The sequence below is a fragment of the Pseudorca crassidens genome, chromosome 1 (assembly GCF_039906515.1).
Source record: "Pseudorca crassidens isolate mPseCra1 chromosome 1, mPseCra1.hap1, whole genome shotgun sequence".
Lineage (NCBI taxonomy): Eukaryota > Metazoa > Chordata > Mammalia > Artiodactyla > Delphinidae > Pseudorca > Pseudorca crassidens.
Genome location: NC_090296.1, coordinates 78,748,174 through 78,892,352, shown reverse-complemented (window position 1 = coordinate 78,892,352; position 144,179 = coordinate 78,748,174). Strand labels below are relative to the sequence as shown.

General features: G+C 40.9%; 2 protein-coding genes across 5 annotated transcripts; both read left to right on the top strand.

The window, feature by feature from the left end:
- Window positions 1–60,278: 60,278 nt before the first annotated feature.
- ARHGAP11A (Rho GTPase activating protein 11A) lies at window positions 60,279–87,472 on the top strand. 3 transcript variants are annotated; one of them, XM_067742324.1, is made up of 12 exons: window positions 60,279–61,155; window positions 65,098–65,168; window positions 66,957–67,053; window positions 67,586–67,839; window positions 68,523–68,680; window positions 68,847–68,993; window positions 77,386–77,460; window positions 78,260–78,424; window positions 80,993–81,122; window positions 81,598–81,706; window positions 84,390–84,528; window positions 84,932–87,472. In XM_067742324.1, the coding sequence occupies exons 1-12, from the start codon at window positions 61,027–61,029 to the stop codon at window positions 86,515–86,517; spliced, it is 3,060 nt and encodes a 1,019-aa protein (XP_067598425.1). In that variant the 5' UTR covers window positions 60,279–61,026; the 3' UTR covers window positions 86,518–87,472. The 3 variants fall into 3 exon arrangements, with proteins under 3 accessions (XP_067598425.1, XP_067598433.1, XP_067598417.1); XM_067742332.1 differs by having other exon boundaries at window positions 68,517–68,680; window positions 78,260–78,388; XM_067742316.1 differs by having other exon boundaries at window positions 68,517–68,680.
- A 2,604-nt stretch (window positions 87,473–90,076) lies between these two features.
- Window positions 90,077–143,754, top strand: SCG5 (secretogranin V). Of its 2 annotated transcripts, none has more exons than XM_067742352.1 (6): window positions 90,077–90,227; window positions 91,720–91,952; window positions 129,076–129,225; window positions 132,915–133,024; window positions 139,479–139,532; window positions 143,371–143,754. In XM_067742352.1, exons 2-6 carry the CDS (start codon window positions 91,727–91,729, stop codon window positions 143,464–143,466), a joined length of 636 nt encoding a protein of 211 aa, XP_067598453.1. In that variant the 5' UTR covers window positions 90,077–90,227; window positions 91,720–91,726; the 3' UTR covers window positions 143,467–143,754. The 2 variants fall into 2 exon arrangements, with proteins under 2 accessions (XP_067598453.1, XP_067598445.1); XM_067742344.1 differs by having other exon boundaries at window positions 132,912–133,024.
- Window positions 143,755–144,179: the final 425 nt, after the last annotated feature.

Here is a 144,179-nt window from a genome sequence, read left to right as displayed (position 1 = left end):
GGGCAGTATTCCTGAGAAGGGAGAAAGTTGCCTAGAATCTCCTTAGCAAGTTGTAGAATATTGAGTAATGAGTACCCTTCCTGCCTGACCTTCATTATGTTTACATACCCTCTGCAGTGCGTAACCTTCACATATTTTATTTCAGGTATTAAGGCAGAGCAATTAAGTTTTTCAAGGATTCAAACAAAATTCCATGCAATTTCCAAATCTTAGTCTCCATTATGTCTCAGTACTTGGTTGTTAGTGATTTTTATCTGCGTTGGATCTACTTTATTAAGCTTCACGGAATGAGTAACAGCTACTAAGATGGTACCAGTAGATGTCAGAGACTGGGACAGAATGGCTGAGTGAGTGGGAAACTGCACAGCTGAGAGCAACCATGGCAGTTACAGAAGTAGGACGTGGGCGTTGGAAAGCGCGAAAGGATAATTTTTAAAAGAGGATATAATCATGATTCCCTTGTAATATGAAGATATGTCAAAGGTTCTATTTAACTCACTAATTAATGAAGGAACTAGTAAGATGTTACAACTGGCTCAAATGAGGATTTGACTTAATAGAGATTTACATTCTTTACTGGAAAAAAAATCCACTTGCCTTGCCACATACAGGAATCATAAGAACGAGAAACATTTGCATTGTTATTGATTTTCTACAACTTTTCTCTCTAAAGAGCTGTAAAATAAGCCTGTCAAAGACAACCAAAGGTGGAAAAGACCCAGATGGACGAGCTAGACAGGACAACCACTAACCTCTTTTATTGCCCAATTCAAAGTCTTTCATAATTTTTCTTAATAGAAGAATATAAACATATGGACAGATGTTCTGCTCCTAAAGAGAGACTAGAGAATGTTGGAATATATTAATCTTAATGGATACTTACTGAGCACTTACTTATTATCTACCAAGAACTATTCTAGGATTTTACCTGTATTATTTCATGTTCCTTAAACAAGCTAGTAAGGAAAGTATTACAGATAGGAAAGTGGAGACTCGTTGATTTTGGGTACCGTGACCAAGGACACAGAGCTGAGTCAGGACTGAGACTCAAATCATCACACTGGATTATAGTAAACCTAGCATCCCTACCCGCAACTGTGGTTTTTATATTTGGAGCAATGGGAAAGTTGTGATTTTCAAGGTCACAAGTCTCCGAGCCCAGAACTCTTCTCACTCACCATTTTGCCTGTTAGATCTGGTGATGAAAGAACCAGAATAACACACAGGAGAGATGGTTCCGCTCTCGTTATCTAGCTGTATTATCTTGGGCAAGTCAGCTGTTGAGATGTTATTTCATTTTTGAAACAGGAGGAAAGTATCATACCTACCCAGGTCATGAAATTCTTTGAAAATCAATTGAAAAAATATATGTGTAACTCTTTGAAATATAACATCCTGAGTGGGTGTTAGTTTTCCCTATTATTAAGTTTTAAAAGTGAGGGTAAATGCTGGAAGCAGGATATTTAATGGAATGAGCCATAGCATGCATTAAAACAATATATATATAATATTTTAAAAATAAATTTTAAGTTTTGTATATATACACTTTCCCCCTAGTATACAGCCCATAACTTCTGAGAATAGAGAGTATCTGAAAACTGAAAGGCCCTATAGGAATGCCGACAATGTCTCAGAACTCTTCAACCCAAATAAAAGATGAAAAAGTGAAGTTGATGATAAGTGTAAGTGGCTTCCCATACTCAGGGTCCCTACTGTTTAATTCATGATTCTCTCTGGGAAAGCATCTGATTCTGACCTAATTACCTCCCCATGGAACTCACTGGCTCAGTGATAGGCTAAATCAGCAGCTTCAGTGGAGCCCTCAGCCCTCAAATTAGAAGGTGGGGTTGTACCCCTGGTTCATAAGAGGATTCTATAAGGTGTTTGCCCTGCTGAAGTAGAGAGAACTTTAATAGGCATCTTATCAAACTAAGCACAGAAGGTACTGGCTTAACTCTTCATAGCCTTTCAGCACTTTCCATCTCTCTAAGTAGGAAAATTCTGCACTTCTTGGTCTGGTGGGATTGCTGATTCTATTTTAGTCCCCATATATTATACATGATAAATATAAAAGGAATTCATTTTTTTCTGATGAAAGAGGCTTTTATTCCTACATAAGAGAATCATAACTTTTAGTAAAAAATGGAAATTCACCCTGTTTTCATTAAATGTTTTGGATTTGTTTTGTTTAAGTGGAAGAAGCCATGAAGAAAAGTGGGCACAGTTCTACCCTAGCACCTAGTGGTAACTGAACTGTGTGATTAGAAAAAGCATCCTCTTCAGACACACAAATTGTAGAAAGGCGCCTCCACCGGACATGGCAGTTAGACCAGAGCTTGTGGCCTTGCCCCAAGAGCAGAGGTGGAATTCAGCCCCCACTGCTTCCTTCTTACCTACTGGAAGGGGCCCAAACAGCACAATGTAGCCCTCTATGCTGAACAGTCTATTTCTTAACACTCAACCTTCTTAGAAAGTCAAGAATGGGAGAGGGAGGGCTGTATAACTAAAGCATATCTTTTCTTCCTATCTCAACGCTATGACTAGCACAACTGTAAATGCTGAATAATAATAACAAGGATGATGAGAGTGTACCCTGAAGAGGAGGGACAGGTGAGGGATGTGTCAGAGGGCTGGAGGATGAGTAAACCTCATGGGGACAGGGATGTGGGCTTTGAAATGAGTTCTAGTGAAGGGAGTCAGCAGGAAGAGAGAGGTTGTTCTATGAACAGTTTGGACAAACCTCAGAAGTTATGAAGAGAGGAAAGTCGGATTCACTGGGAAGGAGTAGAGTTGAAGCTAACAATGGAGAGGTGTAAGCTAGACAGTGAGTTCTTTGAAAAGATGGCTGGGTCGTCTTCAGTCTAACATCCGCATTGTTTAGCATGGAGCCTGGTTCAATTTATTTACTTAATAGATTGATTAATTAATAGATTTTAGGCAATGTCAGATTGACCTAGAGTCAGTCAGTGCAGCAGCAGGTGAAGTCATCCCCTACTCTTTGTTGATGACCCAGCCAGTCCCTTCTGCCTTCACACTGCAGCACTCACATCTGCCCGTGACAGCTGCACTTCCAGAACTCCCCGATTGGCTCAGTCATTTCAACCAGGGATTGCAAAAACTGAGTAACCACTGAAACACTCAGGGCACATTTAAACACAGCTCCTGGGTCCCCAGATGCTTCTGGTCATCAGCCAAGTGGAGCAACCATTCAGTTAACCAATAGCAGGAAAGAGGAGAAATTAGAGGCCTTAAGCTGAGGGAATGTGGGGAGTGGGAGCTTGCTGACTTCAGGCTCTGGGAGCATTCCCTTCTTATGCCCTCTCCCTGCACATCTCGGTTTCCTGTATCACCTAATGTTGACGCTACAGCAGCATCTGGGCTACTTCAGGTTCACAACCTTCGGGGCCACAGCATCATGTCAGCTGTCACTTTGAATTCAACCTAGGTCGTCAAAGTAATTGTGCAGAAAGGCAGCAGAATGCTCAGGACCCAGCCCCTCATATGGTTCCATCTTCCAACCTTTCCTATTCAAAATACACCTTCTGAGCTGAATCACTATTTTTTCCCAGCTCCCACCTCCATCCCCTGTCTTCAACCCCACTCTTCGAAAATCCTCCTTTCTAAACTACACAATTGTTATAGGATATTTCTAAGGTATAAGGGATTATACATATTCCAAAAATTTCTTTGTTGGAATTCCTTTGGAACTCAAAGCACATTTCCCAGAAAAATGATGTCAGACAGATTCTTAGGTCACCCATAAAGTTCTATTTAACATATGATTAAATTAATTCATGACCTTTTACTCTCTCTAGTTGCTACTCATTTAACTGATGAGTAAACCAAGGCCCAGTGAAAGTGAGTTGCCCAACCCAAGGTTCTCAAGAAGGTTGGAGTGAGGACAGGGAATGCTTGGTGGTTGTGTGACAGGTGCCTTTGATGGGCTGGAGCTCAGGCAGTGGAGAACAGCTGGAGACAGGGTTATGTGGACACAGTTTGAAAGGCATCAGAGGAAAAGGGCTGGGTGGCCACCTGGATTCAATAACCAACAGAGTGCTACTTGCACAGTGTAGGGACTACCCATCTTCCCCCATGGGCCCTCCGTGACTGAACATAACCCTCCTCTTTTAGGAAGGAGGTGGTGTCTTGCCCTGACTCATGCCTAGTGTGTAGGTGTCCAGAAAGCAGGGAGGCCCTTGAGTTTGTAGACACACCGTGGTTCTCAGGAGGACTCCAACACTGGAGAAGAGGGAGGCTGGGGAATGCCTTCACTTGCACCCAGGAAGAAGTGGTGTGGTGAACGCGAGCGGCAGCTGCCACGGTGGTCCTTTCATTTAGGTGAATATTCAACATGTAATGAGCACCTACCATGGTGTGACGTATTTCCATATATTGTCCTTGAAGTTTGCTTTAAGTTGATTCTACCTATATAAAAGTAACTAAATGGGGGCAGGGGTGGTGCAGGAAGGCTACTCTCCCACTCCTGCTTTTATAAGTGGATATATATTTTACAGTTTTCATGTCATAAGCATATGAAGAACGCCTGCTTTGTGTAAAACCTTGTGATCAATTGTATGTTGTGGCAGGAAGCAGGAAAGTTTGCAAATATAAAAACAGTCTTTCAAAAGACTTTGCAATTTATATGGGGAAGCAAATGTGCCTCAGTTATATGGGAACGTCAGGGAGAGGAATGCTGACTGTGCAAGGGATGCACAGAGGGTCAGCCTTGATATCGCAAATTGGGATTCTGCTCCTAAGAATGCACTTTTTCATAGTTTATTTCTTATGTATAAGTAAAGCATGCACAGAACACCAACTCCAGTAGGGACAAAACGATATTCAATGAAAAGCCTATCTCTCCTTCATCCTAGTCTTTCTGTCCCCAGATGCAGCCATATTTACAGGTTCTCATACAGCCTTCCAGGGTATTCTCTGTATTTACATACATCAGTTATGTTTTTCCTCTTTGATTTACTTCACTTAACAACATATCTTAGAATTTTTTCCAGAGTAGTATATAGAGAGACTTCCCTCATTTCTTGAAATTTTCTTTAAACTACAGCCCACAGGTCAAATCTGGGCTCTATCTGTTTTTGTAAATATAATTTTATTGGAACAAAATCACCTCCGTTCATTTACACATTGTCAGTGGCTGCTGTTGCACTACAATGGCAGGGCTGAGAAACTGCAACAGAGAATGTATGATCTGCAAAACCTAACATATTTTCTATATCCCCTTTGCAGAATAAGATTGTTGACCCCTGCTTTAAATGACTACATAATGTTCTGTGTATGAACTGTTATAATTTATTTTAAGAGTCCCCTATTAAAGGATACTTAAGTTATTTCTAATCCTTTGTTATAATTAACATAGCTGTAATGAACATATTTGTGTTATTCTCAAATATGTGAGTATATCTGTATAAGAACCCAGGAGTGGGATCACTGGGCAAAAAATATCATAGGTTTTTCGTAAATTTATGCATTAATGATGTAAAGGAAGTCTAAGGCCAGAAGATGGACCAATAGCGAGAATGAATTGAGAACTCTGGGCTGCTAGGAGATGAAATGAAGAACACTATTGTAAAGGAGAGTAAAAGGTAGTTGCTTTCAGCCACATGCCTTGAATGGGACTGTAGGAATCTGATGGATGGAAAGTATATATCTCCATTCAAATAAATCTACTGATGTATCAGGACTGTGGAAACCAATGCAAGAGCATTCACTCCTGTTAGGGTCACTCTTTTTTTTTTTTTTTTTTTGACGTCTTTATTGGAGTATAATTGCTTTCCATTGTTGTGTTAGTTTCTGCTGTATAACAAAGTGAATCAGCTATATACATACATATATCCCCATATCCTCTCCCTCTTGCATCTCCCTCCCACCCTCCCTATCCCACCCCTCTAGGTGGTCACAAAGCATGAGCTGATCTCCCTGTGCTATGCAGCTGCTTCCCACTAGCTATCTGTTTCACTCTTTGTCCTAATTGCAAACTCCTCTCCACATCCCTCCCTGTTCTCATTCCCCAAAAAGAGCTGCGTCAGAGCCTTGGAGGCAAACACATTTGACTGTCAGAGCTGCTGCTTTTGGGGACAGCTGCATAGATCACTGGGGTCAGGGAGTTTGACTTTGTGTGGACAGGTTTGCTTGACTTTGCCTTTGCTAGACTGAACAGGTCTTGGCGATGGGGCTGTGGGTTCCCCAGCCCTGGGAGACCAGTTTGAGCTCATTCTTAGAAAAGGGGATCTGGAATCAGCAAGCTTTGGGAAGAAAATCACCCCAGGAGGCGCAGAAGAGTTCAGATCTTCTCTGTAGAGAACAAGAGGTGGATCTGAGAACCAGGAGCAATTCAGGCCTCTCCTTTCACCCACTAATGCCCTGCTATGTGCCAGGCCGTATGCTAAGGGGGAGTGTATAGGGATAAAGAAGACAATTTGGCTGACTGTCAAAGGGCTCACAGCCTAGTGGAGGAAAATAGAGAGACCTGCAGTCCCCAAACTGTGTATACCTTATACATTTTCAAGAAAAACACATCCATGCTTGACATCTGTCAGACCTGGCACAAACAGCTAACTCAGAGTAGTCCACAGCTTCAACATTAGGATGAAGCACTCCTTTCAATGATGCCATGTCTTTGCAAAGCTAGGTTTTTGGAAGTTATTATGCTAAAAAAGAAGTAACACATAAAACTCAACATGGAAGAGAAAATGAGGGTGGTGGTATCCAGTTTGACACCAAGTTTGGGAAGCTATGCATGCCAAACATGTACACACATCCCATTAGTAAGTGAGTGTGGTTAAGAATTAAATAAAACATGGTATTTTTTTCTCCCAATTTATATGTATTGTTTTTTGAAATGACTACTAAGTTGTCAGGACAGAAATATTTATAAATAAATGGAACTGTTAGTTATTTCTTTTGGCCTTTGTGCACTGGAAAAAAATTAATGAAACACTAGGGCACCGAGAACTGAAAAAGTTTGGGAACTCTGAGATGGACATGTAATGCTACTTCCAGCATTGTGGCCTTGAGAAAGTTAACACTCCAAGCTCAGCTACCAGTTCCTCAAATAGGGATAGGATAACAAGGATAATAAGGAAAATAGGGATAATAAGACTAAATACTTTTGGGGGCTGTTGTAAAAGTTAAATGAAATAGTGCAAGTAAAGAATTTAGCACAGGGCTTGGCACATAGTAAATGACCAAAAAACACTGGCAAGTATAAATCCACAGAACCTTGGAAACTGTAAGTTTAGCCCTAACTACCCTAACAATGTCAGCTTCAAATTCATTTTTAAGCCTTCTGTTTCTCAAATCAGGTGCTGTTGCCATGGTAACTGTTGTAATGTCCCTAATATCTGGTGTCAACCAATTCATTCTGAAACCAGGAAATTAACAATCCCCCAGGAAATTAACAATCCCCCTGAGATTTGTCATGGGACTATGTGAATGATTTCACTGTCAGTCTTCCATTAGGGCTTTCCTCCTTATATTAGTTCACAGATTGCTTATTCTGTTTGATAAATCTAAGGATCCTTTAAGAAGCAAATTTAAGACAAATTGCATCAACATTACTTTCTGGTGTCTCTGAAATATTTCTGTTTCAAAAACTCAATTGGCTTGACTATGGTACGGTTTTATCATGGTTTATATTTTTTTAAAACTAATTTTGTATGTAAGATCTTATTTCCCTCCCAAAGACAAATTTATAGTAAGATCCATGAGTCCTCATTAAAAAAAAGAAATCCTGGGCTTCCCTGGTGGTGCAGTGGTTGAGAGTCCGCCTGCCGATGCAGGGGACACGGGTTCGTGCCCCGGTCCGGGAAGGTCCAGGAAGATCCCACATGCTGCGGAGCGGCTGGGCCCGTGAGCCATGGCCGCTGGGCCTGCGCGTCCGGAGCCTGTACTCTGCAATGGGAGAGGCCACAACAGTGAGAGGCCCACTTACAGCAAAAAAAAAAAAAGAAATCCTTCCATTTTGGACGCTACCTTAATTCCAAAACATCCATGAAGATGGCTACTTCTACTATTAAACAGAGCCTTCCAGGCCTTTCAGCAAAGCTGGTAACTTTTCTGCTAGTTCCAGATGGGTTTTAAGAATTTATTAGACATGTTAACTTTAGGACAGTTGATCATTAGATAAAAGAAGAGAGAAAACCTGCACTCTAATTGTCTAAATCATTGGTTCTCAAATGGGATCGGGGAGGGCGTTTACGCACCAGGAGACATTTGGCAATGGCTGGAGACATTTTTGGTTGTCAGAATTTGGTGGGGGGAGTGTAGGGAGGCGGCACTGCTACTGGCGTAGAAGCCAAGGATGCTGTTAAATTTCTTACAGTACACACAGGGCAGCACCCACAACAATTATCTGACCCCAAATGTTAAGATTACTGAGGTTGAGAAACCCAGGCTGGTGTTGATATTATTCCTTTTCTTCATTGAATCACACTTTTTGGTTCTTCATTCTAATACCTCTTCTCCTGACCTTATGGATTCCTTTGAATAATTAGCTTCTGAAATTAGGTTACAGTAACTGCAGAAAAGTATCAGGCAGGCTTGTCTCCAAGTCAGTGGTCCTCAACATTTCTGCACATTAGTATCACCTGGGGGAACTTTCAAACTATGTCAGTGTCTGGACTGCATCCTTGACCAATTTAATCCAAATATCCAGAATTAGGACCTAATTGCAGTATGTTTCAGAATTTTCCCAAATCACCGTAATGGGCCACCAGGGTTGAGCACCATGATCTAAATAAATAGAAAGGTTATTTACTGTACTAATCATGCACTCACAAAGAGAGAACTCAGTTGCAGGAGGGGGGGATAGTGATGTTTCTGTCAATGTAGAAATGCTGTTTTTTCCCCCTAGGCGTCAGGTTGACTATTTGAATCAAGGGCTATTTGAGATTTTCACTCATGTGGCTTGATCACCTGCGATATTTCACTTTTGGTGGCTGATCTATGCATGACCCAAATTTTATATACCTATAAGTTCTCAAGGGTTTTCTTAATCTTTTTCAAAAAATTATAAGTTAAAGAGAATTATGTAGCGCTCCTCTGGTGCCCCAAAACTTGACTTTCACCTTTACTTGAGTCTAAAGAAGACAGGAATATTTCTTCTTTGGATCTCATGCACCAGTGGAACCCAGATGCCTCTTAGCATCCTGAAAGGCCAAAGGACGGTTTTCCAAATTCACCCTTTCTCTGTCCCTTTCACCCTCACTCCCAATCGCCCTAGAAAATACCGCTTGAGCAGATGGTTTTGGTGTGATGCCCCAGAGGCTAACAGATGTGAATTCTGATGGAATAACAAGAGGACAGAACTTTTCCACTGCCATATTCAAACTAAACTCATGGTTTTCCCCCCAGCAAACAAAAGGTGCTTCAGATGGCTGACTTTAAACATCTAAGCCAGGGTCAGAGACTTCTCAGAACAAGGGGAGAAGTAGAAGCCAATAAGAGAGAGCTGATTTCATCATCACAAGAAACGAACACTTGTTAGTATGCAGCCTACTTCTCATTTTCCAAGGGTTGCCACCTTCTGGCCCTGCCCAGTGCCCTCCTTGAAGGACACCAGATGTTTAGGGAAATAGGCCTCTTTCTCTTGATGGACTGTGATAAACGAAAAGTGTTTTATCAAAATGGGGCACAGGACCATAGTTGTATCCTCAAGAGTCCAAGAGTTTTAATGAATATCTTTAATATTATGCTGTCATGTCATTCTAAACAGTATGTTAGCACAATTCTGATCATCTGAATAATTACCTTAAAATTAAGATGCCACTTGCTATAGGTACCTGAAATAGTGTTTATGTTCTAACCCTGCAAAGGGTCGGTGATGTTGCTGAGTGCTGCCCTAAAACTTTGGTAGTTGACTACAGAAAGATGGGACAATGGAGTCATCACATTTTCATAGCATAGCAGTCCCACAATATTTGCTTTGTGAATGGATACGCCACACGGATACCAGTCGTGAATATACCACCTTGAGACAACAGGTGATTGACAGTGAGCAGAGTGACAAACAGACAATAAAGCATTCTTTTATTCAATTCTATAAAAATATTTTGATTATTACTACTAATACCATTTTATAATAGCTACTTATGAAAACCAGCATTCACTGCTTTAATGCTTTTATTTTGAAATATAAAAATGACTAAATTTAGAATTGTACCAGAGGCTACTTCTTTCTAGCATTAAACCCAAAATCATGTTTTGCTTCTGCAAATCATTAGTTATCATATTTAATTGGTATTTTAAATTTAATTTTCATTAGTCTTGTATTTTGTTTGTATTTAATATACAAATTTGGGTTTTGTATTTACATAAGAGCCATAAATATATGCATGTTTGTATTTAGGTAACATTAAACATGTTGGTTCATGCTGGAATTCTGTGTGCACTTATTTTTTCCTTTAAGAAAGATTCACACATTGGTCAATTTTGAGAAATGCAGGACTAAAAGATTTCTTTTGAAACCAAGGCTGGTTGAAACCTTAGATTTGGACTAGGTCTGAGCCTGGAGACTGACTGAGCCAACTTAGGATGTTAAGGCAGATTTGACCCAATTTCCCCTGCCTTCACCAGAAGGCGAATAGCCATATTTTCTTCCTTCCTAGGTATACTTGCTGAATACTTGTTCAATGATAAAGAGAAGGAAGAAAGAAGTTTAAAAATAGACAAAAACAAGTAAATCTGAAAATAAGATTACAAACAGGAAGAATACAGATTGTGAACTTTACTTCCTATTGGTATAATTTCAAAACTAACACCCATAATCCTTGTATCTAAAATCTACTGTAACCTATTCCACTGCATGATCTCAGCCCCCTGCAAAGTCCTTCTAACCAAATATTTCAGAGTGTTCTAGTCTCACAGATGCTCGTGAAGGCATCTAGTCAGATACCATGAGCTGTTCACCACTTCTTTCCCGGCCCCTCCTGGTAGCCCTATAGCAACCGGTCCTCCTGTCACAGTTACCACTTTGCTGGACACTGCTCCTGGTGCCCTGTGCTCTTGAGTTCAAAGCATTGGGAATGGCCCCCATCTCTCTTTTTTTGGGGGGGGGCACACCCCCTGGCACGTGGGATCTTAGTTTCCTGACCAGGGATCGAACCCACGTCCCTTGCAGTGGAAGAGTGGAATCTTAACCACTGAACCGCCAAGGAAGTCCCACCCCCTCACCTCTTTTTTATGTAACATTTTGTTACCAGGATACCAAAGGCTTTGTGCTTTAGTGTCTTACAGATTTTCTATTTAAAGGAAAAGAAAAAAAGTTTTTACCTTCAACTCTCCTTCCCTAGGATCAAGAAGTAGAATTACTAGCACAGAGGTAGAAGGGAGAAGACAGTCATGTACAAGGCAAGGAGAGAGTTCTCAAAAGATGCTAACCCAACCCTGCTGACACCTTGGTCTTGGATTACTAGCCTCCAGAACTGTGAGAAATAGATTTCTGTTTAAGCTACCCTGTCTGTGGTACTTTGTTGTGGCAGCCCTAGCAAACTAGTTCAGGGAGAAAGAGCTCGGAACTTTCAGAAATCCACAAGTATTATGGAGGGGCCCATTATGTGGTGTCAGTCTTAACTTTTCTTCAAAATGCTCTGTGTAATCGAGTGACTTGTCAATAGATTTACTTAGTACATAGTGAAACATTAGTTTCACCATTTCCATCCCAAATTCTAATGTTCTCTGAGCTCCCACAGGCATCTTACTTGTACCTTTATTATAAAACTATATCCTGGGCTTCCCTGGTGGTGCAGTGGTTGAGAGTCCGCCTGCTGATGCAGGGGACACGGGTTTGTGCCCCAGTCTGGGAGGATCCCACATGCTGCAGAGCGGCTGGGCCCATGAGCCATGGCTGCTGAGCCTGCATGTCCAGAGCCTGTGCTCCGCAACGGGAGAGGCCACAACAATGAGAGGCCCGCGTACCGAAAAAAAAAAAAACACAAAACTATATCCAATGTTTAAACTGTTTCAACCATTATCTGTTTCTCCACAAGACCATGAGCCCCTGAAAAACAGGGACTGTGGTTGTATTTCAGTCTTCTTTGTATGCCTGGTACCTAGTATATAGTAGGTGCTCTACAAATGTTTATGGAACAAATGAGTTAATGAATACATTAAAAACAAAAGCCACCTTTATCCAAAAGATAACTTGAAGGAGTTTTTTTTCTGGGAGATTTAGACACAAGCAGCTAAAATTATTTATGCAGCCCTTAAGTCTAAATTGTGGTGGCAGCTGGGCACCAGAGCAGTATCACTTTTTGGAAGCCACCCAAAAGCCACTGCACATTTGCCCAGCTATGGGTGAGATCATCTGCACCCTGTCTTAGCAAGTATTTTGGAGGGAAGATACCCCAAGGTACACTGCCCTGGGAAGTCTTCTATGGCCTAACCCTGGGAGGAACCTATGTTATTGTTTTGTTTTGTCTTTCGTCTTTTCTGTTACATTTTATTTTTATTTTTTTCTTAAACATCTTTATTGGAGTATAATTGTTTTACAATGGTATGTTAGTTTCTGCTTTATAACAAAGTGAATCAGCTATACATATACATATGTCCCCATATCTCCTCCCTCTTGCATCTCCCTCCCACCCTCCCTATCCCATCCCTCTAGGTGGTCACAAAGCACTGAGCTGATCTCCCTGTGCTATGCGGCTGCTTCCCACTAGCTATCTGTTTTACATTTGGTAGTGTATATATGTCCATGCCACTCTCTCACTTTGTCCCAGCTTACCCTTCTGCCTCCCCGTGTCCTCAAGTCCATTCTCTACATCTGCATCTTTATTCCTGTCCTGCCCCTAGGTTCTTCATAACCTTTTTTTTTTTTGATTCCATATATATGTGTTAGCATATGGTATTTGTCTTTCTCTTTCTGACTTACTTCACTATGTATGACTCTAGGTCCATCCACCTCACTACAAATAACTCAATTTCGTTCCTTTTTATGGCTGAGTAATATTTCATTGTATATATGTGCCACATCTTTTTTATCCATTCATCTGTTGATGGACACTTAGGTGGCTTCCATGTCCTAGCTATTGTAAATAGAGCTGCAATGAACATTGTGGTACATGACTCTTTTTGAATTATGGTTTTCTCAGGGTATATGCCCAGTAGTGGGATTGCTGGGTTGTATGGTAGTTCTATTTTTAGTTTTTTAAAGAACCTCCATACTGTTCTCCATAGTGGCTGTATCAACTTACATTCCCACTAACAGTGCAAGAGGGTTCCCTTTTCTCCACACCCTCTCCAGCATTTGTTTGTAGATTTTTTGATGATGGCCATTCTGACTGGTGTGAGGTGATACCTCATTGTAGTTTTGACTTGCATTTCTCTAATGACTAGTGACGGTGAGCATTCTTCTATGTGTTTGTTGGCAATCTGTATATCTTCTTTGGAGAAATGTCTGTTCAGGTCTTCTGCCCATTTTTGGATTGGGTTGTTTGTTTTTTTGATATTGAGCTGCTTGTAAATCTTGGAGATTAATCCTTTGTCAGTTGCTTCATTTGCAAATATTTTCTCCCATTCTAAGGGTTGTCTTTTCGTCTTGCTTACGGTTTCCTTTGCTATGCAAAAGCTTTTATGTTTCATTAGGTCCCATTTGTTTATTTTTATTTCCATTTCTCTAGGAGGTGGGTCAAAAAGGATCTTGCTGTGATTTATGTCATAGAGTGGAACCTATGTTTAATGCTAGCAAGGGAGAAGCTAACTGAAGTAAAAGCTTTGCTCACTCAGACACATTTGTTGTTGAAAGGGTATATCGTTCCCCTTGTGAACTGCTTTCTTCTTGGGAACTGTTTGCTTGCTGCTCAGCGTCTACCTAGAGACGGCAGCAAACATTTTCTGTAAAGGGCCAGATAGTAAGTGCTTTAGGCTGTGTGGGCCATGCAAATATGCACATGTGAATATTTCTAGAAAGTCATGGACCCTCTGCTCAGTCATTTCCAGCTCCCTGGGAATGAGTAAATAGCTAAGGCCTTTCCTCAAAGGCTGGAAGAAAATGAAGGTCAAGGATACTTGAAAGAAAATAAGATAAAGCCAAATTTAACCCAGCAAAGCCTTGCCTGACACCTGCAAAACAGCTTGCTTTGGTTACAGCTCAAGTCAGGTGGATTTTTCATTGAAAAAGAATGAGCTTATTTCTCTCATCAGAGGAAATGCTCTCATTTCAGATAAAGCAAGGAAACTGTTGACTCGCTGACCTCAAATTCAGTGAATGCCTGTGAGCGGTTGGTCTGGGCCTCGGTGTGAAGGAAGGAGGACTCACAGCTGATATGACTTGGTGTTGTGCCAGTCTGTGCAAAATTAGAAGATGGATTATTGTGGATTTGTTTTCCTTTAGGAATTAGGGCTGGCACTGGCTTAGCTTCAGTGCAGCCGAGCTATTAACTGAAATGCATTTTTGTCTTAACAGCCACATCCCATTTAGCCATAGTGACTTTGGGGTGACTTCCAAAGCAGTCTCATCAGAATGAGTCAGCAGATTAAGGCTAACCTTCATGTCAGAACTGTAGGCAAGAAGAAATGAAATGCACTGCATTGATCCTACTCCCGCTGCAAAAAATGAAACTGAACTGTGAGGTGGGCTAATGAATATTGGTGGAACTTTCAAATGGATCTCCTTTAGTCAGCCAGCTTCAGGAAGATTCAAAGCAGTATAAAACACTCACGACAAGGTAAAAATGTGCTGCTGTGTCTGGCCATGCACCATGCTGGAGGGCTCTTGTGATTCCATGTCAGGTCTGATTTGAAGTCTTTCCCTTGTCTCCTTACCTGTTTGGTAAATTCACTCAGCTCAATCGGAGCATGTATGTGCATGTGCACGGAGCATGACTCCCTCTAGATGGCCCTCCCCTTCGCTGAGAAGTCAGCTAACTCTGGGAGCCTCAGCTTTCTCATCTGCAAAATGGGGCTTAGCGTCCACATCTCAGGACTGATATAAGGATTACATGAGATAACACATGTGAGGATGGCTTATAAACTCTACAAATATTGGCTTTTGTTTTACCCTCTCTCCTTGCCTAAAACCCAAACAGAATGTATTCTCTTCAGCTGCCTGCAAACTGGGGAATGGAGAGCTGAGTCAGCAACCCAAAGGACTGTGCTCTTGTGGTCTTCTTGCCTTTTGCCTCCATCAATCAGCACTTATCAAAAGTATGTATGCATTAGAGCAGGAGACATTTGATTTACAGAAGCATGGATTTCTTCAAGGATGCAGTTCAATTTGTTGGTAGCCTCTAATTTTTACCTGCCCACCCCTGCCAAGCCAGTTCTGCACAGATCTATCCTTCAAACACACATAGAAAATTCCCAACACCGTACCATGCAAATAAGCACTACATACGTGCAGAATCAGTCTTACAAATAGACAGCTGGGTGATCACCCCTATTCTGTAGTATAGGAACGCCACTGTGGTTCCTCTGCTATAAAATACCTCCCTACTAACTTGGATTGTATATGCAAAATGCCACCATTATGGAGTTGCTCACTTAAGCTATAGAATTGCCCCTTTTCAAAAGCAAATATTTCTTAGAAAGGTAATATTTTGCTACCACCAGATATTAACAAATTCATGTAAATGTCTTTATTATATCTTCTCTAGAGTATGAAGCCAAGGGCTTCCTTTAATCTAGTAGAATGGGTAGGGAAACTGGGGGCACAGAGATGGAGGAAGGACATATCAAAGAAAGGAAAATTTCCATTCCATTCTGTTTGCTGTTCTGCAAAATTTTCCAGTGAATTCTTGGCTGTCTCTTCCGCTTTGTGTCAAAGGCACCCTGGGGAGCATTCATTTGATTGGTCAACCCCAGGCCCCATGCCTATGCCCTATCTACAGAGCTGGGGATATAAAACTGCCAAGGTTTTCACTTCTTAGTGGGAGGTGTACTCTGTCTTAAACTGTTAAGAAACAAAATCCCATTGAGTAAATTTTAAAGATCTTACTGGCTCTATTCAGTAATTCCTGAATCAGGCAGCATCCAATCTAGCAGAGAGAAAGGAGCTCTGAAGACCTGAATAAGGCAAGAGAATTTTATAGGCCAAAGTGAGCAGGAACAAAGGAGATATGCTGGGCATTTGCTGATTGGTTAAAGCAGGATTTGTTTCCTTATATGGAACAAAGGGAAGTCTTAGAGCCAGGTCAGGTAACTAAGCAAAAGCCAATTGGCTGACCTAGGACTGCCTTTTCTGGAAGAGTTAAGCATAGAATCGTAATTAAATCTGGGCTTGCTGATGTGGGGCTTAGCATGAGTGACTCCATCTTGGGCCCAATCTGGCTACTTTAATAGCATCGAGACTCATAAAGTGAATAATTCCCTCAAATATAGAAAGGGAGCAAAATGGTGAGCAGTTCCCAAAATGATAAATACCTTTTACCGGCCTGTTATGTGTCAAGCACTGTGTTTGATTCCAAGAATAAGACACAGCCACTGTCCTCAAGTAACTGATAGTGAAATGGGAGAGACAGGCAGGTCAGGGGACAGTTACACTGCAGTGCCCATTGTAGCAGCATTTAATATAGTGCAGAAAGTGCTATTGGATCCCACTGCAGGGAGTGACTAAACCCCAGGAAATAGGAAAAGGCCACAGAGAGGAAATACCATTTGAAATGTGTCTTGAAGGATCAGTGGGAGTTGCGTCCTGGAGAAGAGAGGGAGGTAGCCACCTTTCTTGTGTGTGGGGAGGAAAGTTTATACAAAGGTATGTAATCATGAGAAGTGAACAACTGAGAATTCTTTGTTATAATCAGCTTCCACTGATTCTGGCCAACTTAATTTGAAAAGGAATTCATGAGATGCATGGCTGATAGCTCAGAGTCAACAGAAAGGCAGGAACTAGGGCTGGAAAACTGGCAGGAATCAAGGGATTGTTGCCAAAGGGCTGGATCTTAACCTAGGAGCAGCCTGTCAGGACCCCAGTCACTGGACGAGGACCCCACCACTGTCCTTGCACACAGAATGCTGCTGCCACTGCCACCAGCAGAATGGATTATCAATGGCCTTTGCATCTTTCAAAGTCCTGGGCCAGAACACTCAAGTGACCAAACCAGAGGATACACCCATACTGTCAGTGCTCCCCAGTGAGAATACCCTTGGACTCCCACCCAAACTCACGCCTTGAGATTCTCCCCAGATAGGAAAGGGGTTCATAAACTGAGTAGCCAGAAAATAAATAAAACTGACAGATGTCCTTGGCAAAGGGTACGGCCTAATCTGAGAATATTCAGAAACTCTGCTTGTTAGTTCCTAGAATGTGTGGAGCAAAGTAATGCTAGAGGAGGTTGAAGAGAGATGAAACCGAATTTTTGAAGACTTGCATGACCACCTCATTAATTTGAACTTACTCCTATAGGCAGTGAGAGTCAGCAGAGGTAGTAACAGCCAACTGACTGTGTGTGGGTTCTTCTTTTTCCAGAAGACAATGGCAATGTGGACAGTGAACAAGAGTGGAGAGAGATTGGTATCTGGGTATTTGGAGAGTCAGTCAGGGCTTGTTGCTATATTACAAATGATAGACTTGGAGAGTTTGGGCTATGACGGTGCTCGGGCTGGAACTGAAATACAGTCAATGGGATTTGATCAACTTGAGGTTGCACAGATTTTATCACCTTCGCTTAACCTGCTCAGTGACTTCAGTGTGGAGAGAAGTGGAGGGCCAGGAAGCAGCTGGGGATAAAGAAGCCTTATGTTCCCCCCTTGTCTATTCCAACCCCAGGAATGAGATCCTTTGTGTTTCCCTCATCAAGGCAGGAGCCTGTATTCTGAGGCTCCTTAAACAGTCTCAGCTGCTGGTAAGAACTGAGGGTGTGGTGCAGCCCTGGTACCCTGCTGAGAACTACGTACCTGCTCCACAGCTAGCTCCTTTTAGACGAGGGAACCTTTGGTTCTTACCAATTTCCATCTGTCTCCAGCTTCCCATCATGGCGGAAGCTAAAAAGGTGAGGCAGATGGGTCTTATAAGCCCCCGGAAGCCAGGGGGTGGAGGAGGCTCTAGGACCTCAGGGTCCAGCTATTTCCCTTGTCCTTTATGCATTCATTTTCAATGTTAATAAAGTTTCCACTACTAGCAGAGCCCTGCACTAGATTCTATGGGGTGTCAGAAGCACTATAAGACACAAGCGTCACTCTAAAGGAAATTACAGTTGAATGGAGAAGACAAGGCATGAAGCCAAGTCAACAAGTGTCTGTTAACTGTGTGTTGTGTTCCTGGCACACTAGAGAAAAATTACAAGGCTCCATATGTCATGCATGCTAGCAGTGCTTGGCTAAATGCTAAGGATGCAAAATATAAAGAAATGAAAAGTATTGGGCAAGATAAATTGGAGAAGACTGCTTGGAGAAACTGATTCTTACTCTGGGCCTCAAAAGAAATGCAGCATATAGGTTCCTCAGTAGAGAAGAAAGGAGGAGTATTCCAAGGTGGGGGACCCTCAGGAACAAAGGCACTGAGGAGAAGTGAACAGGCAGTGCACAAGGGACAGTTCAGAGGCCGGCATCACTCTAACCAGGTGGCTGTGCAATAGAGTAGAGAGAGATGAGGATGGAGAGTAAAGTGGATCCAGCCATGAAGAACTTCAAATATCTGGCTAGGGGATTTCTGATGCACTGCCACTGAGAGTTGCTGTGTGGGTGAATCACATGTCAGATGATATTCAAAGGGGGTTAATCATGGGATTGGTCGGCATCATGGCCCAGGACAAGAAAAATTCAAGATCTCGCCCCTTGGGGAATAGTGTAGTAGTTTGGGTGTGGGTAACCAAGGGTCTGGAAAAGAGTATTGGGTATAGAATGAAGAGAAAAAAGTCAAATCTGGAAAACACATTGAAGCATTGAAGAAAGAGTGCATATTCCTGATAGGATCAGGATTTGGAGGTAGAATCAAAAAAATCCCAAGGCCTCCAGGAGCCTTGGAGAATGGTAGTATCAATAACAGAGAAAAACAAACATTGACCTGGGCGGGGAGGGAAGACTGGGCAGGTCAGATTTTGAAATGTCCTACATGGAAATAATAAATACCTCTTCTGTCTGACCTGGTCATATCACCTCTGAAGACTGTAAGTGGTTCTAGTCTAACTGTGGAGACAGAGAGGAAGTATTATGGAGAAAAAATAACATATCATTTTCAAGCTTACACATTCGAAGGTGAAACCCTAAAATATTTTGACTACATGCTTCAGACTGTATACTAACTCATCATTTCATATTAATCTCTTGCATTTGTGACCCACTTTATATTTTTTAAAAGATTCCCCATATTTTTTCCTGTGAGTTCATAATAACTGTAAAATAAACAGGGCAGGAACCACTGTTGGGACTGAGGTACAGAAAAGTGAAGTGATTGGTCCAAAATCACATAGCTAAAAATCATTGGAATGTTGATTTCTGGTGTTGTGTTTTTACCATAAACCCAGGTTACCTTCCTCATATGGCATGGTGACACTAACCATTATCTTATGATACAGTATTACTGAGTCTAGTATGGACTAGCTGCAATGCTAAGCCCTTTAAATACACTACCTCATTTCATTCTCCCACCATCTCTGCAAAGGTTTGATGATGGGCTAGCAGCACTGTGCTAGTTGTTTTAGATACATCATTCCATTTAATCTTTACAACAACCCTATGAGGAAGATACTGTTATACTCATTTTATAGGTGAGGAAAACAAGGCTCATAGGAATTCAATCACATGTACAATGTCATGAAGCTAAAAAGAGGCAGAGCTGGGATTTGAACTAGGACATTCTGGTTTCCAAGCTCATAGTTTTCCATTATTTTACACCACTTCTAAATTAGCAGCTAAGAGATGATTTTTTAAAATAGTCTGCATTACATAGTGTTACATTGTCAAATGGAGCTGGATTCTGGAGGCTATGCTTAGTGTACTCTGTAACCAAAGTGCTCGTGATATTGGGTTTTCTTTTTGTGATAGGGAGAATGATTTTAATTTTCCTCTTTCACTGCTGAAGCCTACAGATCAGTCCAGGATACTCCCTATTTTTTTTTTTCATTCACTCTTTCCTTCTCTTTCTACTTCCTTTCCCAAGCTAAAGCAAAAATGCTCACCTGCAATGATTCTATCCTGTAAATTAAGAAAGGAATTAGAAATGTCATAGATGACTTCTTTGGTCACGTGTACCTGGCCTCCAAGGTTCACGTTTCAAGAGTTCATCCTGAAAGGATATGAAGGTCTTCATAAGCTTGGAGGCTTTTCAAATACTATAGATCTTATGGCAATAATTACACCCCTCCAGAATCTCCATTTCAAGAATCACAGTCCATCACCGTCACATCCTGTCCTTTGAGTGAGCGCCCTCACAGTGCCCACACCCTTTACTCTGTTGTCTCTGACGCAAAAGCATAACTAGCCTATAGAACTGACTATGAGCCTTCCTGCCACAGTATGGTGGCCTCTCAGGTTCTGCTCCTTACTGGATAAATCACCTGACCTCAATGAGCTTCCACATGGGTATCATAATAGAACCTACATCATAGGTCCATTGTGTGGGTTAAAGAAATGTTTAGCACAATGCCAACCACTAGAAAACACTCATTAAATGATTCTTATCATAAGAAAACTTCAAAAAAATAGTCCCTGAGACATGGGACAACTGGCTTTGGGGAATTACCTGGCCCAGTGCAGAGCCTGTTGTATGTAGGCTTCTAGGAGTCAGTACCAGCTAGATCTGCAGTGAACAGTCCCCACTTAAGTGCTACTATCCTGGGGGGCTGAGTTCACATGCATACCCCAGCCTCACACCCTTTTCTTGAAGCACAGCACGTTGGGCACTTCCAGAGGGAGCCCAATGCTGGACCTGAGCACGAAGACCAAGGGTGCAGCAGCTCTGCAGCTCAGGAAGCTGGGGCTGCCTCAGAGTACACAGAGGCTGACCCCAAGCCTGCACGTCCATCCTGACATCTGCTGAAATGAATGGATTGAAGCCTAAGGGTGAATGGAGGCAGCAGGGAAGCATTTGATTTTTCAGTCAGGTTTAGAGAAACCCCAGAGCAGAAGTGGATTTTTTAAAAAGTAATTTTGAAATGTCTTGTTGTATCATGAATGAAATTAATAGGGCCTCCATCCCTGCCTCAAAGGGGGGAGTTTGACAGACAAACTGCCCCAGGAGGAGCTTGGTGCCTCTACATAAGGCCTGACTCAGCCCTGGGAAGCAATCCCAGTGCTCCCTAGGACTCATGAGGAGACACCACAAGGCAGGGTGGAGTGGGGTGTGATAGCCATCCTCTAATGTTTGGAAGGCTGTCACATGAGAGACAGAGTAGACTATGTGGTTCCAACAGGCAAAACAAGGACCATTTGTTAAAATTACAGGACAGACGTTTTTCACTTAACCAAATAAAGATCTTTGTAAATCTACTACAGTCAAACAATTGACAGGCAGTATTGTGATAGAAAGAACACCTGTATAATGCTTTCCAGTTCTAGTCTTCCATAAGTCAAGATGGACTTGGCTGTCTTGAAGGGATAAGAAGGATTCTGCACACCAAAGGATCAGAAGTCAAATGCATGTTTCATGCTTTTTAATGTCCAAAGTGTTCTGCTGTGAGAACAGGGCACACCTCAGGAAGCCAGGATAGCCATGGATGGAAGACCTAGGAAACACGGCCTCTGCTGGAGCCCCATATGCAGTGGCCCCTGATGCGTAACTGCCGTGGCTCAGGCATACTCACTAGCCCTTCTGGCTGTCACCTGTGTGAGCTGCCTATCTCTGCTACATCTGGAACTTATCTGGTGCCTGCCTAGGTCTGCGTTCTACAGTTTCTAACCTGACTCTTCAAATAGCCCCTTCCTGGTTCCCTAAGCTCCCAACCTAATCCAGAATAGTGGCTGGATCCGGTCTAAAATGAGTGGGGACGGGGGCGCGAGAGGGGATAGCCCGTGACGTTCAGAGGTGGCTGGTACTCACAGCTGAGCCGTGTGGCTCTCCTCTTAGATCTGAAAATCTCACAGAACTCCAGCTTCAGACAAGGTCACTCTGAGATCATGATAAACAAGGCCATGTCATAGTTTTGCCTAAGCACAGACAAAAACAAGGTCACCATGCCAACTACAAAATACCAAATACCTTTCTCTCAGCCAAAATGAGCAACCGTTACCTCTTTACCAATTACAACTTTATACTTATTCTAGTCTTCCTTCTCTGTAGATAAGACTTACTGAGATACCCAATTAAAGAATTGCCCCCACTGACAGCATCCAAGCTAGAGCAGATCTTTTACGAGCTTAGACCGTCCCCTGAGTAACCCAACAAAAACCCAACTCTCATAACTGGTTCTTTCTATACCCTCTTACTGAGATGCCCTAAGGCTCTCTGTGGTGTATGTTGCCTCTCACTGCAATGAGTAATAAGCCCAACTTGTTCAACTGCAAGTGTTTTCCTGGTGTTCTCTGGCTGGAGTGTATTGACAGCCTATCCTTTGTCTAGAGAATGAGCACCAAACCTCCTAGCCACCATTGTATTTTGCTTTAAATTTAGAGGCAACTTCATTGGACTGCCTCACCACCCAGTGGATTTAAAACCATCATATTCACACTCATGGGTCTCCTCCAGGTGCTCATTTCCACAGCTAGCCTTTCTCTAGTTATGATGCCTCCAAGCTACCCTACATACATTTGATGCACCAGATCCCCTCAAGTCCCTCTGCCATCAGGACTTGGCAGTAGTTGATGCCACTCTCACAGAGTTATCTTTTAGCCACGATGAAGAGGATCAGAACCAATATTTCCAAATTCTTGACTACTATCTCATTATCTACCACGCTTATCACTTCACCCCCATTGACTCTCCCAGTACTGATTTGGGGATTTTTTTCTGTTTCCTACAGCTGGTCAGCATGGCTTCTTAGGGTCCTGGGGTAACTTAAGGAAGACAAAAACATGTTCAGCTTCCAAATCTTAATCTTACTGATTCCTGTTGGTATGGAAACAAAGCATGAATGTCTCCCTCCTTGCTCAAAGGCGACTATTTTGACTCAGGTTTATATAAATCACCAAAGCCCTTCTCTGATTGCAAATATTCCTAATTCCTTCCCAGTTTCAACGCTTTTTCATTACCCTAACTGCCTATTTACCAAGTAGAGCAGCAGGGGAAATAGCAAATGAAAATGAAAGAGTCAGCCTAGCAATACAATCTTTGCCACCAATTTGGAGATGTCTGTCTTCACAAAGCCTTCTCCTTGGGAACCCTCAGCATCTTATGACATTATTTTATGGATTTTTCAGCCTAACTCATCTTCTGGTATCAAGGTTATCTCTTCTGTCCTCCCCAGTGCCCAGCTCCAGCAGATCAGAGAAATGCAGACTTTACCTAAATGCTGAGTATTAACTAGACAATACCTAGCAAACTATTCTAAGGAAAAAGAGACAAAACCAGACAGTTTGCTTTGTTGAGCAGATAAGGAAATGCAGGATGATGTACGGATGTGCTTAATGCTGGAGAACAAAAGAGAAGAAACATTTAGGGTTTTTTTAGAACTTAGATTCTTTCTTAGTTTCTGCCATTTTAGTTCCAGTCTTGTCAGCTTAATTGAGTCCAGTGTTGACTCTCCACTTCTATTTGAAACACATTCAACATAAGCTAATGTCCACTGTTTGTTATAGATCGGCAGTTTGGCTCCAAATTCCTGCAAACTCATGAAGGCTCCTTTTGTCTAGAACAGAGGAAATTCAAGTGGCTTGTTCCTTGACTCCTTTCCTCTGAGTCTATAGTAAGTCTGTTTTCTTGATCTCTGTACTTTATGGGCTTCAGGTATAGAAACTAGAGTCTTCCCCTTAAGAACTGACCACAAAGGCTCCCTTTCCCTTGGACCCCACCCTGGCCCTGCTAGGCCTTCCAGGATGGAGGGCAGGACTCCCCCAAAGGGGTACAGTTGAACCTCTGCAACAGTTGACATGGAGTACTTATCATATGCCAGGCCCTATTCTTGAGAGCTTTATTTCCTGAATTAATTTAACTCTCTCATCCATTCTATGGGCTAAATGCTATTATAATCCACATTTTACACATTAGCAAGCTGAAACACAAAATTATGTAACCTGTGCAAAGAAAACTGACAAGTAGGAAAATCAGGACTTAAACCCTGGAATCTGACTTCAGAGGCCACGTTCAGCTGCCCCTCAAGAAAGGAAAAGGAAAGAAGGAAGTGATCCAAAAATGCTTTGCATATTAGCGCCACCGTCCATATGGGTATGTCTGAGTACATCATGGTATCCATGTCTTGGAGTAAAACTTCTCTTCCCCAAGGTCAGCAGTGGTCTTCACACCTGGGAATGAGCGCCCCTAGGCATATGCAGAGGCTTTCCAGGGTAATGTGGGTGCAGTCAGTTTTAAGGGGACTGATTTCCATGTCCCCACCTTCCATGTGTTCTTTCCTAAAATGGATCTTCTTCAGAACTTACCAGCATGGACAGGCAGGCTCTCCCTCCCATCTCCCCTCCATAGTAGCCCTTCTTCCAATTAACAGAAGAGCACACCTCTCAACCTTCCCAAATATTGATACTGTTCATTGTCCCAGGTTGTAAACATCTAGGGCCTCAGTTCTGGAGCTGAGAAAGTGAATAACTCTAATGATTGGCTAACATATTCTTTAGAAAATCAGTGTTTCAACAAAACTGAAACACTACCTAATAGAGATGATGGATCACTAAAAATAATTGTTGATGCTAGAGTACCACTTGACTTTAGCATATGATTCAGGAGTCTGAGAACTGAATGACATTGCTATAAAAAAAAACTCTTCAGATGTGTATGTGAACAAGATTATTTAGTGCTTACATCTGTTAAAATGGAACTAGGAATATAATTGTACCTTCATTTGTAATATTCATCCATGGATATATAATACTGTTTACCCACAGATATATGACTAATTGGGGGGCTGGGGGTGACACCCACTAGAGATGTATTTCCAAAATTTTTTACTTTTATGTTTTTTTATTGAGGTATATTTGATTTACAATATCATGTTTCAGGTGTACAGCACAGTGATTCAGTTATACACACACACACACACACACACACACACACATATATTCTTTTTCAGATTCTTTCCCCATATAAGTTATTACAGTGTATTGAGTAGAGTTCCCTGTGCTGTACAGTAGGTCCTTGTTATCTATTTTATATATAGTACTGTGTATATGTTAATCCCAATCTCCTAATTTATTCCCCACTCCCTTCCCCATTTGGTAACTGTAAGTTTGTTTTCTATGTCTGTGAGTCTCTTTCTGTTTTGGAAATAAACTCATCGAATCTTTTTTTTTAAGTAAGCCAGACAGAGAAAGACAAATATCATATGATATCGCTTATATGTGGAATCTACTTTTATCTTTAATAATCATCAAAGGTTATAATATAATTATATTGTTTTGATATATTACATACCAATAGTCATTTTGATAATATCTCAACCCAGAAGACTGTTTTTAAAACTTAGACCAAAGGTTCTCAAACTTTCTTGTTTCACAGCACTCTTAATGAGCCAGCAATATTTCCAGTGTCCCCAGACTAAAAGAATTACCTATCGGTTTCATTTATTAACTGCTTAGATCCCAACAACGTAATAAGTATTTATATCCTAACAACATAGTAGCCATTGGCAACAATAAAACACGTAAAGTGGAAGAAAAATTAATATTTTTTAATTTCATTCTTAAACAATCACAGTTACTTAATGAGATGTGTGCACCTGTTGTACTCTGCACAGCTTCTCAAACCTGGGGATCAGATTGGGCACCACACCCTCATTTCCTGTCCCACGCCATCTTTCGCGCTGACATGCTTTCGAATCACAGCAACTGCCGAAAAACCAGCTTTGCAAAAATATAACCTCATCAAAGGAATGTAGTTCAATCTAACGGAGAAGCTATAAACTACTTCTAAACTGTTGACACCGTGTTTCCTTGCAAATTTAAAGTACCCCACAGTTCCCCTGCGGATTCACTGAAGAGCCCCTGGCACACCTGGGTAAATAGTTGGGGAGTAGCAGACTTAGAGTCTCAGGTTCACAGGAAATAATTTTTTAAATCTCAATTTATTTATTTTGTTGTAGAGAAAATGGTTGTGTCATAAGTCTTACAAGCATAAACTATATTATGTTGCAATAATATTCCACAGAGGAAGTGGAATGGAAATACCCTTTTTTATGTATCTTTTAAAAAAGATGATGTTAGATATCAATTTGATATGGTGCTTAAATATCATTGGATATCTTTAAAACAATGATATAACTTGTATTGTTAAATATTTATTTTTAAATATTAGACTTAATAATATACCAGCCATTACAATCCTTTGCCACTGTTTAAACTTATGATGAAATATTTACATGTCAGCCTATGTGTAAAAGGGTCATATTTTTCAAAATTCTTTTAGGGCAGGGCTTCTCAACTTTAGCACCATTGGCATTTGTGGCTGTATAGGTCTTTGCTGTGAAGGGCTACCCTATATGGTAGCTACCTTATTAGCAGCAGCCCTGGCCTCTTTCCACTAATGCCAGTACTATTTTCCCCACATTGTGACAACCAGAAGTGTTTCTAGATATTGCCAAATGTGTTGGGGGGGGGGTGGTTGGCAAAACACCCCCAGCTGAGAACCATTGTTTTCAGGGTATTTAAGCAAAAAGTTATAAAAACCACAAGCTAGACTTATATGAGACGCAATAAAGAATGATCGTTAGGAACTCAGGTTTTAGAACTTCTGGTCCTACTGTTACTCACCTTGGGCAAGATAGCTAATTTCTCTAAACCCATCTCTTCAACTGTAACTGAGAATAAACTTTATTACCACTCCAGAGAGTTGTTGTGAGCCTTAGATAAGAATATTCACGTGAGAGCCTTAGGAGAACCTGACACACAGTAATCTGTTAATAAGTCTTACACATTATTCAATAGTTACTCTCAGCACCTCTTCAGTATGTACTTCCCTACAGAGGCCACTCGTCTACAGCATCATCTGCCTGAACTCCTCTGGCTGATATTCATGCCTTTTATAATCTGTCCGCACACTATCTAGCTAGCCTTATGCCCTAGTGAGGAAAGCATTGCACATCAGACTCAACATGATGCAGTCTGATTTCTTGTCTGAGTCTAGTTCCCGGTTCTGTCACTAAAGACCTGTGTGAGCCTGTGCGTGTGTGTCTTTCTGTGTGTATATGTGTGTGTCCGTGTGTTTTGGGAGGTGTGTAGCAAGACTTGGTAATCTCAAATTGTCTCTTTAAACTTCAGAAAGAGGAGGGGGAAAGGAAAAGAAGAGGAAGAAGAAGAAAGAAGGAGAATGCTGTGGACTGTGGCAGGAAATTCTTTTCCTAAGGCAGGACTCTATTCTCTTAACAGGCCAGACTCCCTGCCTTTATTCGTGTTATCCCTGCTCCTCTCTGCTCTTCTGATTCCCTCAGGGCAGCTTACATTCCACCTCTTCTAACCCTGCCCTGCTCACCCAGCTCACACAGCTGTCTCTCACTTCTCTAAACTCCTGTAGCACTTGTGGTCTGTAAACTAATTAAGTGTAGCACTTAATTATATACCATCAATTCTCAATGGTCTCCCTTTATGTCTTGTGTCTGTCATATGACCCCATTGAGATGACTTACTTAGGGCAAAGAGTGCCTCACATCCTTTTTAATCTTTTCTTTTTTTAACATCTTTATTGGAGTATATTGCTTTACATTGTTGTGTTAGTTTCTGCTGTATAACAAAGTGAACCACTATACATATACATATATCCCCATATCCCCTCCCTCTTGCGTCTCCCTTCCACCCTCCCTATCCCACCCGTCTAGGTGGTCACAAAGCACCCAGCTTATCTCCGTGCTATGCGGCTGCTTCCCACTAGCTATCTATTTTACATTTGGTAGTGTATATATGTCCATGCCACTCTCACTTCGTCCCAGCTTACCCTTCCCCCTCCCTGTGTCCTCAAGTCCATTCTCTCCATCTGCGTCTTTATTCCTGTCCTGCCCCTACGTTCTTCAGAAACTTTTTTTTTTTTTAGATTCCACATATATGTGTTAGCATACGGTATTTGTTTTTCTCTTTCTGACTTACTTCACTCTGTATGACAGACTCTAGGTCCATCCACCTCACTACAAATACCTCAATTTCGTTTCTTTTTATGGCTGAGTAATATTCCATTGTATATATGTGCCACATCTTTATCCATTAGTCTCCTGATGGACACTTATGTTGCTTCCATGTCCTAGCTATTGTAAATAGTGCTGCAATGAACATTGTGTACCTGACTGTTTTTGAATTATGGTTTTCTCAGGGTATATGCCCAGTAGTGGGATTGCTGGGTTGTATGGTAGTTCTATTTTTAGTTTTATAAGGCACCTCCATACTGTTCTCCATAGTGGCTGTATCAATTTACATTCCCACCAACAGTGCAAGAGGGTTCCTTCTCCATACCCACATTTATTGTTTGTAGATTTTTTGATGATGGCCATTCTGACTGGTGTGAGGTGATACCTCATTGTAGTTCTGATTTGCATTTCTCTAATGATTAGTGACGTTGAGCATCCTTTCATGTGTTTGCTGGCAATCTGTATATCTTCTTTGGAGAAATGTCTATTTAGGTCTTCTGCCCATTTTTGGATTGGGTTGTTTGTTTTTTTGATATTGAGCTGCATGAGATGCTTGTAGATTTTGGAGATTAATCCTTTGTCAGTTGCTTCATTTGCAAATATTTTCTCCCATTCTGAGGGTTGTCTTTTGGTCTTGTTTATGGTTTCCTTTGCTGTGCAAAAGCTTTTAAGTTTCATTAGGTCCCATTTGTTTATTTTTGTGTTTATTTTCATTTCTCTAGGACGTGGGTCAAAAAGGATCTTGCTGTGATTTATGTCATAGAGTGTTCTGCCTATGTTTTCCTCTAAGAATTTTATAGTGTGTGGCCTTACATTTAGGTATTTAATCCTTTTTGAGTTTTAGTGTATGCTTTAAGGAGTGTTCTAATTTCATTCTTTTACGTGTAGCTGTCCAGTTTCCCCAGCACTACTTCTTGAAGAGGCTGTATTTTCTCCATTGTATATTCTTCCCTCCTTTATCAAAGATAAGGTGACCATATGTGTGTGGGTTTATCTCTGCTTTCTATCCTGTTCCATTGATCTGTATTTTGGTTTTTCTGCCAGTACCATGCTGTCTTGATTACTGTAGCTTTGTACTATAGTCTGAATTCAGGAAGCCTGATTCCTCCAGCTCCATTTTTCTTTCTCAAGATTGCTTTGGCTATTCGGGGTCTTTTGTGTTTCCATACAAATTGTGAAGGTTTTTGATCTACTTCTGTGAAAAATGCCATTGGTAGTTTGATAGGGATTGCACTGAATCTGTAGATTGCTTTGGGTAGTATAGTCATTTGCACAATGTTGATTCTTCCAATCCAAGAACATGGTGTATCTCTCCATCTCTTTGTATCATCTTTAATTTCTTTCATCAGTGTCGTATAGTTTTCTGTATACAGGTCTTTTGTCACCTTAGGTAGGTTTATTCCTAGGTATTTTATTCTTTTTGTTGCAGTGGTAAATGGGAGTGTTTCCTTAATTATTCATCATTAGTGTATAGGAATGCAAGAGATTTCTGTGCATTAATTTTGTATCCTGCTACTCTACCAAATTCATTGATTAACTCCAGTAGTTTTCTTGTAGCATCTTTAGGATTCTGTATGTATAGTATCATGTCATCTGCAAACAGTGACAGTTTTACTTCTTCTTTTCCGATTTGGCTTCCTTTTATTTCTTTTTCTTCTCTGATTTCTGTGGCTAAAACTTCCAACACTATGTTGAATAATAGTGGTGAGAGTGAACAACCTTGTCTTGTTCCTGATCTTAGAGTAACAGTTTTACCTCTTCTTTTCCGATTTGGATTCCTTTTACTTCTTTTTCTTCTCTGATTTCTGTGGCTAAAACTTCCAACATTATGTTGAATAATAGTGGTGAGAGTGGACAACCTTGTCTTCTTCCTGATCTTAAAGGAAATGGTTTCAGTTTTTCACCATTGAGAACGATGTTGGCTGTGGGTTTGTCATATATGGACTTTATTATCTTGAGGTAAGTTCCCTCTGTGCCTACTTTCTGGAGGGTTTTTATCATAAATGGGTGTTGAATTTTGTCAAAAGCTTTTTCTGCATCTATTGAGATGATCATATGGTTTTATTCTTCGGTTTGTTAATATGGTTTATCACATTGATTGATTTGTGTATATTGAAGAATCCTTGCATTCCCTGGATAAACCTCACTTGATCATGGTGTATGATCCTTTTAATGTGTTGTTGGATTCTGTTTGCTACTATTTTGTTGAAGATTTTTGCATCTATTTTCATCAGTGATATTGGCTTGTAGTTTTCTTTCTTTGTGACATCTTTTTCTGGTTTTGGTATCAGGGTGATGGTGGCCTCATAGAATGAGTTTGAGAGTGTTCCTCCCTCTGCTATATTTTGGAAGAGTTTGAGAAGCATAGGTGTTAGTTCTTCTCTAAATGTTTGATAGAATTTGCCTGTGAAGCTATCTGGCCCTGGGCTTTTATTTGTAGGAAGATTTTCTTAAAAATAAATTTATTTATTTACCTATTTATTTTTGGCTGCATTGGGTCTTCGTTGCTGTACACAGACTTTCTCTAGTTGCAGCGAGTGGGGGCTACTCTTCATTGCGGTACATAGGCTTCTCATTGAGGGTGGCTTCTCTTGTTGCAGAGCATGGACTCTAGGTGTGCAGGCTTCAACAGTTGCAGCATGCAGGCTCAGGAGTTGTGGCTCACAAGCTCTAGAGCACAGGCTCAGTAGTTGTGGTACATGGGCTTAGTTGTTTCGTGGCAAGTGGGATCTTCCCGGATCAGGGCTCGAACCCATGTCCGCTGCACTGGCAGGCAGATTCTTAACTGCTGCACCACCAAGGAAGCCCTGCTTGGAAGACTTTCAATCACAGTTTCAATTTCAGTGCTTGTGATTGGTCTGTTTATATTTTCTATTTCTTCCTGGTTCAGTCTCAGAAGGTTTTGCTTTTCTAAGAATTTGTCCATTTCTTCCAGGTTGTCCATTTTATTGGCATATAGTTGCTTGTAATCTCTCATGATCCTTTGTATTTCTACAGTGTCAGTTGTTACTTCTCCTTTTTCATTTCTAATTCTGTTGATTTGAGTCTTCTCCCTTTTTTTCTTGATGAGTCTGGCTAATGGTTTATCAATTTTGTTTATCTTCTCAAAGAACCAGCTTTTAGTTTTATTGATCTTTGCTATCATTTCCTTCATTTCTTTTTCATTTATTTCTGATCTGATCTTTATGATTCCTTTCCTTCTGCTAACTTCGGGTTTTTTTTTCTTCTTTCTCTAATTGCTTTAGGTGTAAGGTTAGCTTGTTTATTTGAGATGTTTCTTGTTTCTTCAGGTAAGATTGTATTGCTATAAACTTCCCTCTTAGAACTGCATTTGGGGTATTCCATAGGTTTTAGGTCATTGTGTTTTAATTGTCATTTGGTTCTAGATATCTTTTGATTTCCTCTTTCAGTTCTTCAGTGATCCCTTGGTTATTTATCAGTTTGTTATTTATTGTTTAGCCTCCATGTGTTTGTATTTTTTAGTTTTTTTCCTGTGACTGATACCTAGTCTCATAGTGTTGTGTTCAGAAAAGATACTTGATACGATTTCAGTGTTCTTAAATGTACCAAGGCTTGATTTGTGACCCAAGGTGTGATCTGTCCTGGAGAATGTTCCATGAGCACTTGAGAAGAAAGTGTATTCTGTTGTTTTTGGATGGAATGTCCTGTAAATATCAATTAAGTCCATCTTGTTTAATGTGTTATTTAAAGCTTGTGTTTCCAGCACTGAAATTGAGACTGTGATTAAAAATCTTCCAACAAACAAAAGCCCAGGACCAGATGGCTTCACAGGCGAATTCTATCAAACATTTAGAGAAGAGCTAACAACTATCCTTCTTAAACTCTTCCAAAATATAGCAGAGGGAGGAACACTCCCAAACTCATTCTACGAGGCCACCATTACCCTGATACCAAAACCAGAAAAAGACGTCACAAAGAAAGAAAACTACAAGCCAATATCACTGATGAACATAGATGCAAAAATCCTCAACAAAATACTAGCAAACAGAATCCAATAACACATTAAAAGGATCATAAACCATGATCAAGTGAGGTTTATCCAGGGAATGCAAGGATTCTTCAGTATACACAGGTCAATCAATGTGATATACCATATTAACAAACTGAAGGATAAAAACCAAATGATCATCTCAATAGATGCAGAAAAAGCTTTTGACAAAATTCAACACCCATTTATGAAAAAAAACCCTCCAGAAAGTAGGCATAGAGGGAACTTACCTCAAGATAATAAAGTCCATATATGACAAACCCACAGCCAACATCGTTCTCAGTGGTGAAAAACTGAAACCATTTCCTCTAAGATCAGGAACAACACAAGGTTGTCCACTCTCACCACGGTTATTCAACATAATTTTGGGATTTTTAGCCATAGAAATCAGAGAAGCAAAAGAAATAAAAGGAATCCAGATTGGAAAAGAAGTAAAGTCTTCACTCTTTGCAGATGACATGATACTATACATACAGAATCCTAAAGATGCTACCAGGAAACTACTGGAGCAAACCAGTGAATTTGGTAAAGTAGCAAGATACAGAATTAATGCACAGAAATCTCTTGCATTCCTATACACTAATGATGAAAAATCTGAAAGAGAAATGAAGGAAGCACTCCCATTTACCATTGCAACAAAAAGAATAAAATACCTAGGAATAAACCTACCTAATGAGACAAATGACCTGTATGCAGAAAACTCTAAGACACTGGTGAAAGAAATTAAAGATGATACAAAGAGATGGAGAGATACACCATATTCTTGGATTGGAAGAATCAACATTGTGCAAATGACTATACTACCCAAAGCAATCTACAGATTCAGTGCAATCCCTATCAAACTACCAATGGCATTTTTCACAGAACTAGAACAAAAAATTTCACAATTTGTATGGAAACACAAAAGACCCTGAATCGCCAAAGCAATCTTGAGAAAGAAAAATGGAGCTGGAGGAATCAGGCTCCCAGACTTCAGATTCTACTACAAAGCTACAGTAGTCAAGACAGTATGGTACCAGCACAAAAACAGAAATATAGATCAATGGAGCAGGATAGAAAGCACAGAGATAAACCATGCACATATGGTCACCTTATCTTTGATAAACGAGGCAAGAATATACAATTGACAAAATACAGCCTCTTCAATAAGTGGTGCTGGGAAAACTAGACAGCTACGTGTAAAAGAATGAAGTTAGAACACTGCCTACCACCATACACAAAAATAAACTCAAAATGGATTAAATACCTAAATGTAAGGCCACACACTATAAAATTCTTAGAGGAAAACATAGGCAGAACACTCTATGACATAAATCACAGCAAGATCCTTTTTGACCCACGTCCTAGAGAAATGGAGATAAAAACAAAAATAAACAAATGGGACCTAATGAAACTTAAAAGCTTTTGCACAGCAAAGGGAACCATAAACAAGACCAAAAGACAACCCTCAGAATGGGAGAAAATATTTGCAAATGAAGCAACTGACAAAGGATTAATCTCCAAAATTTACAAGCATCTCATGCAGCTCAATATCAAAAAAAATCAAACAACCCAATCCAAAAATGGGCAGAAGACCTAAATAGACATTTCTCCAAATAAGATATACAGATTGCCAACAAACACATGAAAGGATGCTCAACATCACTAATCATTAGAGAAATGCAGATCAGAACTACAATGAGGTATCACCTCACACCAGTCAGAATGGCCATCATCAAAACATCTACAAACAATAAATGCTAGAGAGGGTGCTGGAGAAGAGGGAACCCTCTTGCACTGTTGGTGGGAATGTAAATTGATACAGCCACTATGGAGAACAGTATGGAGGTGCCTTATAAAACTAAAAATAGAACTACCATATGACCCAGCAATCCCACTACTGGGCATATACCCTGAGAAAACCGTATTTCAGAAAGGGTCATGTACCACAGTGTTCTTTGCAGCTCTATTTACAATAGTCAGGACATGGAAGCAACCTAAGTGTCCATCGACAGATGAACGGCTAAAGATGTGGCACATATATACAATGGAATATTTCTCAGCCATAAAAAGAAACAAAATTGGGGCATTCGTAGTGACGTGGATGGACCTAGAGACTGTCTTACAGAGTGAAGTAAGTCAGAAAGAGAAAAACAAACACCATATATTAACGCATATATGTGGAACCTAGAAAAATGATACAGATGAACCGGTTTGCAGGGCAGAAATAGAGACGCAGATGTAGAGAACAAACATATGGACACCAAGCGGGGTAAGTGACGGAGGGGTGGTGGTGGTGGTGTGATGAATTGGGAGATTAGGATTGACATGTATACACTGATGTGTATAAAACTGATGACTAATAAGAACCTGCTGTATAAAGAAAGAAATAAAATTCAATTTAAAAATTTAAAAGAAAAAAAGACGAGATAACAAGTGTTGGTAAGGATGTGGAGAAAAGGGAACCCTTGTGGACAGTTGGTTGGAAAGTAAATTTGTATAGTTACTGTGGAAAACAGTATGGAGTTTCCTCAAAAAATTAAAAGTAGAACTACCAAATGATCCAGCAGTTCTACTTCTGGGTATATATCTGAAGGAAACAAAATCACTATCTCAAAGAGATATCTGCACCCTCATGTTCAGTGCAGAATTACTGACAATAGCCAAGATATGGAAAGAACCTAAGTGTCTGTCAACAAATTAATGGATACAGAATCATGGTGTGTATGTGTATATATATGTGTGTGTGTGTGTGTGTGTGTGTGTATACACACACACGAATGACATATGAGTTATATATATATGTATATATGTGAATGACACATATACAATGGAATATTACTGAGCCATGAGAAAGAAGAAATCCTCCCATTTGCAAGAACATGGATGGACCTTGAGGGCATTATGCTAAGTGAAATAAGTCATACAGAGAAAGACAAATATTGTATTATCCCTATGATCTCACTTATATGTGGAATCTAAAAAAGCAAAAAAAAAGAAAAAAAGATGTGGCACATATATAGAATGGAATATTACTCAGCCATAAAAAGAAACAAAATTGAGTTATTTGTAGTGAGGTGGATGGACCTAGAGTCTGTCATATAGAGTGAAGTAAGTCAGAAAGAGAAAAACAAATACTGTATGCTAACACATATATATGGAATCTAAAAAAAAAAAAAGTTTCTGAAGAACCTAGAGGCAGGACAGAAATTAAGACGCAGAAGTAGAGAATGGACTTGAGGACACGGGGAGGGGGAAGGGTAAGCTGGGACAAAGTGAGAGAGTGGCATGGACCTATATACACTACCAAACGTAAAATAGATAGCAGTGGGAAGCAGCCGCATAGCACAGGGAGATCAGCTCGGTGCTTTGTGACCACCTAGAGGGGTGGGATAGGGAGGGTGGGAGGGAGACGCAAGAGGGAGGAGATACGGGGATATATGTATATGTATAGCTGATTCACTTTGTTATAAAGCAGAAACTAACACATCATTGTAAAGCAATTATACTCCAATAGCGATCTTAAAAATAAATAAATAAATAAATAAAAAGCTTGTGTTTCCTTATTTATTTTCATTTTGGATGATCTGTCCATTGGTGAAAGTGGGGTGTTAAAGTCCCCCACTATTGTGTTACTGTAGATTTCCTCTTTTCTGTCTGTTAGCATTTCCCTTATGTATTGAAGTGCTCCTATGTTGGGTGCATAAATATTTACAATTGTTATATCTTCTTCTTGGATTGATCCCTTGATCATTATGTAGTGTCCTTCTTTGTCTCTTGTAATAGTCTTTGTTTTAAAGTCTATTTTGTCTGATATGAGAATTACTACTCCAGCTTTCTTTTGTTTTCCATTTGCTTGGAATATCTTTTTCCATCCCCTAACTTTCAGTCTGTATGTGTCCCTAGATCTGAAGTGGGTCTCTTGTAGACAGCATATATACGGGTCTTGTTTTTGTATCCATTCAGCCAGCCTATGTCTTTTGGTTGGAGCATTTAATCCATTTACATTTAAGGCAATTATCGATATGTATGTTCCTATTACCATTATCTTAATTGTTTTAGGTTTGTTATTGTAGGTCTTTTCCTTCTCTTGTGTTTCCTGCCTAGAGAAGTTCCTTTAGCATTTATTGTAAAGCTGGTTTGGTGGTGCTGAATTCACTTAGCTTTTGTTTCTCTGTACAGGTTTTAATTTCTCCATCCAATCTGAATGAGATCCCTGCTGGGTAGAGTATCTTGGTTGCAGGTTTTTCCCTTTTATCACTTTAAATATGTCCTGCCACTCCCTTCTGGCCTGGATAGTTTCTGCTGAAATATCAGCTGTTAATCTTATGGGGATTCCCTTGTGTTATTTGTTGCTTTTCCCTTGCTGCTTTCAACATTTTTTCTTTGAATTTAATTTTTGATAGTTCGATTAATGTGTCTTGGTATGTTTCTCCTTAGATTTATCCTGTATGGGACTCTCTGTGCTTCCTGGACTTGATTGACTATTTCTTTTCCCATATTAGGGAAGTTTTCAACTATAATCTCTTCAAATATTTTCTCAGTCCCTTTCTTTTTCTCTTCTTCTTCTGGGACCCCTATAATTCGAAGGTTGGTGTGTTTAATGTTGTCCCAGAGGTCTCTGAGACTGTCCTCAATTCTTTCATTCTTTTTTCTTTATTCTGCTCTGTGGTAGTTATTTCTACTGTTTTATCTTCCAGGTCACTTCTGTTCTTCTGCCTCAGTTATTCTGCTATTGATTCCTTCTAAAGAATTTTTAATTTCATTTCTTGTGTTGTTCATCGTTGTTTGTTTCATCTTTAGTTCTTCTAGGTCCTTGTTAAATGTTTCTTGCATTTTGTCCATTCTATTTCCAAGATTTTGGATCATCTTTACCATCATTATTCTGAATTCTTTTTCAGGTAGGCTGCCTATTTCCTCTTCATTTGTTTGGTCTGGTGGGGTTTTATCTTGCTCCTTCATCTGCTGTGTGTTTTTCTGTCTTCTCATTTTGCTTAACTTACTGTGTTTGGGGTCTCCTTTTCACAAGCTGCACGTTCATAGTTCCTGTTGTTTTTGGTGTCTGCCCCCAGTGGCTAAGGTTGGTTCAGTGGGTTGTGTAGGCTTCCTGGTGGAGGGGACTGGTGCCTGTGTTCTGATGGATGAGGCTGGATCTTGTCTTTCTGGTGGGCAGAACTGCGTCCGGTGGTGTGTTTGGGGGTGTCTGTGAACTTACTGTGATTTTAGGCAGCCAATCTGCTAATGGGTGGGGTTGTGTTCCTGTCTTGCTAGTTGTTTGGCATATGGTGTCCAGCACTGTAGCTTGCTGGTCGTTGAGTGGAGCTGGGTCTTAGTGCTGAGATGGAGATCTCTGGAAGAGGTCTCACCGATTGATATTACATGGGGCCGGGTGATCTCTGGTGGTCCAATGTCCTGAACTCAGCTCTCCCACCTCAGAGGCTCAGGCCTGACACCTGGCCGGAGCACCAAGACCCTCTCAGCCACATGGCTCAGAAGAAAAGGGAGGAAAGAAAAGAAAGAAAGAAAAATAAATAAAATAAAGTTATTAAAATAAATTTTTTAATTATTAAAATATAAAAAGTAATATACATACACACACACACACACACATATATATATATAAAGTAATAAAAAAAGAAGAGAGCAACCAAACCAATAAATAAGTCTGCCAATGATAAGCGCTAAAAAGTAAACAGATAGGGGGCTTCCCTGGTGGCGCAGTGGTTGAGAGTCCGCCTCCCGATGCAGAGAACATGGGTTCGTGCCCCGGTCCAGAAAGATCCCACATGCCGCGGAGCAGCTGGGCCCGTGAGCTATGGCTGCTGAGTCTGCGTGTCCGGAGCCTGTGCTCCGCAACGGGAGAGGCCACAGCAGTGAGAGGCCCGCGTACCACAAAAAAAAAGAATTAAAAACTATACAGAGATAAACATAAAAATCAGAAACTTGTCAGTCACATACAGCAAACCCCAAGTCTACAGTTGCTCCCAAAGTCTACTGCCTCAATTTTGGGCTGATTCGTTGTCTATTCATGTATTCCACAGATGCAGGGTACATCAAGTTGATTGGGGAGCTTTAATCCGCTGCTCCTGAGGCTGCTGGGAGAGATTTCCCTTTCTCTTCTTTGTTCTCACAGCTCCCAGGGGCTTAGCTTTGGATTTGGCCCCGCCTCTGCGTGTAGGTCTCCGGAGGGCGTCTGTTCTTCGCTCAGACAGGACCGGGTTAAAGGAGCCGCTGATTCCGGGGCTCTGGCTCACTCAGGCGGGGCGGAGGGAGGGGCACGGAGTGCGGGGCGGGCCTGAGTCGGCAGAGGCGGGCGTGACGCTGCACCAGCCTGAGGCGCACCGTGCGTTCTTCCGGGGGAGTCGACCCTGGATCCTGGGACCCTGGGACCCTGGGACCCTGGCAGTGGCGGGCTGCACAGGCTACCCAGAAGGGGGATGTGGATAGTGACCTGTGTTCGCACACAGGCTTCTTGGTGGCGGCAGCAGCAGCCTTAGCGTCTCCTGCCCGTCTCTGGGGTCCGCGCTGTTAGCCGCGGCTCGCGCCCGTCTCTGGAGCTCCTTTAAGCAGCGTTCTTAATCCCCTCTCCTCGCGCATCAGGAAACAAAGAGGGAGGAAAAAGTCTCTTGTCTCTTCGGCAGGTCCAGACTTTTTCCCGGACTCCATCCCTGCTAGCCGTGGCACACTAACCCCTTCAGGCTGTGTTCACGCCGCTAACCCCAGTCCTCTCCCAGCGCTCTGACCGAAGCCTGAGCCTCAACTCCAACCCTGCCCGCCCCGGCGGGTGAGCAGAGAAGCCTCTCGGGCTGGTGAGTGCTGGCCGGCACCAATCCTCTGTGCGGGAATCTCTCCGCTTTGCCCTCCGCACCCCTGTGGCTGTGCTCTCCTCCGCGGCTCTGAAGCTTCCCCGCTCTGCCACCCGCAGTCTCCGCCCGAGAAGGGGCATCCTAGTGTGTGGAAACCTTTTCTCCTTCACAGCTCCCTCCCACTGGTGCAGGTCCCGTCCCCATTCTTTGTCTCTGTTTTTCCTTTTTTCATTTGCCCTACCCTGCAGGTACGTGGGGAGTTTCTTGCCTTTTGGGAGGTCTGAGGTCTTCTGCCAGCGTTCAGTAGGTGCTCTGTAGGAGTTGTTCCACATGTATATCTATTTCTGATGTATTTGTGGGGAGGAAGGTCATCTCCACGTTTTACTCCTCCGCCATCTTGAAGGTCCTCCCCTCACATCCTTTTTAATATGTGTTTGTGATGCTCAAATCATATCACACAGCAGTGAATCAGTACAGGTTAATCAGCTAATTGTCTGTGTCATTATATTTTGGTGTGTGCTACACATGACGTGTGTGTCCTAGAAAAGTTTATTCAGAAATTATCATGGGGTTTGAAAATAAATAGCCACTCAAAATTGTACAAGCACAATCACACAGGGCTATGTTGTGGAAATTCCCCAGTTGTTTCACATTTATTATGTCCTTCCATGACTGAACAGTGATGGGAAGGACAGAGAACATTAGACACCCAAGCTACTCTTGTTCGTGTACTTTTATAGTCTCTAAGAGTGCTCTTCTAAGTAATTCCCTCAACTGTGGTTCATTAAGGACCGTTAACAATCCCCTTCTGGCCCTAATTAATTACCTTGCTTTGGAGTTAAAGAGGGAGAATTGTTGTCAAGGGCATTATTTGCTCAATTACCCAAAAGCCATAGATAATGTGTGGTAATGAATTGGAAGATGGAACACCCAGCCCTTCTCCAAACCCACAACTGTAAAACCTTGTTCTGCCCTTTAAGGTGTGTAACATCAGCCCTTAGAAAGAGCTTGTATTCAGGGCGACGCTAAATGGAATTAGAGGATGTAATATCTTCATTTTCCTTCCAGTAGAAACACTAAAATTCCACATTAATGTGGAAAGGCTCAGCTTTTTAGATGATTCATGGACCAATTACCAAGGCTTCTTGTTTTTCTTTCGTTGTCTACTCCTCCTCGCGGTCTGCTTTTTGGCCCTTTCACGGCTATTTCATAGCTGACTTCATCCCTAGGCTAATTATATCTTGTATGGTATAATTAGACCTCTGCTTGCAGGGTCTTCTGTTATAAATCTACATTTTACTTTTGTTTGCTTTTTAAAAAGCATGTTCTATTAGGGCTTGGGTTTTAAACTATAAAAGGAATGCTTTTCTTCTTTTTTAAAGAAAGAAGTAATCTTCATCAGACAAGAGTTATATCTGATCCTATTTGAGATAGTTGCTAAGGAGATACTTGGTGTCATGTTGAAAATAACAAAGCTTCAGGGGTAAAGAGCTAAGGTGAAGAGAAGTAAATCAGAAGCCAAGCACTTCTTCTCTAACAGGAAAGTGAAATCATGGCATTTTCCTTCTCTAAGAAGAAAATGATATGCTTTTTTCATGTGCTTGAGATCTTTCTCTTTTTACTTGAACCAAGGGAATTTGAAAGCAAATTTTTCTGATTAAATCATGAGCTGTCAGTACTTTGTGGCTTCCTTCTACCCATCTATAACAGATTTTGAACTGACATCGGCTTAGGGTCCTAAAACTATTACAGTTCTAGGGTAGTCGGGGTGGGGGGTTGGGGTAGGATTAAGCAGTGGTTGCAAACCACTTTGGAATTCATAACACTTGAAATGCTCTAATTGTTTTTAAATATAATTATAAGGAAATTATTGTTTAAAATGTCTGATACGTGTAACAATAGGGGTATGTCAACTTGCACTGCTAGCACTGAGGAAAGGGTGTCTAGCTTTGCGATGGTGGTGGGGCTGTGTGAGGTGTGTGTACGTGGGTGTGTGTTTGAGTGTGTGATTGGTGCATGAGTGTGTGGTATGTGTAAGTGTTCATGTGTGTGGTAGGTGTGACATGTGTGTGTGCATGTGTGTGTGAAGGCTTCACTCAGAAGGTAACTCCTGAGCTGAGTCTTGAGGGATGAGTGTTCCAGGTGGATAAGAAGGGTGAGGACGTTTAAATCAGAATAAACAGCACTTCAGCAGTGGAGAGGCCCTGAGGAAAAAGAAGCTAGATCCTGCTGAAGCAGAGACTGCAGGCTGGGAGATGAGGCTGTCATCGATGAGACCAGCTGCAGACCAGCTCACAGATGCCTTGTCTACCCATACCTGGGCAAAACATGACACATGAGGAGAAGGCAGCTAGTCTGATCATTGATCAGATAACTGTTAAACTGGCAGCATGGAGCTTACCCTTCTGTACTGAGGCTTAGCCTGTCTGTTCCCTGGCCATCTCCTTGGGTTCCCTGGTCCTCTGGAGCTAATCTAAGCCAATTTGTTTAGACCCACTGGATTCAAACTTTGGTCCATTCCCCCAGTGTACCTGTTACCGCCTATTTGGCAGACACTTTAGGCTTTGTTTCCAGCTTGCCAACTCTGAATCTGCTTCTCTTCAGCTAAAAGGCACATCCAGATCCCTCCTTAAAATGGAGATTTTCAGATGATTCCTTTTGTGCATACCTCATGTCTGTACCTTTCATATCCACTTCTCCAACCAAGCTTTTATTTTGGACATTCTTTTCAGCCCATGACACAAACTACAAATGCCTTTGCTTACCTATTTGAATAAAAGATTTTTTTTGCTTTGCTTTGTTGTGTCTTAAAACACAATTGACTGAAAAACTATGTGCCATCCTTTCCCCACTGTGGTACAGTAAGAAATGTATTTGGTCTTTGTCCCCAGTCCCTGGCACAAAGGTGCCAAAACCCTCGGGATTTCCTGAGTGATAGGAGCCCCTTTTGAGCCCACCTGATTTTATGCTAATGAGGTGACTTAGAGACCCATAGGGAGCCTCAGGAAGGGACTGGTCACCAGAAAGCCTAGGCGATTAGAGGACTGGAATTTTTAGCCCCACCCGCTGACCTCTGGGAATTAGGAGCAGGTGGCTGCAGATTAAGCCCTATAAAAGCTCTTGAACCACAACAGTTGATGGGCCTCCACATTGGTGAATGTATCCACGTGCTGGTAGGGTGATGGACCGCAATTTCATGGGGACAGAAACTCCTGTGCTCAGGGTCCTTCTGAGCTTTACCCTATGTACCTCTTCATCTGGCTGTTCATCTTTATCTTCTATCATATCCTTTATAATAAACTGATAAAAGTAAGTAAATGTTTGACTTCTGTAAGCTGCTCTAGTAAAATACTTGAATCTGAGGAGGGAATCACAGGAACCACCAGTTTATAGCCGGTAGGTCAGAAGCACAGGTAACAGCTTGCCCTTGTGAATGCCATCTGAAGTGGGACAGTCTTGTAGGACTGAGACCTCAGCCTGTGGGATCTGACAATCTCCAGGTACGTAGTGTCAGAGTTGAGTTAAATTTTCAGGACACCCAGTCAGTGTCCACTGAGAATTGGAGAATTGCTTGGTGATGTTAGAAAACATACATCAAACCCACTAATCAGTCACATTTGGCCATTTAGGCCAAAAGGTCTCATTATCAGCCATTCCCCCATCCTTCATCAGTCGTGGTTTGGTATAGTCCTTCTTGAAGACAGGAAAACACATTTGGAATCTATCAAAGTTCTTCCAGTTCTCATGACTTCATGGTTTTATCCCTAGATGTAATTATTTGTAGCCCATAAATGCCAACAATGAAAGCTAAATAATACTTTTTGAATGATTTCTTTTCAAATTTCTGATCCCCATAGAATCACTTTTCTGTGTCAGAGGAGACCATGTTTACAATCTCTCTCATAGAAAGAATGAAATGTCACCAGGAGCTCCCCAGCTGCCACCCCCTGAGGATAAAAATGCTGTTACACTGACTAGTATCAAGGCATCATCAGCCTGGAATGCTTGCATGGGGCTCCCTCATTCTGGGTTATAACGAAAACAGACTTTCTGATTTCAGTAGGCACCTGACATCCAAGAAACTTGACTGTAGTATTTTGAGATGATTTTAGTCCCGCAGTTCACATTTTATCGTATTGCAGCACCTGGCTTGGTTTTGGTAGTGTCACCACTGTCACTGGAGGCCTGTCACAACACCTTGGCACCTCATCCATATTTCTCGGTAAATCCACGTATTTGCAGTTTGCAAAATGATCAGATTGTATCTTAGCTGTTTGGACTACTATAACAGAAATACTGTAGACTTGGGGGACCTAAACAACCAACATTTATTTCTCACAGTCTGGAGGCTGAGAAGTCCAAGACCAAGGTGCCAGCAGATTTGGGGACTGGTGCGTCCTCTTCCTGGTTTGTAAATGAATGCCTTACTGCTGTGTCCTCACGTGTTGGAGAGCTAGATTGAGAAGAGACAGTATTATGGACTGAATTGTGTCCCCCCCCTCCTAGATTCATATGTTGAAGCCCTTACCCCGCTGCCCCCCGTACCTCAGAATGACTGTGTTTGTAGATAGGGTCTTTAAAGAGTGATTAAGTTGAGGACTTTAGGGTCAGCCCTAATCCAATCTGATTGATGTCCTTATGAGAAGAGGAGATTAGGACACACAGAGAGACACTAGGGATGCACATGGAATGACCGTGTGAGGACACAGAGAGAAGGTAGCCGTCTGCAAAAAACAGGCCTCAGAAGAAACATCCTGCCAACATCTTGATTTTGGACTTCTAGCTTCCAGAAATATGAGGAAATTAATTTCTGTGTTTTAAGCCACCCAGTCTGTGGTATTTTGTTATGGCAGCCTGTATGGTCAGGCCATTCAAGATGGCTGTTCTCTTGCTCTCTGTGCATCCCCTGCTCCACTAGTCCCTTCACTCACATGACTATCCAGTCCACTTAATTAGGCAGCTTAATCAGTAACTGCCTACGTGCTTGCTCCCTGCCCCAGCCACTGGTTTCCCTGGTAACCGATGAGCCTACCTGACATTAATTCCCCCTGAGTAGTAAAGATTGCTGACTGTCCTGCCTGCTCTCTGCTGTTCACAGTGGGGTGTTGCTCCAGGACCTTTTGCTTCAGACTTGTAAGATTCCCTATTCAACAAACCATTGATGTCTCCTATTGCTGTCTCTGGGCTCTTTCTTTGGTCTTGCAGCTGGGCAATTGGAAGGCTTGAAGGCCTGTGGGGTGCACCCCAATACAGCCCTAGCAAATTAATACATATATTAATAATTATTAATAAGCATTTAAACAAATAAAATAAGAGACTTCTTTTTGAGGCTACAGGGTGAAGCAGAAATAAAATGACCCAATGATCCTACAGTTTCACCCTTGTTTTAGGGTGTTTGGAGGAAGACAGTATCACCCATAAGCCCTCTTAGAGACTGAATTGGGCTGATTCTGGATCTGGATTACTGCCACTACCCAGGCGCCTAGTGGTAAACTACTGACCATATGTTTTCACCTATTGTAGATCAGTTACTGTCTTTTCATTCTTTTTAGTGCCCACTTGAACTTTGAAATGTGTCCTGACTTATATGAGAAGTGATATAGTCATCTTTTTAGGTAAGTTGGGGTAACGTGCATCTCTACAAGAAACCTCTTCGAGCTGGGATCAGAAAATCAAGCAACAGTTTCCCTGGATGATTTGCTGAAGGAGAAAAGGAGCCAGGCGTCCGCGGCAGTGTGGCAAGCGCATACCACACAACAAATGAGCACGCTAACAAATAAAAAGCAAGATTTAGTACATTGTTATAGGTCTCTGTACCACACGCAAACACACAGACAGCATCAGCCTAGAAAACGTCCACCATCCCTGGGTCCAAGTGCCTGGGGTTGTATCACACCTGACCTCTCTTCCTCCATGTTCTTTCAAAGGGTTTCTAAAGGATTTTAGCTTTGGTGATTTCTCCCATTAAACCTGCTTTTTAAAGGAATTGAATTTTACTTGCTCCGTCTGCATAAATATATGTGAGCCTGTAGAGGAGATCCCACAGTGTAGTGGACCGGCATCCCCCTCCACTTCCTGCCTCTGCACAGAGAGAGGAAGGATACTTCCCCTTCTCCCAAGTAAATTTACTTACAGGCAGAATTGGATGCAAATGAAATTTTAAAAGAGTAGCTGCAAAGAAAGTAGATCATAAATGTTCTCAGTGCACACACGCACACACAATTGCAATTATGGATGTGTTAATTAACCTTAGTGTGGTAATCATTTCATAATATATACTTGTATCAAATCGTCCCCTTGTACATCTTAAATTTACACAATGTTATATGTCAATTATATCTCAATAAAGCTGGAAAAATAAAAGAGTAGCTATAACGAGGAAGATAGCAAGCAACAGTAGCTTAAGGAAAAATAAAACCTTTATATGAAATAATAGGAATCTAGGGAAGTGGCCTCCTAGACGCTATTTTTATTTTCAGCATTTCAGGTTAACACAGATTGAGTTAATGATGTTTTCCTATAGCTCCCAGGCAACTCAGAAATGGCAGGGCTCAGACTAGCAGAGATGCACTTCGTGCAGATTTGGAAGGGGTGAGAAGCCAGGCCTGGGGGTTTTGCTGAGTCTCCAGTCAGTAGATATAGAGGAAAGTAGTATTATATCAGGGATTTTCTACTGCACCCTAGACACGTGGCAATTTTCACAGATCTTCTCCTTGTCAGTTTAACCAGTTTGAATCAGCTACCCAATTTCAGTGGCTAACAGGCTTTTTTATTAAAGTAACCCCAGAGGTTCAATGATGGAAAATGAGCCATATTAGAGTAGAGGACCATTTCAGAATCCTAAATTTCATTTCACCCCTGGTGTTTATGTTTTCCATGGGAGAGATTAAAATGTGTATGTTCACAAAAAGGAAATTTCTGAAACCCTAATGGGAAAGTTTGAGATGTTTCCTGCTGCTAATGGATTGTTAAAGACTAAAGAATCAGCTCAAACTGAGGTCCACCTTTTGGTTGACTGGTGATTGCTACTTAGAGACTTTATGTCAACCTGTTTAAGTCAATGAAGATTGGTAGAGACATTTTGAAGTTCCAGCTCTACTTTCTTCTTTGGAAACATTTTCGCAACATCTGCCTTTTATGGAATTCTTTAATTAGTTTCTCAACATTACTTAATTATTCAAAAGCCTGACTCATGAATGCTTCACGAGCTACAGCCAGCAAGTGGTGTGGTGTGTGTGTGCACACATGTGCATTGCATGCTCACATGCACGTGTGTATATTTTCATGTGCTCTCTTTGGACAACTCTCTAAGTTTTCTAGATAATTGTCTGCATTGGGATCATATTCTTTGAATCATAAGCTCTAAGAGGACTACTTCTAGGTCTGTGAGTATTGAATTATATTATTAGATGGTGCTTAAAACATAAGCATAATAGAGATAGTGTAAGAGAGAGGACCTTTCCTGAAAAGGGAATTGGAATTTTTGGGTTATTCATATCATATTATAATTCATATTAGCAATGCACATTGTCATATTTTATTATTGTATTAAAATATTATGTTTTTTTAGTATTGCCTTTTTTGCCAAAAAAAAAAAAATGCATTCAGGATAGATGAGATAAAGACAGTCAGCCTGATGTGACCTATAAAAACAGAAGTCATGAATGTTTGGTCTTCCTATCAAACACTTGGCCTCCAGGCAGCATCTATTTCATGTCAGATGCACTGTCTATTGTGCTTTTATTGATTTGTTTTATTGTGGCAAAAACCACAAAACATAAAATTTACCATGTTAACCATTTTTAAGTGTACAGTTTAGTTGGGTTAAGTATATTCCCATTGTTGAGCAAAGGATCTGAAGAACTTTTTCATCTTGTAGAATTGAAATTCTATACCCATTAAACAACAATCCCCCTTTCCCCTTTTCCTCAGGCCCTGGTAACTACCATTCTACTTTCTATTTCTAAGAATTTGACTACTTTAGATATATAAGTGGAATAATACAATATTTGTCTTTTTTGTGGCCGGCTTATTTCATTTAGCATAATGTTCTCAAATGTCACAGCATCTGACAGGATTTCTTTCCTTTTCTATTTTTTTTTTTGCGGTACGCGGGCCTCTCACTGTTGTGGCTCTCCCGTTGTGGAGCACAGGCTCCGGACGCTCAGGCTCAGTGGCCATGGCTCACGGGCCCAGCCGCTCCGTGGCATGTTGGATCTTCCCAGACTGGGGCACGAACCTGTGTCCCCTGTATCGGTAGGCGGACTCTCAACCACTGTGCCACCAGGGAAGCCCTCCTTCCTTTTTTAAGGCTGAATAATATTCCATTGAATGTATATATCACATTTTGTTTATCCATTCATTCATCATGGACATTTGAATGCTTCTACTCTTGGCTGTTATAAATAGCACTTCTATGAACATAGGCATGCAGGTATCTCTTTGAGATCCTGATATCAGTTCTTTTGGATACATACCTAGAAGAGAGAATGCTGGATCATACTGTAGTTGTATTTTTAATTTTTTGAGGAACCACCATACTGTTTTCCGTAGTGTTTGAACCTTTTTACAGTACTACCCAACAGTGCACAAGGGTTCCAGTTTCTCCACATCCTCATCAACACTCATTTTTTCCTGTTTTTCTGATAGTAGCCATCCTAATGGGTATGAGTCTTACTGACTTTTGACTAACAGGTTCCATAAATTCTATTAGGGCCTATTTCAGTGTCCTGTAATCTTCACTATTGAAATACCTTGGTTTACAATTGTTCACTCAGCCTTTATTTAGTGCCTACTTTGTGCTAGGGATAGGGGATACAAAGACTTTTTAAAAAGACATCTTGCATGCCATCAGAGAGCTGACAGTCTCATCAGGGACAGACCTGTAGATAATCATGTATTTACATGTGATACAACATGTTATATCACATAAGCAATGTGGTAAGTGTCAAAATACACTCAGGTACAATGTTTCAAGACAGTACTAAGGAGTGAGTACTTAACTACTTGGAAGAGAACCCCAAGGAAATGATGGTTGAGCTGATTCTTGAAGCATTAGACAGAGAACGAGAAAGGAAAGGCTTAGGGAGTTTGCATTTGCAGAGGTACAAAGCAATGGAAGAATATTCAAGTTTAGGAAACCACCAGTTGTTTCTCTGGATATGGTAAGAGCATAGGATATGTTCTGGAATGTGACAAAGGCACAAAGGAGTGTGACAAAGGAAATGGCAGAGTTGATGCTAAAATGTAGGCAAGAGCCAGATGTGAAGAGTCTTGTGTGTCATGCTCTAGAAGAGGATGTCACTTCCACGAGCAGGGAAGTGACATAGATGCAAAATGTAATGGAGTTGGAGGACCAGTGGGGAGGATAAGACTGAAGATAAGGAAGACAATTTAGAAACTTCAATTGTCCTATACAGGTTAAATTAAGTAGAGATGTTAATGTTGGACCAGATTCAAAAGATACTTATTGGCTGAATATATGGGCTCTGATGAGTCTCTTGATGTGGTACATAATGGAAGGTGAGGAATCTAGGATGGCTCATATTTCTGATTTGGGTGGATGGTGATGGCATTAACTGAGATGAGAATATAGGAAGAAGGCCAAGCAGGTTGTTTGGTGTTTGTTGGGGTGGGACTCTAGGAGGATGACAAGGAGATAGAGAGGTAAGAAACACCTGTAGGATACAGATAGAGAGATGTTTAAAGGGGTAATTGGAAAAATGAGCCTGGAGTCCCAGAATGAGGTCTGAGCCAGAATAGCATACATTTGGAAGTCACCACTGATAAATTAGTAAAGCCATGGGAAGGGATGCCATTATTCAGGCAGACCACGCAGAACAGGAGAAGGTTGAGTACAAAACTCCGGGGAGCCCAGTCTTCACAGGGTGAGAGACATGGGAGGACTTTAGAAGAGCCAGAAGAAAAGGGTTCTCTGGTTGGCCAGAGAAGTGACATAATGACTGAAAATTGTCCAGTGAATTTGGCAACCAGGTTATTGTCACCTTGGCAAGAGCATTTTCAGTGGATTAATAGCCATAGAACTCAGATTACAGTGACCTGAGGGAGGTGAGGACTGAAAGCCATAAGCCATGTAGAATACTCTTTCAAGGTTTTTGTAAAAAGAAGAGGAGAGGGTAGGAGGCATAGCTGGAGAACTGAAAGAAAGTTTTTATTTTTCACTTTTTTTGTTGTTTTTCTGAGATGAATATGTTTTTAGGCTGGGAGAAAGGAATCAGTGGAGAAAGAAAAATTGGCAATGGAAGAGAAGGGGGAAAACTGATGGAACAAGATGCTAAAGTTAAAAGTTGGATGGGCTCAAAAGTGCAAGAGAAGACATTAGCATTGGACAAAAGAAGGGTCCCTTCTTTACAAGAAAATGAAAAAAGATGTTCTGGGGTACACACCTCTATATGTAAGTGAGATCATTCCTTATTCTTTACAGCAAGTCTCTTAATTCTCAGCAAAGATGGAAAATGGATCAATACCTTTCTCCATTATAATTTCTACTCCTCTCTTAGTCATTTGAACTATAGTTCAATCTTTTGTAAAAATCACCTTTGGTTTGAGTGATCCAAAAACAATAGAAGGACTCTCCTAGGCTTACTCTTTAGGAATTCCCAGCAAAGAGGGATCCCAAGTTCATTGATGTCAAGGTAGCTAAGCAACCATGTCACTATCTAATATTATCTACCACAATGGCCTGACACAGAAAATAACCTGACTTTAAGTGTGAACGTAACTCCCTACTTCATTTTGCTGTCTCCCCCTCCCCCATAAATTTGGTGGTCTGTATTGAAAGGGAGTATTTGCCATAAAACACAAAGGGTATTTGCTTCCTTAACTGGAATTTCAGCATTCATTTAGCCCACGATGCAAAAATAGTGCCTATGTCCATCCCAGAACAGAAATCAGGGAAATCCTTAAGAGTTGTTAGTGACTTCATTTAGAAACACCCCCATCCATTGTACAGTTGCATCATGTTTGCTGCTAGGGAAAAATAGAAAAGATCTGCCGTAAAGAATTATAGATAGGATTTAAGTATGAACATTTTTTATGAGCTTCAAGGTACTATTTTCTTGAGCATAGAGCACAAGAAGGTGGTAGAGGAATACAATATTTCTTATTTATGCTTATATTTATTATTAAAATTCTTGATAATGTATTTTGTGTAATACTGAGATAACATTTAATGCTTACCCACTGTCATTTTTTGAGGAGAATTGTATTTCTAAGATGAATTATGATGACTGGGAGAATGGAAAGGGAGCTAATATTGATTAGGTCCCACTCGTAGGCTGGGAACCTTGGGCACATAATCTCATTTATCTCCCAAACCTGTGAAATAGTTATTATCCTTATCTACTTATCTACTTGAGGAACCGCCATCTACTGGAGTTGCTCTCAGGTTTATGTGTTAGATCCAGGACAGTGTCGTCTCTTTTTTCCAGGTAGGGCGTCTCTTAAACTCCAGAAGACTAAGTGATCTCTACTACTTGAACCCTCTCAAACTCATCATTTTTTATAACTCACCTGATATATAACTGCTTTCTTACCAAGCACTCTCCTCCCTGGACTGAGTGTTTTATTCCCCCTTTAATGCTCTTTATTCTTACCTTATCTTTGAAGCCTGCTATCATTCCATTTTCTTATCAGGACCTCCCCAACAGTCCCAGAACTCTTTGATTGTCTGGTGTGCTGACTTAGGCCCTCACTAAGGCCACTAACAAATGAAGCCTATCTTATCAACTGACAACACATGCTGGAACTATGATGGATCATTAGATATCAAGTCTTCTATCAAGACCTCTATAAATACTTGATGTTCTGGGACTGGAAAATATCAATATGAATAGAAGAACTTCAAAGCTGCTAAACAGGTAAATAACAATGTGTACCGTATACTCATTAAAGGAAAGAGGATGGTATTACTTCTAGATCCTGTATAAAAAAATAACCAATGAAGATGAAACTGATGAGTGGACACTTCTTGAGATGAAATCTAAAGCTATCACTTTCTTTCTCTCACCTACCAGATTGGAACTCTCTGGTAAGAGCACAAAACTCTGGTTACCACTGTTAAATTAATTGAACAAGGAGACCATGAGGCCAAGGTGGCTCTACTGCTGTTGTGGCCCACATAAGCAAACTGCAGTCTTAGCCTATAAATGCCTCCAGGCTACAAAATTGAAGCCTAAGGACAGCTAATCACAGACAGCCAACTAGGCTTCAACTATACCTGATCAATAATTTCCTTGCTTTGCTCCGCCCTTTCTCTATAAAAGTCTTTCCCTGAGCTCCTGTTAGTGGAGCACTCCTAACCACTTCTGGTTTGGCACTGTCTGATTCAAATATATTTTTGCTCAGATAAACTCTTACGTTTTTTTTTAATACGCCTCGGTTTATCTGTTAACACCACTCTATGAAAACTATGGACTGAATGAATGTGAGGGGAAAACTTGGTGAATAATACCTTGGTTTGCTTTTGCAATTCTAACCTATTGGTGATTGGTCTTCTCTTTCCTTCAAGGGATATCTCACTGCAAAATATACTCTGGTCTGCCTCCTCAACTAGATGTTCCCTCTCAAGGTAATGGCCTCTTCAATGTTGCTGTGTCTCTAATGCCTAGCACGGGAATCGCTCAATGTATATGTCGGGTTGCTGACAATGATCCCTGAGATCTCTTCCCTCTAGGAAAGGGTTCAAACCTTCTAATCTATAGTCATCTTCCTTCAAGATCCAGAGAAAGAGATTTTGGAACATTAACTACCATCCATCTAGAGGTAAATAACTGGCTTCTTAAAGGTGTGTCTGCATATGTGCTTCTGATACATTTTGAACAGGCATCAGATTGTTTTCCCACATCCCCTCTTCATCTGAATAAAGACTGTATATGTCTCAGATACAGTCTGTGAGAGTCAGATTTCCACCCACAATAACACAGAGCTGCCTTGAAAAGTGCATTTCACTGGAATTTCATTCTAAATGAGTATTCAAAACTAGGCATGCAAAATTAAGAAAAGAAACTGATTTTAATACAGTAAAATTGATTTCACCATAGTTCTAAGAAACTTGGAAAATAAAACTTCACACTTGGCAAACTTGGCCATAAAAATGCACTAAGGTAGCTCATTCTTCTCATCAACCGTAACTTTTGATCAAAAGTCAATGCCTTTGTGGCCTACAGATCTGTTTGTCAAAGACTGGGCTGTTCATAAAATGTAATGTGTTCATGTGGATCCACTGGCTAATAAGAGAAAAGCATGGATTTGAGGACTTTTCTGCCCAGTTTATGCACAAAAATTAGCCTAAAACTGAAAGGTGTTTTGTGTTCCTTTACTCCCCTCTGCTGGTGAGTTCTAATATAGTGCTTAATTTTTAAAAAGTTGGTAGAAACATTGTGTTTTTAAAACTGTAAGAGAAGATAATGTTGAAAATCATGAAAAGATTTTCTACAATGCAGTTCTTTCAGTTTGAATTTCATGCTAGAGATTTCTCTCTGGATGATGCTCCACAGTCGAGTAGACCAGTTGAAGTTCATAGCGATCAAATTGAGACATTCATTGAGAACAATCAGTGTTATACCACGCGGGAGATAGCTGACATATTCAAAATATCCAAATCAAGCATTGAACATCATTTGCACCAGCTTGGTTATGTAAATCGCTTTGACGTTTGGGTTCCACATAAGTTAAGTGAAAAAAACCTTCTTGACCGTATTTCCACATGCGATTCTCTACTTAAACATAACGAAAATGTTCCGTTTTTAAAACAAATTGTGATGGGCGATGAAAAGTGGATACTGTACAACGGTGTAGAATGGAAGAGATCGTGGGGCAAGCGAAATGAAACACCACCAACCACACCAAAGGCCGGTCTTCATCCAAAGAAGGTGATGTTGTGTATATGGTGGGATTAGAAGGGAGTTCTCTATTATAAGCTCCTTCCGGAAAACCAAACGATTAATTCCAACAAGTAGTGCTCCCAATTCGACCAACTGAAATCAGCGATCAATGAAAAGCATCCAGAATTAGTCAACAGAAAACGCATCACCTTCCTTCAGGAAAACGCAAGACTGCATGTTTCTTTGATGACCAGGCAAAAACTGTTAACAGCTTGGCTGGGAAGTTCTGATTCATCTGCCGTACTCACCAGACATTGCACCTTCGGATTTCCATTTATTTCAGTCTTTAATGGAAAAAATTCTCTTAATGGAAAAAGTTTCAATTCCCTGGAAGACTGTAAAAGGCACCTGGAACAGTTCTTTGCTCAAAAAGATAAAAAGTTTTGGGAAGATAGAATTATGAAGTTGCCTGAAAAATGGCAGAAGGTAGTGGAACAAAAGGATGAATACGTTGTTCAATAACGTTCTTGGTGAAAATGAAAAATGTGTCTTTCATTTTTGTTTAAAAACCAAAGGCACTGGCTTCCCTGGTGGTACAGTGGTTAGGAATCCACCTGCCAATGCAGGGGACATGGTCCGGGAAGATCCCACATGCCGCAGAACGGCTGGGCCCATGAGCCATGGCCACTGAGCCTGCGCGTCCGGAGCCTGTGCTGCACAACGGGAGAGGCCACAACAAAGAGAGGCCCGCATATCGCAAAAAAAAAAAAAAAAAAAAAGAATTGCCAGGGATATTTAGATTGATGGAACATCTGTGTTTGAAAGGCTTTTGATGATTTCAAACTGTTACTTTCCTCATACCCACTCTATTTTCTCCTTCCTTTAATGGGAAACGTATATGATCTACAACTATGTCCAAACTTCTTAGATCTGAGAGACCACATAAACATTTGACTAAAGCTTGCAGACCCAGTGTGGGTATAGAGATAGGAAAGCCCACCAATAATGAGAAGAGCATTGCTGAAGGGTGTCTCAATGGGTTTACATGAACACGGTGCACAGGGCACCAAAGCTCACTCCTCAAACACTAACCACCAAGTGCTTTGAAATAATGAGAAAAAGAATAATTTAACAGTGAAATACTAGGAAGTGCAGTCCAACTCCCTCCTCTTATTGGAAAGTCCCAGCGCACAATGGTGTATTAAAGGCCTCTAGAGACCCTATGGTAAGGAAACTGGTTTAAATCCCCACGCTTATTTGCCAGGAGATCTTTTTAACATTCCACACAACTAGGAATCTGGAGTCTGCCCATAGACATGTTGGTTCCCCTGCTTTCCTCTCTTCCCAAATCTAGAGTCTTTCAATTTTCATCCTTTAGGTGTTTTGTTGCTTTTGTTTGTTAGTTTATCCTACTCTGTAAGAGTGGGAGGGAAAGCTTTTCTTGCTAATAGGAATTCCTCATTCAATAATTCAAAAAGCATTCATTGAGATCTTTATTCAAAATTCAGGGCGACACTTCATGGGAAGTGAACATGAACCTGGCCCCTGCCCACTTGTGGGACTTAGACCTGGAGGAGAAAATGTAAGGCATGCAAATAGCTGCTCCCGACAAGGACTCTAGTGTTGCCCTCTGAACTGTCAGGGAAGGTTTTGTGAGAGAAGTCACCTTTGTGCTGGCTGACGTGTCATCTTCCTTCACGTCAATTATAGCTCCATTAAATTTTCAAAATGGCAGTGACTTTACTTTTTAATGATTATCAAGTAACATGTGTATTAGTCACGTAGGGCTACCTTAATGAGGTACCACAAGCTGGGTGCCTTCAAACAACAGAAGTTTATTTTCTCACAATTCTGGAAACTAGAAGTCAAGGTTGGTAGGGCAGTGCTCCCTCTGCAACTCGTAGGGGAGAACCCTTCTTCGCCTCCTCCTAGCTTCTGGTGGTGGCCACCAATCTTTGGTGTTTCTTGGTGTGCAGATGCAGCACTTTAGTCTCTCTCTCCATCATCAAATGCGTTCTCGCCTCACATGGCTGTGTCTCTCCTCTTCTTATAAGGATATTAGTTATATTGGATTAAGGGGCCACCCTACTTTGGTATGACCTCAACTAAGTACATCTGCTAATAAGGTCACATTTTGAGATACTGGGGGTTAAGAAATCAACACATCTTTTGGGGGGACACAATTCAACCCCTAACAATAAACCCATTATGAAATATTCAAATGATAATAGCAGAAAAGCACAAAGAAGAATGCAAAAAAGAAAAGTCACTTGCAAAGTTACCACTCAGACATAACTACTGTTAATATCTTTCCATTTTTCTTTGCATACACACATATAAAGCACAGCAGTCATATTATACACACAACTTTGTGACTTCCTGTTCTCAAATTATATCCTGGATACCCTCCAAATCAATAAATATATCTATGTAATTGGTGCACAATAACTTATCTAATCAAGCCTGTACTGTGGTTGGTGGCACTATTAAACTGTCCATTTCATAGTTTTGTCAAAGACAGAAAAATTCTTAAGCTTTTCTGTACTTACAGTTTTTATTTAATCATTTTGGCTTATCTGTCATTATCTTTTTCCATCTCATTTTTCCTACCTTCCCCCATGCTCCCCATTCCCCCCCCAAAAAAGCAGCTTGAATTTCTTGCTCTAGAACAGAACAGAAATTTGTATGTGTCTCTTCCACTCACAAGTCTCAGAAGGCTATTATTCTCTGTTTGACATTTTTTGTCAGTCGTTTCAGAGTTGGCACAAGTCCTGGACTATTCTTTTGGATATTGGAACACCATACAAGGCAACCTTAAAGGCAAGAGAAAACCCTGTGACCTGAGACTAAAAGACCTAAAATTGACTAGTCAGGTGATGACATTTACTCTCTGGGTGCCCCCCACTTTTATTTGTTTAATTTGTGTAATATAAAATACAACAAAACATTTTGTTTGGTTTCCCCACCTAACAACCCAGAGTAAGAAACATTTTTGAACTTAGACCATTGTCCTTTGAACCTGGTCCACAGGTTCTTAAACTTTAGTGTACAGACAAATCATCTGGGAACCTTATCAAAGGGCAGATTCTGATTCAGTAGGTCTGAGTGAGACCTGAGTTGCTCCTTTTCTAACTTCTCCGTGTTGACAACAATGCTGCTGGTCCATGGACCACATTTTGGTAGCAAGACTCTGGTTGAGAGCACTGGTTAGGGAAAACCATCAACCCTGTATCTTAAGTTGGGCTGCCTGAATAACAGACACTGAGGTGGAGATTCGTGAGCAGGAGTCTTGCTGGGTCAAACTCTTGGAATAACAAGAGTAAAGGAGTGAAGATAGTAGGATTGGACAGATGGGAAGGCTGAGCTGTGATACGATTGCCACATAGGCCTCAGCCCATCCCACAGGAAGCTCTGGAGCCGGGAGGCCCTTCAGTTGCCCTGAATTGAGGCAAGGGGCCAAGCTTATGGACCCCCATATAAACCAGACACGGTAAGCACACTGCAGACCGCCCCCAGGAGGCATCATGTGGGGTGGGGCAGCTCCCTTCTGTGAGAGCAGTTCTCACTTCTCACAGGGGACTTGGCTGTGAGCCATCTGTAGCCAAAATTCCTGCGAGCAGGGAAAGCAAGCACCTCAGCCCTGGAGGGGGATCTAGGTGAAGCATCGCTGTGTCCATTATTCTGGTGAGAGCTCCAGTGACCTGAGAAAATCATTGTATTACTTTCTATTTTAGTCAAGTCTGAATTTTAGACATTTCCCCAAATGTTTTGGTTTTTGAAATTGTGTCTGTGCAATGTGCCAGGCCTTGGAGGCAGTGATTTCAAGGACAATCACTTTAGATTTACAGAGAAACGCTCTGTATCTGACTTGAAAAGCTACCTGAGTCACCTTTTCCCAAGCAGGGGTGCAAGAAGAAAATCTAGGGAAGCCCTTTGGCAGATACGTGATTTATGTCACGGTAAAGAGAGCTAACTGAAATATCTAAAGAAAAAGATGTGTGCCATCTAGTGGCACTAACTAAAAGCAAAGTCTCGGTAATTCCCTGGTGGTCCAGTAGTTAGGCCTCCATCCTGCCACTGCTGGGGGCCCAGGTTCGATACCTTGTAGGGGAACTAAGATCCTGTAAGCCACGCAGCACAGCCAAAAATAAAAATGAAAATAAAATAATAAAAGCATAATCTAATGTTCAAGTGAAAGCAATTTCCCCTTACCCAGTCAAGGTACTCTATGGGCATTCAGTAGTAGTGTTCTGCTACTTTCAGAGGCAGGTGTCAGGGGTTGCTGAAGTGAGATAAAATTAAAATGTCTAGGACTGGGTAGCCATATGGAAAATAATAAAATTTGATCCATTCTTTATTCTACACTGGATAAATTCCAAATGGATCAGAGATCTAAATATTTTAAAAGAAAGAAACAAACAAACCTGGCATTTAAAAACTGGCATTTTTAAAAAAAGAATAAATTATTTTGTAACTTGGGAGTAGAGAAAACATTCCTATCATTCAGAGTCTCAGGCACGAGGTTGATTATCTTAACTATAATTTAAACAAACAAGCAAAGCAGAAAGTCCAATAAAGGTTAGTTTTTAAAAGTGCAACCCATATCACATAGGGCTAATATATAAAAAGTTTCTAAATTTTTTTTTTTAAAAGAAGGCCATCTTGATGGAAAATAGGTAATGGATTGACAAGTCAAATAAAAAGAAATAAAATTCAGATAAAAAGAAACAGATGAAAAGATTGATTCACTTATTTCAGTTTGTTTTCCACTCAGTGGTTGCTTTTAAACTTTATTTTGTATTTTAAACATGTTAACCATTTACATGACTCCAAGGTCAAACTATAAAACAAGATATATTCAGAAAGCTAGCTTCCATTCCTGCTCTCTCCCTCCCCTTGCTCTTCCCCTATTGGTTCCCATTTTTATTAGATTTTGATTTACGTTTCCATTTTTTTAATCTTTTTTTTTTTTTGGCTGCACCATGCAGCATGTGGGATCATGTGGGATCTTAGTTCCCTGACCAGGGAATCAAACCTGTGGCCCCTGCAGTGGAAGCGTGGAGTCTTAATCACTGGACTGCTGGGGAAGTCCCCTCCATTGTTTATTTTTAAAAATGTAAGCAAGTTTACATTTGTGTATGTATTTCTACCCCTTCTTACGTACATACTGCACACGGTCTTCCGTGCCTTGCTTTTTCCACATCATAGCTGTATATCTTCCATATTCCTTAACGGATTCATCCTTGCATTTCATTATATGTATTCATTTTATTCATGCACCATTCAGAAAGATGCTCCATATCATTCATAAAAAGATAAATGCAAAACTATACTGAGATACCATTTCTCACCTATCGTATTAGCAAAAATCTAGGAGTTTGACAATCCATTCTATGGGAGAGGATGTGGGGAAATAGGAACTCATATATTACTGGTATGAATACAAAATCACACCACTTCTATGAAGGTGAATTTGGGAATAATAAAGAAAATAACATTCTTTTACTTTCTAACCTAGTAATCCCATTCGTCCCAATCTATGCTAAAGATCCATTAGCAAGTAACTTTTTGTGATAGCAAAGACTGGAAACAGCCCACGTATCCATCAATATAGGTCTGGTTGATTAAACTACGGTACATCCATAATAACCAAAGAGAAGATGTACGTCCAGTTCATTTAAAACACAATATTTTGTCTGTACATTTCCAATGGGATATAATGTGAAGGGAAAAAAAACAAACACAAATTTAAACTTCATTCAGCAGCCTTACGTTAGCAATATTGCTATTCCTATTCTGTTTTTTATATATATATGTATATGTGTGTATATATTTATATACATGGATAAAGCAAATTTAAGTAATTATGTTAATATCATTAAGAACTAATATTTTCATCTTAAAGGACAAAACACAAAATCAAAGAGCTCAGCTTTAAAAAAGCATTAATACATAGTTAGAAAAATTAATATTAAGAGACATAGGGGGTCCTAAAGCCCAAAACAATGTGAAGTTTGGGGACGGGAGGAGGCTAAAGATAACATAAATAATTATTTATAGTTATGTCTGAAGGAAAAGAGGAGAAATGGGTTCAGCATAGCCTCTGATGTACTGGCTCCTGTTAAAACTGATGGCTTTTTCTGCAGTGCCTTTTGTCTCCTAAATGCTGGTCCCAGTCCACCATCCCACCTTCACGTTTTACTAAGTTAATTTCTGCTGATTCTTCAGATCAGTCAATTGGTACACTGCCCCTCCCCCATCAAGGATCTTTCATTGTACCCTGTCATGGAATAATATTCCTTTCCTAGTGCACGCCTCTCAGTTAATAATTATGCCCCCATTCGTAAGTTACTTGGTTGATATTCTTCCCCGCTCCCTTCGAGGGCCAAAATTGTGTCTGGTTTTGCTCATCATCCTATACCAAACTGCATGATAGGGGCTCAACAAATAACTGTTAAGATAAAGCAAAATGTTTAACTTCCATTTTGTTCCCACTTCTTCAGAGAATCCTCTGTAGATTGGGAAGGGTAGCACACCTAAAGACCGGAACTCCAAAAGGAGCAAAATGGTTCTAAGAAAACTGTTTCCCACTTAAATCCGTTCACGTCCGCAAATATGCATTTAGCCCCTGGCACAGTTAGGTAATAGGCACACAAGTGGATAATGCAGATAAAGTTCTGTTGATACTCTTACCAAGTTTACATGGGAGTGAGGCAAGGGTGGTAGTAAATGTATGCTGTATTGTCTGCAGTATTTGAGTCCAGTCTCCAGCCCTAAACAAATTACATCCCCCCAAAACAGAAAACACCCTGATGGGATTGCTGATGTTCGAGAATGGAAAAGCAGCCCGGGAACTAGGGCCTAGTATGTGTAATCTTGTCTGTCAACAAGATAAGCAAGGTTTCTGCATTGTGTGGGCCCGGAGCCAGGCTCCTCCCTGGTGTCCTAAATCCATATTCCACCAAATGAAGCTTCTGCAGCTGCCGCCTTCCGCGGACTTCGCCTGCCTCCCGCACTCTATACTCTCTCATGACGGGTTTTCTTTGTTGTATTTAACTACCTAAGAGCTAAGATTTGGGCGTCACCATCAGCCCCCACGCCAAGTATGGACCAGTTCCCATAGCCGAAGTTCCCACCAAACGCCCCAGCTGAGGGTTACTAAGATCAGCGTTTGTGAATTCTGACCCAAATTGTCTCCCCTCCGGTTCCGTAGAACAGGTTTCTCTGTAAAAGGGCCTTCAGCCTCGGCCAAGTTCTGAAAAAATAAGAATTAGGTGTCTATTACATATCCCCGAATATATTGTCTCAGGCGCAGGCCGGGTGTTTTAAAATACACGATAAAAAGTATTTTCCTCCAAAATATGGCTAAGAAGGAGCAAGTGTAACTCGTCTTTTCGTGTTTCTTAGTTTTGCCCGCCACACCCTTCGTGGTCCCGCCCTTTTGCCCTTAACTCACTAGACAGGCAGTTTCTGGCCACCTTCCGGGGTCCTGATTTTGAAAAGAGGAGCGGGCCAATCAGAGTGTGGAACGTTTTTTGGCGCTGCCGTTTGAGGCTGGACTGGAACAGAAGGTGGGCCGGCCGAGGTGGCTCCGGTTGTCTGTCGAGGCGGTGGGGCGGAGGCATGAGGAGGGACACTTGACTTTCAGTGAGCGCACCCGGATGTGCTGGCCGGGGGCGGCAGGCAGGTTGATGGAGGAGGGAGGGAGCAGCCTGTGAAACGGTGACGGCGGCCACCAGCCCGGGCGGGGACCGGGACTGGAAGAGGCCCCTGAACAGCCGGCTGGTCCGGCGACTGGGCTAGGGTGGGGGACTCGGGGCCGCAGGGACTAACGCCCAGCTGAGTCTGCGGGGGGTGGGGCAGGAGGGGCGAGGAGAAGGGTTGTCTTTACAGTTCGGAGAGAGACGAGGGCAAAGGGAGGTTTGGAGGAAGGTGGCCTGAAATAGTGAGAAGCTGGTAACGGGCGTGGTACAAGGAACCGAAAGGATATGGAAGAAAGAAGGGAGGTCTGTGTAAGTAGCCGAAAGGATTAAGTGACTAGAAAGAATGCCGGTGTAAGTGAAGGAAACGTGAGGTGTGGCTAGGTCAAAGGGCTAAGAGAAGACGGTCGGTGGAGCAAGGAAAAAGCCGTGGAAGTGGCTGGGGTCCGGGGCCGGAAGAGTGCCAGACGTGGCCGGAAGGCAGCGGAGCTGAGCGCAAAACTGAGAGTGTTCGGAAATTGGAAGACTTGGTGGCGAAAGAGGGTCAGGACTCAGATCCCACCTCGGAGAGTGGGCGACGTGTCCGGGATGTGGGATCAGAGGCTGGTGCGGTTGGCCGTTGTACAGCAGCTTCGGGCTGTTTATGGCGTTAAGGTCAAGGGTGGCCGTGGGCAGTGCGATCGCAGGAGACAGGAGACAGCAGCCACGGAAATCGTGGTAAGTTCTGGGGAAAGAGATTTAGGTTAAAAAAGGAGGGGGGCGTATTCCCTACCATCACTTATTACCGGGTCATGCTAAAATGTTCATTCTGTATGGATCCAAAAGAGAATATGTTTAAGTGTGTCAACTTCAGCAACACTGACATTTTGAACTAGATAATTCTTTGGGGGGCATTGGGGTTAGCTGTTCTGTGCATTATAGGATGTTTAGCAGCATCTCTGGGTTCTATGCTCTAGATGCGCATAGCGTGTCCCAATTGTGACAAATAAAAATGTCTCCAGATACTGCTAAGTTATTGTATTTTGAACAAGTTGCACGTGGGAAGGGAGACAAACACTACCCCACCACCACTGTTTGAGTAATGTTTGGAGAGGAACAAGGGGTACCAGTATCTTTTTTAAATGAATCAGTAGATGAGGTGTGACAGTATTAGAAATAGGCTTTAGATAATAACTTTATATTCACGTATTTGAAAAGAACATGCTTGCTGCTTGGCTATATCATATTTTTGAGACATAAAGGTTTTTTTTTTAATTAATGAGTAAATTGAGAAACCACAGTGGAATGATTCAGAAGCTGTTGAATTTTGGGTGGTTGAGGTTAGGGGATTTCGAATGAGATTTTAATATCTCTACAGAATCGTCAAGAATTTCATTGTGAAAAATAAGTTGAATATAAAGCATTTTGTTTTAGATTTACTTGCCTAATTATATGGTGCTTTCTAAATACAGATGAAAACTAAAAATTTCATAACTCTTAATAGTTTATAGTTTCTGAAAGAAAATAAGTACTTGGAGAAGAAAACTGACAAATAATGTATATTCCTCTTAACAGCTTATAAATTCTGGAGAAATTATTTTTGTTGTTTGCAACTTATTGGCAACGTATTTGTTTATATTTAAAAACTAAGGGCTTCCCTGGTGGCGCAGTGGTTGAGAGTCCGCCTGTCGATGCAGGGGACACGGGTTCGTGCCCCGGTCCGGGAAGATCCCACATGCCGCGGAGCGGCTGGGCCCGTGAGCCATGGCCGCTGAGCCTGCGCGTCCGGAGCCTGTGCTCCGCAATGGGAGAGGCCACAACAGTGAGAGGCCCGCGTACCGCAAAAATAAAATAAAATAAAATAAAAAACAAAAAACTAAGTGGTTTCTTCTGATTGTAAAACTGGCTTTCCAAGATCTCAAATATAGTAGGTTTTGTACGTATATGAAAGAATTTGTATGCAGATTTTTTTCTTACCCCTCAAGAAAAACTGACACTTGGCCTTTAGAGTCAGATAGACCTGAGTTTGATTCCTGCTCTACCCCTACCTGGGGTGTGATCTTGGGCTGCTTGTCCTAAGCTTTAGTTTCCTACTCTATAAAATGGGAATGGTATCTCTCGTTGAGTTGTTTAGGGGATTTAAAAAAATTATAAGATCTGTAGATGAGACTAGCACACAATGCCTGTCACATGCCACTAGTTGTTATGATAATCAGAGGTCCTCATCCTAATTGGTAATCATGCTAGAAACCCTAATAAAAATATTCTAATAGAGAAATACAGAAGATCATTGTGTTAACAGGAACGAGATCTAACATGTTAGGTAATTATTTGAATACTAGATTTCTTTGGCTCTTTGGTGTTTGTTATCTAATGATAGTTTTGAGCTCTTTAAGAAACTTGCTAGACATCTTTTTAAAGATGATATTGTAAGTGATGTTCTAATACATAAAATTTTAAAAGCATGTTATTAGTTTTATTTTATGAGATTAAATTATAGCACTTACTTGTGAAGCCAGTTATTGAGCGTAATGAGACTTGAAAAAAAAAAAACCCTGAATTCTGGTTATGTAAGACATTTGTAAACTTACAATCAGCTTCAGCATCTGATTTATTTTTGCATTTTGTTTGGTTGCACAGTATCAAGAAAATTCTGATTTACCCAAATAAGGGGTTGCCCATACTAAGTTTTTTTTTTTCTTTAATTTTTTTTTTGGCTGCACCATGCAGCATGTGGGATCTTAGTTCCCCAACCTGGGATGGAACCTGTGCCCCCTGCCATGAAAGCACGGAGTCTTAACTACTGGACCACCAGGGAAGTCCCCCTAACTTTTTTTTTTTTTAATAGCTCACCTTGAAATAATTGTAACAGCAACAAATATTCTTTGAATGTTTGCTTTGTCAGACACTGATGTTTTACATCTTTTAATTCATTTAATTCTCTCTGCAACTCTGATTTAGGACCTATATAAGGATACTGAGGCACAGACAATGACCGTTTAATCCAGGTCACTCAGCTAATAAGTGGAAGAGCCAGGATTTAAAACTTGGCAGTCCTGCCTCTAGGAGGCTCCTCACTTAAGCACTATGCTACACAGTCTTTTCTATATTCGTCAGTTAAATTGAGCCAGCTACTTGAAAAAGGACTGGTAAGATTTTGTCAAATCATTAAGAATACTGAATGATTTTGGCTGCACCGTGGTTTGCGGGATCTTAGTTCCCCAACCAGGGATGGAACCCAGGCTCACAGCAGTGAAAGCGTGGAGTCCTAACCAGTGGACCACCAGAGAATTCCCTGAATGATTTCTTATTATAAATAACAGGTTAAGTAAGGTACTCTTACAACACAAGTGCTTCAAGAGCATTCATGGAGAGCAGATGTATCTAAACTAAATTAAATCACATATGATCTAAACTAAATCACATATGAGTGATTAGGTATGCCCACTTAATCTAATTTCATATAAGCAGACATATACAGGCTTGAATTTTTTTTTTAATTAATTAATTTATTTTTGGCTGCATTGGGTCTTTGTTGCTGGGCACGTGCTTTCTCTAGTTGCGGCAAGAAGGGGCTACTCTTAGCTGCGGTGTGCAGGCTTCTCATTGCGGTGGCTTCTCTTGTCGCAGAGCACGGGCTCTAGGCGCTCGGGCTTCAGTAGTTGTGGCACGCGGGGTCAGTAGTTGTGGCTCGTGGGTTCTAGAACACAGGCTCAGTAGCTGTGGCGCACAGGCTTAGTTGCTCCACTTGCGGGCATGTGGGATCTTCCCGGACCAGGGCTCGAACCTGTGTCCTCTGCATTGGCAGGCGGATTCTTAACCATTGAGCCACCAGGGAAATCCCTTGAATTTATGTTTAAGTCCAAGGCAAAGCTACAACCTTCTTAATCAGTGACTCGTTTTTAAGAAGTTTGAATATATGCCCAAAGATAGTGGCAGATTCTTTATTCAGAGGTGTGCACAAACACTCAAGTTAACCAACATACAAATGTGCTCTTGGGATCTTCAAATGTATTAAAATTTGAATGCGAGTAATACATTCCACTCTGACTTTTTAAAATTGGTTTTGAAAGTACGACGTGAAATTTAAATTGTTTGCAGAATCCCTTCCTTGGATACCTCAGAACAGTTTGATTAGTACTCTCCCATAGAGTGTGGAAAAGATAATCAGGTATAAAAGGAACCACCCTGATATAATTTTAGGAAGTACTGAGTGACAGGAATTACTGTTATAGGCCAATTTGGCCTTTTCAAGTTAGTATTTATAAGGTGACCAACAGAAAGTTTAAGGTCAGTATTTATATAGTTACTAAAGGAGCTTGTAGTATTTTCCAGAAATGTTAGCATATTGGGCCAAATTCTGTTTAAGAATTTCCTTACTGAACACTAAAGGGATTGATTTTCTGTTGTGGGATTGGAAACTGAGGGAATTTGCTGCGTTGCTTAAGGGCAATGACTCTATCTTGACCATTTTTGTACTCCCAGCATCTAGCATAATATCTAGTATAAAGTAGTTATTTTTTAACAAATATACTTGATGTAATTGTTTTCTGTGTCTCGACCAATAGTTTATTTCTGCTATCTTGTTTTATTCTGTGAGGTTTTTAATTTGCCTAATGTTTAAGAAAACTTATATTGAGCCTAATATTTGTGTTAGAGTAACTGACTTTGTCGTTTTAGGGTAAAATATTTGGAGTACCTTTTAATGCATTGCCCCAGTCTGTTGTTCCAGAATATGGACATATTCCAAGGTGAGCAAACTTTGAAATGAAGAGTAAATATTTCAAACTGGTATTGGAATGTTTAACAATAAATAGTTGAATGGCGCACAAAATTAGTTGGAACTAGCAAATGATTTTATTTCTCAACTAATGTTAAAAGTTGTTTTTTAAACTTTTGCATATTTTAACTTTTTAATTTGTACTCATTTTCAGGATTGAATTTTAAGGTTTAGTAATAAATAAATGTTAGAAAGCAAATTATTTTTGTTCTAAGGCAGAGTTTTCCGTTCTGTACCGATGTTTTCATTGCTGTTTTGATGATACTCAGTAATATACTAAACTACCAATTCATTTATAATTTTAATATTTTTTATCTTAGAATTGTTGGACAAAAGAATATTTAACTATCGGAGTATTTGTGAATATAAATTATTTAACACTTGAGCTTTTCTGTGTCACTATTTGTAAATAACCTTTTGGACTAACTGCATCAGAAGTTGCTAGGGAAGTTTACGGCTTAAGAAAATAGTTTAAAAATGCGTAGTAGAAAGATACTACCTTAGCTCTTACTAATTCATTTCCCCTCTATCCAAAGTAAGGTTCATTCTGGCTGCTCTAGTCTAATAACTTAGGTTTTTAATTGGTGCATTGTCCAAAAGTATTTGTTGAACACCTTGCTGCCTTAGAACAATTTTCCCTCACTCACCCTATAGATACAGATTCACAATCTTCATGAGGTAACCACTTACTATTTTGCTTTTTAAATGGCCTATGAAAGGTTTTTTTTAATGATGATTTTCAGCGTTTAGAATTGCAGTCATATCTCTAGTAATAATGACTAAATCTTTGTTGTAGTTTCTTTGTCTGCTTTTTTAAAAAGAAAGTTTTTCTGTCAGTTACTCTGCAACATTCAGCCACTATGCACCAGTACAATGCTTTCGTTTACTTGCAGCTGACATCCATTCAAATTTTTTGTTACCAGCTGTTACCTAAGCATCTAAAGCCAGTATTGTTAAAAATTATTCAGTATAAAGAAATTGAGCCCACACCTCTAAATGTGTGAAGGATTGTAAGGACTGGGATGGATATATCTGACTTTCTGACAGGTAATGTTGGTGAGAAAAAAAAAAAGCCTTGCCTTATTTTTGGGCAAATGTAGTTGATGGTAGGTTTTTTAAGCTATGTGTGCTGTGCAAGATCACCTGTGGAGAGAGAATAGGTAAAGAAATGGAGAAGGCCTTAGAGCCCTGGTTGATCCTAGGATGGAGAAGTCTGGCAGAAAAAGAGAAGCCAGAAAAAGTTTGAGAAAGAGCAGTCAGGGAGACAGCAGAAATTCCAAAAGTGTAGTGAAGAAGAGTATTTTCAGGGCCATCACAGAGTGGTCGAGTGTATCAACTGCTGGTAGGACAAGCAAGATAAAGACAGTGAAATGACCATGGATTTGGCAAGGCAGAGGCCATTAGTGATCTTGATGGAGTAATGGGGATGAGTCTGATTGCAGAGGGTTGAGCAAAGACTGGGATATGAAGAAGTGAAGGCAGTAAAAAAAAGACAAATCTTGTGCTCTGAGCTGAAGCAGAGAAATGGATTAAGATTGGCAAGGATCGGGGATGAGCAGGCTCACTGAAGTTGTCATGGGTAAAAAGATGGGCTTTAGAGAAGAATTTAGGAAGCAAGAAGGGAAACTAAAAGTAACCTTCTATCACAGAGATTAAAGGAATTTGTAGCATCAGAGCTGAAAGGGGTGTAGTCTCTGGCAGGAGAATAGGATTTAGTGAGATGTGTGTCTTACCACCTAAAAAGAGTTCTCTCTTTCAGTTTTCTTGTTGATGCTTGCACATCTTTAGAAGAGCATATTCATACAGAAGGGCTTTTTAGGAAATCAGGATCTGTTATTCGTCTAAAAGCACTAAAGGTAAGCATATTCTTGAACTATAATTTTTCATTTGTACCACTTTTTAATTTGGTTTTTAGGATTGAAATATTTAGAACTATTACATGAATTATGGACAGAAATTGAGTTTGCAGAAAGCTTTTTTTCATGGCAGAAGAACCTTTTTCTTTTTTCCAAAATGTATATCATTTATATAATGCTTTTTTTAAAAATTGAGGTATAATTGACAAATACATTTAAGGTGTACAACCTGATGTTTTGATATATGTATATGTTGTGAAATGATTGTCATAATCAAGCTATTTATATTTTATAATGCTTTAAAAGTTTACAGAGTACTTTCAGATTCATGGTCCTTGTTCCTATAATGTACTATATGAAATGAAAATTTTTTTAAATTTTGTTTTTAGCCTTCTAAAGAGAAGTGATAAATACTAAAACAAGAGTTAAGAGAAATTTATTAAAGAAAGCTCTTTAGAGTATAAGAAAGGATACTTTATTTGCATTAAACCCTTAAGCCCCCGAACGCTCAAGATTGTTGTATTTATTTCAGAATAAACTGGATCATGGTGAAAGATGCCTGTCTTCTGCACCTGCTTGTGATATTGCAGGGCTTCTTAAGCAGTTTTTTAGGGAATTGCCAGAGCCCATTCTCCCAGCTGATTTGCATGAAGCACTTTTCAAAGCTCAACAATTAAGAACAGAGGAGAAGAATAAAGCTACATTGTTGCTTTCCTGTCTTATGGCTGACCACACAATTGATATATTAAGATACTTCTTTAACTTTCTCAGGAAAGTTTCTCTTAGGTGAGTAGTAATTAAAAGTTTTGGGAGATGGTAGTTTAATTTCTCAACTAGCTAGATTTACCCTTATGATAAGAAATTAAATTTCATTTGGCATGGAAATTTTTCTTAAAAATACTATATTTTTCCTTACTATAAGAGGTATACCCTGTATCATTTAAAAAAACAATATACCAAATATAATATTTCCTTGCTGTCTTAGGGTTGTCATGGTGGATGCCTTAATGGCTTATTGGTGTTTATAGGCTTCTCAGTCCATTGAATGGCTTCAGATTATTGTGTTTCTAAAATATTTGCGATTTGCTTTTCAAATTTTTCCCTTCTCCCTGCTGTCATTGAGACTGCTGGTTTTAGACATACTTGGCTGCCTTCAGTACTTTGAATTTTCTGTGTGTGGGTTTGAAAAATCAAAGAAATGTGTTCAATTTGTGTGGAAAAACAAAGCGTGAACTCTATGGGTAGCAATGTTTTTATGACATATATTTAAGCACAGAGAGGCTGTGTATTTCTGGTTCTGTCTTATTTCAAGCCAGTCATGTAGATGGGTAGATGAAGGATAACTGTGTCTTGATTTGTGTTTAACTGATAAAATAAGAGGTCTGCAAAATGTGCCCAATATGTTATTTTAACTCTGTATTTTTATCTTTAGCTCCATCTCATAAAACCTTTTTTCCTTTAAGGTGCAGTGAGAATAAGATGGATAGCAGCAATCTTGCTGTGATATTTGCACCAAATCTTCTTCAGACAAGTGAAGGGCATGAGAAGATGTCTGCTAACACAGAAAAAAAGCTACGATTACAGGCTGCAGTAGTACAAACTCTTATTGATTATGCATCAGATATTGGTAAGATGTAGTTGCATTATTAAATAATGGGATTTGTTTAAATGAGGGAGATCCCAGCTTTTTCTAAGTGAACTATGAAGACAACTGTTAGAAAGTGGCTATATACTATTGCAATGTTTTGAGGGGGAGTAGAGGAACCATCTTAATTGTGAACATTTTCATTTAGGACATGTTCCAGATTTTATCCTAGAAAAGATACCAGCTATGTTGGGTATTGATGAACTCTGTGCTACTCCATCACTAGAAGGCTTTGAAGAAGGTGATTATGAAACTCCTGGTGACTGTAAGAGAAAGCGAAGACAAAGTGTAGGAGGTAAGCGGTCATGGCAGTCCTGTTTGTGGATGTACAGCAATTTGCTTTTGCCTGAAATGTGTTTGAACATAAAAAAGCATAAGCTATGGTGTATGCCTTTTTGGTGCTTACAGCATAGTTGGAGAGGCATGACATATGCATGTGAAAAATAAAAATGACAATATAATCTAATATTTATGTGCTAGATGTTTAACACAAATATTAACTGCATTCCAGGGAGAAAAGTTCCCTGGTTGTAATGACCAGGGACACTATAAAAAGAAAGTTAAACTGAACCTTCTTGAAGAATGGGTAGAATCTAGGAGAACTGGGTGGAGGGTCAGAATATTTGTATCCTATTCGAGGATGCTATGAAGAAAGATTTGTGTAAACTAGAAGTAATCTATGTCTGTGTCTGTAAGGTAGAAGTAATCTATGTCTGCATGACTTGAGTGGCTCAACCTAGGGATTAGGATGGTATTATGATAAGCTTGAACTCACACTAAAGAATTAGAACATTAAACTGGGTATTGGAGAACCATTGAAGGTTTGGAGAGAGGCATAACATGATTACACTATTTTAGAAAATCATCTGGTTTGGAGAATTGAGACTTGGAGGTAGGGAGAATAGTCAAAAATGTGTGGCAGTAGTCCATGTGTGAGATCATGACTTGAAACAATAATATAAATTAGCAGTATGAACTAAATAATGAAGGAAACATTACCAAGGAAGAATCAAAAAGAACCAAAGTTTCCTCTTGGTGGAATCAATCATGAGACTTCTTAATCTTCTTGATTGGGAAGACAGACTATTCCTCCAGTTGCCTTAGGAAATTTCTTATCTTTTGCGTATCAGAACCAATTTCTGTTAACTGTCCGATGCCTTTTTGAATCTTTTGGCTGATATGATTTTGCCTCCTCCTTGGTTTTTTTTTGCCTCCTTTGTAGATTTCCCTTATGCCTTCTTTGTTCTGTAACAAAGTACTGTACTGTACAGTACAGTACTGTAACAAAGTACCACAAAGTACCACAAATTACCACAAACTGGGTGGCTTAAAACAACCAAAATTTATTGTCTCACAGTTCTGGAAGCTAGAAGTCTGAAATCAAGGTGTTGTCTGGGCCATGTTCCCTCTGAAACCTTTAAGGGAGAATCTTTTCATGCCTCTTCGGGCTTCTGGTGGTGGCTATCGATTCTTGCCATTCTTTGATTTGCAGCTGCATCACTTCAATCTCTGCCTGTGTTGTCATATGGCGAACTCCCTAGGTGTTTCTCTGTGACACCAATCACATTGAATTAGGGCCTACCCTAATGACCTCATCTTTATTTTTTTCTTTTTTTTGAGTGAAAGCAGGTTTATTTTAGAGATACACACTCCACAGACAGAGTGTGGGCCATCTCAGAAGGCAATAGGTAGACTGTCTTGAAGGGCGAGCGGCCCTGAGGTGTGAGGGTCTTAGTTTTTATGGGCTGGTAATTTCATAGGCTAACAAGTGGGAGGAGTATTCTAACTATCTTGGAGGAGGGGTGGGGATTTCCAGGAGTTGGAGTACCACCCACTTTTTTGGCCTCTTATGATCGGCCTCTGAACTGTCAAGGCACCAGTGGGTGTACTAATGACCTCATCTTAACTTGAGTTCATCTGCATAGACCCTAATTCTAAATGAGGTCACATTCACAAGTACTGGGAGTTAGGACTTAAACATATCTTTTTGGAGCACACAATTCAACCCACAAAACTTCCTACCCCAAATTCAGATATTCTTGGATACAGATCATCTTATTACCCTTTTCCCTTTGTGATTTCATTCACTCCTGTAAGTTTCACTTATTGCATCTAAATAGATGAGCACTTAAATCTCTACCACTGTTATCTCACAAATGTCAAACCACTTTAGTAAAAGTCTCTACTAGGCAGACATCACACTTCTGCTTTTCCTTGGTGCTTGAGCTCAGCATTTTGAAATGATCATCTTCACCTTCTTTAAACTGGTTCTTCTCGAATTCTTTTTTCTATTAATGGTACCACCATTCTCTAGTCACAGCTTTAAGCCATAGGTGCCCAACTATTACTTTACCGTCTGTATTCACAGAGTTTTCAGGTTCTGTAAGATTCTATCTGCAGTGTTTACTGCATGTTTACTGTAAGAATTTCCTTCTTGGTCTTTGTGCCTCCTCCTTGAATCTGCCCTGCTTATTGCTGTCAAGGCGATATTCTTAATATATAATTCTAATCATGTATCTCACATGCATACCCTTCAGAAACTTTCATTAATACTGATATCTGTAGCCTGACATTAAAGATCTTTCATAGGATTGCTTTACCATGCCTTTCTACTGTATCCTATCTCTCCTTTATGCAGTCTATACTTTAGTCAAACTGCTTTCTTTATTCATTATTTTTAGACACTTTGTTCTTTTGCTTATACTTTTTGATATAATGTTTTACTTCCATCTACCTCTACTGTTCAAATAATATCCACTTGTCAAAACCCAGCCTAAATGTCTTATCCAGCAAGCTTCCCCACTCCCTTTTAAAAATTTACTGTTTATGTATTTTTATTGATCTGACATTGGTCTATAACATTATTGTAAGTTTCATGTGGACATTAAATTTCGACTTACCTATACACTGTGGTGTGCTCACCACCAAAAGTTTCATTTCTATCCATCACCATACAGTTGACCCCCTTTACGCATTTCGCCCTTCCCACACCTCTCTTTCCCTCTGGTAACCATAACTCAGTTCTCTGTATCTGTGTGTTTATTTTGGTTTATTTGGTTTGTTCATTTATTTTGGTTGTTTTAGTTTGTTTGGGATTTTTATTCCACATATGAGTGGAAGCATGTGGTGTTTGTCTTTGTCTGACTTATTTCACTTAGCATTATACCCTCAAGGTCCACCCATATTGTCACAAATGGCAAGATTTTGTCCTTTTTTATGGCTGAGTAGTATTCATTGTGTATATATATACCACATCTTCTTTATCTATTCATCCATTGATGGACACTTAGGTTGTTTCCTCCCCCTGCCCCATTTTATTTATTTATTTATTTTTAGATCTTTATTGGAGTATAATTGCTTTACAATGGTGTGTTAAGTTTCTGCTTTATAACAAAGAGAATCAGCTATACATATATCCCCATATTTCCTCCCTCTTGCGTCTCCCTCCCACCCTCCCTATCCCACCCCTCTAAGTGGTCACAAAGCACTGAGCTGATCTCCCTGTGCTATGCGGCTGCTTCCCACTAGCTATCTACCTTACATTTGGTAGTGTACATATGTCCATGCCTCTCCTTCGCTTTGTCACAGCTTACCCTTCCCCCTCCCCATATCCTCAAGTCCATTTTCTAGTAGGTTTGTGTCTTTATTCCTGTCTTACCCCTAGGTTCTTCATGACATTTTTTTTTTTCTTAAATTCCATATATATGTGTTAGCATATGGTATTTGTCTTTCTCTTTCTGACTTACTTCACTCTGTATGACAGACTCTAGGTCTATCCACCTCATTACAAACAGCTCAATTTCGTTTCTTTTTATGGCTGAGTAATATTCCATTGTATATATGTGCCACATCTTCTTTATCCATTCATCCAATGATGGACACTTAGGTTGTTTCCTTATCGTGGCTATTGAAAATAATTCTGCGGTGAACATAGGGATGCGTGTGTCTTCTCAAATTAGTGTTTTCATACTCTTTGAATAAATACCCTCATATGGAATGGTTGGATCATAAGGTGGTTCTAGTCCTAAATTTTCGAGGAATCTCCATAATGTTTTCCACAGTGGCTGCACCAATTTACATTCCCACCAACAGTGTATGGGGGTTCCATTTTCTCCACACCCTCTCCAACACTTGTTATTTCTTGCCTTTTTGATAATAGCCATTCTAACAGGTGTAAGATGGTATCTCATTGTGGTTTGGATTTTCATTTCCCTAATAATTAGTAATGTTGGACATCTTTTCATGTGCCTGTTGGCCATCTTTGTCATAAATTAATTGTCCATATATGTATGGATTTATTTCTGGGCTTTGAATTTTGTTCCATTGATATGTGTCTGTTTTTCTGCCAATACCAGGCTGTTTTGAATACTATATAGCTTTGTAATATAATTTGAAATCTGGGAGTGTGATACCTTCAGCTTTGTTCTTTTTTCTCAGGATTGCTTTGGCTTTTCAGGAATTTTTGTGTTTCCATATAAAGTTTAGGATTTTTAATTCTGTTGACATGAAAAATGTCATTGGGATTTTGACAGGGATTGCATTGAGTCTTTAGGTTGCTTTAGGTACTATGGACATTTTAATAGTGTTAATTCTAATAATGTATGAACACAGAGTATCTTTCCATTTCTTTGTGTCTTCTTCAGTTTCTTTCAACAGTGCCTTAGCATTTTCAATGTACAGGTCTTTTACTTCCTTGGTTAAATTTGCTCCTAGGTACTTTATTCCTTTTGTTGTGATTGTAAAATGGGATTGTTTTCTTATTATTTCAAATAGGTTTTTAGTGGAGTCTTCAGGGTTTTATATATATATATATATATATATATATATATATATATATATATATATATAAACTATGTCCTCTGCAAATAGTGACAGTTTTACTTCTTCCTTTCAATTTGGATATCTTTTATTTATTTATTTTTTCCTTTTCTGTTTGCTCTGGTTAGGACTTTCCATACTGTATTGAATAAGAGGGGTGAGAGTGGGCATCCTTATCTTCTTCCTGATATTAGAGGGAAAGCGTTCACCTTTTTGCTATTGAGTATAAGGTTGACTGTGGGTTTATCATATATGGCCTTTATTATGTTGAGGTACTTCCCTTTTATACCCATTTTATTGAAAGTTTTTGTCACAGATGGGTGTTGAATCTTGTCAAATGCTTTTTACATCTATTGAGATGATCATATGATTTTTATCTTTCATTTTATTAATGCAGTGTATCATGTTGATTGATTTGCGGGTATTTGATCCTTTTAATGTAGTGTTGTATTCAGTTTGTCAATATTTTGTTGAGGATTTTTGCATCTATGTTCATCAGAGATACTGGCCTATAATTTTCTTTTTTTGCATTGTCTTGCCTGGTTTTGGTGTCAGGGAAATTTGGCCTCATAAAATGAGTTAGCACGTGCTCCCTCCTCTTCAGTCTTTCAGAAGCATTCGAGAAGGATAGGTATTAAATCTGTTTTGAATGTTTGGTAGGATTCACCTGTTTTGTTTTGTTTTTCGCCTTTGATTTCTTGATTGACCCAGTAGTTCAGTAGCATGTTGTTTAGTCTTCACGTATTTCTGATTTTTCAAGCTTTCTTCTTGTAGTTGATTTCTAGTTTCATACCATTATGATCGGAAAAGATGCTTGATATGATATCGGTCTTCTTAAACTTATTGAGACTTGTGTTGCAAGTTATGGTCAATCCATGAGAATGTTCCATGTGCTCTTGAGAAGAATGTGTGCTGCTGTATTTGGATGGAATGTTCTGTATAAATCTATTGAGTTCATCTGGTCTGATGTTTCATTTAAAACTGCTACTTCCTTGTTGACTTTCTTTCTGGATGAACTATCCATTGATGTAAGTGGGGTGTTAAAAGTCCGTACTGTTATCGTGTTGTCAGTTTCTCCCTTTAGGTCTGTTAATACTTGCTTTATATATTTGGGCACTCATATATTAGGTGCATGTATATTAACTGTTGTTTCTTCTTGGTGAATTGTCCCCTTTATCATTATATAATGTCCACCTTTGTCTCTTGTTAACTTTTTTAGCTTGAAGTCATTTTTGTCTAATATGAGTATGGCTATACCCATTTTCTTTTGGCTGCCATTTGCTTGGAGTATCATCTTCCATCCCTTTGCTTTGAGCCTATGTTTGTCTTTAGATCTGAAGTAAGTCTCCTGGAGGCAGCATATAGTTGGGTCTTGTTTTTTAATCCATCCAGCCACTCTGTCTTTCGATTGGTGAATTCAGTCCATTTACATTTAGGATGATTATTGATAGATGAAGACTTAGTACTGCCATTTTATCTTTTGTTTTCTGACTGTTCTGTATCTCCATTGTTTCTTTTTCTTTGTGTTTCTGTCTGCCATTTTGGTTCGATGGTTTTCTATGATGTTTTTCTCAGTTTTCTCTTTTATGTTCTGTGTCTCTGCTCTAGATTTATATATATATATATATATATATATACACACATATTTTAAATAAATTTATTTATTTTGTTTGTTGATTTTTGGCTGCGTTGGGTCTTCATTGTTGCACAAGGGCTTTCTCTAGTTGTAGCAAGCAGGGGCTACTCTTCGTTGTGGTGCGCGGGCTTCTCATTGCGGTGGCTTCTCTTGTTGCAGAGCACAGGCTCTAGGCATGCAGGCTTCAGTAGTGTGGCATGTGGGCTCTAGAGCGCAGCCTCAGTAGTTGTGGTGCACAGGCTTAGTTACTCTGCAGCATGTGGGATCTTCCCAGACCAGGGCTCGAACCCATGTACCCTTCATTGGCAGGCAGATTCTTAACAACTGCACCACCAGGGAAGTCCCTCTAGATTTATATTTTCTGATTACTATGAGGTTTGTGTAAATTGTCTTACAGATAAAAATCCTTTTTCTGCCAATAGCATCTTACTACCTTCATTTGCCTATATGAGTTTCATCCTTTTCCTTTTACCTTTCTGTTGCCTGAAATTGTCTCTTTATGTTTTGTGTTCTCTACCAAATTGAAGTAGCTATAGTTTTACTGCTTTTTTCCCTTTAACCTTTATTATAGAATTGTTTGACAGCTTATTTTGATATAGAGTTGCAATTTTCTGATTCTGTTTATCATCTTACTCAAAATTTTGTTTACTTTTGCCTTTTTGTTTTCTGGCAGAAGAGTTCCTTCCAGCATTTCTTGTAAGGCAGGTCTAGCACTGATGAAGTCTGTCAGCTTCTGTTCATCTGGGAAACCCTGTATTTCTCCTTCATATCTGAATGATATAGCTGACAGTTTTTATCTTTAAATATATTGAGTATGTCATTCCATTCTTTCCTGGCCTGTTGAGTTTCTTTGGATGGCGCCATTGTCTACCCAGTCATCAAAGTCAGAATTCTAGACGTCCTTATCTGCTCTTTCCTCATTCGCACATCCCACTATCACTTTGATCTCTTAAATACCTTTAATAATGCCTCCATTTCCATAGCTGCTACCTCAGTTAAGACCTTCTTCTCTTGCCTGGCTAATTCCCACTCTTCCTTCAGGTCTCAGCTTAAATACCAGTTCCTCAAGGATACCTCCTCTAACTCCACAGTCTAAATCCATTGTTATATTTGTACTTCACACTATTTACCCATTTGTCAATAGGTATTTATTTCCTTAGTATATTTAATGTTTGTTTCCTCCAATAGAGTAAGTTTTGTAAAGGTCACTGTTTCATATTTTGGCCACTGTTGTATCTTCATTGTGTCTGACACATAATAGGTACAAAATAGATATTTGTTGAATGACTGAATAGCATACTTAGAAGAAACTTTAGCTAGTTTGCCTGTCTCCATCCAAGGAGGCTTACCCCCCAATAAATCTGTCATACTGCTGCAGATTTAGTGATTTTCCTAAAGTGCAGAAATGATGACTTTGTTCCTTTTTGCCTTTGGAGAAGTTCAAGTTCTTCAAAATGATACACAGCCCTGTTCTGCCTAATACACAAGACTTATCTCTTACCGTATCCACTGTTCACTGTTTGCTCTAGCAGTATCAAACTCCTGGTTTCTAGTATACATAAATTCTCTTTTTTCTTACATACCTTTGCATATACTAGTCACCTTGCCTGAATTCTACCTTCCACCCTAATCAACACCTACAAATCCTTCAGAACACTGTCCAGGTTTTATTTCCCTTGCAAAGATTCCTCTCTTAATGCCATTTCTTTCCTTCCTCAAAAGGTAATGATTTCCTCTTCCATACTCTTTCTATACATTATAGATACTTGTTTTACAGTTCATTCTGTATTTATTTATTTGTATGTTTTTTGTTTTTGATGTGGACCATTTTTAAAGTTATGTTTTTAGTTTTTTTGACTGTGAGACATGTGGGATCTTAGCTCCCCGACCTGGGATCGAACCCACACCCCCTGCATTGGAAGGCAAAGTCTTAACCACTGGACCACCAGGGAAGTCTCTCATTCTGTATTTAATGTCTTCCTATTTATCTATTTTTTTTTTTTTTGAGAGATATGGGAGTATAAGAGGGGAATGAAATACAAATATATCCTTTAGTATTTTTCCCCTATTTTGAAATAATTCCTTTTACATGACCTTAAGTGACTTTAAAACATATAAGCTGATATAAACTTAGATGCTAAAAGACCACAAATAGCAATATGAATTATTGATAAAAGTTAGGTAAATGTTGTTATAATTGATTATATGATTATAAATATGCCTTGCATTTCAGATTTTGTTAGTGGAGCATTAAATAAACTTAAATCTAACAGGACACCCTCTATTACACCTCAACAGGAAAGAACTGGTAGGTATTATATATATTTATTTAAGTGGACATTTATATATATTATACAAAAATTAATTACGATAATGATTACCTAACTTATTTTGTTTAATCAATTCCAAATGTAATTTTTAGTGGAGATATTGTACTATAATATTATGACATTGGATATATATATGTAATACATAATATATAATTACATTGGATATAATGAACGTAAAATTGTAGGTATGAATTTATTTTAGTCTATTGTTATATCTTTGATCTTCTGAATCATGTTCTTCCATTTGTAAGTTGGATGATATTGAACATGTGAAAATAAATCTCATTTTTATTTTAGAACCAGAAGTTTATTAATATTTGTTCCAATTTTTTTTTTTTTTTTGGTTTGCTTGTGGCTGAAATTATTCAACCCAGTAATAGAAAATTTGATCACTTGTTTTGTTTTCTAGATTGAAGACATTAACTGGTTAATACTCAGTTATGATGAAAATCAAAAATATTTAGATCAGTTTTTGTTTCAACACCTTGATTATAATTTTTCTTGCCTATTTAATACTCTTTAATGTGAATTATATGCATCTTTTAGTCTATTTGGTGTTGAAGTTACTAAGAGTCTGGCCTCTTTGCAACTTCACTGTTTTTATTTTAAGTAATTGCATAGTGTTAATTTAGTTTTATAATATATATTTGATAATGTTAATGTAAACATATCTCCCCCATTTTTGGTTCTAAGAAATAGCTTTATAAGAAGAAATTATATAAAGTGTTTGTATTTTATCAACTTTGTGGGAGAAAAAACAAGTTTTCTTTTTTTCAGCCCAGCTATCCATTTCACCAATGATTCTTACACCAAATGCTAAGCGTAAACTACCGGTAGATTCCCATGGTTTCTCAAGTAAGAAAAGGAAGTCCATCAAGCACAATTGTAACTTTGAGTTGTTGCCAGGTAATCTCTTCAGTAGCACTTCTACACCAGTATCAGGTAACAAATAGAATTTATATAATTGGGTTATAAACATTAACATGAGTGCCTATTCTGGGCAAAGTGCTATTTCATATTAATATGACCCTTTAGGAGCCAGAGTTTTATTCTCTGTTTTATCAGATCTCTGAATTTTATAAAGTCCCCTAACTTTTAAAATAGACAGTGGTTCAGTATAATTTGTGTGTGTGTGTGTGTGTGTGTGTGTGTGTGTGTTTTAGTGCCATGCCTATTGAAAGTTATGGGTCACTGTGGATAGGATAGCACTTGTGCTCAGGTTTTACGTGATTGAACATCCTAAATTCTACTTTAGTTACTTCTGGATCTGTAGCTGTGGCTGGATTGCTGTCTTTTGTTGAGTTGAGGTCACCAGCGTTTGAGCATCTCTGAATCCAGAGTAGGGGTGTTACCATTGAAGTACCATTGTGGGTTAATTTGGGGGGCAGTATTTTTAAAGTTTTATACTCAAGTGGCTTTTATAAAAAGCCATCCTTATGGCATGGTTTCCACATCCCTTACCAGCCCAGCCATTTTATTCCAAATGAAATACAAGTTCCTAATGTGGCCAACCAGAGCCTTCAGAGAAAAATATAATCATGCTAATTTGAATACCAAATTTTTGTTAGTGTGATCTTGGATTGAGTCGGCTCCTTTAGCATGTGTAGAATACAAGTTGGCTCGTATTAACCTGTGGTCAACCCAAAATGAATTGAAACTCTAAGCCCAGAGTCTTCCATCTCATATTTGTGTCACATTTAGACAAAATGTGAGTAGCCTCTGATTCTTTTAGATTTTCTTTGGTTTCAGACAATGTTAAGAGTTTCAATTTGAATTTGTTAGCTGGGTTATGAGGTTTTCTTCCCAAAAGCCTCTCTTTCGCTTTTGTTATCCGAAAGGTTTACATTTTCCTTGTTTGTTGTATTAAAAAGGTGAACAGAATAGCAACTTGTTCTCTATGGTTCTTCAGGTTCTCTGTGGTTCATTAAAGTGTAATGATAAGAACTCTGAAGCTATGTCTGTAGTTCTATCTGTATTCACAGGCTGGAGACTTAAACTCCTTTAAAGTAACTTAGTGTGTTTTTAGTATTTAAAGGCTTTCTGCTTTGGAGGACTACTTCCAAGTGACAGATGTGAATCATAGTTCTACCTGCCTTTGTTTATTAGCAATACATCATCTTCCCCAAGAAATGAACCTGCAGATTCCTTCTCTCCAAGTTCCCCAAAAATAGATTAAACATTATGTTACTGTAACATTAGCGAAACTTCTTTTATAAAAAAATTAACAAGTTCAGCATCAGTAATTCTATTATTTTAACTCACCATTTTTCTTTGACCCTTTCTCAGCCACAATTCAGTAAATTGCATCTGCAAAATTGAAAATGAGTTGGTTTCTAAGTTTGGATTATAACAGATATGATGCTTTTCTTTAATATATGTAGGCAACAAGATTAATCTACAATCCATAGTGTACTTATTTTTAATTTTTTTCTAATATGTGTTGTAACTGTGTGTTATTCCATCTATTCTGACTGTGCCTCCTTGTCACCACTGATATATTTTCAAGATAACTAGACTGCAGCCCTAGAATAAAGCTACCTATGTCACATTGGATATATCATATTGCCTCCAAGCTTTCTTTTTAGCCAAATGCACCCAAAAAGTCACTGTACTGGTTGTATTATTTTCTGGTTTTGTAATTGAAAAAACATGGATATTTCTGTTTGGGGACCTGTGAATTCTTTATCGATACCAATGATAAGTTGAGAGGGTTCATGTTTGTTGAGTGTATCCTGGGCAATATTCAAATACAAATCAAATGTATATGGAGCCTTTGCTCATAACTATTATACTTTTCCCTAATTTTTTATTATAGTTGGTTTCATGGTATAGTGTTAAATAACTTAATCAAAATGAGCTGTTGTAACCTCCAGTTGTTATCATGGAACATGGCAGTAGCCAAGTGGTTAGGTGTATGTTATAGATCATCAGTTTTTGTTTGTTTGCCAAAACTTTTGGACAAATTGCACTCCAGAGTCAGGTAGACAGCAAGTTGGCTAGCAGGTGCATACTGGATACTCAGATACTAAATTGTTTTTCAGTAGTTTATTTTTGATAAGAGCATTAATTAATCTTATGTACCAGGTACTGTGCTAGACATCTTATATACGTTATAGTAATATTTATATTCACCATAGAAGTCCAGTTTTAGAGCCTAAAGCCATTTAGTAAGTGGTGGACAAACTCAAGTCTGTCTCGAAAGCTTGCTCCTTCTCCAATCTACAACAGTGCCCACCCCTCCCTTGTAGTATTAAAAGAGTTTAAAGCAAAACTCTAATATAAAAATAATGTTTAATCTGACCTTTAATTGGTAACTAAAAAGTAAGAAATAGATTTTTTTTTTCAGTTGACTTGGGTTATTTGACCCCTGAAGATTCTAACCAGAAATTATGTGATTTTGTGGTTGTTTAGGGGTGGAAATTAAGACTTCAAATCTAATTGCTATTAATATTTTATACTTTGAAAAGAAAATGAGTATGTGTGGTCTATCACGTGTGGTTATTTTTATAGTTCACTTTGATACAAGCCCAGAAGGGTCATCTCAGAGTTCACTCTCTCCTGTCGCCGTCAATGGAAACCATTTGATCAGTACAGGTGTGCTAAGGCGAAGTAAAAGGCTTGCAAGCAAAAAAGTTTGCAGGTAATTTATCCAGGTTGGATAAAAATTTGGTATATACAGTTAATAAAATATTTTGTGTCTTTCTACTGAGAATCATAATTTTTAAAAATGCACTTTGCCTTTATAGTCTTATTAATCAAGTGCATATCCTCTAGAGAAAGATTCCTAATTTGAATCCATTTTACTTGCTTAAAATCCTATTTTATGTTGATGTGTGTAATTTTTAAATTTCCTTTTAATATAAAAAGCTAGTCTACCCTAATGATTCTCGTTTATAAGTGACTAAACTCTGGTGATAAACAGGAAAGTTTATTTTATAAAATACTTGTATTTTTTATGCAAATACAATGCGTTCCTATATGGTATCTTAAACCTAAAAAATTATTACTCTATTCAATTACTAACAATGTGATTTGCTCTGGACTTTCAAACTTTATTTCGTAGGAATTCCAGTTCTTATGCTATAAACTGATGTTTTTAATTTGACTCTTTCTAGGGTGGAATCAGGAAAAGCAGACTGCTTCTCTCCTAAAATCAGCCGTAAAGAAAAGGTTCGAAGATCTCTTCGTTTGAAATTTAATCTAGGGAAAAGCAGCAAAGATGGAGTAAGTGTCTTTCACCATTTCATTGAAGTTTATATTAGGATAAAGCTGAAGACTTGATGCTAAAAGACTCTCTCAACCCTGCCTCTCTTCCATCTACTGTCCCATTCTCTGCTCTTCTTTATACCAGCCCTTACACTTGAGTTGTTATCTCCAGTTCCTCCTTTTCTATTCTGCTGAAATCAATTCCAGTGAAGCTTTCATCCCCAACACTCACTGAAACAGCTCTCATAAGATCACTCATGAATTGAGCATTGCTCAGACCAGTCCTTGTTAGCCTTGATATGTCAGCAGCATGTAACCTGGCTGATGACTTGCTCCTCTCTGGCATACTTTCTTTCCTTGCTTCAAGGACATGTAGTCTCATGATTTTCTTCCTTCTTTGTCAGTTAATTTTCTAATTCCTTTACATTGGAGTGCCCAAAACTTTGCCCTTGGGTTTTTCTTTTCTCACTCCACTCACTCAGGGTGATCATCAGCTCTAAACATCATGTATATACTTACGACTTATATACTTACGACTTCAAGCTTATATACTTACGACTTGAAGTTTATATCTCTAGCCCCAAATGCTCTCCTGAACAACTTGACTGTTTAACCGACCTACCTACTTGACCTCCCTACTTGGGTGTTGATCCCAAGTAGGGAGGTGTTGACATCTCAAGTGTAACCTGCCCCAAATAGAGCTCCCAAGATGCACTTCTCCACTGTTGGTATTTCTCCACTCCTCCCCGTCTCCTCCACCCACACTTCTATTCTACCTGTAGTCTTCACCATCTCACTTATGGCAACTCATTCTTCTAATCACTTAGGCCAAAAACCATGCAGGCATTCTTTTTTTTTTTTAACATCTTTATTGGAGTATAATTGCTTTACATTGTTGTGTTAGTTGCTGCTATATAACCAAGTGAATCAGCTATACGTATACATGTATCCCCATATCCCCTCCCTCTTGCGTCTCCCTCCCACCCTCCCTATCCCACCCCTCTAGGTGGTCACAAAGCACTGAGCTGATCTCCCTGTGCTATGCGGCTGCTTCCCACTAGCTATCTATTTTACATTTGGTAGTGTGTATATGTCCATGCCATGTATATGTCCATGCTTTCTCACTTCGTCCCAGCTTACACTTTCCTCTCCCCAAGGAGAGGAAACGGTCCTCAAGTCCGTTCTCTACATCTGCATCTTTATTCCTGTCTTGCCCCTAGGTTCTTCAGAACCACTTGTTTTTTAGATTCCATATGTATATGTTAGCATATGGTATTTGTTTTTCTCTTTCTTACTTCACTCTGTATGACAGACTCTAGGTCCATCCACCTCACTACAAATAACTCAATTTCGTTTCTTTTTATGGCTGAGTAATACTCCATGGTATATATGTACCACATCTTCTTTATCTATTCACCTGTCCATGGATACTTAGGTGGCTTCCATGTCCTGGCTATTGTAAATAGTGCTGCAGTGAACATTGTGGTACCTGTCTTTTTTTGAATAATGGTTTTCTCTGGGTATATGCCCAGTAGTGGGATTGCTGGACCATATGGTAGTTCTATTTTTAGTTTTTTAAGGAACAACCATACTGTTCTCCATAGTGGCTGTATCAATTTACATTCCCATCAACAGCATGCAGACATTCTTGACCCCTCACTTTCTCTCACATGTACCGTCAAAACCATTAGGGAATCCTGTCTAACTTCTGCTTTCAGTCTATCCAGGCTGACTATTTCTCACCAGTACTACATTTCTAACCTTCTCTAAGTTATGTCATCTGGAACTTGGATTACTACAAGTTCCTACTAGTAGGTCTACCTGCTTCTACCTTGCTGAAGTACTAGAGCCAAAATTATCCTCTAAAAACCAGAGTTAAATCATGTCACTCATGTCACTCCTCAGCTCAGAACCCTTCAGTGACTCCTTGCTTCACTCTGAGGGGAAAAAAAGAGAAGCCAAAGTTCTTACACTGATCTGCAGTGCCCCGCATGATCTGTTCCTGGCCTCCCTCTTGGAGCTCTCCTCCTGCCACCCTCCCTTGCTCTCTCGGCTTCATTCACTTTTGCCTCCTGCAGTTTCTGAAGTGTGCCAGACCTTGCTTCAGCCTTAGAGGCTGCACTGGCATTTTCCTGTTCTGGAATGTTCTTCCCCCTCATACCTTCATGACTGTCGCTCTCATTTTTCTTTACTCACAAATCATCTTCTGTTCACTGTGTTTAAAATTATACCCCACCCTTCACCACTCCGTATCCTCCTTACCCTGCTTTGCTTTTGTCCTTAGCACTTTTCACCTTATATATTGTATATTATACTTTATAGTTTATTGTCTGTCTTCTGGTCTAAATCTGCCCATCAAGAATGTAAATTCCATGAGGTAAGATTTTGTTCTGTTTTTCTGTTTTCTTTCACTCTTGTGAACAGGTACTGGCACAGTCATCACACACACAAAAAGTTTTTTAAGTTAATTTGTGAGGCTGTTTTTATTTTAGATCATAAAATATCCACTAATAGCCAAGTCAAATGCTTATAATTTTCATCAGCATGCATGCAAGTATATTGTGTTTGCTATAAAATTGTTCCTCAATTATATACACACCTTTTAAAATCAGCTGTAGAGGATTTTGATAACTACAAAGTAATATTTTGAATTAACTAGGTTTATTTCTTAACCAAAACTTTTTCATTTTGTTCTGTACAGAATGTGTGTTCTGGTGTCGATAGATCTGAAAATGTTGGTCGACGACTTGCAAATCAACAAAGTTTAAAAAATAGGATTGAATCTGTAAAAACAGGTCTGCTTTTTAGCCCATATATTGATGAAAGATTAACAAAAAAAGGTATATTTACATGATATTATTAGAGTTTTATCCCAAAAGCCTACTTTCGTTGTTTTTTAAAAAATTTTCTTCCCATTTTAGTGAGATATAATTGACATATAACCTTTAGTTGTTTTTAATGATAAAATATATTAAGTAATTTACTATTCTAGAAATTGAAAATTCGTGTTTGAATAATGAAAATATTGGAATTGCAATGTATTTGTCTATGAATAATTGGAGGATCTTTAAAAATGTAAATATAAAGATGTTTGACATATTTATAGGTAAAAATTATCTCTTTTAACACAAATCTAGTTTATCGGAATTAAATGCTTAGTATTTAATTTGTCATGTATTTGAATAACATTTCAAAACTAGGTCAGATATAAATGATTAAAAACACTGAACTGCTTTATTTTAGGTTCAAAAAAGATCAGTAAGTCTGAGGAAAACTTATTAACTCCAGAGCGACTAGGTGGAAGAAATTACCGGATGTCTTGGACAGGACCTAGTAATTCAAGTTTTCAAGAAATAGATGGAAATGAAGCTTCTCCAATAGATGCAGTTCTTGAGGTGGAAAACTCTTCCTTGGAGACCGATATGATGGTTGAAAAGTCACCTGTTAGGTCATATGAGCTTACCCCTTCTAATGTACACAGTAGGCATAATAACAACGTAACTGGCAGCTCTCTTAGTGGGGATGAAAATAACCTGACCACAGAGACTGTGGTGAAAATTCAGAAAGCATTTTCTGAATCTGGAAGTAATCTTCATGCATTGATAAATCACAGGCAGTCGTCATTAACTAATGTAGGGAAAGTAAAATTTAATGAAACATCTTCTATCAAATGTAGCACAGAAAAAAATCTATTTGAAATTAATAATTTCACTGTGATAGAATCCAATGAACACCACACTAGTAAAGATGAAATTAGTTTTTCAGAAAGAGACTTCTCACTACATCAAACTCAAAAATTGGGTAGAGAAGCCCCTATAAAATGTTACTCAACTCAGATGAAGATAGAACTAGAAGACAACATTCATTCGAATATACCAAAAGATTATTTAAGCAAGCAGGAATTGTCCAGTGATGAACAAATAAAGAAACAAGAGTCCCCAAGGGATACACTAAATACTAAATTAAAGGAGAATGAAAATATGATTGAAGAGAACTTACTGAAATGTGCAGCTTCTAGAGAGGACGTGGCTAGCACCTCTTCCTCAGAGCAGATTACGTGTAATAGTGCAAACCTGTCAAAACCTAGGCCTGTGAGAATTGTTAAACAGCAGTCACTGGTGGAAACATGTGATAAAACGGTTTCTGAACATTTACAAATGACAGAGCATGGAAAGGTTTCAGACCACATACAGTGGTTTAACAATCTTTCTTTAAATGAACCAAATAGGACAAAAGTTAAGTCACCTCTTAAGTTTCAGCGTATGCCTGTCCGTCAGTCTGTCAGAAGAATTAATTCTTTGATGTTGTATGGTGGACAACCTCCAAGACATAAACTAGCAAGTCTTGGTGATGCTGCTTCTCCTCTGGTTAAATCAGTGAGCTGTGATAGTGCTCTTCCCTCTCATGTAGAATGTACATCAAAAGATTGCTCTATTCCATGTACCAGATCAAGTCCTAAAGAACAGAAGTCTACATCATGCAAACAGTCGAATGTTGATGCGATTTCAAAATCAAGCATGGAGGTAACTTCTACATCTTTCTCACAAATGAAGAGGCACCCAAACTCTGGAAATGCTTCTCTTGGGTCCACCAGAGTTTGTAAGCAGGAAGTGATATCTAATGGCCAAATTAAGGTTCCCTTGGATGATCTGACAAATCATGATATAGTAAAATCTGTTGTAAATAATGATATGGGCTTTTCTCGTGGCATAAATAACAGGGTCCTTAGAAGACCATCAGATAAAGAGAGGGTCTGGTATAAAGGTTCTCCAAAAAATCCTATTGGAAAAGCTCAACTACTACCAACAAGTAGACCTGTAGACTTGTAATTGGTAAATGTTATACTACTTGTCATTAATGTAAATAAAATTAACAATTGGTGATATGACTTGCAAGGTAATCTACGTGTTAGTTTGTAGCTCAGAATGATTGGTGTGTGATCAATTTTAATTTCATTGCACAAGCAACTTGAATTCTTAAGCTTGTATAAATGATGACTTTGTTTTTCTTAATTATGGCAATATTTAAACTTATTAATTTTATTGTCATCTCTCAAAGCAGAGGTTACACTTTACTTTTTTAAAGAAATTGTTGACTGGGTTTATAAGAAATTAATTTTTGAAAATTGCATGAATTTTATTTTTTAACATGCGATAGAAGAATGGAATGAGTTGTGCCTATTTCCTGTTACTCCTAAATCAGATGAGGTTTCTCTAAGAAATGTCTAACACAGAGAGAGAGAGAGAGAGAAGCCCTGCAAATCTTATTTCCCAAATTCCGTTAATGTTTATTGTCTTTATTAAAGTCCCTAGAAATTAATTTGTTTCAATAGCATCTTAATCCTTTATTCCTTTTGGGTGCAGAGTAATTAGACATATATTGTCTATAGATGTGACAGTGTGTTAACTTGAACTAAGAATAATGGCTAATGCAGAATGACAACTCAAGTGTGCTCATATAGTATGATGCTGCAGAAGTAACTGTGACTTTAAAGCCATACTATGTTTTTTAAAGTTAATTTGCACAAGTACATTTATATCTGTTTTGTCCAATATAGAATTTAAAATGTTTTAAGAGGGAGTAATTAAGCTTGGAAGATTTTAATCAAAGTGATTGCTTATATACAGATGCTTGATTTTAGACTTTGAAATAGTTGATGCACCTCTGTACATTTACCTTGGATTCTTACACTTTGGATTCCTACAGGAGCCTGTGATGGTTTTGTCGTGTGTGTAAATGTTATTTATTTAGCAAAGACATTAAAGATAACTTTCTGGAAAATGACTTGCCTGAGACTCTAATGAAATTCAAAATAACCTTTTAGAATTTGACCCAAATTGTCAAGCAAATCTATCTAAATTTATATTTTAAATTATTAGAAATAACAAATCTTTAAGGAAAGAATAATATCAACAGTAGAGGGTATTCTCTGAGTTTTGGAGGAAGGAATATGCATGCAGACTCAACCACTAAAGACAGTTTTGCAGGTCAGTTGTTAGGGTGCCACATTCAAGCTTGGGGCAGAATAGAACCACACTGCACACCATTCGGAGCAACCAGGCAGCATGAATTTGTGTGAGGAATTTAAAGTCATCAGAGGTTTGCTTTACCAGGTTCTCCCTAATAGCAGTACATCTGTTTTATTTCAAAGCTATTTCCTGTTTCTATATTCACTACCTAGGAATCGACCCTTTCTCAGAATTAGTAAGTATTTACTTATATAAAGACTAAAAATCTGTAGATATAAACATCATGTTTATCTGACATGAAAACAGGTTTTTAATGTAGACTGGGTATGCATTTCAGATGTTTATGGTATAAGAGTAAGTGGATATAGAAAATATTTATAAATTCTGAGATGTTTGTTGTCTGGTTCAAAGCAGTTTTTTTAAACTTTGCTTTTAAAAGTATTAAAAATACATCAGTGTCCTTTTATATCCATGGGGGTAGGTGAAATGTTGAATTGGAAGACTAATTCAGTAAGAAGTCATAGGAAATTAACTGTACAAATCACCTGAATTAGTGGATTTTCTGAGAGATTAATCATTAATCAATAATGAAAGATATTTATTTAAAAAAGAAAACTACCCATATATATCACTCCCATTTTTTGTTAGCTGAAAGCTGCAATACAGATTAAAGGATTATGAAGGTGCAAACCTTGGAGATGAGGTAATTGGAGAGTCGTGAAAGCTGAGTTTTAGACTTGATTTAATATTCCTGCTTTTATTTTTTTCTTATAAAAAATAGAGATAATGTTACCAATCTCATGGGGATATTTGATCAGATGATATACAAACATACTTAACAAAGTTAAAGTGTCTGGACATGTGTAGTAACTCCAAAAACTATTTTTACTTTGTTCTTACAAGTAAATAAATTAATATTAATTTGATTATTATTATGAGCAACAGACAATACAGTTATACATAGAACTTAATAGACTGCTTGGCAATATTCTAAAATCACTAAAAACTTGATATAGGATTTTGAAAATCATCAAGCCCAGGACATATAATAGATGTTTTTAGAAAATCAAATTTCATATGAAGCATAAACAATTTAGTGTATTTCAGTCAAGTTTCCATTCAGCACGAAGGCGGTAAATTGTAATAACGGCTTCTCCATTTTTCCAAGCACAAAATGAAGATAACAGTGAAACAACATCAATGTAAAATTCAGAATTGAATAAAACCTCAGTATGTGTGAATAATAAATATTAAACCCCAGCATGGTCTTTTGAGCCTAGAACCAATAGACAATATTTGTCCAGCTGATTTAGCATGCACTGAAACAAAAAGCTGGAAACCGAAGAGCATCCATGGAAGAAAAGGTGCCAGGAAGGAGGTTGGCTTCAAACCAAAAGGCCATGGATGGATTTTGCAGGCCCCCTCTTCATTGCATAAAATTGCTGTAGATGATAATGGATCTGGGGAACAGAGCTGGGGTATGTACAGAGTTCTGGATTCTAACCTCCTCAAGGTACTTATTCTTGGACCTCCAGGTACTTTACTCATCCCCAGTCTTATTTTTTTTTTTTAAAGATTTTTTCTTTGATGTGGACCATTTTTAAAGTCTTTTGTTGAATTTGTTACAATATTGCTTCTGTTTTATGTTTTGGTTTTTTGGCCACAGAGACGTGTGGGATCTTGGCTCCCCAACCAGGGATTGAACCCCGCAGCCTCTGCATTGGAAGGGGGAGTCTTAACCGCTGGACCGCCAGGGAAGTCCCTCAATCCCGTCTTGACGAAAGAAATTTAAGTACTTATATTCATTGTATGGTTTTCCATTTCAATTCTTGTGTTTGAACAAAATTCAAATGTTCAAAGTTGCCCTGTAAATCTTTTACAGAAGGTATTCTGGATCTACCTGGATACATTTCCGCAATGTGCAGGGAGTATGGTTTCTCTTCCGGCAAAAGCAATCTTACTTGATAGTTGGTGTGGAAGTTTAGAAGTAGCTCTCAGAACTAATATTCCTAGCGGTTTTCACGTGGTTTTGGTTTATCACTTTAACAGAAATTTCTATCAGCTTGTATTAAATATCCCCATAGGTTTCCTGCTCAATGAAGAGGCTTCTGAAAGCACTCATGATTTACCTAATCAGTGCCATCATTAAAAGCTCTTAAGGCCTCTTCAACTTTTGTCTCTTCTATTGCCCCAGTGCTGCTTTTCTCTTCAAGCTAAAACACTTCTAAAAAACTGGAAGGTGTGCTATTGAGAACGAAAGACAGAAATGGCGAGGCGATCTGGCACACTGTTTGGATAATTGCTTGAGGAAAGGTTAATTACTTACACAGGGGTCGATAGAGGAAGAGGGTCTCTGTGAGATGTGTATGTGGAATGCGTGGACGGAAGGCCCCAGCATCTGAGTTTGAGTTCTGGGGAGTCCTGGCCAGGCGACCTCCACCTGCTGGAGGAGGGACGGGGCGGGGCTAAGACGAGGAGGGAGGTGACGCACCAGAGACCCAGATCTCCCCGCTTCGCGCCCGACCCCCACCGAGGCCCAGACCGCAGCAGGCTCCTCCGGCTGCCGCTCGGTGAGTGCTGCGCTGAGGCCGGCTCGACCTCCTGACGCCCACCCAGACCAACGGGCTCTTCACGATCGGGAGTGGGGGAGGGCGTCAGGCTGAAATCCTTGAGCTGGAGGCTGGGGGCAGACAAAGGATGGGTGTGGGAACCGGAGGTTCGGCTCTAAATAAGAGGGAAAGAGTACCGAGGAAGGAGATCAAGTCAGAACGCTGTTGGCTGGGGGTGTAAATGAAACAAAGACATCCTGCATTCAGAGCGGAGGAGGGAAAGATGGAGATGGCCGGAGAGGCTGGTGTCTGCCTCTGGCCTTTTTCGTCAGATTTTGCGGGCTTTGCTGTCTCAGCTCTTTGTAGTACAGGGTTTTACATCTGAGTGGCTTTTTAAAAAGCCTTTCCTTTACAGAAGTAGATATTGGGGATAATGAATATTTCAGTTTCAGGGAAGAAATGCATGCCGCCACCACCTTCTCCCCCCGCGCCCCCCCCCCCCCCCCGCGCGCGCTCCCATAGAAGGAGGGTCAAAAGAGGTTTTGCATGGCCACTGCCTGCAGTCTCCACCCTAACGTTCAGCAGCTGCAGAGGGAATTTGCGTGAATATTTGTTCTCTTGTTCTGCAGGCTTCTGGTTGCGTGGAAGCCAACATTCAGGACAGGTTGACTCCCCAGACTAGGTTTCTCCAGTCTCCTTCACCTATTCTGTTTTCTCTCTCATCACCCTTCGATTCCCCAAATTCGAACCTCTGGAACAGTAAGGCAATATTGCCAACATAATAATAGCAATCTGGGGGGCTGTGTGTCTGGCATTGTTTTCAGTCCTCTTACATGTGCCCTCACACTTAACCTCAGAGTAACCCTATAAGACGGATGCTTTTCTCATCCCTTTTTGCAGAGAAGGAAGTTGAGGCATTTGCCCAAGTTCGCCCTGCTAGCATGTGGTGCAGCAAGAATCCTTCCCAGATTAGAGGGCAGGCCTGAGCTGTGTGTATTGATGTTCCCTTGTACCACTCCTAAGCTTTCTATGCTTCTTTACCATTTGTGTCTTCCAACTCCTTCCCCTGAGCCTTTTCTTCACCAGGACTAGAAAAGTCAAGATGTCACTCTCCCTCTCCCTTTCTCAAAATTGAGGCAAAATTTTTTGTTGTTTGTTTTTGTTGGTTTAAGGGAGGGAGAGAGTGGTGGGGTAGGCATAATGCAGAGCTTCCAGGGAGCTGTAAGGACAATAAAAAATGAGTGAGAAGTGCCATTATAGTCTAGTCTTCCCAAGAATGTGAGGACAGAGGGAACTGGCTATCTCAGACAGACTGTTCTGTTTCTTTAATACCTTCTCACAGCTGATGTCCTGGCTAGGGTGGACACATAAGGCCTAAGCAAATCCTTAAGAATTTTTCATTGCAGTCCCTTCCTGGGAGGTCCTTGAATCACTCCCTGGAGTGATTACATGATTACATCATCACAATTGCCAGTTGTGGCCAATCGATATATGTTTGGTCTTTTTTCTGCAGGTTAAAAATGGTTGCCAGGATGGTTTCTACCATGCTGTCTGGCCTAGTGTTTTGGCTGACATTTGGATGGACTGCAACAGCTGCTTATAGCCCGAGAACCCCTGACCGGGTCTCAGAAACAGATATCCAGAGGCTGCTCCATGGTGTGATGGAGCAGCTGGGCATTGCCAGGCCACGGGTAGAGTATCCAGCTCACCAGGCCATGAACCTTGTGGGCCCACAGAGCATCGAAGGTATTTACTGTGTTCTGCCAGTTTGCAGTTTCCATTAGCAGTAAAATAATTAATGCATATTGAAGAAACTCTACTTCCTCCTTCTGTTTTCCCTTTCTTCTTATGCTACACAGTATATAGATACATACATACACATGAGAATATAAGTCCTGTGAGGGCAGGGACCTTATCTAATTCACAGCTGTAGCCCTAGCATCTAGCACAAAATCTGGTACATTAATATTTAGTAAGTGAATGAAGGAGCATCTAGCATTATCACTAAAAAAAGATTAGAACCCAGACCCCATGTCTTCTCCCAAACTGATCTTTGGGAAATTGTGTCCCCAGCTGGCTGCCTCTGAGCCACTGCCAGCCAGTATTTGTAAAAGATCTTCAAAATATAGGACCTAAAAGATCTGATTTGATTCTTAGGGATGATGTCAGATAAGCCCAAGGGAGCCAAAAGAGGTACTGATGTTAAGAGTTTATGTCAATAACTTTAAAAAAAGTTTTTTAATATAACAGATGTTAATTTAACTGTTTTAGGGTGATAAGACCATTTCCCACCTGAATTCCTCTAAGTTTCTGGCAATATGATTGTAATACTTTTATTAGAAAGTGATACTTTTTTTTTTTAGTGATTTACTTATAGAGAGAATTGGAATCTCGCTCTTATGAGGTGGTGATGAGCAGCTCTTAAGAGCAGGTGCCTTATTTCCATGCCTTGCTTTGTATCCCTCTGATTCTGAATGCTCTCTTTCTCCACCGAGGTGGAGCCCTAAAGCAGTAGCATGGTCAATTTAGTCTGAACACAAAAGAGCACTTCAAGTGTTTGCCCACAGGAGTGGGTCCTAAGGAAAAACATGAGTTCTTTCTCTGAGTTTTGTCAAAACACACACCCAGAAAATACTATTTCCTGTGCAATGATTTTGTATAATTTTGTCTGAGTCTATAATTTCCTAAAACAGCTATCTGCTTTGGGGGTCCTGGGAATGCCATGGATATTGTTGATATATGATTCTCATTTCTGTCTTGTTACCCATAGTTTTAAACCATTGAGTAAAACTAACTCTGTGGAGTTGTTGTCTATTTAGGCTGACATTTGATTTCAGGAATGGATTAACACAGATGATTTGAATCAGAAGCATGCAAATCTAGCACAGGGCTTGAGGCAGAACAAATCAGACAGAGCTTCGCACCACCCCTTCTGGGGTGAATCTAAATCCTTTCCAGCGTCTGCTACCAACTCTGGCTTCAAGTACACCTACCCATTTCAGACCAGCTCTTTCAAGACAGTAAATATCTGCCCTTTTGACCAGTAAAAGTGCTTGATTAGTCACCCAGCTGTTGTCATGGAGATGGCTTTCTAGGTTTCCATTAATACTGGAGGCCTGATCATCTGTGTGGAAAAGAAACAGCAACTCCCTGGGCATCAACAGCCTATGTGTATCCACAGCCTCCTTTACTCAGTAGCCAGCTGTTCAGCACCGGCTCTGTGCCGGCCACCGTGCAGGAGACTGAGGCAGCTCTGCCCTAAAAGTTTCTCAGTCTTGTGGGGTGGGAGCCGGGAGAAGTTATTACAGTGTATCATGGCCAGTGTTTTGATAGATGGACAGGCAAGCTGCTGCCATGGAAGTAAAGAACACAGTAATTTATTCTGCTTGGGAGGGGATGGGGGTGTCTGTAAGGAAATGCTGTTTTGAAGAAGCAACATTTGACCTGGGTTTTGTAGTTTGAATAGGAATTCATCAGGTAATGTCAAGTGAAAAGGCATTGGAGGTGTGAAAGAGCATGGATTAGAACAATTCAGAATTAAAAACTGCTTTCATTATTACCCTTGGGGTAATGTGACGTCATAACCATGCTGGGTCTCCTCAGTGTCTGTGGAAGGGATGAATATCGGCTTGTGTTTTGGTTTTCTATTACCACACGTTTAGCAGCTTAACACAACACCCATTGATCAGCTCACAGTTTCCTTTGGTCAGGAGTCAGGCTTGGGTTAGCTGGGCCCCCTGCTCAGTCTCATCAGGCTGAAATCACAGTGTTGACAGGAGATGCAGTCTTGGCTGGAGCTTGGGGTCCTCTTCCAAACTCATCTAGGTTGTTGGCAGAATTCAGTTTTTTGCTGTTGTGGGATCAAAGTCCCCTTTCTCTTGCTGGCTGTCAGCAGGGTCCCTTTCAGCTCTCAGAGGCCACTCTCAGGTTGGTTGTAAGCCACTGACCCTCTCACAACATGGCAGCTTACTTCCTCAAATCTGGAGGGAGAATATCCCTTTAGTCTGCTAATCATAATACAATATAATTATAGGAGTGACTATCTCATTACTTTTGTCATTTATCAAGGGAGTGATAGCCCACAGGTCCTACCCACACTCAAAGGCAGAGGATTATGCAGGGCATGTACACCGGTAGGTGGGAATCTTGGGGGTCATCTTAGAATTCTGCCAGCTGGGTGCAAGCTAACAGGGAAACAAAATAAGCCTGGGATTTTTCCCTGTCCTGGAGTTTGGCATTTAATTTATTGGGTGGTCTAATATTTTCTCATGTGAGTGTAGGATTGTTTCAACTCATCCGTTTATTTGCATTGTCTCTGCTGACATTCATTCATGCTAATTCCCAGGGGTCTGACAGATACATGGGGTATCTTCCATATCCCTTCAACATTTATTTTAGTATTTTGTTATGAAGGACCAAGTTAGAAAGTTTTTCTTTCTAATTTTTATAGAAAGAATACGATATATATATATACACACACACACACACATACATACATATATTCTGGTGTGAATTTTAATGCACATTTAACATAAACTGTTCCCAAAGATATCTGGATTTAACCGGCAGCTCCATCATTTATCAGTAATGTGACCTTGAGTGAATTACTTCTTGAAGCTTCCATTTAGCTTGGGGGTAGGATTTAAATTTATTCACCTGCAAGCAGGTAATATTCCAGTTCAGAGAAACAAAAGTAAAGTTTTAGCATACTCCAACTATTCTACCATGAAATCATTTCTAAATGACTCATCATTGTCATTTTAGGTGACAATTACTGGACTCTTCAATTCTTTGCATGCAGCGCTGTTCATTGTCTAATAAGTGGCACATGGAAGACAATTTCCTCTTATTGTGTCTACTCTGATTAATTAGTTGTATAATCCTTAGATTAATCTCACTATTGAAGATGTATATAAGCTCTCAAACATAGCATAATAAACTCTCCTTTTAAAATAGGATGTAGTATCAGTGTAAATTACTATTAGGTCACTGGGGTCATATATCCCACTAAAAAAAAATTTCCTCCTTTGATCCCATATCCCTTCGAGTTACTCTACCATTTTTCTTCCACAGCAACCTTTCCACACATGCTAATGTACTTCCTCACCTCCTGTCCTCTCCTAGTCCATTGTAGCCCGCTGTTCTCACCACTCATTTGTCAAGTCAACAAGCATTTTTTGAATGCTAGGCACTGTTTTAGGTACTGAAGAAATGAACATGAACCTGAAAGATTGGCAGGACAGGGGAGATAGAGTCATTACATAAAGAAATGAGTAAAATATGTAATAAGCCAAATGGTCATAAGTGCTATAAAAATATAAAGCAGAAGAGGGGGATGGAGGAAACAAAATAGGGGCAGGGGACTCCTCACTGGGAAGACAGGCAAAAATAAGAGTTGAGAGAGTCAGCTGTGTGATCCATGTCCTTCTAGGTGGAGAGGGCTGCAAATGCGAAAGCCATAAGGTTAGAGCAAGGAGGCTAGTATGGCTGTAGCCCAGGACTCAGGAGCGCAGGAAGAGATGAGACTGGGGTAAGGGCAGGAAGGGGAGGTGGGAGGTGGTGTGTGGGGACAGATCATGTCATAGGGTCTTACAGTCCTACAGCGGCTTTGGCTTTTCCTTTGAGCGTGTATCTGAAGCCGCTGGAGACTTTGGACAGTGATGTGATCAGCCTTCCTTTGAAAAGGACCACTCCAACTGCTGTCTTGAAAATACTCTGTAGGGAGGGAGGACTGCAATGGGGGAGATGAGTTAGGAGACTAAGGTAATAATCCAGGTGAGGGGTGTACTAGCATGGCAGCTAGAGAAGTGGCGAGGCATGGTCGGAGGATGGATATATTTGAAGTTGGAGCCAATAGGATTTGCCAGTGGGTTAGAGGTAGGAACTGAAAAACAGAGAGGAGCCAGGGGTGACGCCAGGATATTGGCATGATATCCTGGAAAGGAACTTTCTTTGTTTTTTTTTGTTTCTTATTTTTGGCTGCGTTGGGTCTTCATTGCTGTGCGCGGGCTTGAAGCGAGCGGGGGCTACTCTTCATTGCGGTGCGCGGGCTTCTCATTGCGGTGGCTTCTCTTGTTGTGGAGCACGGGCTCTAGGCGCATGGGCTTCATTAGTTGTGGCACACGGGCTCAGTAGTTGTGGCTTGCGGGCTTTAGAGAACAGGCTCAGTAGTTGTGGTGCACGGGCTTAGTTGCTTCGCGGCATGTGGGATCTTCCTGGACCAGGGATTGAAACCGTGTTCCCTGCATTGGCAGGCGGATTCTTAACCACTGCACCACCAGGGAAGCCCTGCACAGGTTAATGTTGAGATGCCTTTTAGGCTGTGCTTGTGAAGGCCAACAACTTCCTTGCCCGTTTCACCTGCACTCTGCCTTCATCCCTCCCAACCTCCCTGCAGCCCCACACCCACACCAGTGTCTTCCCTCCTCCAGGCTCTCACCTGTTCTTTCCACTCTGCGTATACCTGTCCTCCTCTGCAGGGCTCGGCTTCAAAGTCATCTGCTCAGAGAGGCCTACCCAGCTTCTCTGAGTGGCCCCCCTTCTCTGCCACAGAGCCCTTTTGTTTTTTTAAAACTTTATAGCATTTTAAAAATTTATAATGAATGTTTGTTTCCTTGCTTATTTATTGTCCGTCTCCCCACTGGAACGGCAGTTCCATGAGGCAATAGCTATTTTATTTACTGCTTTATACCCAGACACATAGTAGGCACTTGGTAAATATTTGAAGAATGAATGTATATTTGAATAAATATTTAAAAAATAAGTATATCTGGCAGCAATAAGTACATAAATTCTATTTGACTTCTGGATCTTTTGAGACTCTATTCCTTTCAGTTCAAGGAAAATATTCCATTTCTGTTCTGTGTTTCAAAAAATCTACCTAGAGGTTTTTGCCAGGAACTCAGTGATAATGTGCTTGGCAAAAGGTCTATTTACTTTGACTATGACTGATCACCAGGGTGCAAGGTTTGAACCTTCTGTACAGGGGCCTATTGAGAAATGGGAAAGGCTTTTTGCAGTTATGGAATGAAACCAGCAGGGGGCCAACTAGACTTGAGGCAATAGAGGATTCCTGAAACCTGGTACGCAGCCTCCTGGTTGTTAAGTCACTCGTTGTTAAGCCAGACTTCTGGTTGACCTGCTCTAAGTGGTCCCTGGGGAGGAAACATTTGCCCAAAACATCCTAAGAGGTTGGAGGTTATTTTTCACTTCTCCGTAGGTATGTTAAACATGACTTGGTAAGGAGCATCTTTCACATGTGTAAATTCTATTTTTTTCTTTTTTTGAAACTTCATAAATAAATGTATTCCTTTAATTACAATTGTAAAGATTTTTGATGATGTTATAAACATTGTGAGGATTAATCATACTTTGCCCCCAAATTAACTGATTTTACATAGCTTTGCATATAGTGTAGAGAAAATAACCATGGAGTTTAAAAATTTGTATGAGAAACATCTTCTAGCATGAGAATTGCTAACCATTAAGTAATTAATGGAGAGTTGTGATTTGTGCTCATCTTCTGTCTGGGGAAAAAGAGAGACTATAGGGCTTCCCTGGTGGCGCAGTGGTTGAGAGTCCGCCTGCCAATGCAGGGGACACGGGTTCGTGCCCTGGTCCGGGAGGATCCTGCATGCCACGGAGCGGCTGGGCCCGTGAGCCGTGGCCTCAGAGCCTGTGCTCCGCAACGGGAGAGGCCACAACAGTGAGAGGCCCGTGTACCGCAAAAAAAAAAAAAGAGAGAGACTATATTATTAAAGGATGGTCATCAAATGTGTAAATTCTTAACCCAAAGCAAAACAAAAATATAAAGTAAAGACAAACAGGCACCAACTTGTTTTATAGAGAAGAAAACACGCTTTGATGGTAAGGAAAAGCGGGGTTGAGTCTTTTTTTTTTTTAAATACATCTTTATTGGAGTATAATTGCTTTACAATGGTGTGTTAGTTTCTGCTTTATAACAAAGTGAATCAGCTATACATATACATATATCCCCATGTCTCCTCCCTCTTGCGTCTCCCTCCCACCCTCCCTACCCCACCCCTCTAGGTGGTCACGGGTTGAATCTTAACCATACTATTTATTAGCTGTGTGTGATCTCAGCGACTGTTCTGAAACCTGGTTTTCTCATAGTGGGGCTTCAGCCCGCTCTCACAGTGGGTTCCGTTAGTAACTGAATGTAGGCCTGCCTCCTCTCACTCGGTGGATATCAGGAACACACTTCCAGTCTTTAATGGCTTTCCCTGATATTATTTTGGATGACTCCCCCAGTGAGCAGTACAGTTCAGCTGCGTTTCAGTGCACCTTGTATCTCAGCAGTGCCCACCTCCCTCCAAGCTCAAAGTGGCTCATTGGTCCCTATGACATAGCTAAATGGCTACTGTTGTTATATTATCCCCAGAAACAAATAAAGCCACCAGCTGTCCAAGGGATTGATTCAGAGAGCCATTAGCTATGGGATAGAGATGCGTGGGAATCAGAAGTGGCTCTGCCAGCTGACACTAATGTTAGCTTTTGATGAATCCAACCGGAAAATGTGCTTCAGTCTTCAGAATAGGAGCCTCAGGTAAAAGAGGGTCTCCTCAATGCCACTGGTTCATTTTCCCCACCATTCTAGACCACATGATAACCCCAGATACTAAGCCACTTGATGGATCCCGATTAAATTTAAACCAGTATTGCCAAACCTAAAAATATCAAAATTCCTTTTTATAACACTAAATTTTGGGCTTCATCTCCTAAGGAGTCTCTACTTGGCCAACCTTTGGCCTCGTAAAGGAGCCGTAGTGCCTCCACTTGGCCACAGGGTGGCAATAGTTGCTTCCCATTTGAAGGTTGGAGGGAAGAGTTGTTAACATTGAACAACCGACCTGGGCCTCTCAAAGTTTCAGGCTAGCCTCTCTCGGCATTTGGAGGAAGGGGTGGGGCTGACTCTTGACCCAGGTATCCTGACTAAAATCTCTTTCTAGGTTATCCTCATCCTGGGAGAGCCAATGAGAGCAATGGGCTTGAAGGGTTGTCTTTCAGTGGACCAGGGCCTCCCGTTTGGCCCATGTCCTTTGGGGTTCCATTGAGACCACCCTGAACTCAAATCCTTAAAATTTCCCTGGATGATTTCCAGTGTTTTGTCTTAGGCAATTGCATGGATAGTGATAAGAAATTGAAAAGGAATAGGAGGAGGTCTGCGTTTTTTTTCTGGTGGAGTGGGGAGGATAAGGAGATGAAAATGATGATTTTGTTGTGTTTAAGGTGCCCTGGGACATCCAGGTGCAGGTGTGCAGAAAGCACACTCAGATGTATCTGACACAGGAGAGCTGTCTGGGTAAAGGAAGGAGTTTGGGAGTCACCCCATATTAGTGGCAGCTCATGCCATAGAAATGGATGAGATTACCTGGGTGGGTATCAAGTAAGAAGAGCAGGGGCTTCCCTGGTGGCACAGTGGTTGAGAGTCCGCCTGCCGATGCAGGGGACGCAGGTTTGTGCCCCGGTCCGGGAAGATCCCACATGCCGTGAAGTGGCTGGACCCGTGAGCCGTGGCCGCTGGGCCTGCGCGTCCGGAGCCTGTGCTCTGCAACGGGAGAGGCCACAACAGTGAGAGGCCCACGTACCGCAAAAAATAATTAAATAAATAAAAGAAGAGCAGACACCTGAGAAAAGGCCCGGACTACTCAGTCTACAGGGCCAGGTAGAAGGATCTGTGAAGGAAACCAAGAAAGATTGGGCATTAGGGAGGACCAGTAAGGTGCGGTGTAAACAAGGAAAGAGTGTTTCAGGAAGGGGCAGTGGTCACCTTTGTCAAAATCAGCAGAGAGGTCGTGTGAAATAAGGACCATTGGGTGTAAAGTGTATACTGTGTGTAGCAACACTGAAGTTCCCGGGGGTCTTTGGGCAGAACGGGTTCTGCGGAGTAGTGGGGCCAGAAACCACAGTGCAGGAAACAGGAGAGAAGACACGATGTAAACATCTGTTCCAGAATGTCGGGTAGTGGGGAGAAGACTGAGTAACAGTTGTGGAAGGATGATGATGTAGAGATGATGGTGATGTAGAGATGAGGAAGGTTTTTGTGTAGGTGGTTGTTTTAGAGATTTGCACTTGTTGAAGTGCTAATTGGCAAGACCCAATAGAGAGTTAAAGATGTGGGATGAAGAGCAGATGACTGAGGGGTGAACCTTCCTGGGGAGGTGGGAGATGAAACCGGGAGCTCAGATGGAGACCTGGATTTAGGTCTTTCCTCAGCTGGGAAAAAAGGGAAGAGGCAGAAGTATGTCGGGATGCTGTGAAGTTCATGCTTGCAAGCAAGTTCACACTTGCTTCCTTGATTCAGGCAAGGAGAGCAGGTATTCTTTGCCACATTTTACAGTTGTGGAAGCAGAAGGTCAGAGAAGTGACTTGTCCAGGGTTGCAGCTAGTATTTGAATGTGTTTCAGAGCCTGAGCTGGACCCTGGCGTACCCTTCTTACGCTAGTTGATTAATGGTGTGGTTGAGGACAGGCTTGATCTTGGACCAAACTGGGGAAGTAGGTTTATCTTTAAGGATGATCCTTGTTCCTGGGCTCATTATTGATCTTTCTTTGAATTTGCTGCTCTATATAGACTGCCTGTGAATTGGCATTTATGATGAGGTTGCTGCTTGCCTTCTTCACCAGACTGTAAGATCTGCAGGAGCAGACACAATGTCTGCCCTGCTTTTTGTATCTGCAGAGCCTAGACAGGGCCAGGCACATAATAGATACTCACAAAATATCTTTTCAAAGAACCTCTCACTGTATTTGCTCTTTGGAAACAACATTGACCTCTGAGATGCCAGCAGGTGAAACTAGTGTTAGATCAGTCAAGATCATCCAGCCTGTAACTATATTTCAAGCATTTTATTTTTATTTTTTATTTCTTTGGCCGCACCACGCGGCTTGTGGGATCTTAGTTCCCCAGCCAGAGATTGAACCCCTGCCCTCTGCAGTGGATGCACGGGACCGCCAGGAACTCCCTATTTCGAGCATTTTAACCCTAAAATTCAAAATTCACTGGCTCTTCTTCCACCTACTCACTTAGGACCTCAGCTCCTGCAAAGTGCCCTAAATCCACGTATGATTCTGAACACAGAGCATTGAGCTGTTACAACCTCAGGGAGCCTGTCGTAAAGTGTTGGGTGGCGAGGGCATGGGGAGCCCCGTCAGTGTACCCCGTCAGTGTGCCCCTAAACCCTGGAGAGTTTTAGGAAAACAGAGCTTTCCATTTTATTTCTCACTGTTCCCAGCAACACCCAGCCCCCCACCTTGCTCTCCGTAGATCACAGGAGAGGTTGCACAGGGAGAGAAACCTAACTAGCTAACTAGGCATCAGGCACCGTAGGGGTTAACAATCCCTCCCCCCCCCCCCCCCCCCCCACTAACCACAAAGGCAGGACTTATCCCTGCCTCAGGGTCTGCCCGCCAGACTCCTCCTTCCTTTGGTATGAGCTTCTCCCCAGGAGGCATCTCAGTTCCTCATGCAAATAGCTTCTGGCTGGTGTCCTCCCAGACACAGCTGTCCTATCTGAAGCCCAGAGCAGGTTCAAGCTGGGACCTCGTCACCTGAGACTTGCCATCTGGAGACAGGGCACGGCAACAGCAGCGTTCTGAGTCACCACAGGACATGATTTCCACAGATAATGGACAAAGCAGATCACACACATGTGGGAAATGGAATAGTGGTAACAAAATCTTATATAATACTTTATGGTTTGCAAAACTACTTTCCCAAACCCTGTCTCGTTTGATATAACCTTTCTAACAGTGAAAAAAAAGTGTCAAGTTGCCCACAATCACACAGCTTGAGCTTTTCGATCTAGCTGGCAAGCCAGCTGTGTTAGGTTTGACTGAATTTCTCCAACCAGCTGTCTTCCATCCCCGTAGACTTGGCTAATCCTGTGATATTTAGCTGAGAAGCTGTAATGATGCTGGGAGTCGTGGTAAACCACAGGCGGGTTGGGGCAGATGGTGTTTCAGGGACGTGAAGCTTCAGAAAGCAAATTTTCCGACAGACTGCCCTCTTGGAACAAATTGGTGCAAATACCTTGGGCACCACGGTTCATAAAGAAAGCTGTGAAAGCCGGCTGGGAGGGTTTAGCAGACCACAGCTTGGCACCACGATTAAAACTAAGTGTGGCTTTTACCCATGGTGTGCCATGGGACTGGAGTGGCAGAAGGGGCACGTGGTGTGGATGGTGGGGGAGGTGATCATCACGTGGCGTAGCAGGAAAAGCACCGAGGCTCGAAGCCCAGGGGTTTGAGTCCTGGCTCAGACCCGCCATTGTGGCACTAAGCAAGTCCCTTAAACTCTATGAAGTTTAGTTTCCCAGTCTGAAGATGGAGGTAAGCTACCCAGGCCATCTCACAGGGTTGATATAGCAGTCAGGTTAAATGATACATATAAAAGTGTTTGGGACAATATGAGATATTACTCATATGGGAAGCATTGTTGTCATGGTCATTACCTGTTTCATTCTACCATATGTATTTCTAGGTATAAATGGCTTCAGGGCTGGAAGGTGGTCATGTCTACGGTCATATCCTATGTTCCCTGTTCCCTGTGTCCTCCTAGGCTTGGCCTGGGGAAACTGCCCGCCATAGCTGCATGTAAGACTTTGGAGAAACCAGTACTGTACCCATCCCCCCCAATCCCCCCACCCCCAGTCCTATGAAGTGCTCTACTAGTGTTGACCTTAAGAGTTAGGAACATGTGACTATAGTGAAGAGAGATGCTTCCTGAAAACCAGTAAATAGCAATTTTTCCGTACCCAACCATGCTCTGTTCTATTTCTTATCCTTATATGTCCTGTGTTTGGCCATGACATGGGTTATAGAAACATCTTTTAAAAGTCAAGAAGACTGACTGTTTAGTCAGCTGCGGAGCCAAGAGCGAAGCATGCTCATGTGCATGTAGGAGATGCTGGTGTGAGAATGGTGTGCAGATGGGTTGGAAAGCGTGTTCTCAGTCGCTTGAGAGCAGACTGTCCACGTGCTGGCGTGACTAGCAGGCCATGATCAGTATGCTTCCCCTGAACCATGCATCCTATCAAAATATCATCTAACACATTTCCATTTTTACTGACTCCATAAGTAATTACTGGGTGCCTACCGCATGCCAGGTGCTGTAACCTTGATACATTTTCAAACCAACCAACACACATCTAATTTTTTTACATAGGATCTTTGTGAAATAAGAGTCAGTCATTATCTTCTCTTAGCCTGTTAGTAAAAGTTAAACTCTGACCCGAGGAATTGGGTAGTTTTCCTGAGGATCGGGGACAGAACAGGACTGGACTGCCTTTCCCCTCACCCCATCCCCGGATGCGTTTTCCATCGGTGCTCCAGAGGGGTGAGAATGAGAAAACACACGCAAGATCAGGAATGATAAACGCAGGAGCTCTGAGGGGAGGTAAGGCGTTGCCCTACGCACCCCCCAACCCCGCAAAAAAAAAACACAAAAAACGCTGCAGGTCAGTTGAACTTGAGCCGGGCTTCCTTGAGGAAGGATCTTGTGGATCATGGGGACTCAGGTTCAGGCAGGAGGAGGCGGGAAGAAATAGACATTGTATCCAGAATGTGTTGAGTGCAGGGTGGTTAGGGGTGGAGGGGAGGTGACAGGAAAGCTGGTCACTTTGAGGGTTGTCACCGAGTTTTTCTACTTAAGAGCATCCGGGGACAGGGGTACATGGTGCGTGTGACTCTGCCTGTCCCCCTTCTCTGCAGAGTGTCCTGCACCCTCCTCTGTCTCCTTGCAGATAAAAAGGCTGCCCTGAGCCTGGCTGGCAACGGCGGCGGTGGTGGTTTTAGGTGGGAGGTGGGTGGGGTATTTCTTTGTGTCTTGGTCAGATACGTGCGCATTAGGCACCAACACCATTGGGATCTCGGGGGACGGAGGTGGGTGTTGCTTCAGTCACTCAGCGTGTGTGGACGGCAGAGAGAGAATCTAGGGAGCGTGCCTCCCGCCGTGCTCAGCACAGGCTGGATGGTCTGTGGACCAGCTCTTTCCTCTAGCTGCTCCACCTGTTCTGTGCTGGACACACTGGATCGTAAGCTCTCAGGGGGCCAGAGGCTGACCCCTCCCAGCACTTCAGAGGACGCTGGTGCCCAGTGGGTGTGAGAACTTTGGCATGGTGTTTGGCCTGAGCAAAGCAGGGTGATACTCCCCCCAGGGCTGGAAACAACCAAGGTGACAGGCTCGGGGCACTACTGGCCATCTCCCCCGGAGGCCTGTCCGAGTTTATCTGCATGAGACAGATTGTGGCTGGGGAGATGGTCAGTCCAGTAGAGTGGCCTGCCCTGTAGAGGCCCAGGGGACCTTCCTGGTCCGAGAGCTCAGCAGGCCTGTGTCAACAAGCCCGGCACGGTTTGGACGAGATGTGAGTGACTCACGTTCTCCACCTGAGCAGCAAGATTGGATGGGCCTGCTGGGAGGAGTCCCTTTGCTGTAAACTACCGCAGACACCCGTCTCCTGAACTGAACCAGCAGGTCGCTTCTCCTGTCTCTTGCTTGCCTGCCTTCTTTTTTTAATCCTTCAGCATTTGACGGGAAGGACCACTTGTTGAGTTTGTCCAGACTCTGAATAGCCCTTGTTCGCTGGAGTGTGCAAAAATATGGCAACAGTGCAGGTGCTATTGCCTGAAAATGTTTCCGAAGGGATGGGTAAAAGAGCAGTTCTTCTGACGGTAAATGATGCATTTTACTAATATCAGAAGGATTCTTTGTTTTCTCATGGGGTCAGTGAAGAGGATTTTTGGCAGTTGGTTCTCATTGAACTGGGTCTGTATACAGAACTCTGGAGCCAGGTCAGCGCCTCTGGCTTCTTTTTACAGGCAGAGTTGTGGAGCCTGGGGGTCTGGGCTGTGCAAGACGTGCCTGCAGGCAGGGAGTGGTCAGCTCCTCCCAGTTCTCCAGATCCAGGCCTTGAGCAGAGTAAGCGATCGGTACCTGGTACCCACGCAACTCTCTCTGCAGCCCGCCTACCCACCCAGGCCTCCCCACCATGCTTCAGAGCCTTCATCTGTGGTCCAAGACGAGTCAGATCTCATCCCTCACCCCCACTTACAGCACCAAGGAGAGCACGTGATGACCGTCAGCCTCCCTCCGATTTAAGCAGAGATGCACACACAACACCTGTGTGTCCTTTGGTGCCCTGTGTCCCCCTCCAGACCCCAGGGTGGACCCAGTGGGCAGTGTCAGGACAGAAGATCAGCTTTTCACCTACATTAGCCCCAGTACTTAGAACATTTGCCTCCATGAGTTTTTGGTAGATTTAAGAATTCACTTTTTTTCATCCTATCAACCTGATATTAAAGCTCTAGAATCTGGGGAGAGCACATGAAAGCTGACTTGACTCCAAATGTGCATTTGAAAAAGGTAATTGAGGTTAGTTAAAAGGTTAAGAAGCTCTCTTTTTATAATACCTAACAAAAGGAAACACAAAATTGAATACGTAATAGTATTTTTCCTTTAAATGTGGTTCTAGGGGAAGAGAACTAATGTTTATTTTGCATCTACTATGTGCCAGACACTATATATATATATGCTTACTTTTGCCCTCAGAAATCCTATGGTTACTTTTGCCCTCAGGAATCCTATGCAGATGCTGCTCTCTCACAAGGGCAAGTTGATGTACAGAGTTGGTGAGTAGTTGACCAGGACTGACCAGCTAAGGGGGATACAGATACAGGTCTGGATTCAAATCGTGTGAGTTTGACTTGAGAGCAGGGTTTTCACTCTCAGCACCCGTGACATTGGGCCAGAGACTTCTCTGCTGTGAGGGCTCCATCTCTGGCACCTGCCCTCTACATGCCGGCAGAACTCCCTGACTTGTGACAACCAGAACTAATGTCATCTGTGGGTCAACATCGCCCCCTGTGGAGAACCACTTCTCTGCAGGCTTTATCTTTCCTGGTGCAGCACATTTCAGAAGGAAATTTGGGGTACCTTTAAAGACTCTGTAGGTGGTATGGACTACTTATATTTATAGTAATTTTTCTTATTATAAAAGTAATTTAAAAAAGTAATAAAGGCCACTGTGGATGATTTGGAAAATAAATTATTTACAATCTTACCACGGAGAGATACCTACTTTCAACATTTATTGTGCTTCTTTCCAGTCTCTTTTTCTATGCATATAAATGTAATTTAAAAAAATCATACTGTAAATATTTTTTTGTTGATTTACAATGTCGTGTTAGTTTCAGGTGTACAGCACAGTGATTCAGTTATACATACATATATATATTTTTCCAGATTCTTTTCCCTTATAGGTTATTACAAAATACTGAGTATAGTTCCCTGTGCTGTACAGCAGGTACTTGTTGGTTATCTATTTAATATGTAATAGTGTGTATGCATTAATTCTAACCTCCTAATTTATCCCTCCCCCCATACTGTAAATATTTTAATCTGGATTTTTATACTTAATATGATATCAAGAGCCTTTTTGTTTATCATTTTTAAAAATCACTGTAATTATTCTTAGTAACTGAATTATATTCTATTATATGTTTATCCCACGTTCAGTTAAGTATTCCCCAAATACAGGACATTTAGAGTTGTTCCAGTTTGTCCCCATCAAAAACATTGCTTCAGTGATCATATTTGCATATGAATCTTTGTGTAGACTCCTGATAAATTCTCTAGGGTATATATTTCTATGAAAAGAAAAATTGGGTCAAGCTCCATGCATATTTTTAGGCTCCATTTCCTACCTACTGTCAGATTGATTTCTGTAAATGTTGGAGTAATAGGGCTGCTCTCTCTTCCTCTGTTTGTGGGAATCTTGTCTCCCTTGTTAACTATTAGTATTACCTTTTTAAATCTTTTGACAGGCAAAAATGACACTCATTGTTTCAGCTTGTATTTATTTGATTACCAGCAAAACTGACCATCTTTCCATCTATTATGTAGCTATTTGCTTTTCATATTCTCCAAAATATTTGTTAATAAGGTGCGTTGTTCTTTATTAGATCGGATTGTGACTAACCACTTTCAGATTTTGCCTTCTTCACAGTGCAGGCTTATAACTGAAGTTCCTTAAGCTTTTTAGCAGCAGTTGAAGGGTTGGACTCTGGGAAAGGATTGGGAGAAGAGATGGAAGGGAATGCTTGTGTATAAATTGGAGATTACCTAAATGAGAATTAACTGAACCCTGAAGTTGGCAGAAGAAAACGAGAGAATGGCTTATGCCTGAGGTCCTCAGACAATGAGAGAGGAGGTAGCGCAGAAATACCTAGTCAGAGATTTCCTGGGTTGGCCACCAGGTGGTGCCATTGTCCTGGGACAATTTGGGATCTGGTTTGGGAGGGTGGGAGGAGGGTCATAACAAGTGGTCACAGGTGAGTGAGGTGATAAGGAGGCTGAATGCCAAACACGGAGGACATTCACCTGTTGGGTGTTTGTGATGAACCTGCCAGTGATCACAAGTTGGCGTGGTACGTGTGTGGGTGTGTGTTTATGTGTGTGTGCAGAGGAGGAAGGGAAGGTTAGGGCTGGTTATTTTATTTTATTTTATTTTAAATGTTGAGCCTTCTTTTAATTTATTTATTTTATTATTTTTGGCTGTGTTGGGTCTTCGTTTCCGTGCAAGGGCTTTCTCTAGCCGTGGCAAATGGGGGCCACTCTTCATCGCGGTGCGCGGGTCTCTCACTGTCGTGGCCTCTCTTGTTGTGGAGCACAGGCTGCAGACGCGCAGGCTCAGTAGTTGTGGCTCACAGGCCTAGTTGCTCCGCGGCATGTGGGATCTTCCCAGACCAGGGCTCGAACCCGTGTCCCCTGCATTAGCAGGCAGATTCTCCACCACTGCGCCACCAGGGAAGCCCAGGGCTGGTTATTTACTGATATATTTATTGAGATATAATTCACATACCATACAATTCACCCATTTATGGCATACATTTTAATGGTTTTCAGCATATTCACATCACCACAGTCAACTTTAGACCATTTTTATCATCCCCAGAAGAAACCCCATTCCCCTTAGCCATCACCACTCCTTCCATCTCTGCCCGCCTCGTCCCCTCCCTTTACTTCCTATTCCCCTTTCCCAACCCCTGGCAACCACTAATCTACTCTATGGAGTTGTCTACTCTGGACACTTCATATAACGGGATCGTACAATGCGTGGTCTTTTGTGATAGGGGTGTCCTCTGGCTGCTGTTACTTGTCCCAGCCAACACTGCCCCAGCTGACTTTGTAACAAGAGGCATCAGAGTAGCGGGATAGACGGTTTCAAGTGCTGTGGCATTTCCAGGCCTGTTAAGATAGAGAAAACTACCGAGAACAGCGATATTCTCATCCGCTGGGTAATCAGAATCAGCTGGGAAGCTTTTAGAATTAAAGATCCCTGGCCCCCAGTATCTCCAGGAATGTAAATTTGGGAGTTCTGGGGAGTTGGGGCTGCTGAGGACTGTTTTTTTTTTTGGGTGCCCCAGATGATTCCAATGATTGTCCAGCTGTCAGCAATGGACAGTCAAGTAATGGAGAAAAGGAAACCTGGTTTGGAATGGAGGCATGAGGAAAAAAAAATGACGTTTCCCTGCAGACCAGCTGTACCAGCTGCAGCTTCAAATCCACTGCCTCTCGTGGGAAGGGAGCTGCACGCTCGTGATCACCACGTCCACACGCTACAAGGCTGGTTCATGTCAGAGCGTCATCTTTGACTCGGCATGACAACAGCGCATTTTTTGAAGGCCATCAAAGCTGGTGACATCAGCCTTATTTACTGTTCGGCTGTCAAATGTCTGCAGTTGGGTGTAGCAGAAAGAACACTGAATTAGAAGCCAGAAGCTCACCAGAATACCCCACTGAATACTCCCTGGGGCTCTTGTGAGCATCTGATGAGAGTAGGTGAGAGGTGTGGCCTACGGCATAAATTAGGGTATTGGAAGCACAGGACGAGATGGGGCTTCAGAGAGCATCTTGTCCACCTGACGCGTTTCACAGTAGAGAAAATTGTGGTCTGGAGAGGTGAAGTTCCTCACTGAAGGTCACATACCAGCTGTTAGCAGTGCAGCCGGGACTGGGGCTGGGGGCTCAGGTCCTTTGCTGCTTTCTTTTCCCACTGTATCTTCACATCTCTCTCTTTTGGGACTTGAGGAATCCTATGCAGTTGCTTGTTATTTTCAGAAGCGAGGAAACCCAGGCCTAATTTGTCCATGGTTCCAGAGCTAATTGATTTATATTTGCTTTGGATAAGTAGGAGTTAAAATAATGGCAGATAAAAACTCCACGATGGTATTCATGGAAGGCTTTTAAGAACAGCTCAGAGCAGATCCAAGCTTTGTGAGGCCTGAAGCTTATGTAATTTGGAAACCTCTTTAAGGCAAATAACACCAAATTACAAAATTAGGTCCAGGGCCTTGGAAGCAGTCTATGAAAATGTGAGGTTCTGAATCTTCAGCTTCATTCACTTCACTGTAAATCCACCTCTAGGAGCAGTTATGGCAACTAGTCATGTGTGTTCTGCTAGAATTTTTTGTTTGTATAAATAACACATAACCTGCTGAGAACCATTTAGTTACCTCCAGTCTCACAGAACGGAGGCCATTCCATCAACGAATATGTCTTGAATAGCTGCTGTACGTAAAGAATACTGAAGGGGGGAGTTCCCTGGTGGCTTAGTGGTTAGGATTCTGGGCTTTCACTGCCATGGCCTGGGTTCAACCCCTGGTCAGGGAACTGAGATCCCACAAGCTGTACGGCCAAAAAAAAAAAGAAAATACTGAAGGGGACAGAGAGAGGTCAGGAGGCTACAGTCTCACTTAGGAGATGAGGCTCCAAAGCATAATAATAAATCCATAATAATTTCTTCACAACTGTGGGCTGGGCCAGGGATGCCTAAGGAAACCCAACCTCTATCTGTGCCTCCAATTTGGGTCTCAGAGACCCTTCTTCCTCTCATAATCATTCTTCTGCCTCTCTCAGGTGGGGAATAGACATCAACATAAGTAAAACCCTTGGGATTTCTGGATGAAAAACTTTTCATGGTTTAAATGACATTTCTGTGGTTGTGCAACCCTCCCCAACTCACCCCAAAGTCCCTTAAATCTCAAATCACTGCCTTTAAATGAATTAAAAGTACATTTATTCATCAGGGCCCCTTTTCCCTAAAACTGTGCCTGATGCCACTGAAGTAGCTGGAATACCATGAGTATCCTGAATAACCTCTATGCAGATTCTCAGGATATTTATTTCCATTTTGGTAAGGCATCTGTCTGTGCCCAATTCTGTTTTATTTAATGGATCATATCAGCATTAACTCCTGTATTTAAAAAAAAAGAGTGGTTTTTGCCACTTTCTGAAAGATATAACATGGCTACAGAGATAAATCTAGGGTCACAAGGGGACCTAGTTTAGTGGAGGGTGTTTTTGTGATGTTTGTTTTATTTCATTTTTTATTGTTACACTTAGTTTTATTGAATTCTTTGGAGAAGTAAGGAGTCAGAGCTGTGAGTCCCATTAGGTAAAATCAAGTACTGTTCGTGTCTTATCGAAATTTCCCTTTCCATTGGTGGGAGGAATGGCTGAGCCCTTGGTATCATCCAAAGCTCACTTTGTTTTTCGTGGCAGTTTTATTATTATTCAGAAATGAGCCTTCTGGAACGTTAAAGCACGAAGGGGCATTAAAACCTTGGGAGGGTTTACAACATCTCCTTGAAGTGCAGGGTGGAGTGTTCTGAGCCCCTGGTTTGAGGAATGGCTGGATCCTTCTGGTGTCATAACCAATCCCATCACTCTTGTGACCTTCCCTGTTTTGAATCATGGATTTCAAACATCCTCAAAAGCTCTTCTCCGGTAATTCCAAAACTCTTAACAAATCAATCCTAAGAAAAAATAAACAAATATGCAGAGGAGCAGAAGGATATTTAGGATATGGTTCTAATTAAAATTTTTAAGTTTTCCTTCTCAAAATCTTGTATAAGACATTAAATATGAAAAAAACAAGCCTCGGAGTAGGAAAGCAGTCAAGGCCATTACCAATAGAGATTTTGAATTATATAGTAACTAAATAGTTTATTTGTTTTTCTTCTTATTAACACCAAGAGAACCAAGTCATGGCTGTAGCTTTAAAATATCGAATGGCTGTCTATTGAATTGGGCATACATAGCGACGTATCATATAAGATGCAAATCCATCCTCCATCAGCCTATGAAACAGTGAGCCTGCTTGTTGTTAGATGGCTTCTAGTACAGGGACTACAAAAGAAGCACATCTCGTGGGCACTCTCAAACTGCCCGAGGTAGGTTGGAACCATCTAGATGCTTGCCTGTCGCACAGTTACCTTGTGACGATCAGTTTGCCAATTCCCAGGCCCATTTACCTCTGTTCCAACTGTGCTGGCCCTTTGGCTATTTCTCTGTTTGTTGACACCTGAATCCAAGGGGAAAGAAACGAACATTTATTAAGTGCTATGTTTGTACAAGTTAATCTTCTTAATGAACTATTATTATCACCTCTGTTTTACAGAAAAGGAAAATGAATATTTAAAGGGGTAAGGTAACTTGTCCAGGATCACATTAAGTTTTTAAGTATGCAGCACATGTATTGTAAAATTACAACAACTTAATATTTGCCAAGATCCATGCAAAAAACCTCACAAGGTCTATTTTATTTTATTTTTTTAGTTTTTATATTTTTATTATTTGTTTTATTTTTTATTTTTAAATTAAATTTGTTAAATTATTTTATTATTTTAAAATTTATTTGATTGATTGATTTATATTATTTTTTTTTTAATTTTATCCTCATACCAACCCCTTCAAATTGGCATTATTTGTATTCTCATTTTACAGATGAGGTCATACAGTAGTGTGATGGAGCCAAGATTCAAACTCAAGCATTCAGACTGCAGAGCCTCCACTTTTGCCTAGCATGCCTCACCTCCTCTGTGAACTTGAGCTGTCCACACAGACCCCAGCCATGGGTGACTACTACACACTTGACATATGGCTGGTTGGAATTGCGATGTACTCTAAACTACAACCCAGATTTTGAAGGCAGTACCAAAAAAAAAAAAGAAAGAAAGAAAGAATGCAAAATATATAGGTCATTTTTTATATTGATCACATGTTGATATAGCAATTTGCATCGTTTGGAATACATTTTTCTAGTTATTAAATTTAACTTCATCTGTTCCTCTTTATTTTTTTGAAATGAGACTACTAGACAATTTTAAATTACCTATGTAGCTTTCATTATATTTCTATAGGACAGAGCTGCTATCTACTATTGCAAGTAAAGAGAGACTATGAAATTTAATTGTTTCTCATCAGTAGTTCTAGTTAAAATTTTGGTTGGTAAGGTGGGTGGGGAGGCTGAAGCCATTTAAAAATCTTTTAAATTATTTTTTAAGGCTATTTTAAAATGTAAGTCTGGATTTATGAATGAATTTGAATTCTGCTTTCTTCACTCCCATTACCATTTGTGGGTAAGAAAGATTGCCATTTTTAAGGTTCAGAAGAAACGCGTGAGTTATCACTTCAGTGTTGCATGGCGTATACCCTTCTTCTGTCCTCCCTTGTGGGAGCTGCTTCCACTTTCCACACAGCTTTGTGACAACCAACTTTGTGTCTCCTCCAGCATGCCATGAGCCCCTAGCTCCAGGTATGGTGCTTGGCACTTATTTTATACTCAGTAAGTAGCTAAGCATTTTTTGTTGGTTTTGACATTGTCTTATTCCTTTTTAAAATTGATGGACATTTAGTTTATTTCCACTTTTTGGCTATGATGGATAATGTTGCTATGAACATTGAGTACGAGTTTTGGGTGGGTGAATGTTTTAATTTCTCTTGGGTATATACCTAGACCTGGAATTGCTAGGTCATATGATAGCTCTGTTGAACCGTTTGAAGAGCTGCCAGATTGTGTCCTGAAGCAGCTGTATCCTAGTACATTCCCATCCACAGTGTGTGACGATGTTGTTTTATTCTTAATAACGTCGCCAGGCAGGGATTACATGGCTACAAAAGGAAGAAGTTGGGAATATGTGTGTGAGATGGGAAAACTACAGGCCAGAAAAACTATACCAAATGTTTGCGGAGGATTTAGTCCCGGTGCCCACCCCTGCCCACCAACCCTCCTACACACACACCACCTGCCCTCTCCTCCCGAGGCTGCAATTCAAAAACAAAAAAGAAAGAAAGAAGAAAGGTAATAACTGCTAGAAACTCAGAAAAGAATGTCCTATAAGGAGATCACTGTTTGTCCAAAACAAATGTTTATGCTAGCTCTTTATAAGATGCTTAGTTACTTATAGCAGCTTTGGATGGAGAAAGGGAAACAGGGGATCGATAATGCAGATACCAATTGGTAAGACCAGGTGGGATCGTTCTTTGTCATGGCCCAGAGGCCTTCCCTGACCGGAATTGAGTCCCTTTGTCTTAATCTACAGACAAGGGGACTGCCATAGGAAATGATTGCATTCCTGGGCATGTACCTTCTGGGCTAGGTTGCTGCTCCTCTGGCCAGTACAGAACCTCACAAAGGAGACTCTTGACACCAAGCACATGACTGCTAAGCCCTGTCACCTCCCATCTCCATCCCATCCAGAATGGACCCGCCATGGCCTCTGCTACCCTTTATTCACGCCTCCTTCTCAGCTCTGTGTTCCTAGTGACCTGCTGCCCCTGTAACACTCAAGCTGGTGGGAAAGAAATTATCAAAGAGCTTTAAGTCTGGAGCAGGGGACCACCTCCACGATCCCAAATGGCTTGTCGTTGACGTCACCTGTCGGCTCACGCAGTCATTTTTTCCCTATTTTCTACACTTCTGCAGCCCTACTTCTTTTTCCTTTGTGTTGGAAGCTATTTCCTTGGTTGCTTAATCACTAATCATGAACCTTGCAGCCATTTACTTGGCTCCGGTTTGGCCTCTGATGTCCTCCTTACGTTTATTTCTGCCTGCCTATCAGGATCGTCACTGCCATTGTCCTTCCTCCTGACCTGAGAACCTGACATAGCCTGCTTGTCTCTTTAGCTGGTACACCAGGGGGACTGGAACTCCTGTTAGTGGAGTCATGACTTTAAGTTAAAAATAATTATCCCAAGAATTCTCTAAGGTGCAAATATATTATACAGGAGCAGAGTACCACGGGTTAATTCATACTTCTTAGTAGAGGAATGACACCCAGGATTTGTGTCAGGAATGACGCCCAGGCTCTGGACAGAGGATGTCATCAGTAAGTGAAGTTTCAGAAAGGAAGATGCGGTTGGGGGCTTTGAATAGTTGGAGACAGCAGGACTCCTGGATGGAACCAGGTGCTAGGGGGTCCAAGTTCATAGTTTGACTTTTTTACCAATATCCTCACCTACTACCAATCCCCCCACAATTTTGTCTGTAGTCCCATTTTTTCAACATTAGTTGATACCTCAACTTAAGCTCCACTGCCTCCCAGTTAAGTCATATAATTTCAGCAAGAATCATAGCCTACAGGTTTTAAAGGACCCTAAATGGGTTTTAACCTCAGTACAAAAACATACCTGGCCTCCATACAAATTGCCAAATAGAGACTTCATTTCAGGCAGCAAATGAAGTTACATGAAGGGACTGAAAATGCTACTGTAAATTACCTGTTAAAATGATGTTTTCAAAACCCACAAAATTCACAGCTACCCTAAAAATGCCTCATTTTCAAATTAATGTATTTTGCTTTAATTTGGAGTTTTGGGGTGTATGTGTTGGGCAGGGGCGGGGCTTGTGGCTGCAGGAAAATGAGTTAAATTCACAGAATAGAATCTGAACTTTTGCAAATGAGTAAACAGCCAAAACAAACACCACTTTGGAAAAAAATACACATTTTCTCCTTTTGAAAAGCAAGCAATGCCTAAGCAAAATACCTTAAAAGTGAACTAAAAAGCTTTTCTAAAATAAACAACTCTACTTGTGATCCTAAATTGGGACCATATGGAGATGTGAAAGCTACAAACGCAGTACACTTCAACCCCGACTTTCTGCCTTCACTGTTTGCGTGCCTCCGAGTAGAAGCTGATAATGTTGCCTTTGGTCCCAAAGGAGCCTGAGTCTTTTAGATCCTAGGATGAGGGAGGAAGCAAAAGAAGAAAGAAAAGCCATGAAAACAAATGCCTTTCAAGACAAAATATCAACAGTGAGTTTCATTTTTGCTTCCCTGCCAACAGGCACAACTCAATTCAGATCTGTCCGGTATGTATAGGATGATGCCGCTGAAATGGGGTGCATTGGCCAGTGATGCAGGCTACGTGGGTAAGTCCCTGTTGAGGGACCAGGCTCGCACTCAGAGCGTTAAGATAGCTTTAGCAAGCTGCCTGGACCAGCCCCCTGCCCTGGGGCAAATCGATGAATAAGCCAGTTCAGCATAGATAGAATCATTCCTTTGTTTTTCTCAATTACCAAATGTTGTGTGCTTTGGGGTCACTTGTCATGAGTTTAGAGAATGTGAATGTTGCAACATAAGTCCTCACCGTTCTAAACAGCCTAAACTACATTCTGTTACTAGGGAGGAGAGTTGAGGACATAACATCCATCTCTAATTGTACATGATCAGATGCTCATTTTCTCATTCTAGGATACATGTTTCTTTTCCCCCACTGTGCTCATGGTCTGTTTCATGAAATTGGCACTTATATGTGTTTATGTGGATGTGTTTTGTCCCCTGTAAGTAGATGGCAAAGCCTTGAGAAAGAGATTATGCTGCCTGGTTGAGGCAGAGGGGTGCTTGCCCTGAAAAAAATGAGTAGAATGAGTTCAAGCATTAATTTTTTAGTTTTTAGTGGATGAGGAGGCGCTGCTGTAAGTAAAAAGTTCAACTGTTTTTGAGCCCCTGTTTCTCACTGCCCCAAATACAGAACTGTGGGCATCAGAATGAAAAATAAGTAGGATAGTGAATTTGGCCTCTGTTAATTGTGCTGTTAGGAAACATGGATTGGATAATGAAAGCAGTTAACATTTATTGAGTTCTTACTACATTTCAGGCACTTAGCTATGCAATTAGCAAATTATGCCCAAGTGAAAAAGGGTTTGGGATGTCATCAGATGTGCGAGAGCATGTGGATTTGAACCCAGGGCCCGAAAAAAGGGAGGCTATAAAGGTTCTTTATATAAAAGGTGCTCTCTTGTCTGTGGGTCTTAGTAAACGAAAATTAGTTGCTTTTCATAACTATGTTTGAATTTTAGGACTCATTTCTCACCAGGAATCAAAGCAAAAAAGGCCTTAATGCACAGAGTTAGTTTTGAGAATGGACATGTACAGAAAGCTACTTTTAAAAGAAAATTTTATTGAAGTATAGCTGATTTACTATGTTGTGTTAATTTCCTCTATACAGCAAAGTGATTCAGTTATACATATACATATATATTCTTTTTCCTATTCTTTTCCATTATGGTTTATCATTGGATATTGAATATAGTTCCCTGTGCTATACAGTAGGACCTTGTTGTTTATCCATCCTATGTATAATAGTTTGCATCTGCTAACCCCAAACTCCCAGTTCTTCCCTCCCCCACCCCACCTCCTCCTTGGCAACCACAAGTCTGTTCTCTATGTCTGTGAATCTGCAGAAACTACTCTTAATTGTTTTCATTTCTTCCTTTTATCCCACTTAAATTATTGGGCTTGAAGGAAGAAGAAACAAATGTCAGACATCAAAAATTTAAAAATCTCACCCATTAAGTGGGCCATTTCTTTCAGGTATTTTTCCCCCGTTAATAAGGGCTAAGTTGTTTGTCTCTTTCCAGCCCTTTCTCCTTGCTTCTGTCTTTGCTCCAGTGCAGACAGTCGTGTGCTTGCCTGAAACTTGCCTGAACGCTGCGCTAAGGAGAAACCCATGGCTGTACGGGAGGTGACAGGTTACAGTCATATCTCATTTTATTGCACTGCACAGATGTTGCGTTTTTGACAAATTGAAGGTCTGTGGCAACCCTGTGATAAGCAAGTCTATCGGTGCCATTTTCCCAACAGCATTTGCTCACTTTGTGTCTGTGTCACATTTTGGTAATTCTCTCAATAAGTCAAACTTTTTCATTGTTATTGTATTTGTTATGGTGATCTGTGATCAGTGATCTTTGATGTTACTACTACGCCTTGCTGAAGGCTCGGAGGATGGTTAGCACTTTTTAGCTAGATGTTTTTTTGTTTGTTTTGTTTTGTTTTTTGCGGTACGCGGGCCTCTCACTGTTGCGGCCTCTCCCGTTGCGGAGCACAGGCTCCGGACGCAAAGGCTCAGCGGCCACGGCTCACGGGCCCAGCCGCTCCGCGGCATGTGGGATCTTCCCGGACCGGGGCACAAACCCGTGTCCCCTGCATCGGCAGGCGGACTCTCAACCACTGCGCCACCAGGGAAACCCAAGACGGTATTTTTTAATGAAGGTATGTGCATTTTGTTTTAGGCATGATGCTATTGCACACCTAACAGACTACAGTATAGTGGGAACATAACTTTTATATGCGCTGGGAAACCCACACATTTGTGGGACTGGCTTTATTGTGATATTTGCTTGATTGTGGTGGTCTGAAACTGAACCCGCCACATCCCCAAGGCCCGCTTGTTGTCCTCCAAGCTGAGAAGTGACGGCACTTTTTGTAAAAGTGTGTTTATAGGTTGTGGGAAAAAACCCGCAAGCTTTTGGGGCCAGCCAGCCCTTCCTCCTTAAGCCCCCTCTGTCCCCTCATGTCTAGCCGGGGCTGCCTGATCACAGCACCCACACCTGCCCTGTGGCCTCGGAAACCAATATGAGGGGCCCCGCCTGCTTCACTTTTCTTTCCTCCTCAGCCCCCGCCGGGGGCCTTTGCTGTCTTTCGGCTTTCTTTCCCCTTTCTCAGCTGCCCCCTCCTTTGCCCCTTCAAAGGGACAAACCAAAAGAGGGCAGCATTAGTTGGGATCACCTCTCTGGCTGCTTCAGTCTCCCAGACCGTGAACAAAAGGAAAGCTGGACATCGCTTTATAAATGATGTATGGAGACACGCGGTTGGAATGAAGGCCCAGACCGCAGTGTATTTTTAGCATCTGCTGTTTGTGGTAACATAAGTGAAAACTGCTGGATCCGTTCCCTTCAGCCGAATGGCTGGTATTCAGGCGAGTGTGCCCGCTGCCTGCCAAACTCTCCTCACGGAACTCCTTCTTTAGGAGGAAGGTGACCGGCTCCCTGGCACCAGGCTGCCCCGTCGCACGGTCCCCCCGGCGGCCCCAGCGCGGGGCTGCGGGTGAGACTCCTGGCTGCGAGCTTGGCAGGGTGTTGCCGGATTGTGAAGCCGAGTCTGCAGGGCAGGGGCTGTGCCTGGCCACTCTCAACCTTCTGGCGTGAGGCTGGCGCTCAGACACGCGGGACCCACGGTGGGGAGGCCCGCGGCTGCAGCCCTGTCTTAGAGTCACCCCGCTGGTGCCTGGCTCGAGGGGGGCCGTCGACCCCCGCCCTGGTCGCTGACACTCTGGAGCCTCGGAGTGGGCTAGAAAATACGAGAGAGGCCCCTTTCATGCGGATAGGCCGTGCTACCAACTATTGCTCGGGAGCACGAGCTGATCTGTGGATGATGGACGGCAGGAGGCCCCGGGAGGGCTCTCCTGGTGCCTGGAAACAGCGCTGGGATCCCAGGCTCCCAAAAGCACTGACTCGCTGAGCGGCTTTAGGCAAGTAACGATCTCCTAGGACTCCCTTTCTCACAGTTATGAGTAGTAACTCTCGTCCCACTGACCTCACGAAAATGGTTTTAATAAGGAGATGAAAGTACTTTGAAAGTGTTGAAATCAGAGCGTTACAAAAAGGCGGGGGAGTGGTGCAGCCCCTGTTCATTTTTTTCTTTTCTGACCAACCTTGACTTCTACCAAAACTAGCCCCCTCAGCCCCGGGCTCTTGCATCGTGGCGCGAAGCAATGGGCTCCGCGGAGGACGTCGCTTATTCCCTGAGAACATAACCTTCGTGCTTCATGAGCAGGTCTTTACTTCCAGTGCCCACGGAATTAATTAGAATGGGAAAGGGTGCAGTGGGCTCCTTTTCTTGTGAAATGTGTGCAAGTGCCTCTATAATTAAAATACAACCTTAAATAAAGGGACTTCAGCTGTAGCTAGAGCTCCCTTATCTGAAACCTCAAGTGACTTTTAAAAAGCCTCTCAGCAGCCGTGCTGAATGTCACAAACTCCATGAACCAAGGTGGTCACTCCAAGGTCTCTCTCAGTGCTGACTCTTATTTTGCATATAATTCGAATAAGTCTGGCCCTCTGGTTTTCGAGCCCTCGCGGCTGAAGGTGTGGTTAATGGAGCAATAGCATCGGCATCACCTGGGGGCTCGTAAGAAATGCAGAGGCAGGTCCACCCCATCTTTTGATCAGACTCTGCATTTTGACGAGATCCTCGTGTGATGCATATGTGTGTGGTGAAGCAAATTTGAAGACAGGACTTACAGGGCCTTGACCCACTCCGTTTATTTATTTATGCACTGAGCTTTATTATGAAAAGCACTGGGGATGACTGGGATTAATAGCTTACAAAGAGGGAGGAGACAAAGAACTTTAAAAGCCCTAGCAGCTGGGACCGCTTAATACAGTTGTATTGCTGTATGCATTTTAATGCTCTGAGAACACACTGCTACAAAACTACACAGTCACGGATATTCCCAATACTAGGCCCAAGTTATCAAGAAGAGGTAAAGCCATATTTCAAAGCTGCTGTGTAGAGTATTTACCTAAAATTCATGGTGAAAATTTTCCCTTAAAGTGGTTAAATACATGAATATTCATGTTAATGGGGATGTTTCAGTTATCTGGATACTATGTGGAAAACCACATTCTCCAGTAAAGAGATAAGTGAGACGTTACTATAATTGGAAACCCCAGTTCGCTCAGATTTTATTGTTTTTGTTTTGAATTTTATTTATTTTTTTATACAGCAAGTTCTTATTCAGATTTTGTTTTTTATGCACTACATTTAGGAGAGTTAGATGACATCAAGATAAGGTGCGATACAGAAGATTTACTGCATAACTAAACAGCTAAAAAATTCAACTGTTATAACAAAAAAAAAACCCATGACTGTCCAGAGCCGGGTAAAATTTTAGGGGTCAGTAAGTAGTATTCAGTTTTCATATTTTCATTTACTAGATAATGACAACTGATCTTCAGAATCACTAAGGCAGGAAAATGGATTTGAAACTGAATGGAGTTTTTAATTAACTAGAAGAGTGAGTGCCTTTTTCTGGATAAGTGATTATTGGTAGTGCTGGCTCCCGGCTGGTGGTCCTCTGGAGTCTTGCTGGGAGCTGCCATGTTGAGACCAGCCAAGGCTACAGGTGGCAAAGCATGGAGCTGAGGCTGACCAGGTAGCTGTCTGAAACCAACAAGATCAACCACCCATTAGAATTGCCAAACTAAAAGGACACGCAGAGGAGGGAGAATCCCAGCACAAAGCAGGGATGGGAGTGCGGGAAAGAGCTGAGAGATGTTGGAGAAATTCCCCAAGATGTGGAAACAGCCTTGGCAGATTTTTATGGAGGGCTCCAGTGCAGGCCAAGAAGGAGATTTAAGGGCCTTGGCCTAGGTCAGACCAACCCAGGTCCCTTTCCCTTCTTCCCCTTCCCTGCTCTCCCTTGCCTCTGAACATCACAACTGACTGGCATTTTATTGCCACAACAATGCAGAGAAAACCTACCAATGATTTGATATCTAGAATTTGAAAATAAACAGCTGGGTGGTCCCAGTTTTATTGTATAAAGCAAGGTTTATATAAGCAAAAGGGCTTATAACTTATTTGGCAAGAATTAAATATTTTCTGTCTATTCTAGAAACATGTGGGTGTGACGGAAACAAAGAAAGTATCATCACAGGATAGAAATAATTAATTGCCTGAAATAATTTAAAAGCTGTAACGAAAGATCCTGTCTTTGCCAATGGCATTATTTTCCCAAATCAAGGGGGCTCTAGACTTTGGAAACCTCATGGACTCTTGACTCATCTCTCCCTTGTGCACTGTTTGAAATTTCTCTTATTTCTACTCATGCTGTGGCCACCCCAACCCCAATCCTTATCGCTTCTCCCCTGAGTTGTTAGCAATAGCCTTTTATTAGGTCTTCTTAACTTCCTTCCAATTTACCTATGTACAGTGGTCTTCAGGGTGCAGTGGATCTGGAGTAGAGGGCATTGGAATTTTGAAAAACTCCACAAGTGATACTGATGTGCACCCCGAGGTAGGAAAGGGGGCTTTAAACTGTTGATAAATTAATGTTCTATACAACATCCAATTATTATATCACTCTCCTGCCCAGAAAGCTTTGGTTGCTATTTGTTATATCAATTCATACTTTTCGGCTTGGCATTGGCCTTCTCCTCTCCCATCCAGCTTCTCCCTTCCCCAGCAGTGCTCATCGCTGGTGCTCAAATATCCCATGCTCACACCTACCTCTGTGCCCTCGCGTGTGGTTTTTTCGTTGCCACCTGTAAGAATGGATCCTGCCTTTCATGATTCAACTTAAGTGTCACCTCTTCCATGGAAGTTTTCCTGGAAGGTTCCCTATTTCCTGAATGTCTACATCATTTATAGTCTATGCCATAATGAATTATATCAGGGAATGTATCTTATCACGTACCACTGGCTTATTGTGTTGGTGTTAAACAACCAACTAGAATGAAGAACCAAGTAGAGAGTAGGAATCGTGTCTTTTATGTTTGTGTCTTCTACAGCACTGCACATAATCATTGGCACATTCTTCTTGCAGGCAATCCTCCACATCTTAGATCTGGGTTAGATGTTTCTTCTCTACACACCTGTGACATCTCACTGTATCCCAGTTACACTATAAGTGCATCACAACTCTGCATCTTAAATCTGCGCTTCTTTTTTTATTGAGTTATAGTTAATTTACAATGTTGTGTTAATTTCAAGTGTATAGCAAAGTGACTCAGTTATACACCTATATATATATAATATATATATATTCTTTTTCAGATTCTTTTCAGATATATTCTTTCAGCTACATTCTTTTTCAGATTCTTTTCCATTATAGGTTATTACGAAATATCGAGTATAGTTTCCTGTGCTATAGAGTAGCCTATTTTATATATATTAGTGTGTATATGTTAATCCCAAACTCCTAATTTATCCCTCCCCCTTTTAACCCTTTCCCCTTTGGTAACTATGAGTTTGTTTTCTATGTCTGTGAGTCTATTTCTGTTCTGTAAATAAGTTCATCTGTATCATTAAATATGTGTTTCATTATGTATCTCTTACAGACTGTAAGCTCTGTGAGAGCAGGGCCCATATTTACCTGGTTCATCACTGACCCTCTAGTCCACGTCTTGATGTCTAGTATGTACTCAGTACATATTTTTTTAAGCTGACTGAATAATGATTTAAAAATATGTTTGGTTGAGTATGAGACAAATGGACCAAATAGCATCCATGGCATCCTAACAGTTTGGTTGACTTGGTTTCAGGTGCAATAGATCAGCATAATCTAAACATTATACTGAACCAGATAACTAGCATTTGATTGTATACTCAATTATATCTTTTTCTAATTATTTTCTATATGTGGTTACTTGTCTATAAAATTCAAGCTCTTGGAGAGCAAAGGATAGCATTTTTTTTTTACTTCCATCTATCTCCCATAGTTCCTCAGTATTTCTTGATTTGATGTCATTAAATATAGTTTTAAAAGAGCCTGTGTTATAATGTATCTGCCTGGTGCTAAACATCTGTTGCTTCCTAACAAGAGTACCATTCATTCTAATGGCACTGGTACACAGAGGTAAACAGAGCCTTGGCAGGTCTTCCATAAAGGAAACTGTGTTTGCTTCTTTCATTAATTACTAATGGAGCATTAAGACATGCACTCTTTCTGAAGCCAAGTTGGATAATTCCTGGCACTTAAGGCTAGGGTGCTTTCAAAAGTTGAGACATGTATTGACACACCAGAAGGCATGCCCTATAGCAAGCACAGTGGTGGCTCTAATGCCAAGATTGTACAGAACTTCGAATATATCAATACCAAGTGTACTGATCTGTCTCTCTAACGTTTTGCAGGTCTTGGGTTAATGTGAGTTAATAAATGTGAATTTCTAGAATGTCTCTGAAGGCAGGCACCTCAGTGTGAATTGGAAAAGTCATCAGAGAGATAAAGAAAGGTTAAAAATAAAAGAATGATCAAAGATTCACCAGACAAAACAACAGAATGAGAGTGGCAAAGCTAATAGAAGAAATATGTATCAAGATATGATTTGTCACAGAGCTGGAGGAATCAGGCTCCCAGACTTCAGACTATACTACAAAGCTACAGTAATCAGGACAGTATGGTACTGGCACAAAAACAGAAATATAGATCAATGGAACAGGATAGAAAGCCCAGAGGTAAACCCACGCACATATGGTCACCTTAGTTTTGATAAAGGAGACAAGAATATAAATGCAGAAAAGACAGCCTCTTCAGTAAGTGGTGCTGGGAAAACTGGACAGCTACATGAATAAGAATGAAATTAGAACACTCCCTAACACCATACACAAAAATAAACTCAAAATGGATTAAAGACCTAAATGTAAGGCCACACACTATAAAATTCTTAGAGCAAAACATAGGCAGAACACTATGACATAAATCACAGCAAGATCCTTTTTGACCCACCTCCTAGAGAAATGGAAATAAAAACAAAAATAAACAAATGGGGCCTAATGAAACTTAAAAGCTTTTGCACAGCAAAGGAAACCATAAACAAGACCAAAAGACAACCCTCAGAATGGGAGAAATTATTTGCAAATGAAGCAACTGACAAAGGATTAATCTCCAAAATTTACAAGCAGCTCATGCAGCTCAATAACAAAAAAGCAAACAACCCAATCCAGAAATGGGCAGAAGACCTAAATAGACACTTCTCCAAAGAAGATATACAGATTGCCAACAAACACATGAAAGGATGCTCAACATCACTAGTCATTAGAGAAATGCAAATCAAAACTACAATGAGGTATCACCTCACACCAGTCAGAATGGCCGTCATCAAAAAATCTACAAACAATAAATGCTGGAGAGGGTGTGGAGAAAAGGGAACCCTCTTGCACTGTTGGTGGGAATGTAAATTAATACAGCCACTATGGAGAACAGTATGGAGGTTCCTTAAGAAACTAAAAATAGAACTACCATACAACCCATAAATCCCACTACTGGGCATAAACCCTGAGAAAACCATAATTCAAGAAGAGTCATATACCACAATGTTCATTGTAGCTCTATTTACAATAGCCAGGACATGGAAGAAACCTAAGTGTCCATCGACAGATGAATGGATAAAGAAGATGTGGCACATATATACATTGGAATTGTACTCAGCCATAAAAAGAAATGAAATTGAGTTATTTGTAGTGAGGGGGATGGACCTAGAGACTGTCATACAGAGTGAAGTAAGTCAGAAAGAGAAAAACAAATACCGTATGCTAACACATATATATGGATTCTAAATATAAATAATTAAATGGTTATGAAGAACCTAGGGGCAGGACAGGAATAAAGACACGGATGCAGAGAATGGACTCGAGGACACAGGGAGGGGGGAGGGTAAGCTGGGATGAAGTGAGAGAGTGGCATGGACATATATACACTACCAAATGTAAAATAGATAGCTAGTGGGAAGCAGCCACATAGCACAGGGAGATCAGCTCGGTGCTTTGTGACCACCTAGAGGGGTGGGATAGGGAGGGTGGGAGGGAGACCCAAGAGGGAAGAGATATGGAGATATATGTATATGTATAGCTGATTCACTTTGTTATAAAGCAGAAACTAACACACCATTGTATACCAATTATACTCCAATAAAGATGTTTTAAAAAAAGATATGATTTGTCCATTAATTTTTTACTTTGCCAATTAATAACACAATTAAAATGAAGAATTTATACTCTTGGACATGCCAATTAGCATAGCATCAAAATGCTAAAGTAAAAATGGTGAGAAATAAAAGATACTGACAGACACTTATTGGTAGTAATAGATTTTAACACATAGCCATCAGATTATGATAAAGAGATAAAATATGAATAAGGATATAAAAGAATATGATTAAGAATGTTGAATAATTGGCTATATATTTTTTAACATATTTACTTTATATATTTATTTTTGGCTGTGTTGGGTCTTCGTTGCTGTGCGCAGGCTTTCTGTAGTTGCAGCTAGTGAGGGCTACTCTTTGTTGCGGTGCGCAGGCTTCTCATTGCGGTGGCTTCTCTCTTGCAGAGCAAGGCTCTAGGTGCGTGGGCTTCAGTAGTTGTGGCTCGCAGGCTCAGTAGTTGTGGCACACGGATTTAGTTGCTCCGCGGCATGTGGGATCTTCCCAGACCAGGGCTTGAACCCATGTACCCTGCGTTGGCAGGCAGATTCTTAACTACTGTGCCACCAGGGAAGCCCTTGGCTGTATTTAGATGTTTATGGATTATATAAAAATACATCTTAAATACTCACAAGGAAAATTTATAAAAATAATATATTTTTCTTTAAATGTAGAAATTTTGCAGGCTTGCTCACAAAACAACCCAGTTACTTTACAGTGTCTATATTTGGAAGATAGAGGAATTTGGAATTAAAGGAGGTACAATTATCCTTTTAAGAATAAATGTTAATCTGGACTTCCCTGGTGATGCAGTGGTTAAGACTCCGCACTTCCACTGCAGGGGACGCAGGTTCGATCCCTGGTTGGGGAGCTAAGATCCCACGTGCCATGCTGTGAGGTCAAAAAAACAAAGAAACAAACAAAAAAGAATAAATGTTAATCAAACATAATAAATTAAGACAAAAAGATGCAATGTCACTTCAAAGAGACCATATGATTCCCAGGACACTAAGAGCTAGCCATGATCCTACTGAATATATTATTTCCAAAGAAAAATTGTGTTGATCCAAAGGGGAGCTAGTTCAACCAAAAAAGAGAAAAATATAAAGCAAGTGTCAGAGGGCACACCTTGGCTCAGCTCATCCAGGGGAAAATAGAGCCTCACCCAGCTAGACTTAGGTAATATAAACTGTTGGCAAGACCATTCTTCTCATGAAGGTGGAAATATGGTTACCTTAGCCTGATTTTGTTCTAATTTCATGCACATCAAACAAACACCTTTTGATTTGGCCCTTTGTGTATAGGTCTATGTACAGGGTGATTGTGCATCAAGGGAGCTGTGTCACAATAAGGTTAATGAATAGGAATTCATTCCTGAAATGGCTGCTCTAGGGTTGGAAAAGTAAGGTTCCTGAACCTTATAGGATATTAAGGCTACAAGAGGAGAGTCCGGAAGTTGATATGCATTATATTTAAGTAAAGCAAGTTACACAACATAAGTTGCTCTTATTCACTGCTGTGCCTTGGTATTCAGAGCAGGTTTTGGTATCTATGGGGCACCTAAATATTTGCTGAAGGAATGAAATATGTGGGGAAGAACAGAATCACTTAACAAATGGGAAAATGGTTAATTATTTTACATGCACTAAAACACATAGCGTATAGATTACAGAGTTAATTCTTTCTTTTCTTTTTTTTGAAGTATAGTTGACTTGCAATATTATATTAGTTCCAGGTGCACAGCATAGTGATTCGATGTTTTTTAAAAATATTTATTTATTTTCCTTTTTTTTTGGCTGCATTGGGTCTTAGTTGCGGCACACGGAAATTTTGTTGAGGCATGTATGATCTTTTTCATTACAGCATGCAGTCTGCTTGAGTTTCTCTCTAGTTGTGGCATGGGCTCCAGAACACATGGGCTCTGTTGTTTGCACATGGGCTTAGTTGCCCTGTGGCATATGGGATCTTAGTTCCCTGACCAGGGATCGAAACCGCATCCCCTGCATTGGAAGGGAGATTCTTTACCACTGGACCACCAGGGGAGTCCCAGTGATTCAATATTTCTATAGATTATGCAATGTACAAATTTATTATAATATCATTGAGTATATTCCTTATGCTGCCCATTACATCGCTGTGACTTTTTTATTTTATAACCTCAAGCTTGTGCTTCTTAATCCCCTTCATTTATTTCACCCAACCCCCTGCCACCCCCATTCCTTTCTGGCAACTACTAGTTTGTTCTCTGTCTCTGCAAATCTGTTTCTGTTTTGTTATATGTGTTCATTTGTTTTGTTTTTTAGATGCCATATATAAGTGAAAACATACAGTATTTCACTTAGCTTAATACCCTCCAGGTCCATCCATGTTGTCATAAGTGGCAAGATTTTATTCTTTTTTATGGCTGAGTAATATTCCACTGACTCTCTCAATAGATAGATAGATATAGATATAGATTCTTTATATATATATATATATATATATATATATATATATATCTTCTTTATCCATTCATCTGTTGATGGACACTTAGGTTGCTTTCATATCTTGGCTGTTGTAAATAAAGCTGCAATGAATATTGGGCTGCATATATATTTTTGAATTAGTGTTTTCAGTTTCTTTGGATAAATACCCAGGAGTGGAGTTGTTGGATCATATGATAGTTCCATTTTTCATTTTTTGAGGAACCTCCACCCTGTTTTCATAGTGGCTGTACCAAAGAGTTAATTTTAAAAATAGAAAAACTGAAAGAAATATCTAAATGTTGATAGTACTTTTGAAGTGGCAATAGTTTTGTAAGTTTAGAAGGTGAGGAGAAATCACAAAGGATAACAAGTCTGAGTGAATAAATATTAAAAACTTATGTTAGCAAACTATCGATATTACAAATTTAATAACCAGAATTCAGTCAGACAACATGGGGAAGTGTTTGCAGGAAATGTAATGGCCAAAGGCCCGATATCTTTATTATGTAAAATGTTCATGCAAATTGATAAGAGAAACACTAAAATTCCAAGAGCATAAACAGACAACTCACAGAAAAGAAATTAAAGCTAGTAAATAAACACATGGAAAAATATTTGAGCTAGTAATCAAAGACATTCAAAATAAAGCAGTCATTTTTCTAAAAGATTTTAAATTAGCAAAGACAACATAAAAATTTATTTTTGTAGAACCCAATGCTGGTTAAGATATTATAAAAATGGTATTCTCAGATTTTGTTGATGATATTTTATTAATTGATACCTCCTTTTTGGAAAACAGTTTGGCAATATAAAGAGCCATAAAATATTTATAGCCTTTGACCCAGTAATTTGACTTCTGGGAGTCTCTCCTGAGGAAAACGAATCCAAAATATGGAAAAAATTAAATGCCCAAGAGTAAATTGGGAAACACTAAACATCCCACAAAGTGGGAATGATTAAAATGTTGTGGTAGAGCCACTGGATAGAAGACTACATATTCATTTATAGTCAAGGGCATAGAGACCATGCAGCCACATGCTTTAATAGTAAGTGGAAAACCAATAAACACTTAGATATAAAAAGATGTGCAGAGAAGAAAATTGAAGCAAATGCACCCAGTTTTAAGTGGTTGATCTAGAATGGCAGGAGGACAAAGACCTTTTCCTTCATCTCCCTTTTTTGTGGTCTTTGGTTGTCATTCAGCCTGTTCTTTTACCTGGATGCCAGTTGCATCCTCTTCTCTTCCCTGAGCTCCATGCCCAGCTTCCAAACCCCAGCCCATCTGTGTCAGTGCCACTCAAGCTCCAACTCATTCAAGAAGCCCTCCCCCTCCTATCAGCCAAATGAAACACTCCCTTTACTCTGCTCCCAATGCTATATTTTAACATGTCTATTATAGCACATACACAGTGTGCCCTGTGTGGAAATGATATATGTGCAGTATGTGTCTGTTTCCACAACTAAAATTTTAACCCCCTAGAGGGTAGGAACTGTTGGATTTCCTTTTTTCTCTCCACAGCATAAGGCACAGTGCTTTGTCTGTATGGTATGCCCGAATAAATATTACTTGAAATGAATGTCATTGCACTGAAATGAACTACTTCTGATTCCCTGGCAGGTGGAGCTCATGAAGGTCTTCAGCACTTGGGTCCCTTTGGCAACATCCCAAACATTGTGGCAGAGTTGACCGGTGACAACATTCCCAAGGACTTCAGTGAAGATCAGGGCTACCCAGACCCTCCAAATCCCTGTCCAGTTGGAAAAACAGGTAGTGGGCATGCCCTTGGGTTCTCATGAAAGGTAGAGCCTTTGGGAGGAAATTAAAAATTCTAACATTGGCTGCACACGTTCAGAGAAATAGTATTTCTATTCCGATGAGCCCCTGTGTATCTGTATGTGGGTTGGAAAGGGAAGTTGATTCTAGAACCCTTGGTGAGTTCTGGTGTTCCGATACACCCACAGAGGACTCCCCTAGTCAAGGCTTTATCTTCTGTCTCTCTCCCTCTTTGGGAGTTGATGCTCTTTTCTGCACTGGCTCCAATTTTAATAAAAAGGGAGACGGATTTTCTCTTTTTTTGCCTCTTCTATGATACAATCGCTGCCCACTTTTAGTGTCTTTGGAACTTTTTAGTATGTGGATGATCCATGCTCCTTTGTTTTCCTTACCTTCTCTTGACAATCGATATCTCAACTATGTTGTAACCAGTGAGCATCTATCCTGAAATATTTCTTTGGGGGCTGGGAGGCGGCATGAGAGAGGGGGGGCCCTGGAAGGCAAGAAGTTGGTTAAGAGAGAAGGTTGAAACTTTCCTTGCTCCTCATGTATCGCTCCCACTTTCCTACCACCCAATTCCAAAGAGAATGAATGGTGAGTGTGCTACACTTATGCTGGGCTTTGAGCGGCTTACCTTGGTGGTTCAGAGTAGTGGCTCTAGACTGACGACTACTGGAATTCAAACCCAAGGTCAAGATATGTGACCTCGAACAAGTTAGTGAACCACTTGCACCTCAGTTTCCTTATTTGCAAAATGGGGGTTATTGGGGAATTACATGAAATTATCCATGTTAAACACTTGATACAGCACCCAGCACAGAGTAAGGGCTCATTAAATGTCATCCTGATTATAAATAGCTTTGCCACTAGTAAGAAATGACTCTCTGTCCTTGGGCTTGTACTCGCTTCCAGCAACAGAGTAGTCTTTTCCCCACAACCTAATAATAATACTAGGTAGTATTTATTATCCCTACTTTACATATAAGGAAACTTAGAAAGTAACTTCACCAAGGTTATCCATGTAGCAAGTAGTTGAGCCAAGGCTCAAACCCGGATCTACCTGATTCAGGACTGTGCATGCAACCACCATGTCATGATGTCTTGCTCTGAAAATTCTGTCCGTATTGGCTCCTCAGCTTTTCTAAAACACAATACAGGCTCTCTCTGAAAGATATTCCTCTTTTCATTTAGGGTGAGTTCTCTGTTTTCCATGGGGGACAGAGGCTTCATCCTGGGATGGAACAACCAGAGTATTTGGATGTGGCCAAGCTAGTGCAGGGACGCTGGCCCAGGACCACAGGAAAATCTGAATCAGCCACCTTTTACTTGCTTGTGGGACTTTGGATGGGAAGGAAGAAAGGCCAGTTCAGGCTCCATGGGGATTTGGTTAAATTGATTCCATATCATATGATACAGTGGTTCTTAATATATAGTCCCAACAATATCAGCATTACCTGAAACTTACTGGAAATGCAGATTTTCAGGCCCTACTCCAGACATATTGAATCAAAAGCTCCGGGGATAGGACCCAGAAATTCATATTCTAACCTGCCTTTCATGTGATTCTGGAGCATACCAAAGTTTTGAGAACTGTTGTTGGAGAATGGAAAGAGAACCAGAGGTTGAGCCAAGAGATCTGAGTTTTTGTCCTAATCATAGTATGTCAGTTTACTTCCCTGGACCTCAGTTTCTTCATCTGTAACATGAAGACATAGTCAGTGCCTTAAAAAAAAATTCAGTGTAGTCCTAGCTTATCCTGAAAGAAAAGCAATATATAGATCTATGTGATCAAGCAATAATTAGGAGCACGTAGGAGCTCCGAGATGGAGCAGTCAGGGCGGTTTGATAGAGTTGGATAAAAGGACCCAGTTCCCAGGACCTTTCTTGTCTGAGATTACCTGCCATTTCCTTCCCTGTCTTTTCATTAAGCTAACATACGCTGCCATATGCAGACTGCCTGACCTCTCTTGCTTTGCTATCCCTTTCCTCCATGTTAATTGCTCTAGATGAAGTTAGATAAATAGTTCAGTGAGAAGTGGGGAGCCACGTCAGAGCCACACTAGGGATTTGTTCCAAATGCTCGTGCCTTCCTCAGGAGCTTCATGCTGTTAAGGGCTGAGAGACTGGATGCTTAAAGCTGCTGGAAGGTGTCAGAGCAGTCTCAAGAGACCAGACTACCTGTATTAGACCCCCTTTAGTACTGACTTTGATGCCTCCCTATCCCTTTGAAAGGAAGTCTCTTTCATTCTAGTCCTGCACAAAATTCACATCCCTCTCCAGCGCCACCCCCCCTTTTTTTTTTTTTTGCGGTACGCAGGCCTCTCACTGTTGTGGCCTCTCCCGCTGCAGAGCACAGACTCTGGACGCGCAGGCTCAGCGGCCATGGCTCACGGGCCCACCCGCTCCGTGGCATAGTGGGATCTTCCCGGACCGGGGCACGAATCCGTGTCCCCTGCATCAGCAGGCGGACTCTCAACCACTGCGCCACCAGGGAAGCCCCCCAGCCCCCCTTTTTAAAGCTGTTGTCTAAAACACATTAGAGACAGGAAAAAAAATGGCTTATTTTCAGAGTATTGTGTCTATTAATGATAGGGCTTAGGTAAAAGCAGCAGCCAAGAGGGATAACCTTTCTTGGGTTTGAACGGAAGACATGCTTTATTTCAAAGAGCATTGATAATATGAACTGTCATTTAAAGAAAGATGGTGAGGAGGGAACTAAAACATGGAGGAAACCTATTATGTGCCAGATGCTTTATATATGATCATCTCTATTCCTCATAGCTACCCTATAAGGTAAGGATTTGATTATTCCCATCTCATAGATGAATAAATGGACTTAGACTAAGTTAACTTTCCCAAGAAACTAAACCCATCTATCACTCATGAGTTAGGATTTGAACCCTGAGCTTGGGTCTAGCTTTCTGACTCCAAGCTTACCCTGTTACCACTACAACACACAACGTCAAGTACTATCTAATAATTATTGTTCTTATATAATGGACTTTCGCCAAGAAGCCAGAATCATTTCTAAAGAGCCCACCCAAGAGAAAACAGAGTGAGTCATGTGGAATGGAAGTATACCAGTGAAGGAAATACTTGCCGTTATGACAGATAAAAAATAATAGTGGCTTAACACAATAGAAGTTTATTTCTCGTTTGTGTGAAGTCCTGCCAAAGGTGGGTGAGGGTGTGGTAGGGATGGATGGTTCAGCAACGCAAACTGCCATCTTTCATCTTTGCACTTGACATCTACAGTTACCCTGGTCGGCAACATGTAGCAAGCAGACCGACAGAAGGCTGGGGGTTGGGGAGAGAAGGAGAGGGGGTCATATAGAAGGGTTCTATGGGCCAGGCCTGGAGGTGGAGTACATCACTTCTGCCCACATTCCATTGGCCCAAATCCAGGCATATGACTCCACCTGATTGCATAGCAAGGCTGGGAAATTAGCCATGTGCCAACGGGGAATAGGAAGTGGGTTTGGGGAGCAGCCGACCAGTCTCTGCCATGGGTAGGAGAGGAGTGGGAGTCTGGGATGAGCAAATCCCAGAAGGAAAGTGACTTAGAGTGACTGATGTGAATAGATTCTGACCCTTGGGTGCCTAGTTGTTTTTAATAAATTAACTCTTAGAATAACAATAGATGTCGTGGCTGTTCCTCAAAAGCCTTTTGTTGTTTGCAGTAGATGATGGATGTCTAGAAAACACCCCTGACACAGCAGAGTTCAGTCGAGAATTCCAGTTACACCAGCACCTTTTTGATCCAGAACATGACTATCCAGGCTTGGGCAAGTGGGTAAGTCCAATCTTAATTGCTAATAGGTCTTATACTCTGGTACTCTGAAGGTACTGATGGTAGAGATGAGCAACATGGGTGGGGAGAGAGAAGGAAAATTGCTTAGAAGCTGATTTTTTCCAGAAATCTCTGGTCGAGAGGGACTTTAATTCCAAACCACACTCACTGTCTAGGGCTCAATACACCAATCCATCCAAAGAGTCAGGGACCTGAACCAGTCTCATCAGCTGTAGTCCCAGAGGCTTCTACTCTGGTCTACTCCATAGCCTGTGTCACAACACGTCCTAAAGTCTCATCAGTGTTTCCTGCAGCTCTTATAGGAAGTATATGATATTTTTGTTTTTAAAAAAAAGGATACTAAGAAAATTTGCAAGTTTTATCTCTAGGCTGAGGGAGGTGGTCTCTGCAGAAATAAGGGAAGACCATGCCAGAAGCTGAGAAACAGACGTGTAATCCTGCTCTATGGAAAGAGAAGATAAATTCCAAAATGTGTCGCAGTGGACTTGCTGTCAATACCAGGCAAGAATCTGTAACTGTCAGTTAAGGAAATTGTTTATAAGCACTTAGAAGAGAAATCATGACCATTTGGAGTAGGTTTGCTAAAAAACAGGGTTTGTCAATCTAATTGTATTCTTCTACTTGCCAGCATTATTCATTTACTTGCCAGCTTGATGAGGGAAATGAAGTGAGCATGGTGCAGTTGGACTTCAGCAAAGTGGTTGATCAGCTCTTTCATGATCTCCTGTCTGAAGAAGTGGAGGGATACAACCTAGGCAGGAGAACATTATCAGAAGGGAGTTTCTTAAAGAGTCCGTGTCAAGAGGGAGAGCGATTTCACATGGTATCCTGTGTGTCTTAGCGCTATCGCACTCCACATTTTTATAAATGTTTGTAATAAAAACGATAGAACATGAACTTATCAGATTCTTCAGAAAGACACGAAGTTGGAAGGGAGAGCACTGAATGACAGAGTTGGGATTCAAGAAGATCCTAACAAGCTGGAACAATGAATTGAACAAGATCACAATTGAGTGGAGAGAGATCTATCTTCCTGTGGCTTGGATGATGTAATCAAATGCTGAAGCCACGTGAGCAAAGTGGAAAAATACTAAGAAGTGTTATCACGTATACATAGGTGGTCATTACGTCTGTGGAAGGAGTGAGTGAATGAGGAATGAGGAGATACTCCTAATTGCCTAAGCCCCTCTGAAATTATAGGTCTCTTCTCAGCTCATTACTGGTAGCCGGCTTGCTGCCTACTTTACTAGGAATACTGTGATCTCAGGACTAAACTCTCTCACTTTCTTTTACATTATTTCAGAGAGAGAGGTCCTTCCTCATTAATAACCACTTTCATTTTTCCATCATCCAAGCAGTTTGATTCCCTCTCCTGTCAACATGCACATGTTTCCTGTCTTAAAACAACAAAGCAACAATACACTCTAAGTTAATTTTGCTTTTTCCATTATGCATTATCCTATTTCTCTTCTTTTTCATAAGCAGTTCTGTTAGGGAGAATTTGTAGAGCCATCCTGAAGCTTACTAGCAGTGTTTAAATATGTTGAATTACATAGGCAATCATCTATAGGTTCTTGAATAGGAGACTGAAATCATGAAATTCTTCTATAAAAGTTATTAGGGTGGCATAGAGAATGATGAAGTATATAGAGAAGAGACTAAAGGCAGGAAAAAAATAGAAAAGGTAATTCTAGTTATGAAGGCTGTGAACATAGAGAATTTAAGTGAATCTCACCAACACAATGAGAATCCACGACATTTCAAAGGGGGCCAGGGAACTGACTAGAATTGGTATATGGCATATACATAGCATGAGGAGGAAAAAAGAGCTATATCAGGTTTATAAGAAATGGAAGGTATGAACTTTTCCTCTGAGGGAATTAAAAAACAAAAAGAAAGGAAGAAGAGAGGGAGGTAGCAGAGAAAGAAGGAAGCAGAGACAGGGTAGGAAAAAGTAGAAGACCACAGCAGAGCACTGGGAAGCAATCCATAAGAAATGAGCAGAAGTATTGCCAAACTGAAGCAAGGGCCAGGATGGAGCCTGCTTTGTTCCAGGCACTGTGCTAGGTGCTTGATATACAGTAGTCATCAACATGGTAGTGGTCTTCGATGAGCTTACCATCTTGTGATGAATTGCATGAAAATAAAATGAACCCAACTTAGCACTGTTCAGCTTCCTGATCCAGCTATACCATGAGTATACCAGGTTAAATTACTGGGGGAAAATGCAAGAGAAGGGTAGAGGAAGACCCAGGACTGAGGACTCACGTGGTCAATTGTATGATAACAATTGAGGACGTCAAAGACACTAAAAAAGGGCAGCACTGAATTCTAGGGTGACATGTCTACCTCGCATGACTGATAGGCCGGAAATGAGGGAAAAGATGCAAGGGGGAAATGGAGAACAGTCTGAGTGAGGGCAGAGAGCCCAACTGAGGAAGTGGGAGAGATGGAAACTTCTCTGTTGCCAACTTTCCTCATCTCTTCTTGAAAACCTTTACAGATTTCTCTCATCACGTTCCACTCACTCCCAGCACTCCAGTACAAGGCCAGCCACCATGTCTCATTCTTTTCTTGCTTCCTTCTCTAAATACAGATTTGTTTTCTCTCAGTCACTCCCATTCTTTGTCTACATCAGAGCTAAAGACTAGAAGTTAGGACTATTACAGATCAATGACCAGGAACAATGTTTACACACCTTTCTCATCTGTAATTATGTGTCTGTTTAAACTTAAGTTTCCTTCATTTATTTTCTCATTACCACCCAGCAGTCAAACATGATTTGCTTGATCTTCGCATGGAAGTGTGAATTGAGTATGTCTTGCTTTTGCAAGCTGGGGTCCCGAAGCTTTCCTTAGTGTTTATAAAGAATGATGGTCTCAAGCTTGTCTTAAGCTCCACTACCCTTTAAGTTAACAAAGGAATTATCTTTCACAAGAGACCTGCACACAAGACCCTTATTCCTTATTTGCTAGTAATGTTTCCCTGTCTTTGATATTAGCTGGAGCTCAGCTGGGTTTTGAGCAGTGATTCACATATTATAAATATCAGTGTCTGTCTAATTTCCTGCATTCCTCTCTCTTTGTTAATACATCAGGATACATTTATTAAATGCACATCATATGCCTTCCAGGCCCTGTGCTAGGTGATGGAAATACAAAGATGATGATAATAGTCATTGTATTTTATACTAAGATAGTAAATAGTCCTATTTGTTGAACACCATACTGTGAGGCAGACACTATGCTAAATACTTTACATGAATTATTTCGTTCAGTCTGCCCTTCCCTATCATGCTCATTTTATAGATGAGAAAAGACAGGCTTAGGGAGTTTGAATAGCCTGCCCAATACCAAACAGCTGATGATTGGCAGAGCTGGGATTTGAACCAGACCACTCAACTCTGAGAGTTCTGTAAAAACTGGATACATTCCTTATCTTTTCTTGGCTCATCGTTCATAGTGTGTCCTGTACAGCGGTCCTGTCGAGTCCTATCTAGGACTGGTTGTCTTTCAGACGACGTGTGTATCCACAGCATTGAGCGGCCATATCAAAGGCTGGCTACCATAGATGTCAGCCATCTCTCCCTCCACACATTCATTGCTGAGTGTTACTCACTTAGGAAAAAGTTGTCTCGAAAGCAAATGTTTCTCCTTTCCAAGTGCTTTCCACATCTTTTCATCAGCAGCTCAGGTCTTTAATCGGATGCAGTTGAACGGAGCCATGAACCTGAGCCATGGGAGAAATGAGACACAGGACCCTCTGCCTTTCTTTATCTTTCATGCCCTCAATGTGTCTGAAGAGTCGCCTGCTCTTCAGTTTGGGTTTCTCTCATGCTTCCGTGTCATTAGACATGAGCTATGCCTTTCTGATGTGTTCTTAGTGTTTCCCTCGGGAGGCCCATGAAGCCAGTTTGTCCCAGAATTGGTGGTGACTTGGGCAACGTGGTGTCTGTCAAGTTTCTCCAGTGTAAAATCAGTATCTTTCCCTTCGAAATTAATCGTTGATCTATGGGGATTTACTTCAAGACTGTATAAATATTCTGTACCCATTAAACTTTCAACTAACAATTTTAGAATCCATTGATGATGCTCACCAGAATCAATGATAACTATGGTAGTTGTAAATGGTGATTTTTTTAAAACTCTACTATTCTTTCGGCATTTCTTGGTTGGCATTCTCTTCTAAGCAAGATTTTTTCCCTGCTCCCCCATTTATTTATTTATTTTAAAATTTATTATCAGTATAGATTCATTGTTTCCTATTATTATTTATTTTGCTGTGCAAACTGTCCTAGATTTAGCCAGTGGGAGTCTCTGCAGGCTGGCTTTCCGTTCCTTTCACTATGTCTCATCACTTTTTTGAGTACTTTCTGGCCCAATTAGATATCCCAACTTCATTCATCCTTGTACTTTCCCTGCCCTAGCCCTAGAATCAGACATTTCTCTAAGAAGCCTCTCTGGTTCCATTTAGGAATGGAATTTGAAGCCAAGATCTGGGCAGTTGTCCAAAATCTTGATGACACCATGGAAAGCTCTCTCCATGAACTCAAACCTGCTACTCACCTGGAAAACAGGCTCACTGCTCCCCGCTCCCCACCCCACCTATAGGGAATGGGTGTCAGGAGAGGGGCTGGTTTCTTCTCATTCGTTTTTGTATACTTCTTTCACCCACCTGCCAGTCCCTGCCTTTAAATCCATATGATAGCGGGGCTAATCGGGAATGCCAAGGCCACCGTCAGGCGGGGGTTGGAAAGCATCCTGCTAATCCTAACCTGTGCTCTTAGGGAATCACAGGGACCATCTTTGAGAGGAAGACTTGACAGACCTTTGCATTTCTTTTTGAATGAAGGCTCTTATGAGTATAACCTGTCCCACGACCTTCTAAAGGGGAGTAACTAAAATGCTGCTGTCTTTAACCCTGTTGGCGGCACAGTGGACCTCTGCCACGGCTGATTGTCTGTCCCACCCCATGGTACCAGCTCGTGGGCCCCGGTGCCCTCCCTCCCACTCAGGAGCTGATCCCGGTGCTACACATGAAGAAGCCTCTTTCCTGGCCCCTTATCTTCCAACCCCCTTCCCCAGCTTTAGCACGAACTCCCAGGACATTCTCTTGCATCAGGAATTGTTTCATCCACAGAAAGGCAAGTACAGACAATGGGAATGAGCTTCACAGCAATATCCTCATTCCTCGAGTGAATGATCTGCAAGTCCGTCTTTTCTCCCTTCTGAGATTAAACTGATCAGTTCTCCAAATGAGCATGAGATGGCGGCTGCGGCCAGGGCCGGCCTTTGGGGCTGTGGAGGCTCCTTGACGCCCTGGCACGGCCTCCGTGCATAGCTGAGGTTGGGCAAGAGATGCACATTGTAAATTGTGGGTGGAGTAGATTTTAATGAACATGAAAACTATGAAGCTCATTCTTGGCGTTTGTCATTTTCATTTGCAAATCTATCATGAAAAAAAATTTGATATCCAGACAGCTCAGGAGATACTAGGATTGTAGAAACTTGTTCCTTACCAGAACTCTGTCATCTCCTTTTTTTTTTTTTCCAATCAATGTCAGGGTATTTTATTTAGAGTAAGATGAATCACCTCTTTTATACATTATCTCCCTTCTGATTAAAAAATCAAATAAAACAACAACCTAAGGAAGCCCCCAATTCCCCTTCTCCCGTTCTCCCTCAGGTTAAGTGTTCTGTCTCTTGTAATCCCAACAGAATGGAAATCTATTCAGCATGCGTCTGATATTCTAGAGCTCATGTGAGTCCACTACGTGTTTGAAATCTGGTAATATGAGGCAACACTTACACAAACTGTGGTAACGGAGCCTGTCCCCACCGCCCAGCCCCAACACAACTTTCCTTCTGCCAAGAAGCTTTTTGGCAGTTTTTAAAAGGTTCACTCTATTAAAAATGTTATAGACCGAATGGTTTTCCGATTGCCTTGACTGGGGGCACTGACTCAAGCCACAAGAGGAAGGGTCACAGAAGTCAGGTGTCTCGTTTGCTTACACAGAGGATTGTTACTAATAGTCAGACCCTACTCTAGAGAACGATTTATGTGTACAGCTCATAAAAAGGGAGTTAGATACCAAAGTAAAATAAGATAAAATTGTTTGTTTTAAACAAAGCCTGTTCAAAGTGAGGAGATGGGTCTCCAGTGCCCCTTGTGTGTTAGAATGTCGTATTTTCTTGTTTATGTGACTGTTGATGACACTGGTGTGCCTCGGGGCATTGCAGAGCACTTTATTAAAAACTGTACAACCACTGGCTTTTCTCCTGTGGTCTATCTTTCTGCCACGACATTCCTTTCATCTGGCTTCGTTTCCAAAATATGTGTATGCAAATATCCAGGGGGACACACCAGGTGTAAAATAGACATTGACCAAATGTGATCCATACTTCTGCATTTGTGTTTTCTTTTCTCCCCACTCTAGAACAAGAAGCTCCTTTATGAGAAGATGAAAGGAGGACAGAGGCGCAAGCGGAGGGTAATGCCTGGCTGGCTGGCGGGCTGTGGGGATGCCTGGAGCTTTCTGAGCGGGGGCAGTTGACAGGCCGTTAGCCTCAGTGGTTGGAAGGTAGCAGAATCCTTTCACGTGCTGAACGGTGGTCCCAAGTGACAAGGGCCATGCCTAAAAAGTCTGCCCTTGGTTTCTGCGATGTCTTCCCCAAGCTTTAGCATGTGATTTTTAGTGGCATGCTAAGTTTTGTGGCAATTCTACCAGCTCCATTGCACTCACAAAATGTCAATTGCATCCCTACCATGGGTATAGGGACGCGGGGAGTACAGGAGGGTATGTCTTTCCTCAAAGGGTCTGTAGGCCACTGGGGGAAACTGCTCACACCTCTGCATCAATTATATAAAAACTCGAGACGGGAGCCAGGAAGTGTTGAACTGCCTGCTCCAGGCAGTAATTTTGAAGGAATGTAGGGGCAGAAAATGAGATGAACAAACCTCATTCCTTCGACATACTTTTTTCCCTTGCTCTAGCCAGATTGATGTAAAAATTCACTAGATCCATTATATTTGTTCGCTGACTGGTGAATTTACTGCAGGCTTAGTTGTTAACCGTCTCTGGGCTGCCCAAGGTGCTGTGCGTTTACCCACTACAGTGATGCCTCTTGTAAAGCTGATGTCAATTTGCTTTGGGTTTACGATGCATTTTATGGTGTTGAGACTGATCAAGTGGTCGGTGGTTGGTGCCTTACTAGACAAAACCACCTGCCATTTGTTTTGGATCAGATGGAGGAAAAAGTTAAAGTCCTGCTTATTACATAGCAAAGTGCTACCAGGGAGTAACCGTTTTAGTTAAAATATACAAACCAAACTGTATACGCAAGGCTACTGACTGTTTATGTAGAATAGCAAGTGCTTGGATCCTGGCAAAATTTGGGAATCTGGACAGTGGTAACTGTGGCCATTCTGAATAGTTTTGCCGAATCCAGGCAGAGAATGCTTTAAGAGGGGTGGATTTTCTGGACTCAACATTAATTCCTCAGGTCCCTGAAACAGAAAGTTCCAAGCCCCTGTGCTGCCTGACAAAATACAGAAGACCCGTGGCCAGCTGGCTATTTGAGAAGCAAAGTTTTGCTTGTAAGCAGATCTTCAGAGAGTTTACAGTGTTATTAGGGGTTTTTCTTGGGTGATTACAGTTTCTAGTGGCAGATGATGGCAGGAAGGATCCGAAAGGTATAATGCGGTCTTGAGAGAACATCAAGAAATTCTATTCCAAGAGCTCAGGATACCCATAATTTACCAGTAAGATGGCTTGAGCGTCTCCCCATGGCACAGCAAGGATATTTCCAAATCAGACCAATGACCGTACCAAAATGAGTAACTTAGCATGAAGCTTTAATCGCCTCTCCTTCCTCGCTCACTATTCCTTCTGCCCTGACTCAGTTAATGACTGTGGGTCATGATTTAGGTCATTTTTTCCATGAGACCAGTGACTACCAAACCTCAGGACTCTGGCTAGAACACATGTTATAAAGGATTTTACTTTGGCTTCAACTTCCTCCACATAGGAAAGGCTTAGAGTTTATGAAAATAACGATCACTTTGACCCAGAGGTACCAAGTTCTTCCTACTCTCAGGCGTCTATTGATACAAAGATCCATGCTCATGCCGTTAACCAGGGGCCTTTCAGGTCTGGTGGAGAAACAGAACTTGCCTCCCCTGTCATCAGGCCTCAGGTGGTGTTCCCACCTTGATTGAAGACTTGAAACGACTCCCTCAAGTGTGCGAATCAATATAAAGAAATTATGGGCTTTTGTGAAAAATCAAGGCTTTCTCCAACTGAGCTCAGCATCTGCTGTGGTTTCCAGAGGTCACTAGAAGCAGGGATCCCATCCTAATGGTTCTGCGGTTGTGAAGTGGCAATAATGTTCTCTGTGTAACCTAGACAGTCTCTCACCCAAGGGAGAAGGTAAATATCTAAGTGCCTTGTCATTATTATTACTCTTATGTGTAGGATTCAATATTCATAGACATTTATCAAGAAAGTTCAAGCCCCGTGTGCTGCAACGAAGACCCAGTGCAGCCAAATAAATAAATAAATATTAAAAAAAAAATACTACTGTAGTTTAAATTAAAAAAAAAAAAAGCTCAAGTGATTGCTCCTGTTACTTCCTCATTACTTCACTTTCCCCTGCCCTCTATCATTTGGCATGTCCCGGGTCTGGGCCAAAGGACTTGCTGCCATGACAGTCCCTTGCCAGGAGGGATTCTCCCCAGAGTTACAACAGAGCCTCAGGTGGTTTTATGCAAATTTCTATACTTGCTCAAATCTGGTTGAATTCCTAGTTGCTTCAAGAGTAAAAGGTCCATTCACCTTTTAAATGACTTTGCAAACTAACTCTTAAGATGTATCTTGTTGATATTTGAGATCTACTATTATTTAAAGAGTTTATCAACCCTTTATTCCCATATTTGATAACATGAATATCTCATATCCTTTTAAAATATATTAGAATTTTTAGTAAAATATATTTTTACTAAAAAACAATCAAAATATTTATAATCCTGAATACACTTTTTCAGTTCACACATGCTCCACCTAGCCAGAGATTCTGATACGATTCCCTGGGATAGGCCAGGCCATTCCAGTTGACAATTCCTGATATAAAAAGGTATTTTAGTTATTTAAAATATTTTAAAGATGCTTCCCAGCAAAGTACTGTTATTTGGTGACATATCACTTTTCAGATATATGAGGACATTGCATACTTTGTAATTCTCAGCTTGTTGGTGATGCATTTTTGCACAATGTGTGGGACCTTTCATCATTCATGCTTTTACCTGTCAGAATGTGGAAGGACATTCATTAAATACTAAACTCCGATTCCAGGCCTTGTCTTTTGGAGAATGTCTGCTCACCCTTCGAGAGTTATGGCAGACAATGTCCCGTGGGCAAGAGAGACCCCCTGCAAAATGCCTCCATGCATCCATGGGGACTAGAGGTGTGATGGGATTGCTGATTATTTGTAACTACAGCTTCTTTCTTATGTTTTTGTTCAGTTATTGGCAGGCAACTTCAATAAACAAATATCTTCCAAAACTTCTGAATTTTTTCTGCTTGCTAAATACTGTGTTGAAAAGCTCCAGTTACTAGTTCAAATCCAAACCTCAAAACATAGATACGGATTAGAGAAGGAATGGAAAAACCTTGACTGATTCAGAATACCAACAGCTGAAAAGGATTTCAGATGGTGGAGTCTTGAGTCAAAACTAAAGGAGCTTTCTGTATAACTTCCTTCTTTTCTTCGTGTTTTGAATTTGACTGAGGGAAGGTGAAAATGATTGCTAGAGCCCCTGATGTGTCCTCTTTAAGTAGAATACTGCTTTGAAAGAATCAGTCACAGCAACAGGTGATCTGTGACCACTCTGCAGATACTAATTCCCATCTGGCCCTGCTCTGTCATCGTCTTTAGAACATTCTTCTTGTAAAATGATTTAATGCCGTTCACATTCTCTCTCCCCTAAAATAAGGCCATAGGATAATAATTCTGTTTCATGTGAGGCTTTGTATCTAAGTTAATAGTGAGGGTTTCTTAGCTGTTTCACTTCAAATCTTTATGCCAAAAAAGGGGATGGAACCCAATTGTATGTGATACTTAGCTGTGTGAAAGACAGAGACACCTCTGTCAGTCAATGTTTCTCTGGCCACTGAGGTATTGATTAGTGCACTGGAGTAATCATCTGGTAGGTAGTAGGCACCACTGTTACCTTGTTAACCCAATAGGCCAGAAACAATTCTCGTTCACTTCTTCTGTGCGATGTCTGTATCCGATGTCCACATATGACTCCAACCGTGTATTTTTTTTCAGAGTGTCAATCCATATCTGCAAGGACAGAGACTGGACAATGTTGTGGCAAAGAAGTCAGTCCCTCATTTTTCAGGTGAGGATAAGGACCCAGAGTAAAGCGAAGATGTTGAGTGGAAACCCACACGACCTGACCCGTCAGACCTCCTTGGTGTTGCTTATGTGCACTCGTTGTCAGAGCCCCTGTGAATGGCAGCATGTTTCTAATTTAGACAAGTATGGATGAAAAGCAGCTGTATTTTGATATCCTATTGTCCTTCACACTGATAGCTCTGCTTTCTGCTAAATTAGGATAAGAGCTTTTTTCCTTTAGATGTGGAGCTGCAGTGAGCATTAAAATTAAAACGTATGTGTCAATAACAATAAAAAGCAAATGAATGAAATGTCCTCCGATTTCTTACAGTTTAAAATGGTGTTTCGGGTGGCACTGTTTTGGCCAAGTCTGTAAAAGGCTGGCATTTGATTTTGATTATGTAGTTAATCCAGCCCTTGGGCATTATTACACACCAATAAAGAAGATTGTACCCAGGAGGAGCTGACACATTTCACTTGGCCGCATCTTAATAAATGTGTCTGCAAGCGTGAGTATGTGCATTTCTTTTTCATTTAGAGCATTCTAAAAACTCTCTGCTTACTAGAACAAACTCACAGATATGATCTTATCTGATCTTAACAATAATACGGTGAAGTAAATGGCGGGGGGTATTATTATTCCCATTTTACAGATGGTGGGACTGAGACTCAGCTTCCAAGAAAAGCTGAAAATGGCACAGTCAGTATTCGGGGACTAAGGTCTGCTGACTCTGAGTTTT

Bases quoted from the DNA above. Each gene is read 5' to 3' on its own strand.
- ARHGAP11A (XM_067742316.1), top strand. From the start codon at position 61,027: ATGTGGGATCAGAGGCTGGTGCGGTTGGCCGTTGTACAGCAGCTTCGG. The intron at 67,840-68,516 runs GTGAGTAGTAAT...TTTTCCTTTAAG, and splicing joins CTCAGGAAAGTTTCTCTTAG to GTGCAGTGAGAATAAGATGG. The intron at 81,123-81,597 runs GTAATTTATCCA...GACTCTTTCTAG, and splicing joins GCAAGCAAAAAAGTTTGCAG to GGTGGAATCAGGAAAAGCAG.
- SCG5 (XM_067742344.1), top strand. From the start codon at position 91,727: ATGGTTGCCAGGATGGTTTCTACCATGCTGTCTGGCCTAGTGTTTTGG. The intron at 91,953-129,075 runs GTATTTACTGTG...ATTCCCTGGCAG, and splicing joins GGGCCCACAGAGCATCGAAG to GTGGAGCTCATGAAGGTCTT. The intron at 133,025-139,478 runs GTAAGTCCAATC...TCCCCACTCTAG, and splicing joins ATCCAGGCTTGGGCAAGTGG to AACAAGAAGCTCCTTTATGA.